We start from the raw sequence: 144,179 nt of genomic DNA, 5'->3' as shown, positions 1-144,179 counted from the left end.
GACGTTCGTGTGATATGTGGGCTTGATGGTTGTACGGAGGAATACAGAGTCTTCAGCTTTTTTTACTACCACATTAAGCGCACTCATGCACTGTATCTTGCAACTGGTAATCCACCTTCTGGATGGTCGACAGCAATTGGATCTGAATCATATGGTGGAGAGGAATATTTTGGCATACCATTTTTTTTCTGACTGTGGAACTACAACATGTGGATTGCAAAGAACCGATGGTGACGTGAATACACCTGCTATTCCAAATGAAACGTCTAGGCCAGCGCTCGAAGATCTCCAGATTGCACATACTGATAATACAGTAAGATGTAACATTGTCTGTCGTGAATGGTACAGTTTAAAACCACTTAAGCCCCACACCCCCGGTACCGGGGGCAAAAAGGAGGAGATCACGTTTAACCGGTTATAACACGGGGTGAGAAATATAAGTCCAGACGTGTGGTATCTACAGAAACCTCTGAATCTCAGTTAAAATGTCATATAAACCATTTCTACAACCACCAAACACACCGAAAACAAGCCATGATTAAATGAATAGTTACGTAAATGCAAACAAGTCCACTAAACAAACAAAACCGAACCAGAAATACTCCAGACTTCATGTAACCGGCTAAAGAAAGGCTGGTTATCTTCCAGAGCTGGTACCAATTCCACCAAGTTTCACCACACTCAGACCAAAATTCACTGAATGAGCCACAAAAGAAGATCACAAAAACACATAATGGCACACGTGCGCTAAGACAGAAATTGGCTTACCGTCCCGATTTCCTCCGTTAATTCGCCGGTAGCGATGATTATCAGCAGTTACCATGCCTACCTAGCCGCATCAGAGCCATTTTCTGTCAACAACCTCCATTTTAGACCCACCTACAGACACTTGACTGGACAGACGTCACATGCAGTAAATGTGGGCCCACGTGGGTTTTGGTCTTGCAACGTCTGATTAGTTTAAGTAACGTGAACGTGGCATCGTTACTGTGATTCTATTGGCTCAAACGATTAAAAAGAGGTGTCAATCATGCAAATTGACCAAAAGAGACCAAAGTTACAGCTCATCAGTTTAAAGGGCCAGAGGCCAATTAAACGCTCCATGCGCACGGCAGAAAAGGGCCATTACCATGTAAATGTGTGGTTAATTCTTCGAAAATATATTTAAAAAAAAAAGCATTTTTAGGCCTGTTAATAAAATTAATTAATTTCTGCTCTTAAATACCTAAAAAATTCAACTGGCATGGTGTCCAATTGTGTGCCAAAATTGGACATTTTTGTACAATGTGTGGGTATTCATGTACTGACAGTGCTGTAATTGTTCACTGTTTCACTTTACAAACTTAAATCTTTGCACAGATGATGTTTATATGTTGGTTACTGAATTTCAGTAATGAAATGTGAACTGAGGCATATTTTAAAAGGGTTATATGCTAAAAATTAAAAGAAAAAAAATTAGACGAGGATAATATCTACTTACTTTTTCTGTGTTCCAGTCTCAGTAACTTTGACACAGTAATATCTGCTTCAATATTTACACCTCTGAAGAAATTTCACAAGTGTTAGCTTTATTTTGATACCAAGATTGTAAGGACAGAGTTTGTAATTACAGAGAAATAATCAATTAAAATTTGGGCATTGCATTTTCGAGCAGGAAGCTCAGAAACCCCTTTGGGGCTTAAGAGGTTAACATGTAACACCTAATGTGAAACAGTCTCTTTATATTTAATGTATATTGTTTTACCGCAATGTATCTACAGGAAGCATCCAGTACAGCAAGTGGAAATCTTATTAGACATACTGCTGCTTTCACCATCAATATCCAAGAAAGATGTCACCTGTCCCAGGTATTGCACTAACCCTAACCTTAGTGCTAATACATTATTCTAACTTTTTAATATGAAAGATTGTACATCTTTCTCGATTCTGTTGTAGAGGACCTTCGGCAGCATTGTCTCTGGAGTTCAGCAGTATCCAACCACTCTTCTTAGTACCACGAGGGACTCCATAAAGAGGATCTTTGAAAGACATTCAGACAGTATGGAGCAGCTGCAAGAGTCATTATTGGCAGAATTCGACACTTTTCAAAATCCCTTCTCCATGATGGCTACCACATACATGCAGGACAGCACCATCAAGATGCTTTTCAACCCAGTTAAACCAGAGGAGGTAGTTATGTCCCAAAAGGTTTGCAGAGTTAAGAAAGGACAATCAAAAGTTCTTGCAGTCAGAAACAGAAGTTTTTACTATGTGCCCCTTATTAGAACAGTTTTTGTCAAATTCCAGGATTTTTGATATGTTGAACACCACACCACAGCCTTGCCACAAAGATGGCTTTTTGTGTGACATTATTAATGGGAGCCTTTTTAAAGTCCACCCTCTGTTTTCAGTAAAACCTTGTGCTTTACAAATAATTTTGTATTCTGACGAAATAGAGATATGCAATCCTCTTGGGTCACATGCTTCAGTAAATAAATTGCTGATGTTTTATTATGTTTTAGAAAACATAGACCCCAAGTTTAGGTCAAAGCTTGCTGCAATCAGGCTCCTTGCTATAACAAAAGCCGATGATATTGCCAAGTGTGGAGTAGATTTTGTGTTACAAATAGTGATGGGATTTCCGGCTCTTTTTAGAGAACCGGCTCTTTCGGCTCGGCTCACTAAAAAGAGCCGGCTCTTTCGGCTCCCAACTGGCTCTTCAGGTTGTTTTGTTGCTTTTATTAATTTATTATTAACAACAATATAAAATTATGCACAAAAGGAATTACTAATGTAAAAAAAAAACCCTGTGGTTTTATTTATATATGTTTATATATAAATATATACGGTGGCCCCTAGAGACAAAGCACTAAAAAGCACGTACAAATTCCAAAAAGCACGTACAAATTCCAAAAAGCACGTACAAACTCGAAAGCATTTCTAGCGTTAACTTAACTTCCAAAACAGAGCTTCCTACATTGGCTAGCAAAAGTATTCAGCACCCTTGAACTTTACCACATTTTGTCACATTACAGCCACAAACATGAATCAATTTAATTGGAATTCCACATGAAAGACCAATACAAAATGGTGTACAAGTGTGTCATGGTCCAAGGAGCTGATGGGATGCCCACGCCCACGGGTGTGGCTGCTGACTCCACACCTGCATCCCATCCCAGGCGATCAGGTGGAGCATTTAACCCAGCTCAGCCAGCTGCTCCACGCCAGTCCATTAGTCGCCTCTCAGCGGTAACATGCTTCCAAGTGAAGGCGGTTGCGAAATTCTCTATTGCTGGAACAAACGCTAACCCTTTCCTTGTGTGCTTAGGTAACAGCTCGGCGTGTTTGGAGCCCTCTCCTGCCTGTCTTCCTGCCCGCCTGGAGTTTTTGGATAACTACCAGCACTCGTCTCCTCTAATCACCTGGAGCTTCCCCGCGGACCCTCACCCCTCCCTCCGGTTCCCATGGCCCCATCTGGACCGTAAGATTAATTCTCTACCCATGTATGCTGTTATTTCTCCGTTCCCCAGTAACCCTCTTTCTGTTGCAGCCTCCCACAGTCCCAATTACGGCGTTCCTGAGTTATTTCCCGGTCCCTTGGTTTTCTAGTTACCTGGCGTGTTTTCCTTTGACCCTTCCGGGACACCCTTAGTTAAAATAAAGTTTTTGTGTGCACCTTGGCGTGTTGTCTCTGCTTCTGGGTCCAGCTTGTGTGCTGAACTACGGTTCATGACAAAGTGAGAAGTGGAACAAAAGTCATACATGATTCCATTCATGATTTTTTTACAAATAAATAACTGAAAAGTGGGGTGTGCGTAATTATTCAGCCCCCTGAGTTAATACTTTGTAGAACCACCTTTTGCTGAAATTACAGCTGCCAGTTTTTAAGGGTCTGTCTCTACCAGCTTTGCACATCTACAGACTGAAATCTTTGCCCATTCTTCTTTGCAAAACAGCTCCAGCTCAGTCAGATTAGATCAACAGCGTTTGTGAACAGCAGTTTTCAGATCTTGCCACAGATTCTCGATTGGATTTAGATCTGGACTTTGACTGGGCCGTTCTAACACATGGATATGTTTTGTTTTAAACCATCCCATTGTTTCCTGGCTTTATGTTTAGGGTCGTTGTCCTGCTGGAAGGTGAACCTCTGCCCCAGTCTCAAGTCTTTTGCAGACTCCAAGAGGTTTTCTTCCAAGGTTGCCCTGTATTTGGCTCCATCCATCTTCCCATCAACTCTGACCAGCTTCCCTGTCCCTGCTGAAGAGAAGCCCATGAGAAGAGCATGATGCTGCCACCACCATATTTGACAGTGGGGATGGTGTGTTCAGAGTGATGTGCAGTGTTAGTTTTCCGCCACACATAGCGTTTTGCATTTTGGCCAAAAAGTTCCATTTTGGTCTCATCTGACCAGAGCACCTTCTTCCACATGTTTGCTGTGTCCCCCACATGGCTTGTGGCAAACTGCAAACTGGACTTCTTATGGTTTTCTGTTAACAATGGCTTTCTTCTTGCCACTCTTCCATAAAGGCCAACTTTGTGCAGTGCACCACTAATAGTTGTCCTATGGACAGATTCCCCCACCTGAGCTGTAGATCTCTGCAGCTCGTCCAGAGTCACCATGGGCCTCTTGGCTGCATTTCTGATCAGCGCTCTCCTTGTTCGGCCATTTGAGTTTAGGTGGATGGCCTTGTTTTGGTAGGTTTACAGTTGTGCCATACTCCTTCCATTTCTGAATGATGGCTTGAACAGCGCTCCGTGGGATGTTCAAGGCTTGGGAAATCTTTTTGTAGCCTAAGCCTGCTTTAAATTTCTCAATAACTTTATCCCTGACCTGTCTGGTGTGTTCTTTGGACTTCATGGTGTTGTTGCTCCCAATATTCTCTTAGACAACCTCTGAGGCCGTCACAGAGCAGCTGTATTTGTACTGACATTAGATTACACACAAGTGCACTCTATTTAGTGATTAGCACTCATCAGGCAATGTCTATGGGCAGTGTTGGGGAGTAACGGAATACATGTACCGCCGTTACGTATTTAAAATACAAAATATGAGTAACTGTATTCCGTTACAGTTACTGTTTAAAAAGGTGGTATTTAGAATACAGTTACTTTGTTGAAATAAATGGATTACACGGCAGTATTTTCCGGTTTCATATTGTCGCGGGTCAGGACTGTTTGGGTTTTGTTTGACAGCTACGTTCTGTTGTTACAGGTGGCAGCGTTACGGTTGCCATGGTTACAGGGCGACGCCCTCTCTCTCTCTCTGCGACTGTGTGTTTCCTGGGTGAGAGAGGCCTTTTCGTTATTGTTGTTGTTGTGCTAAGCTAACAGGCAGAATGCTACAGGTATAGCTCTAAAGAATGTAGCATCATGGGCAGTGTAGTCTGTGGTGCAGGGAGAATGGACTGCCATACACGTTATGTGTCTGTGAGCGCGAGAAGGGAGAAAAAGGCGAGTGGAAAGGTATGACCTGTCATCGAGCAAAAACGGGAGCTGGAAGCATGTAAATATAATAATAACCACTTCAGCCAAGAAGAGTGCCTGACGAGCCCAGTTGTAAGTAAGCTGTTAAGACTCGACTGTACACTGTGTTCGTGTTTTCCTCCGAAACAATAAGTTCCGTTGGAGCAGCCTTTCAACGCCTGTCTCTGCTAGCAAAGTTGACCGACACAACAAAGTAAAGCTATTTTTCGGCTACGAGCCGACAGGGACCCCGCCGTATTAGTCAGAGGTCCCTTTACTACAGTTCGGAGTCGCGGACCTTCAGTAACAGTAATAAATCACAGCAATAGTACATTCACGTAGTTGTAAACAGCATGATAATATATTAAGTAATCCAAAGTATTTAGAATACATTACTCTCATTGAGTAACGTAACGGAATACGTTACAGAATACATTTTGGGGCATGTATTCTGTAATCTGTAATGGAATACATTTTAAAAGTAACCTTCCCAACACTGTCTATGGGCAACTGACTGCACTCAGACCAAAGGGGCCTGAATAATTACGCACACCCCACTTATTTATTGTATTTATTTATTTGTAAAAAATGTTTGGAATCATGTATGATTTTCGTTCCACTTCTCACGTGTTCACCATTTTGTATTGGTCTTTCATGTGGAATTCCAATTAAATTGATTCATGTTTGTGGCTGTAATGTGACAAAATGTGGTAAAGTTCAAGGGGGCCGAATACTTTTGCAAGCCACTGTAGCTCACTTAAATTACACAATTGAAAGCATATGTGTATTGTTTGTGTATTTATACACAGGCACTCATATATATTCAAATAATAAAAAAAAAGTTCATTTACCTGTTACTACCACACACCAAATCCGGTCATTGGTACTTCCTGGCTTGTGTAGCCACTAGGTAACAAAAGCTCAACACTGGAGTTTGTACGTGTTTGATGTTCAGTAAAGACTGGATTCATGATTACTAGCAAGCTTTGTTTACTGTGTAACTGAGCAGACATTACACGTAAGCCACCTCACTCCCGGGGGGCGGGTCTCACCTTTGTGCTGTCTCACTGCGTGCGTGCGCAGCGTACTACACGGAACAGGTACTGTATATTAAAGCAGCATTAATGAACAATATTAGTCAGATGTTCTACAGTACGTGCTTTGTCTCTAGGGGCCATTGTAAATATACTTTTATTTATTCACTCCACATAAAATGTAATAAAGAAATCATATAATACAAAAACCAACTATTTACATTTCAACTTTTAACTATTTAAATTTTCAGCTTTTTCCTTTTAAACTAATTTAAAGTGAAACAACACAAAACACTGCAAACCACAACACAATTAAATATAAATATGAAATAAATATGAAATATGAATCCAAGATGGCGCCGCGTATGGATGCCCTGGTGCTTCAGTGCGTTACTTCTGTTTTGTTTTTGTGCATAACTTCTGTGTCTGGGCACTCCTCTGGATATTCTTACACCAGAGAAGAGCTCCTTAACTACAGGACTACAACACCTGTGGATTTACTTCCAATATTTGTCGCATCTGCGGCAGATTTACTGCTGACTCTGATCAGGAAAGAGAGACGCCGAAGGAGAGGAAAGCAAGCCGGCGCACTCGTGCATCTGAGGAGACGCGGACTGCGAACTGCTCTTCCTGGGATCTTCCTTTCCAACGTACGCTCACTCAGGAATAAGATAGACGAGCTGGCCCTGATAAGAAGCATGAACAAAGACTTTGCCTCCTCCTGTGTCTTATGTTTTACGGAGTCGTGGCTCAGTGAGGACATCCCGGACTGCGCGCTCAAGCTGGAGGGTTTTCATCTGCTGCGCGCGGACCGGCAGGCCTCTCTCTCTGATAAGACCACAGGTGGAGGTGTCTGCTTCTACATTAATAGTGGCTGGTGCACAGATGTAACAGTGATTGCTCAGCACTGCTCTTCCTCTCTGGAATACCTTTTTATTCACTGCAAACCGTTTTATTCTCCGCGGGAGTTCGCTTCATTCATCCTGGCCGCTGTTTACATCCCGCCAGATGCGGATGTGCAGGCAGCTCAGTGCGCACTCGCGGAGCAGATACTGCACATGGAGCGGACATTCCCGGACTCTCTCATTATTGCTCTTGGGGACTTTAACAAAGCCAATCTGAGCCATGAGCTTCCAAAATACAAGCAGTATATTAAATGCCCCACCAGAGAGGAGAGGACATTAGACCACTGTTACAGCACGATCAGCGGGGCCTGTTGGAGCCAAGTCCAGGCCAATAATTTCACTCAGTTACATCATGCCATATTTAAGTATTTGTCATGATCTTTAAGTTTCCATTATAATCTTGATCATTTTATGTTATAATGTAATATGCTGTGCTCCATAAATTAATCCTGCTTTATTAGTCTGTTGTTGTTGTAAAGTGTTGGTAGATGTCGTAAAGGGGTGTGTATTTGGCCCGCATGCGGAGGGGTGTGGGTAAAAAAGGTTAGGTAAGCAAGCAGGACGTGGAGCAACAGTTTTCTGACCGTCGCCGTTCTGACCGTCGCCGTTTTAATGTTATTTTTTGGTTGTAACATAAAGGAAATATAAACGGAGCGCCCACCAGAGGCATTTGTTTTGTACCTTTCGATTTGTTTGGAAAATAAATGTTTTGCCCCTTTTCTCCTTCGCCTCGTTTTTTTTGCTACCGGAAGGCATCCAAGCGACTGAACAAGAGCACGAGTCAGAAACTTTACGTTCTTCAGAAGCGGCAAAGAAGGACCGAAGGCTGCCGCTACAGGGCCTATCGCGCGGTGCCCCGCGCTTCACTCGGACTTTCTGACCACGTCATGATTCACCTAATCCCCGCGTACAGACAGAGGCTGAAGCTCTCCAAACCTGTCGTGAGGACCAAAAAACTGTGGAGCAACGAGGCTGTGGAGGAGCTTCGCACGTGTTTGGAGTCTACAGACTGGGACACAATGAAGGCTGCTTCTAACAGCTTGGACGAGTTTACGGACACTGTCACCTCCTATATCCACTTCTGTGAGGACAGCATTGTGCCATCACGCACCAGGGTGAGTTATAACAATGACAAACCCTGGTTTACTCCTAAACTCAAAAAGCTGTGCTGGAAAAGAGAAAGGCGTTCAGAAGCGGAGACAGGGACTGCTACAGAGAGGCCAAGTACAGGTTCACTAAAGAAGTGGACGTTGCTAAACATCAGCACTCTGAGAAGATGCAGCAGCAGATCTCAGAGAATGACTCGGCCTCTGTGTGGAAAGGTTTTAGGAATATCACAAACTACAAGCCTAAAACCCCCCACTCCACTGATGACTTGCTCTTAGCCAACACCCTTAACGACTTCTACTGCCGTTTAGACGAGCCATCAGGCAGCCTTCACACCTCCAACGGCCCCAACAATAGAGACACTTTGGACACTCATTTCCCCACCTATCCCCCCTCCATAGAGCCATCACCACCTTCAAACCGTTCACCTACAACACCCCCCTCCTCACCCCACACAAAAGAGGATTTCACACCACCTCCTCCCACCACAACTCTTCATATTCATGAAGCAGATGTGAGGAAGCAGTTTAAGAGTCTGAATGCTCGAAAAGCTCCCGGCCCAGACGGTGTGTCTCCTGCCACCCTCAGACACTGTGCAAACGAGCTGGCCCCAGTGTTTTCTGGCATCTTCAACTCCTCACTGCAGGCATGTCATGTGCCTGCCTGCTTCAAGTCCTCTACCATAATCCCTGTCCCCAAGAAACCTAGGATCACTGGACTAAATGACTACAGACCCGTGGCTCTGACATCTGTGGTCATGAAGTCATTTGAGCGCCTGGTTCTCTCCTACCTCAAGACCCTCACGGCCCCCCTCCTGGACCCCCTGCAGTTTGCATACAGAGCCAACAGGTCTGTAGACGACGCCATCAACATGGCTCTACACTTCATCCTGCAGCATCTGGACTCCCCAGAAACCTACGCCAGGATCCTGTTTGTGGACTTCAGCTCTGCCTTCAACACCATCCTTCCAGACCATCTCCAAGGCAAGCTTTCCCAGATGAATGTGCCTGATCCCATCTGCCGGTGGATCACTGACTTCCTGACGGACAGGAAGCAGCATGTGAGGCTGGGAAAGAACGTCCCCACTCGGCGACACATCCGCCGGGGGTCAAACTCTGGTAATTGGTGATTCTGTTCTCAGACGTGAAGCTAGAGACACCGGCAACCATAGTTGTTGAGAGATTTTTTAGTTTTGTGTTATGTTTATTTGTAGCCTCATTTAAAGGAAGAAGAGCTTGTGAGTTGGACAATTGAAGGAAGGGAGTGAGGCACTGTGTGCAGAAAATATGTGCTGTGTCAGCTAAACAGTTACTTCCTGTTTCAACAGATAAGCTCCGGTTAACAGACAAGTTAACGGTCTCTCTCTCTCCTTTTATGGAAATGTTTTGAGATCTATACATACCAAGCTATCTCCTGTTTCAACAGACAAGCTAAAGGTCTCTCCTTTTAAGGAGATATTATCTGTTCCATACATGCCACTCCTACTGCTCTGGAAACTTGCTTGAAGTATAAATAAAGAATGTGCTGAGAGCCCTGGGCGGTTTCCTCTGTGTCACATCTGTTGTGCACACGTTGGTGCAGAACAGATCGGACCGTGACGGGGGATCGCCCATGTATATGTACATGTAAAAAGATATCTGAGTCTGAGTTTCTTTGCCTTCTAACAATTTTCTCCTCACATTTTCTTGGTCCTCCGAGCCGGAGTAGGAAGCATCAACTGTATTGTTGCGACTCCAAACAGAGGTCTACACTGTATCCTGCCGTCGTGGAAAGCTGCGCTGAAGTCTGTCGACAGCCTCCTCTAGGTAGGAGACGTGAAATTCGGGTTCTGGCCAGTGTCATTAAGTGGTCCACGACGTTGGGATCCAGTGGCTGACCTTCAACATAGCCAGAGAATCTTGGGGAGGTAAAGAAACCACTCACTTACACTCGCGTAAAATGAACTTAGGTCTTATCCGCCGAAAGGATTTAATGAGTCTGATCCACTGCACGGATCTGTAAAAATAGGAGTAATCCACCGAAAGGATTTCAAATTAAAAGTTTTTAAGGACTGATCCACCGAAAGGGTCCACGTGTAAGAAAAGGACTAAATCCGCCGAAAGGATTTCAAATTAGGAATTTTTAGGACTGACCTGCTGAAAAGGTCTGCGCGACTGTGTAAATGTTTGTGTTTTCTGTGTGTTGAGAGTGAATTGATTTAAACAGCACAATACGCTGCTGAATCACTCTCACTGTTATTGTTATTTTATTTCCTGTCAGTAGCTGAAGTACTGGTGACAAAAGAGAATGGTTGAGTTTCATCTCATAAAACTGACACCGCTCCAGAATAGCTGGAGTAGAAGGGCGTGTCAATAACCACTCTTATTCGTCTAATACCAGAGAAGGCTCTGCAGTTCTGTTTTAATGGGTAATCAGCCCACTAAGTTTACTGTTGACGAACAGTGGTTAGAAAAAAAATGTCCAGGCGCCGGACAAATTAGTGTGCAAAGATGGAGAAATCCTAAAAATACCAAATGTCCCACCTGGGAAGGAAAATGTAGCCCATCTGCACTATCGCAACTTAAAGAAGCACTACTAAAAGAAGTAGGAGAAACAAAAGATTTTTTAAAAAAAAGGAAAACGCACACAAGAATTAGAATATTTCCAAGTGTGGAAGCGAGAGGTAACAGACAGGGACAGAGAGGAAATACAGGCAGAGGAAGAGGAGGATTTAGAGGAAAAGGGCCAGAGATACGTAGGACAGACAGACTTATGCGAAAGAAGTGAAGAAAGAGATAATACGTGCTGGAATTGTGGCAAGGAAGGGCATTTTGCCAGAGATTGCAGACATAAAACAGACAAACAACAATATTCAAATGAATGACTAAATGAGAAAAAGCCAAATGAAAATGACAAAAGTGACGCAGAAGTATTTAATGTCCATCAATTAGTTTCTGAAGTAAAAGGCAAACCTACACTGACAGTATATGTTAATGGCAAACCAGTGCAGATGTTATGTGATACAGGAGTATGTAAAACTGTTTTGAACAGAAAACCACAGGAAGTACAATTCTCAGAAGATACTTTAATAGTAAAATCAGCATCAGGTCACACTACAGTGCAGTGACTGATAAAACCCTTATTAAGTGAAAACTAGAGATCAAAATAGTTTAAAGTAGTTTAAAAAGGTTGGAAACAGACCCCACCGAATAGATATAAATATAAGAAGTACAAAAATAAAATAAACAAAGACAAAATTACATTAGAACTTATTTTTAACGTATTGAAACTAATAATAGGAAGGATAACAACCTGTAAACTGATATTAACAATGAAACATAGTTGGCATGACGACCATGCCCAGAATGTATAAAATGAATAAAAGGAAAAAAATCACACGAAAACCTTTTAAATAAAATAGAGAGATGTATAAGGTACATTAAGGCTGTGTCATTGTTCAGCCAAGGAAAGTGTGTGAAAAGGTAAATGTCTCCAGCTTGGGAAAGGGTGAAACTGCAGATCACCCGAAGCCCTTGATGGATACAAAATAATATATAAAATATATAATAATAAACTACTTGGTTCGCCATGCAACAGAGAGAATGAATGTGACCGAAGGTTGGATCTGAGATGAGACAAACAGAAGACCAGTCTAAAAAGTAGGCACAAACCTGTTCAGAGAAAAAGCAAATTTGTACAGATTGGATGAATTCTAAATTATCTGTTTGCTGAGTAAGATGATCCTAACTATTAAATTGGCTCAGTAGTAGTATAGTGGTATACACTAATAAAATATTGTAATATACTATTGTTATTATATAGAAAGAAAAAGATGATAATATTAATAATGATATAATATTAATAATAAGAAGCAACCTAGTCAGTTATGATGTGAGATGGACGATTGTTATGAAGTAGTCTGCATCAAGCTTAAGGTTTGCACAAACTCAGTATAATGACATATGAGATGAGGAAAATAAAGAAACTATCTAAACTAATTAAGTGCATAGAGGCACTTGACCTGCTTAAAAACCTGTCATTTATTCTAGTTAAAATATTACTGAGATATAGAGCACATCACACAATAACAACTAATAAGCCAAACCCTGTAGACAACAGCTAAAGCTACAGGATTGAGAAGCTGAATTAAATATGTGGACACCGCTAAGTTGATGAGCATGTTACACATTTTCTTTTATTTTTTATTTATTTGTTTTTTAGAGCAGAAGCTGCATAAAAGCCAACACATGCAGCTGTCTGTGAGCTCAGTTTTTTCCCCTCACACTTCTGCTCTGTTTCAGTAGCAGCATTTTTCTTTTTGTGTCCTGACTCATGTATGTTTTCTGTTTTGTTTGATTATTTTATTTTGTTGGTTTGGAAGCGAATTTGTGACCATACTTGTGGATCACAGTGACACATAGTGATTAGGCATATGATTTACAAATGCCTAGTTTTAGAACTGTGAGCAATTCAAAGTTTAAAAAAATATATATATATAAAAAACCCTAACTTCAAAGTTTGAAATATGTAAGATGTGTGAGATGGGTGAATTCTTTGAAAAACTAGAAATTACCTAAAAATGCATTAAGTGAAAATGTAATGTTGCATCTATAGAGAAGAAAGAAGAAGCATTCAGTTATTTAAAAATAGGCATTACAGACAGATACAGTTTTAGCACTGCCTGACTATGATAAGCCTTTCTACTTGCGTGTAGATAGAGGAGCAGGTTATATGAAAGCTGTGATAACACAGGCGTTTGGAGGAAAACAATGCTCGTTAACATTCCTGGTGAAACTTAGACTCGTGTAAATTAGACTCTGTTGCGTCAGGCCTGCCTGCATGTGCAAGCCTGTGTAGCCGCAGCAGAGGCAGTAAAAGAGTCAGCTGCACGTATGCAGTCATATGTACATATGAATTGCACGCAGGCCAAAATATAAATATATACACTGACAGCCAGTTTGTTCTTTCAGCAGTGCACCACTTTGCAAAAATTTGGCATAACAGAGGTATGGTCACCTCTACGGGTAACCCAGTGCAACACGGCAGCTTATTAAAAATCTTATTGGAAGTGATCACCTTGCCAAAACAATTGGCACTTTGCAAATGTGCAGCACATCAAAAAGACAATTTTATTGTCACAAAAGGAAATAATTTTGCAGATCAAGCAGCAAAACAGGCTGCACAACAATCGGCAGAGCTACTAGTATCCGACTACTGCCCACAAATACCACTTGATGTACTAAAAACCGAACAAAAAGCTGCAACAATCACTGAACAGAACAAGTGGCTGAAATGTGGAGCACAACTGAAAGATGACTTAATGGTCTGTGATGGAAAACCAATATTATCAGAGTCGTTACGCAGGACAGCGGCTGTAGTGACACATGATGTAACACATGTGTCAACAGGAGGGAAATATAGTATAGATAAACAATACACACTTTTACACTATAAATTTTGAAACTTCAGCGAAAAATTTGTAAGAACATGCCTATTCTGTCAAAAACACAACTCACAAGGAAAAGTTAAGACCTAAGAGAGGCCAGTTCTCCACAACATCCACATGGATTTTATTGAATTGAATGAATGTCAAGGATCAAAATATGCCTTAGTGATCATAGATGTGTTTTGGGGTGTGTGGGGCGATCGTGGCTCAAGAGTTGGGAGTTTGTAATCGGAAGGTTGCCGGTTCGAGCCCCAGCTTGGACAGTCTCGGTCGTTGTGTCCTTGGGCAAGACACTTCTCCCGTTGCCTACTGGTGGTGGTCAGAGGGCCCGGTGGTGCCAGTGTCCGGCAGCCTCGCCTCTGTCAGTGCGCCCCAGGGTGGCTGTGGCTACAATGTAGCTTGCCATCACCAGTGTGTGAATGTGTGTGTGGATGGGTGGATGACTGGATATGTAAAGCGCTTTGGGGTCCTTAGGGACTAGTAAAGCGCTATATAAATACAGGCCATTTACCATTTACCATTTTCAAACTGACCAGAGATATATCCAGTAAAAAGCAGAGGCAATCTCCATTGCAAAATGTTTATGTAATCATTTTATTCCAACATATGCTATCCCTTCTCTGACAAGATCAGACAATGGGACACATTTTGTCAATGATGTGATCAGTAAGGTCTCTGAAGCACTAGGATTCAGCATAAGAAATCATTGTGCATATCATCTATGGAGTGCAGGGTTAGTAGAGAGAACTAACGGCACCATAAAACAGAGACTCAGAAAATGCCTGCAATACATAAAAATGCAAAGAGTTTAGTTTATTTAAAAGGCAGTGTGTGTGAGAGGATTATGAAATTATTGTGTGAATGACGCTACATTTTAGATTAAAAGTTAGTAGAATTACAGAGGGTTTGTAGATTGTAAATACAAAATGAGTTTGATTAGCCTGTAGAAACACAAAAGAGAGTAACAGGAAGTGTGTGTGTGACAGGACCTTTGCATGCCCATAAAAGGAGTGAGCACCCAGAGAGAAAAACAGAAGAGACAGACTCTAGCCAGATGAAGCAAATGGAGGCTTTAAGAAAAGAAATGAAAATGATATTAATGGTATGGTTTAGTGTGTCAATACAGGTCACAAATAGATAAAGGTGGACTTTTCTCAACCTAGAATTTTGAGCATAGCAGCAAAATCATAGATTAACATAATTGTGAGAAAACAGGCCAAAGTTTGGCTTAAAATTTTACAGCTTGACCTCCCACTTGTCCCGATCCTGAGAAGAAGCTCAAAGGACAATTAATCTCCTGATGAAGACCAACAGAATATCGTGAACCTGAAGAATTAACAGCAGGCTGGTAAGAACAGTGTGACATAACTGTTTAAAGGCACTGAATGTGATATTTTGCCTGGCTGGGACTTAATCTATAAGGAAAATACTGAAAAGAAACGGAGAAGAAACAGTTGCTGGAGATTTAAGACAACAAAGGACACTTTGAGAAGGGTACAGGGGCCAGTGGGAAGGTGAAGCCCAGAGGAGTATAATTGGGTTGAAATTGAAGCCTGAACTCATGATGGTGTTTAGAGATGTCCACCAGATCACAACAAAGAGGTAAACAAAAATAGAAAACACACATATATAAATTGTTACATGTGAAATTATTTTTGGAAAGAATCAGAAGTAAGATAGTTTGAATCAGACCTCAGTGAAAAGATGCATGATTTGATGCAAGTGAACCAATAGATAAATCTGTTAGAAAGACAACTTTAGTAGAATGGATAGCAAAACTAGTAGAAAATAGGGATATTGTTTTGAACTGCTGTGCGACGCTTCTCAAGTCTCTTGCAGATTAAAGCCAGGCGATTGGGTCCTTATACAAGTACTCCAGAGAAAGAATTGGAACTCACCCCGGTGGGAAGGTCCATACCAAGTACTCCTAACGACGCCAAAAGCTTGCAAAATCGCTGAGAGGCCCTCTTGGATCCACCAGAGCCATTGCAAAAAAGTGGAAGTGAGTGACAGCACAACCTAAAAGACACCACCACCCCGACTCTTTGGTGATCTACAGGTGAAGGGAGGGCTGATTGGGTATATCCCGCCTTCTACTTCTCGCCTGTAGTCTACTCACCAGAGTAAATCGGTGTGTCTGGTCATCATGAAGATTATTCTGTTTACCACCTTGGCCCTGCTGCTTACAGCATGGACCCTGATGCACTTAATGGATCAAGAAGCCAACTTGCATAGGAGGGCATGGACATATGACAACTCACACCTGGCTGAAGTGACACAGGACCACATCCATCCCTGGATGAACAACGCCTGGTATAGATACATATATAATCGCACAGAAGGCAAAGATTGTTATATATGCTTACACATGCCTGCTACAACACAGCATGCTACATTATATGGCAGACCTATGAACATGACTCAAGTGACATGCGCAGCAAGCTTTGCCAGTCTAGGTTATCAATATTCAGGAATTGTCCTAAACCACAGCGACCCCCTGACTATTGGACTATCGTTTTGGGCTGTTTTTAAATGCATCGACCACCATCAACAAAGAGCAAAATCAGGAAATTGATGCCATAAGAATAACTGTTATGCAACACCGAGTTGCCCTGGACATGATCTTGGCAGAAAAGGGCGGACTGTGTGTTTTGTTCAATACAGCTTGTTGTACATATATTTCAGACAATGTGCATTCTGATAATATGACAAATGCTCTACAATTACTTAGAAATGTTCAACAGGCACAGGTAACCGATTGAGCAAATTCACAAAGTAATTGGTGGGATTGGTTTATGAGCGGCTCATGGAGAACATTGATGTTTAAGGTTTTGATGTTTATTGGCCAAATACTTATCATGTTTTGTATCTTTACTACATGCATTATCCCCTGTGTAAGAGGAATGGTATCAAGAATGATATCCCAATCTCTTGTTGCATATGTCACTGTGCCAGACGAGGAGGAAGGAGAAGACGATGAGTATGAAACTAATGTGACGAATGATTATGTTTGAATGATACACATTTTATGACGACCAGACCGAAAGCACTCACAATGTAGGGTCTATGACTGAAACACATTGAAGTATCTGTTTAAATTTGCTACAACAGGAGAGAATGTTGAGAGATTTTTTAGTTTTGTGTTATGTTTATTTGTAGCTTCATTTAAAGGAAGAAGAGCTTGTGAGTTGGACAATTGAAGGAAGGGAGTGAGGCACTGTGTGCAGAAAATATGTGCTGTGTCAGCTAAACAGTTACTTCCTGTTTCAACAGATAAGCTCCGGTTAACAGACAAGTTAACGGTCTCTCTCTCTCCTTTTATGGAAATGTTTTGAGATCTATACATACCAAGCTATCTCCTGTTTCAACAGACAAGCTAAAGGTCTCTCCTTTTAAGGAGATATTATCAGTTCCATACATGCCACTCCTACTGCTCTGGAAACTTACTTGAAGTATAAATAAAGAATGTGCTGAGAGCCCTGGGCGGTTTCCTCTGTGTCACATCTGTTGTGCACATGCTGGTGCAGAACAGATCGGACCGTGACGGGGGATCGCCCATGTATATGTACATGTAAAAAGATATCTGAGTCTGAGTTTCTTTGCCTTCTAACAATAGTCAATTGTCTCGTAAAGCTCCGGGTCCTGACAATATTCCTGGTCGTGTACTGAGAGACTGTGCAGTGGAACTCACTGATGTCTTCACAGACATCTTCAACATATCACTCATCCAGGCTGTCGTCCCCACATGTTTTAAAGCCACCACAATCATTCCGGTTCCAAAAAAGTCATCTCCCTCCTGCTTTAATGACTACCGTCCTGTTGCACTTACTCCCATCCTGATGAAGTGCTTTGAACGACTAGTCATGCAACACATCAAGACTGTCCTACCCCCCTCCCTGGACCCCTTCCAGTTTGCGTATCGGCCCAATCGCTCAACCGATGATGCCATCTCCACTGCACTCCACTCAGCACTCACACACCTGGACAAAAAAGATTCATATGTTCGAATGCTGTTCATAGACTTCAGTTCAGCATTCAACACTATAATCCCCCAACAGCTCACTCAAAAACTGGTCCAGCTGGGGCTCAACACCTCACTGTGCAACTGGCTGTTGGATTTCCTCACCGGAAGACCTCAAGCAGTACGGGTCGGCAGTAATACATCCAGCACCATCATTTTAAACACGGGGGCCCCGCAGGGATGTGTGCTGAGCCCCCTCCTCTTCACTCTGCTGACCCATGACTGCACTCCATCACACAGCTCCAACCTCTTCATCAAGTTTGCGGACGACACAACGGTGGTGGGTCTCATTAGCAACAGGGATGAGACCGACTACAGAAGTGAGGTGAGACGCCTGGCCACGTGGTGTGCTGACAACAATCTCTCTCTGAATGTGGAGAAGACGAAGGAGATTGTTGTGGACTTCAGGAGAATGCACACCCAACATGCTCCTCTGACCATTGACGGAGCGTCTGTGGAGAGAGTGAGCAGCACCAAGTTCTTGGGTGTGCACATCACAGAGGATCTCTCCTGGACGTACAACACCACAGCACTGGCCAAGAAATCACAGCAGCGTCTCTTCTTTCTCCGCAAACTAAGAAGAGCAGGAGCTCCAGCCCCCATCATGTACACTTTCTACAGAGGCACCATCGAGAGCATCCTGTCGAGCTGCATCACTGTGTGGTTTGGAGCCTGCAATGCGTCCTGCCATAGAACCCTCCAACGCATAGTGAGAGCTGCAGAGAGGATCATTGGTGTCTCTCTCCCCTCCCTCCAGGACATTTACAGCACCCGTCTCACTAAAAAAGCCCTTTGCATAGCGGCTGATCCCACGCACCCAATGCAAAGCTTCTTCAAGCTGCTGCCGTCAGGGAGGAGACTGCGGAGTCTCCAGGCCAGGACCAGCAGACTGAAGGACAGCTTCATCCATCAGGCTGTCAGGAAGCTAAACTCCCTCCCGATTCTGCCCCCCTCTCCCCTCTTCTCCACCACGGTCTCACTGAACTCTGTCACACACACACACTCACTCTCTGACGCACTCACTGGCCTGCTCCAGTCACTTTGTGGAGCATTGGACTGCTTAAGCATTGGACCTCATAAGACTTTGTTGTTACACTATCTCTTACCGTACACTACTAAATCCCCATTTGCACTATTTGCCTATTTTGCACCACTATGCCTTCTTACTTGAATATTGTATATTGTATATTGCATAGCTTTTTTTGTTATACGTAAAATTGTATTGTATTTATTTAAATTTTTACTTTTTAATTATTTTATTTGCATTTTTCTAATCACTAGGGTTTGAGAGTAACGCAATTTCTATTCTGTGTATGTCCTGTACATGTGGCAGAATTGACAAATAAAGTTGACTTGACTTGACTTGACTTGTCTTCCAGGGGCCAGAGCAGGCGACATTGAAGGAAATTTAAAACTGCTGGCTAAGGGTAAACGTAAATTCAGTAAAATCATAATTCACGTCGGCAGTAATGACACCCGGTTACGCCAATCGGAGGTCACTAAAATCAATATTGAATCGGTGTGCAACTTTGCCAAAACAATGTGGGACTGTAGTTTTCTCTGGTCCCCTCCCCAATCAGACCAGGAGTGACATGTTTAGCTGCATGTTCTCCTTAAATTGCTGTCTGTCTGAGTGGTGTCCCAGAAACGATGTGGGCTTCATAGATAATTGGCAAACCTTCTGGAGGAAACCTGGTCTTGTTAGGAGAGACGGCATCCATCCCACTTTGGATGGAGCAGCTCTCATTTCTAGAAATATGTCAAATTTATTAAACCCCCCAAAATATGAGTATCCAGAGTTGGTACCAGGAAGCAGAGTTGCAGTCTTACACGCCTCTCTGCAGCTTCTCTCCTCCTGCTACCCCCCAAAAACCCATCTCCATAGAGACTGTGTCAGCTTCCAAACAGACAAAAAACAAACTAAAAACCAGCAACAAACAACTTAAACATAAACAATTACAAAGAAAGAACAATACAGTATCCACATCTGAACCAAAGAGTAAAACAGTGAAATGTGGATTATTAAATATTAGGTCTCTCTCCTCCAAGTCTCTGTTAGTACATGACTTAATAATTGATCAACAAATCGATTTACTCTGCCTTACAGAAACCTGGTTGCAGCAGGATGATTATGTTAGTTTAAATGAATCAACACCCCCGAGTCATTCTAACTACCAGAAATCTCGAAGCACAGGCCGAGGGGGCGGTGTGGCAGCAATTTTTCACACCAGCCTATTAATTAATGAAAGACCAAGACAGACTTTTAATTCATTTGAAAGCCTGATGCTTAACATTGTCCACCCCAGCTGTGAAACTCAGAAACCAGTCTTACTTGTTATCATCTATCGTCCACCTGGGTCTTACAGAGTTTCTGTCTGATTTCTCAGACTTTATATCTAATTTAGTTCTGAGCTCAGATAAAATAATTACTGTGGGTGATTTTAACATCCATGTAGATGCTAAAAATGACAGCCTCAACATGGCATTTAATCTGTTATTAGACTCAATTGGTTTCTCTCAAAATGTAAAAGAACCCACCCACCACTTTAATCACACTCTAGATCTTGTTTTAACATATGGCATAGAAACTGAACATTTAACAGTGTTTCCTGAAAACCCTCTCCTGTCTGATCATTTCCTGATAACATTTACATTTACAATAATTGATTACACAGCGGTGGAGAGTAGACTTTATCAAAGTAGATGTCTTTCTGAAAGCGCTGTAACTAAGTTTAAGAATATAATCCTCCCACTGTTATCATCTCCAATGCCCTGTACCAACACAGAGCAGAGCAGCTATCTGAACGCTACCCCAACAGAGGCTGATTATCTTGTTAATAATTTCACCTCCTCACTACGTACGACTCTGGATACTGTAGCTCCTGTGAAAACTAAGGTCTCTAATCAGAAGTACCTGACTCCGTGGTATAATTCTCAAACACGTAGCCTAAAGCAGATGACTCGTAATCTGGAGAGGAAATGGCGTGTCACAAATATAGAGGATCATTATTTAGCCTGGAGAAATAGTTTGCTGCTTTATAAGAAAGCCCTCCGCAAAGCCAGAACATCTTACTATTCATCACTGATTGAAGTAAATAAGAACAACCCCAGGTTTCTCTTCAGCTCTGCAGCCAGGCTGACAGAGTCAGAGCTCTTTTGAGCCAACCATCCCTTTAATGTTAACTAGTAATGACTTCATGAACTTCTTCACAAATAAAATTCTTATCATTAGAGAAAAAATTACCAATAATCATCCCACAGATGTAATATTATCTACAGCTACTCTTAGTACCATTGATGTTAAGTTAGACTCTTTTTCTCTAATTGATCTTTCTGAGTTAACTTCAATAATTACTTCCTCCAAACCATCAACGTGTCTTTTAGACCCCATTCCTACAAAACTGCTCAAAGAAGTCCTGCCATTAATTAATTCTTCGATCTTAAATATGATCAACCTATCTCTAATAATCGGCTATGTACCACAGGCCTTCAAGCTGGCTGTAGTTAAACCTTTACTCAAAAAGCCATCTCTAGACCCAGCAGTCTTAGCTAATTATAGGCCAATCTCCAACCTTCCTTTCATATCAAACATCCTTGAAAGAGTAGTTGTCAAACAGCTAACAGATCATCTGCAGAGGAATGGTTTATTTGAAGAGTTTCAGTCAGGTTTCAGAGCTCATCACAGCACAGAAACAGCTTTAGTGAAGGTTACAAATGATCTTCTCATGGCCTCTGACAGTGGACTCATCTCTGTGCTTGTCCTGCTAGACCTCAGTGCAGCGTTCGATACTGTCGACCATAATATCCTATTAGAGCGATTAGAACATGCTGTAGGTATTACAGGTACTGTGCTGCAGTGGTTTGTATCATATCTATCTAATAGACTCCAGTTTGTGCATGTAAATGGAGAGTCCTCTTCACACACTGAGGTTAATTATGGAGTTCCACAGGGTTCAGTGCTAGGACCAATTCTGTTTATATTATACATGCTTCCCTTAGGCAGCATCATCAGAAGACATAGCATACATTTTCACTGCTATGCTGATGACACCCAGCTCTATCTGTCCATGAAGCCAGATAACACACACCAATGAGTTAAACTGCAGGAATGTCTTAAAGACATAAAGACCTGGATGGCCGCTAACTTTCTGCTTCTTAATTCAGATCAAACTGAGGTTATTGTACTCGGCCCTGAAAATCTTATAAATATGGTATCTAAGCAGATTCTTCCTCTGGATGGCATTACCTTGGCCTCCAGTAACGCTGTGAGGAACCTTGGAGTCATTTTTGACCAGGATATGTCCTTCAACGCACATATTAAACAAATATGTAGGACCTCTTTCTTCCATTTGTGCAACATCTCTAAAGTTAGAAATATCCTGTCTCAGAGTGACGCTGAAAAACTAGTTCATGCATTTATTACTTCCAGGCTGGACGACTGTAATTCATTATTATCAGGATGTCCAAAAAACTCACTGAAAAGCCTTCAGCTGATCCAAAATGCTGCAGCAAGAGTCCTGACAGGGACTAGAAAGAGAGAGCATATTTCTCCTGTATTGGCTTCCCTTCATTGGCTTCCTGTTAAATCCAGAATTGAATTCAAAATCCTGCTCCTCACATACAAGGTCTTAAATAATCAGGCCCCATCTTATCTTAATGACCTTGTAGTACCATATCACCCTATTAGAGCGCTTCGCTCTCGCTCTGCAGGCCGACTTGTTGTTCCTAGAGTATTTAAAAGTAGAATGGGAGGCAGAGCCTTCAGTTTTCAGGCCCCTCTTCTGTGGAACCAGCTTCCAGTTTGGATTCAGGAGAGAGACACTATCTCTACTTTTAAGATTAGGCTTCGAACTTTCCTTTTTGCTAAAGCATATAGTTAGGGCTGGACCAGGTGACCCTGAATCCTCCCTTAGTTATGCTGCAATAGACGTAGGCTGCCGGGGGATTCCCATGATGCATTGAGTTTTTCCTTTCCAGTCACCTTTCTCACTCACTATGTATTAACAGACCTCTCTGCATTGAATCATATCTGTTATTAACCTCTGTCTCTCTTCCACAGCATGTCTTTATCCTGTCTTCCTTCTCTCACCCCAACCGGTCGCAGCAGATGGCCCCGCCCCTCCCTGAGCCTGGTTCTGCCGGAGGTTTCTTCCTGTTAAAAGGGAGTTTTTCCTTCCCACTGTCGCCAAAGTGCTTGCTCATTGGGGGTCATATGATTGTTGGGTTTTTCTCTGTATCTATGAAGCGCCTTGAGGCGACTTTTGTTGTGATTTGGCGCTATATAAATAAAATTGAATTGAAAATTGAATTGAATTGAACGTCTTGGACTCCCCGACCATCAGCACCGGCTCCCCTCAGGGCTGTGTTCTTTCTCCTCTGCTCTTCTCCCTGTACACCAACTGCTGCACTCCATACTGTATATAAATGCCACTTGTTTTGCACATATTCAACTCTGTATATTTTATATATTTTATTATTATTATTATTATTATTATTATTGTTATTATTATTTTTACTATTTAATTTGTAAAAATGTGTACACACACACACACACACACACACACACACACAGGAAAATATTTAGTATACACATCCAGAAATGCATACACTATTATATATTGTACATATATTTATTAGTTTCAGGTTGGCCATTCTTGTATTTTGCTCGTTTGTGTTGTTGTGTTTGCACATCTGTTGCTTGTGGGGCTCGCACACAAGAATTTCACTCGCATGTGCTGTGCCAGTGTGCCTGCACATGTGATGTGACAATAAAAGTGATTTGATTTGATTTGATTTGATTTGCTGCACCTCCACCCACCAGTCTGTCAAGCTAATCAAGTTTGCAGATGACACCACCGTTATTGGACTCATCTCGGACGGGGATGAGTCTGCCTACAGGAGGGAGGTTGAACGACTGGTGTCCTGGTGCAGCCACAACAACCTGGTGCTGAATGCCCAGAAGACAGTGGAGATTATTGTGGACTTCAGGAAGCACACAGCCCCACTCCCCCCATCATCCTGACTGACACCCTCATCACCTCTGTGGACTCATTCCGCTTCCTGGGTACCACCATCACCCAGGACCTGAAGTGGGAGCCCACCATCACCTCCGTCATTAAGAAAGCCCAGCAGAGGATGTACTTCCTGAGGCAGCTGAAGAAATTCAACCTGCCAACACGGACGATGATGCAATTCTACACTGCAATCATCGAGTCCATCCTCACCTCCTCCATCACCGTGTGGTACGCTGGAGCCACTATCAGGGACAAACAGAGACTGCAGCGTGTTGTGCGCTCTGCTGAGAAGGTGATTGGCTGCAGACTCCCATCTCTGCAGGACCTGTACACCTCCAGGACACTGGGCCGTGCAGCTCGGATCTCAGCTGACCCTTCTCACCCTGGACACAGTCTGTTTGACCTGCTCCCCTCAGGCAGGAGGCTCCGGTCCATTCGCACCAGAACCTCTCGCCATAAGAACAGTTTCTTCCCCTCTGCTGTTGAACACATGAACAATAACCGTATGACTGTTCCCACCACTAACACATGACCCTACGCTGTGTTCACTGCATCATTCCATGTTTGGCATTGATCACCACCTGCATTCATGTATATATCTATCTACTTAGCACTTTTAATTCTTATTCTTATTTTTATTTTTATATCTATTTAAGCGTTTATGACAGTATGTTTGCACTAAGCACCACAGCAATTTCCTAATGTTGTAAACCTGCTCAACATTTGGCAATAAAACCCTTTCTGATTCTGATTCTGATTCTGAAAAAATATGAAAACAAAAAGAAGATGCACATTCTCTGTGATATAGACCTGCATGAATAAACTTTCTGAATCCTTTATCATCCGCAACTGAAAATAGTTGTGGATGATTACTATACCTTTCTAATGTGACGTTGTTGTCCCTGGCTCTCTTTCTCTCTCTCTCCCTCCCGCTCTGTTCCTGTGCTACTGCGAGTGTAACTACCGCCCCTCCCCCCTCTTCCCAGCACAAAGCACAAGGCTCGCGTGCGGAGTGAAGCGGAAAAAAAGTGCGAGAGAGAGAGAGGGTGAGAGAAAGAAAAAATAAACCCACGACTCCCAATAAGGAGCCGGCTCGCGTCATTCACTTCAATGAGTCGGCTCTAAGAGCTGTTTCGTTCGCGACTGACACATCACTAGTTACACAGAATCGAGGAAGATTTGAAGCTGTTGTATAATGGTGTCAAAATCCAAACACGGAGGGGTGATATGGATTTGTTTGGTGCTGTTGTCTCAGTTTGTGGTGATACACTTGCACAACATGAGCTGGCCGGTTTTAAGGAATAAGTTGGATTTGCATATAGTAAGTGTAGGCATTGCGAATGTACCTTTGACGAAATGCAAATAAATTTTGATGAACAGAAGTTTTACTAAAGGGACAATAGAAAAACATATTAAAGAATGTTGCGAAATAGAAAAAGCTTCTTGAAATCAGCTCTGAGAGCCACCTATGGTTATGAACAGAAGAAGTAAGCTAATTGATTTTCCTGCATTTGACTTAATTCAGCAAACTCCACGAGATATAATGCACATCATTCTAGATGGTGTTGCGCCAATGGAAATTAAGTATGTGTTAAGCTATCTTCTTCTCTCTGGACAGCTTGAGTTGGATGTGTTCAATTCAGCCATGCAGAGTTTTCCATTGTCACCAATAGACATATGTGACAAACCCTGCTCCATCAGTGTCAGTACCCTGGCTTCTAATGACAATAAACTTAAACAGTCTTCAGGTCAAATGTTGATACTGTTAAAAATCATTCCTTTTCTGCTCAACACTATAGAGAAAAATGAATATGTCCAGTTTATTTTATTCAGATAGTTCAGGTTGTTTTTGCACCTGTTTTATCTGTACTGTGTATTAATACTGAAAAGTATGATTGAACATCATTTGAAACAGTTTAAGCAACTTTTTCCTGAGAATAATGTAACACCTAAGCAACATTACATGCTGCATCTTCCTGATCAAATTCTTCATTTGGGGCCTTTGGTAAGGTACATGTGCATGAGATTTGAAACCAAGCACTGTTTTTTTAAACAGTGGTCATCTAAACTGAACTTCAAAAATGTATACAAGTCTCTTGTGAACCATAATCACAGCTTTTTGAATGCTGTCAAAATGAAATGGGTACTCACCATCCAATTTTTGAACATAAAAAAGATTTGGGTCCTGTCTCTGAAGTTACAAACATGGAGTACATTACTGAAAAGATGAGAGGTTTTTTGGGAGTTTGTGGCATACAACATGGAGTCAAAGTAAAGTGGCTCATTCTTAATGGTAATAAGTACCTAAGTGAAAGATCTGTAATAATCACCAATACAAGTGACACAGTTCCTGTTTTTGGACTTATAAAAACATTTATGTGATAAACAGTTCATCATACTGTTTTGAATACCAGCTTTATGAGATTGCTGGCTTGAATTGAGATCTTTTGGCGTATGAAGTTGCAGTGCCCAATCTTGCCCAGGCAACAGAATTCATAGATGCTTTAAAGTTGGTTGATTATGCATTATATTATCTAGTCAATTTCAAAAGCAGTCTGTATGTTCCTATGTATGCACCCTGGACCCAGTGCAGGTGGTGGGAGACAGAAGGACTCTGGCCAAAATAACATCTCTGATGGACAGAGTCTCCCAGCCCATGCATGTAAATGTTGCTGAACTGCAGAGCTGCTTCAGTGACAGACTGCTGCGTCCTCGATGCATGAAGGAGCGTTTCCGCAGGTCCTTCCTCCCTGCAGCTGTCAGACTGTACAATCAGAACTGCTCCCAACAAACATAGATGTTTACATCTGCGCTGTAACTGCAATAATTTAACCAACCGATTCGCACTACAACCTGGCTTTGCCTCTTATCTGTAGTTAATTTTATTTAATTTAATAACTGTACAGTACTCTGTTTATAGTAACCACTGTCCTTGATGTAAATATGTAAGAAAAAAATGTCTATGTTTCTGTTCCGTGTCCTGTGTGCTGTTTGTTTGTATATGTGTCTTTTTGGCTGCTGTTACAACCAAATTTCCCCTTGTGGGACAATTAAAGGATTATTCTATTCTATTCTATGTTCTGATAAAATATAAACTTGATGATGCAATGGCACTTAAATGTTAAAACACTGAAAGATAGGTGTTCAGTATATATTGCATGTAATTAGTTATTGTTCATGCTGTGGTAAGAATTTTATTGAAAACCTTGAAACAAGTTTTCTCTTCTGAAAATTATTAGTTGAGTATGCACCATATTGTCTAGTCAATTTCAAAGTATGTTCAGACAAAATATAAACTTGATGATGTAATGGCACTTAAAAGTTAAATGAACCACCACACTTAAAACATGTATGATGTTACACTGAATTTTGAATAGATGTGTCAATGTTGGTACAGCAAGTGTGAGTAGTTATTGGAAAACCTTGAAACAAGTTTTTCCTTCTAAAAATTATTCTGAAATATGCTGGATAATCTCAAATACAATCCTGTGAGATAATTTTGCCTAAAATGCATGCAAAACAACTATTTTTAAGATCTGGTAACTAAGTAAGAAATAATAGACATTTATTCTCTAAACAAGATTAAAATTCTACCATGTTCTGTTTTTGCTTAATATATTAGTCTCAAAACAAGAGGAAAAATACTTTTTGGCTAAATACAAGATTGCAAAACTTGGTAAGAACGACAATTTTTGCAGTTTGTGAAACCTTGTTTTATTATTTATTGCTGCAGTCAGTGGAACATTTATAGAATAATGATACATTTCATGGAAACAAGTTTGAACTGATTATATCTAAATGAATCTCTAAAATCAGCTCCAAACAAATCATTAAAGAAGAGCAGTTCTTCACTGTAGTGAGACAGGAAGTCAAAGTTTCTGGTTAAAACAAGTAGAAGAAGAAACATGGAGCTGATAAAGTGTAACATGAGTTTGTCATGAAGAGGCTTCCTGCTCTGCAGCAAACTGTTAACTTTAAGTTGGATTAAGGACAAAGCTCAGCTAACAACAACTTCCATTAACACACTGAGCGTTTCTTTGATCTGCAGTCAAACAGTTTAAAGTGTCACTACAATAGAAACTACAATAGAAACATCATTTTAATGCTGCGCTCAGTAACAGGACAGAAAGCCTACAGCAAACATTTCTACATGTTGCTAAAGTCCAGACTCCATTTCTGCTTTTGTTTCATCCAAACTTCCTCATAAAAGCATGCCTGCTCAGTTTCACATCACTTTCCTGAACTCAGTCTCAGATGATCGTCTCCACCACAAACAGCACAAATCTGCTGCTCCATAGTTCACAGTAACGGGCTCACAACTGCATCAACGAGACAGAGTGGAATCAGAACAGCAGCAGGTTTGAATGTATCTTTTCACTCTGATATTACAGGAACCTTGTTTATAGAAGTTTAGACTTAGACTTTCTCCTTATCATCTTTTGGATAGGATAATAAAAATTCCCTCATGATGTCATTTTTATCTCCATTTGAATTCATATTTTCAATGAAAGCCATTTAACAGTGTTAACATTGAAAATAAGTGATGTGCAAACAGAATGATCATTTCTGAGGCCACAGAGAGAAAAGAGGAGCACAAACACTGGCTGTGAGCTCACTTCTCATGTCAGCACTCATGAACTAGGAGAGACCAAACAGCCACTTCACAAATGTATGGCACAACATAGAAGAGCCACCTCCACGGGACAAGACTTGGCTGTCGATCTGCATCTAAAGGACAAAGGTTACTCTTTCGAGGATGCCAATGTTCACATTTTGGACAGAGAGGACAGATGGTTTGAAAGAGGAGTAAAAGAAGCCATCTATGTCCACTGTGAGCGACCATCTTTGAACAGAGGCGGTGGTTTATGACACCAACTGTCTATAATCCAGTTTTGAGATCCTTTCCAGACGCCTTAACGCCCACTCACATCCTGGGCCATCTGACCTCAGGAAATCGCATGATAGGGTGGGGCCAGGTTTCACAATGAGTTCACCCGAAACCTTGGCTGATTGTGATTAGGTAGAGGATCATTAGGGGGTCCATTGTCCCTCTTTGGTGGGTTACTCCCACAGGGCTTAAATCTGGGACTCCCCACCATTTGACCCTAGAACTGAAGAAGCTTCTCGGATGAGAGGTGAAACGTCTTCAAGCAACTTAAAGAAGTCCAGACGCTTTTCTTTCCAAGCTCCTTAGACTACGATGACCTGGATGACTGAGAACCTTCACAGACAAAATTTCTTTCATGTTACACATTATATAATGAGTCAGTCAAAGAGGCCAGATCCTCTTACTTCAATAATCTCATAAATTTTCATAAAAATAACCCAAGAATTCTATTTGATACTATCAACAGTATTGTTTCTCCTCCAACTCAGCATGCTGTGTTACTTTCTGATGAAGACTGTAGCACTTTCCTCAATTACGTTGTAAAGAAGATGATGGACTTGAGATCCAAAATCTCCTCAAGTGCCTCCCCCTATGAAGATGCCCCTTGTTGTCCCGGGTCGTTTACTTCTTTTTCTCCAATCACACTCAATGACTTAATTGCAGTAATAGGTAAAATGAAATCCTCATCATGCTCCTTAGATATATTACCTCCCTCTGTCCTGTCTGGGACTCTCACCAGCATTGGTCCCACACTACTATCCATCATCAACAATTCACTGAGGCAAGGCTGTGTCCCGTCCTATTTTAAACATGCTGAGGTAACCCCTCTGTTACAAAAACAGAATCTAGATCCTACCTCCCCTAGTAGTTATCGTCCTATTTCAAGATTGCCATTCATAAGTAAATTACTAGAAAAGATTGTAGAAAATCAGTTCAGGTTAGGGATGGGTATTGATAAGATTTTCACGATTCCGATTCCATTTTCGATTCTGTTTAACGATTCGATTCTTTATCGATTCTCTTATCGATTCTTATTTTTATAAAAGGAGAACACAAGTTCGATTAGCTTAGAACTTCGTTTTATATCTTCTCTTTGAACAAGATAGAAATTTAGGAGTAACATGGCCTTACAAACCCAACAGTGAGATCTTAAGAGATCCAGCCTACGGCTCTTCAATGGGGTGTCACAGGGTCCCCAGGAAAAAAAAATTGTAAATGTAAAATAATAAAATAAATATTCTTCTGTAGCAATAACAAAGTGTAACATAAATTATTCTGTAGCAATTACACAAGAATATCCAGTAATGTCCCTGCCTACAATTAAACACATTCACTTACCAAAGTGAAATCGAGGGCATCTGCTGTGGCAGCCTTTTAACACAAACTTAGTCACTGCTTGGTGACATTCGTCTATCCTGGCCTGAAAGGAGACGCTACCGGTAGACTGCAGCGAGAACTGCCTGTCATGGTCCTGGGCCATGTGGGCCCAGTATTCTTAGTTTTCATGCATTTTTGTATTTTGTTCCTTATTTAGGCCATGTTTTCTGAGTTGCCCTGTTGTGTTGTTCCCTAAGTGTTTTCCCTTCATGGCTCTTCCCCTCTGTGTGCCCTCTATGTATTGATGAGCCCTCGTCTCCCCTTGTGGTTGTTTCATGTTTCCCCAGCCCGTTATGTCGGTGTTTTCCCCGTGCTCTCTCTCCTCCTGTCGGAACCTCTGCCTCTACATGTCATGTTCAGTCCACCCCGCCCTGTCTCGTTATGGTTATCTGTGTCACCTGTGTTCCCCGTGTGTTCCCACTTTCCTCGTTAACCCTCTGTGTATTTCTGTCTGCGTCTTCCTCTGTTCGGCGTCGCGTTCTCCCTCATGTTGTGTGGATCTCCCTGTGTCTCTCTGCGTATGTTAGTTTACTTTTCCCAGTTTAGTTTTGTATTTCCTATGTTCTGCCATTCCAGCATTAAAGCTGTGATTTTGAGTTCATCCCCGTGTCTGTGAGTTTTGCTATTGGGTCCTTCTCCTGCCTGCCACACAACGTATCATGACAGAAGAACGCGACCACAACATGGACCCAGCAGTTCACAACCCCTCCGCGGACCGACAGTACGACGCGACCATGCCGGACCCAGCGACACAAAGACTGGAGATTGTCCGGACAGTGGAGTCGCTATGCGACAAGTGGCTGCACTGTTCCAGTGAGGAGGAACGGGAGGAGTTCGCCCGCCAGGTAGGGGTGTGCGTGTCTGTGTTCCCCTGGTTATGGGAGACGCTGCACCCCCTCGTCAGCGACCTTCTCGTCTCCGCTCTCCGACTCCGTCCGCAGCAGCAGCGGCCCGGTGGGCGTGCACCTTCACCAGAGCCGTGCCATCGCGCCGTTGCCCCGCCGCCTCATGAGCCAGTGGCGGTCAGAGTCGGAACAGTGAGGCTCACCACGGACACACCATTGGCTCACACTTCATCAGCTTCCGCATCTTCGCCACCGCCTGCCTGCACGGAGATGCCCGAGGCTGTTGACTTCGGTGAGGAGGAGCGGCAGCAGGTGTTGCGGGCTTATCGGGAGGACGAGCTCCGGTGGAAGCCCTGGCTCATCTCGGAGCAGGACCTCTCACCTGCTGCACAGCCTACCAGCCGCTCGCCGTCTCCAATCCACTTAGACTTTACTTCGCCTGCCTCATTTCTGGCAAGGATGTGGGCGGACGACCGGGAGATCGCCGCTACATCACCCCCTGCATTTGTGCCATCAGCGCCCATCGCGCCAGCTACCAGAAGGGGGCGGCGCCGGCGCCGCCGTGGCACCGCATTAACTCCGGAAATCATGGAGCCCGGTCTCTGTGAGCAGCAGCAAGCAGCTTGCACCCACGTAGAGGAGGAGTTCCGGAGAAAGCCGTGGCCTACCCCCGATTGTCAGCACATCTTTCGGGGAACACGCCTGGCTCTCGGGGGCCCTCGGAGCCGCCAGGGTCTGCAGCCCTTCACAGCTCAGTTAGCTCCCTCGCAGCCACCCTCAGTTCAGTTAGCTCCCTCGCAGCCACCCTCAGTTCAGTTAGCTCCCTCGCAGCCACCCTCAGTTCAGTTAGCTCCCTCGCAGCCACCCTCAGTTCAGTCAGCTCCCTCGCAGCCACCCTCAGTTCAGTCAGCTCCCTCGCAGCCACCCTCAGTTCAGTCAGCTCCCTCGCAGCCACCCTCAGTTCAGTCAGCTCCCTCGCAGCCACCCTCAGTTCAGTCAGCTCCCTCGCAGCCACCCTCAGTTCAGTCAGCTCCCTCGCAGCCACCCTCAGTTCAGTCAGCTCCCTCGCAGCCACCCTCAGTTCAGTCAGCTCCCTCGCAGCCACCCTCAGTTCAGTCAGCTCCCTCGCTGCCACCCTCAGTTCAGTCAACTACCCTCCTGGAAGCCCCCGCTGCCTGGTATTCTCAGCATCGACATCTTTTCCCGTCAAGGTTTATCGCTAAATCATTCGATCCTCCCTTAAGAGAGAGACTGCGTCCTCGCTGCCTTCACCCCAGTACACCAGTGTCACCTGGGTCTCCAGTAGCTCAGCTCCCAGTGTCACCTACCCCACAGCCACTTTTAGCTCAGTTTCCAGAGCCACCTGTTTCAGTTCAGGCCCCAGTAGCTCCAGTGCCGCCTGTAGCGCAGGCCCCAGTAGCTCCAGTGCCGCCTGTAGCGCAGGCCCCAGTAGCTCCAGTGCCGCCTGTAGCGCAGGCCCCAGTAGCTCCAGTGCCGCCTGTAGCGCAGGCCCCAGTAGCTCCAGTGCCGCCTGTAGCGCAGGCCCCGATAGCAGTACGGTCCGCTGGTCAGCTTAACATTCAGCCAGGGGTCTCTAATCTCTCTGGCTCTGCATCAGCTCCTGCTGGGAGCTCGGATGAGCTCATCCAAGACTCCGCGGCTCCCACGCCGCCTTCTACCTCGTCAGCTGGAGGGTCCGAGGGGCCCGTTCAGCCTCCTGTCTCCGCTGGAGGGTCCGAGGGGCCCGTTCAGCCTCCTGTCTCCGCTGGAGGGTCCGAGGGGCCCGTTCAGCCTCCTGTCTCCGCTGGAGGGTCCGAGGGGCCCGTTCAGCAACCTTCCTCGTCAGCTGGGGGTTCGGGAGAACCGCACCAGCCTCATGCCACGTCAGCTGGAGGGTCCGAGGGGCCCGTTCAGCCTCCTGTCTCCGCTGGAGGGTCCGAGGGGCCCGTTCAGCCTCCTGTCTCCACTGGAGGGTCCGAGGGGCCCGTTCAGCAACCTTCCTCGTCAGCTGGGGGTTCGGGAGAACCGCACCAGCCTCATGCCACGTCAGCTGGAGGGTCCGAGGGGCCCGTTCAGCCTCCTGTCTCAGCTGGAGGGCCCGAGGAGCCCGTCCAGCACCATGCCACACCAGCTGGAGGGCCCGAGGAGCCCATCCAGCCACCTTCTGCTACGCCTGGTCCAGCCTGTGCTTCGTCAGCTGCAGCCTCAGAGCCTTCGTCCGCTGCAGCCTCAGAGCCTTCGTCCGCTGCAGCCTCCGAGCCTTCGTCCGCTGCAGCCTCCGAGCCTTCGTCCGCTGCAGCCTCCGAGCCTTCGTCCGCTGCAGCCTCCGAGCCTTCGTCCTCTGCTTCGTCTGGTCCAGCCTCGGAGTCTTCAGCCTGTGCTTCGTCTGGTCCTGTGCCCACCGGGCCATGGCCAGCACGCCTGACACTGGAGAGCCGCCGCTGCCTTCCGCGCGGCCGGCCTCCTGAACTGCTCCGTCGTCTCCTTCGCCGCCGCCGCTGCCTTCCGCGCGGCCGGCCCCCTGAACTGCTCCGTCGTCTCCTCCGCCGCCGCCGCTGCCTTCCGCGCGGCCGGCCCCCTGAACTGCTCCGTCGTCTCCTTCGCCGCCGCCGCTGGCTTCCGTGCGGCTGGCCTCCGGACCAGCTCTGCCACCCGCCTGGTCGGCCCCCCGACCGTGTGACCCGTGGACTCTGGTGCCTGTGGGCTCTGGGTCGGCCCCCTGAACCTTGTTTTGACTATGGTCATGTGCTCCCGTGTTTTCTGTTGTTTATTTTGTTTCCCGTTCTGGTCCCTCCGTCCTGGTCCCCCGCCTCCCGCCCTGGGTGGGTTGTTTTCTGTTTTTGTTTTGGTTTCTCGGGTTTGGGCTGTCGGGAGCCAGCCCTTTAGGGGGGGGTGGTGTCATGGTCCTGGGCCATGTGGGCCCAGTATTCTTAGTTTTCATGCATTTTTGTATTTTGTTCCTTATTTAGGCCATGTTTTCTGAGTTGCCCTGTTGTGTTGTTCCCTAAGTGTTTTCCCTTCATGGCTCTTCCCCTCTGTGTGCCCTCTATGTATTGATGAGCCCTCGTCTCCCCTTGTGGTTGTTTCATGTTTCCCCAGCCCGTTATGTCGGTGTTTTCCCCGTGCTCTCTCTCCTCCTGTCGGAACCTCTGCCTCTACATGTCATGTTCAGTCCACCCCGCCCTGTCTCGTTATGGTTATCTGTGTCACCTGTGTTCCCCGTGTGTTCCCACTTTCCTCGTTAACCCTCTGTGTATTTCTGTCTGCGTCTTCCTCTGTTCGGCGTCGCGTTCTCCCTCATGTTGTGTGGATCTCCCTGTGTCTCTCTGCGTATGTTAGTTTACTTTTCCCAGTTTAGTTTTGTATTTCCTATGTTCTGCCATTCCAGCATTAAAGCTGTGATTTTGAGTTCATCCCCGTGTCTGTGAGTTTTGCTATTGGGTCCTTCTCCTGCCTGCCACACAACGTATCATGACACTGCCAGCATCTGAGCCAGCCAGACTCTGTCTGTCTCTCTCATCATGGTCACCTAAATGCACAGTAATGGCAGGTTTGTAATAAGGCAGATTGCGCTAACATAATATGCACTGTTAGTTGATTATTTACGTGCCGCATTAACGGGAGAGGACGTGCAAACGTTACCGCTGCTGCTGGGTTGAGATTCACGAGTCCGGAGCGGATTTAAAAACACGACATTCATTTAAGGTCATCGCGTGTTTTGTGAGCAAATGCTTTTGCATATTCGTAGTGTTTCCTCCCTTAAATGAAATATCTACTTTGCAAGTAAGTTGCCCTGTTGTCATCCGTTCTCGTAAAGTATAATCACACTTTTGAGTGTTTGAGCCGCTTAGGCGCCGTGTTTCCTGCCAGATAAATGACGCTCCGCAACGCGGTGACGTCATTCGGGGCGACTGGAATCGATAAGGGAATCGTTTGCAAAAATGGCAAACAATTCCAAGGAATTGAAACAGTGGGAACCGGTTCTCAACAAGAACCGGGTTTCGATACCCATCCCTAGTTCAGGTCCTTACTATGCCGATTGCAGATCTTTGACCCTTTTCAGTCTGGCTTTCAAAAGCAGCACTCTACGGAGACCGCTCTCTTAAGGGTCTATAATGATCTACTAATGGCATCTGATGCAGGAAATTGTTCCGTGATCATTTTGCTAGATCTTAGCGCAGCCTTTGACACCATCGACCACAAAATCCTACTCAACAGGCTGAAGGTTCTGGCTGGTGTATCTGGCACCGCCTTAGACTGGTTTTCTTCCTACTTATCAGACAGGACCCTTTCCGTTAGGACTGATAGGTTCTCCTCTAACACTGCTGCCCTAACCTGTGGGGTTCCACAGGGTTCAGTTTTGGGTCCATTATTATTTTCTTTTTATATGCTTCCTTTAGCTGGCATTATTCAGTCTTTTAGTGACCTGTCTTATCATTTCTATGCCGATGACATTCAGCTGTATATGTCCTTTAAGCCTCATCAGCTGGATAGGCTGTCCACCCTAGTCCAGGCTTTAACTCAAATCTCTGATTGGCTTTCTAACAATTACCTTGTTTTAAACATGAATAAGACAGAGACCATGATCATAGCTCCTCCTGATCTATATTCTAAAATGAGTCCGGTCCTTGCCCCTTTCTGTTCTTCTGCTGAGCCAAATATTCGAAATCTTGGAGTAATATTTGACTCTTCTCTGGGCTTTGACTCACACGTAAAATCTCTGTCTCGTTCCTGTTTCTTTCATTTAAGGAATATTTCTAAACTGCGACATATGGTCTCCTTAGCTGAACTGGAAAAAATTGTCCATGCATTTGTGTCATCGCGTTTAGATTATTGTAATTCCCTGTTTACCAGCTTGGATAAATCATCTCTTTCTCGCCTCCAAGCTATACAAAACGCAGCAGCCAGACTACTAACTCGCTCTAGCAAGCGAGCTCACATCACTCCTATTTTATGTTCTTTACATTGGCTCCCAATAGATTTTAGAATTCGTTTTAAAATCATTGTTTTAACGTACAGAGCACTAAACAGCCCCAGATTATTTATCCAAGCTTCTCATAAAATACACTACTGCTTGCCGCCGAGTTTGTTGGTTGCTCCCAGAACACGTCTGAAGACGAAAGGGGGCGGAGCCTTTCAGTCTGTGGCACCAAGGCTGTGGAACAGTCTGCCTCTACAACTACGTTTGGTTGACTCTGTGGAATCCTTTAAAAAAACAGTTAAAAACTTTACTGTTTCAACAAGCTTTCTGTTGACCAATGCTTTTTACATTTTTATATTTTTAATTTACATTTAAACACTATATTGTGTATACTGTGCATTTTGCTATTTATCGTACCATTTATTTTAATCTCTGTGTGCAGCGCTTTGTGACTACCTGTCTATGAAAAGCGCTTAATAAATAAATTTTACTTACTTACCTACTTACTTATCAGTCTGTGAGCTGAAATCCTCTTTAGTGAAGACTGAATATAAACTAGTTTACACTAATGGACTCTCTGACACAAACAGCATGCCCAAGGTAATCACGCTGTCAGGGTTTCTGGGTCGTTGACCCAGTATTTTCAGTTCACGTTCACTGTTTATCTACTGCCTGTTCCACTTCCTGTTTTATTGTGTTAGCCTTGGTCTGTGTGCATTATGTTCAGTCCTCTTCCCATTTATCATTAGTTCATTAGGTTCAGCTGTTCACTCACCTGTCTCCAATCGTTGTCATTGTAGTCATGTATTTAAGCCCTCTCTTCCCTTCAGCCCTTGTCGTGTCATTGATGTTATGTTGTCGTTTCCGCCTGCGTTCAGTCAGCCAGCCATTCAGTCAGTCAGTCCTTCATTCATTCAGTCAGTCGTCCAGCCAGCCAGCCATTTCCTACCTCTGTTCTGTTTGTTCACTCACTTAAAATCAGAATCCGAATCCGAATCCGAATCGTGTTTATTGGCCAAGTATATGCACAGACACATACAGGGAATTTGGTTCCGGCAGATGGTGGCTCACAAGCACAGCAATGTAAATCACACACACACACACACACACACACACACACACACACACACACACACACACACACGTGTCTATATACACACATTACACATACATACACATACATACACAAAGCTGTGTAAACCAACTATAAATAACGAATCTAAACTTATATACATAAAATACAGAAATGAAATGAGGTGGAATGAATACTACAGAATGTACATAAGGTGCAGTTGCAGTCTGGCAGTGGGAGCAGTGTGACAGGTCAATTGTTAAGAAGGGAGATAGCGAGGGGAAAGAAACTGTTCCTATGTCGGGTGGTCCTGGTCTGCAGGCTTCTGTACCGTCTGCCAGAGGGCAGCAGATCAAAAAGTCTGTGTGCAGGGTGTGAGGGGTCTGCGATGATTTTCCCTGCCCGTTTCCTGGTTCTTGAGAGGTACAGATCCTGGATGGAGGGCAGGGGCGTGCCGATGATCCTTTCTGCTGCCCGTACAGTCCGCTGCAGTCTGCTCCTGTCCTGTTTAGTGGCTGCTCCATACCAGACTGTGATGGAGGAGCACAGGACAGACTCAATGACCGCAGTGTAGAACTGGATCAGCAGCTCCTGTGGAAGACTGTACTTCCCCAGTTGTCTCAGGAAGTACATCCTCTGCTGGGTCTTTTTGAGGATGGAGTTGATGTTGGTCTCCCACTTCAGGTCCTGGGAGATGGTGGTACTCAGGAACTTGAAGTTCTTCACAGTCGACACAGGGCTGTCTGATATGGTGAGGGGGAGCAGAGTTGAGGGATGTCTCCTGAAGTCCACTGTCATCTCTACAGTCTTAAGAGTGTTCAGCTCCAGATTGTGCTGACTGCACCAGAGTACCAGCCGCTCAACTTCCTGCCGGTATGCAGACTCATCACCATCCTGAATGAGGCCAATGACAGTGGTGTCATCTGCAAACTTTAGGAGTTTGACAGCCGAGTTCTTGGAGGTGCAGTCGTTAGTGTAGAGGGAGAACAGTAGTGGTGAGAGGACACATCCTTGAGGGGCACCAATACTGAGGGACCGAGTTTCAGAGGTGATCTCCCCCAGCCTCACTTGTTGCTTTCTGTCTGTCAGGAAGCTGGTGATCCACTGACAGGTAGCTGGTGACACGCTGAGCTGGGAGAGTTTGGAGGAGAGAAGTTCAGGCACAATGGTGTTAAAAGCCGAACTAAAGTCCACAAACAGGACCCTGGCATAAGTTCCCGGGCGGTCAAGGTGTTGCAGGATGTAATGCAGCCCCATGTTCACTGCATCATCCACCGACCTGTTTGCCCGGTAGGCAAACTGCAGAGGGTCCAGCTGGTGGCCTGTAATGTCTTTCAGATGGGCTAACACCAGTTGTTCAAAGGATTTCATGACCACAGACGTCAAGGCGACAGGTCTGTAGTCATTCAGTCCTGTGATGGTGGGTTTCTTGGGAACAGGGATGATAGTGGAGCGTTTGAAGCAGGAGGGAACTTCACACAGCTCCAGGGATCTGTTGAAGATGCGAGTAAAGATGGGAGCCAGCTGTTCAGCACAGGTTTTGAGGCAGGAGGGTGAGACACCGTCTGGTCCGGGGGCTTTCCTGGGCTTCTGTTGAAAGCTGAATGTTCTAAAGCTAGACATTTTAAATGAGAATAAGAAAGAAAAGTATGTCTTTGTGCCCCCTTTTCCCTGTTAATGCCCTATCGGCCCCCCTGGCTAAACTTTGCTAGATCCGCCCCTGCACAGTTACCAGCCGTCAGCGACGTAGAAAAAGATCCTGGTGTAGAAAGTAATAGTAAATAAATTCTAACAACAGATTATCAAGGTTAAACGTGCTGCTGTTGTTCAGCCGCTGGTTTCCTCTTTCTGGTGCAAAGTGGGCCAAAAACAAACGAGAGACGGACTCATGACAGAAAAGCTGATCAGCTGATCATTGATCAGTTTCATGATTGAAGTAGCAGCAGGAGAGAGAGGGAGAGAGGGAGAGGCAGTCGCTCCATATATCGGTTGTTAAGCTTAATGCTGGAATGCTTTACAAACATTCAGAGATGAACTTACATGCTTGCTTTACTTTTCTCTGGGATAACTTTGTCAGAGATGAAATGCTGGGTTGTTAGCGAGGCTCCAAATGCTCAACCAGACTGCCGACTGTCACGGTTCTGGGTCAGTTTGACCCAGTATTTTGAGTTGTCATGTTTTTGCAGGTCTAGTTTAGTTCCATGTGTCATTTTCTGTCTGTCTCTCAGTGTCGAGTCTGCGTCTTTGTGTGATGGTTTCTTGTTCCTGTTTTATTGTGAAGGTCTGCGTCTCATGTGAGTGTGTGTGTGTGTGTGTATGTGTGTTCAGTTTTACCTCTGTCTCGTCTTGTTGATTACTCCCAGCTGTGTCCACCACCTGTGTGTAATTCCCCTGTGTTTCTCTGTGTGCATTTAAGTCGTGTCCTCTGTCATTGTAGTCGCTGGTCCGTCTGTGTATCCACCATGTCTCACCCGTGTGTTCTCCCTGCTGTCCATCGTCATTCTCCTCTGCTCGTTCTCATTCTTGTCCAGGTTTGTGCTCTGTAGTTTAGTTGTTTCCAGTCTAGTTCGTGCTCCATTTGCTGTTTGTCTATATTTATTTCGTATTTAATAAACCACCCTCACCCCTTTACAAGTGCCTGCTTTTGGATCCTCCTTTATTTCCCACACGGCTCATCGCACTCGCCGTGACAGTACGGACCAGCCCGATATGGATCCAGCGGCATTCACCCCACCCACGGAGCTTCTGGACATCATAACGAACTCTGCTTCAAAATTAATCAACCTGTGGCTAGAGCATGAGGGAGAAGCATTTCTCTACCTTCTGGAAGCCAGGCTACAACAGCTTATTTCCGATTATCCCTGGCTATTGGACTCACTGCACCCTCTGGTACAAAACTTCATTCTCCACGAACTACACCTCCACCCCCCCGCCGCTACTGCTCGCCCGCTCGCTTCAACGGAGGACGTGCCGTCCGTACCTCTGGAGGAGTTACCCGGCCCGTCGGAGCCGTCTCCACGGAGGAAGCGACGTTCGCGCCGCTGGCGCAGCACCCCACAGCCGGAGTTCAGAATGTCAGAGCAGCCGGCTGTGGTGAGTGAAAGGGACACTTTTGTTGACTCCGTTGCTTCTGTGACTGTTGTTTCTGGGGCAATTTTTTGTGTTTCTTCTGAGGATAACAATGATTTCTCACCCATGGCCATAGCTCCTAAGACTGCCTGTTCTGAACCCTCGTTCCATGTTTATGACCGTGTCCGCTCCATTGTCCCATCCTCACTTCCATCCCAGTCAAATGCCAGGCTTGTAACGCTGCCCTCAGTTCAGTCAGCATCCGCGCTGCCCTCAGTTCGTCAGCCACTCCACCACTTATTACGACTCCACTACAATCGTCTCCACTACCTGTAGGTCAGTCTGTAGCCGCATCGCTGCCTATTGCACTGTCGCCACCAGTTCAGCTGTCTGTCCGCTCGTTTACTCAGCCACCATCCTCACTGTCTCATTCAAAGCAGGGAACACACTTCACCACGATATCTGCTGGTTCTCTTAAGCTGGCCATGTCAGAGACAGTTGCTCCCTCTAGGGCCTCCCCAGAGGCTGGATGTCAGTCACCAGCCAACTCTGGACCGCTAGAGGTCAAGACGCCCCTTGAGGTCACCCGTCCGCCTCCGTCCTCTGCTGAGTGTATTTGGGAACACTTTCAGCCCTCCGAGGACTGCATCCCACTGTTGCTGCCTGAGTCAAGCCACTGTGCTGCTCAGCCCCAGCCAGTGTCCACACTGCCAGAGGTCTCCGTACCTGCTGTTTCAGTGTCTGTCTCCACTGGAGGGCCCGAGGAGCCCGTCCAGTCTCAAGCCACGTTAGCTGGGGGTTCAGGTGAACCCAGCCAGCGTCCTGCCTCATCGGCTGGAGGGCCAGAGTCGCCCGTCCGGTCTCAAGTCACGTCTGCTGGAGGGCCCGAGTCGCCCGTCCAGCTTCAGGTCTCGTCAGCTGGGGGTTCGGGAGAACCCAGCCAGCCTCAAGTCTTGTTAGCTGGAGGTTCCGAGGAGCCCGTCCAGCCTCATGTCACGTCTGCTGGAGGGCCCGAGTCGCCCGTCCAGCCTCAAGTCGCGTCTGCTGGAGGGCCCGAGTCGCCGTCCAGCCTCAAGTCGCGTCTGCTGGAGGGCCCGAGTCGCCCGTCCAGCCTCAAGTCGCGTCTGCTGGAGGGCCCGAGTCGCCCGTCCAGCCTCAAGTCGCGTCTGCTGGAGGGCCCGAGGCGCCGTCCAGCCTCAAGTCGCGTCTGCTGGAGGGCCCGAGTCGCCCGTCCAGCCTCAAGTCGCGTCTGCTGGAGGGCCCGAGTCGCCGTCCAGCCTCAAGTCGCGTCTGCGTCTGCTGGAGGGCCCGAGTCGCCCGTCCAGCCTCAAGTCCCGTCTGCTGGAGGGCCCGAGCCGCCCGTCCAGCTTCAAGCCAAGTTAGCTGGTGGGTCCGAGGAGCCCACCCAGCACCACGCCTCGTCTGCTGAGGGTCCTGGAGGATCCAGCCAGCACATCCTTACATCTGCTGACGGTCCGGGGAAGTCTGTTCAGCCGTCATCTGCTGAATCATCCCCTGCGACTTCTACATCATCGCCATTCGCATCATCACCATTTGCATCACCGCCTGCAGCCGTCCCGCTGCCGTCGGGTCCCGCAGCCGTCCCGCTGCCGTCGGATCCAGCCTCTGTGTCTTCATCCACGCCTGGTCCAGCCTCGTCTTCGTCTTTGTCTGGTCCTGCCTCGTCTTCGTCTTTGTCTGGTCCTGCCTCGTCTTCGTCTGGTCCTGCCTCGTCTGGCCCTGCCTCGTCTGGTCCTGCGGTTGCCACACTGCCGTCAGGGCCAGCTCGACCCATTCCGCCTCGCCTCTGCCAGCCGTTTTCCGGGCCTCTAAGTCGGCATCATGGCCTTCGGGGACGGCCTCCAGAAAGAGTTTGTCGCCGCCGCTGGCATCGCGGCCGACCTCCGGACCTGCTCAGTGGCCGCCACTGCCTTCCAAGTGGTCGGCCTCCAGAACTGTTTGCCCGCCGTTGCCGTGTGCACGGTCGGCCTCCAGAACTGTTGGCCTGTCGCCGCCGTTGCTGTGTGCACGGCCGGCCTCCAGAACTGTCTTGGTCTTTGTGTTGTCGACCCCCGGGTCGACCCCCTGAACTTTTCTCGGACTCTTGTTGAGCTCTGGTTTGGTTTTGTTTTTGATCTGTTTTCCAGTGTGCTTGAACTGTTTGCTTGTGTTTTTGGACTCTTGTGCTCCTTGTTTTTTGTTTGGTTTCTGTCCCTCCGTCCTTGACCCCCTCCGCCCGCCCTGGTCTGGTGCTCTGTTTTTGTTCTGTTTTTTTGTTTTGGGCTGTCGGGAGCCAGCCCTTGGAGGTCAGGTTGTTTTGCAGCTGAGCTCTAATGAAACTCTGAGTCTATTTTGGTTTGTGTGACATGAAAACATTCGGGTGCCTCGGGCTGCACGCTGATCACAGTTCACAGGTTTTAAACAAGCGAGAACACGAAGACGACAAGTGTTTCCTTTTTTTTTTTTTTTTTTTGCCTGTCCCGTTTGGCTCTTTTGCCATCAGAATTATTGTCTAAAGGCAAAGAAAGCTGCCCAACGGATTTACTTTACCAAATTGACCATCCCAGCCTTGCCGTAATGGTCCATTTGATTCACCTTTTATTGTTTATTTTATTTTCACTTGCTGAATACGGGACAGACTTGACTGGGGGAAAGAAGGGGAGAAAGAAAGAGGGAAAGAAAAACAGCTGAGAAGAGGGATGGGGGAGAAGGGCAAAAAACAAAAACCAACAGAATAAGCAGAGAAAAAAAATGCATATATCAATCACCTGGATCACCTGTTGAGAAAGAAAAAAGAAAACAAGCAGAAGAAAACGAGAGCAATACATTAAACAACATCACGATGATATATGGGAATATAACAGTAAATACTAAATATTAAACATTATTGTGCAGCACGTAAGATCGACAGCGCACAGTGTGCTTTTAGGTAGGAGCGGAAAAGGGTGTAGTCTGTGTGTGTGAGCACCCGTGTGTACACCTGTGAGCATGAACGTGCTTGTTTTTAAAAGGTTCCTTCATATAATGTTCTGCTAGAGCATAGGTGTCAAACTCTGGCCCGCGGGCCAAATTTGGCCCGCAGCCTAATTACATTTGGCCCGTGAAGCCATACCAAATTACTATTACAGCTGGCCTACTGGTATTATACAGCTAATATATATATTGTTTAGTATTAAGCTTTGCTTGTTCCATATTAAGTTTTTCAGCAAAACGTGTTTGAGTCCATAAGAAAAGATTAATTCTTATATCTGGAGGAATAAATATATTTCAATAAATATTAACGTTAGCCTGCGACTTTGTTCCAGTTTTGAATTTTGGCCCACTGTGTATTTGAGTTTGACACCCCTGTGCTAGAGGGTGTGGGGAGCCACAGCCCCGTCCACCAGGGCATGAAGCAGGTATGGAGGAGATCAAAACTCCAGACATCCAGAGGCCCTCAGAACACAAGAGACCAAGGAAGACCAACAGAGGGGCAGCTGCGCCACTGTCCCAGAAAGAGCTGACGAGAGTCCCAGATGAGGGGTCACTCAGCAGCCGCGGAGGAGAAGCCAGGGGGGGTTGCAGTGACGTGCCCGTGAGCTCCGCAGGCAGCCAGCTGTGCCAGAGTGACCGAGCCCCAGGCCGAGAGGCCGAGGGCACCCCACCCCCGAAGTGGCCCGAGTGAGCCCCAGGCTCCAGGCCCCGATAAGCAGCCACCAAGGAGTGAGCCGGTGTGTACCTGGACGCCCATCCCCGGACACAAAGAATGACCAACGCACCGATGTCTGAGGGCGTCTGCCATTGGTAGGGGAAGTGGTGGGGGAGATAGGCCTCCATACCTTGGAGGACCTGGGATGTCCCCAGAGAGGTGACGTCTGATACGCGACCTGACATATGGACACAGACAAACAGGCACACACAGATACAAACATCCATTCGCCACCCTCATGCTCTCATAGATACAGAGAAAAACCCAACAATCATATGACCCCCTATGAGCAAGCACTTTGGCGACAGTGGGAAGGAAAAACTCCCTTTTAACAGGAAGAAACCTCCGGCAGAACCAGGCTCAGGGAGGGGCGACCATCTGCTGCGACCAGTTGGGGTGAGAGAAGGAAGACAGGATAAAGACATGCTGTGGAAGAGAGACAGAGGTTAATAACAAGTATGATTCAATGGAGAGATGTTTATTAACACATAGTGAGTGAGAAAGGTGACTGGAAAGGAAAAACTCAATGCATCATGGGAAGCCTACGTCTATTGCAGCATAACTAAGGGAGGATTAAGGGTCACCTGGTCCAGCCCTAACTATATGCTTTAGCAAAAAGGAATGTTTTAAGCCTAATCTTAAAAGTAGAGATAGTGTCTGTCTCCCGAATCCAAACTGGAAGCTGGTTGTGGTGGAGCGGGAAGAGGGAGGCAGCTGGAGATGGGGAGGGAAGAAAGGGAGGGGCAAGTGACCCCTCCCTGGGGCCAGCTCCCCCGCTGACCCCAGTAGGTACCCCCATACTCCGCAACCCGCCAGGGAAAGGGGGCCCAGGCCCATCCGGACCAGGGCCCAGTACAGCAGCGCCGCCCGGCCGCTCAGAGCCCGGTACAGTCCACCCGACCCCACCTCAGAGAAAACTGCACCCACCCCGTCATCCACTCATCTTCCAGACTACACAAGACAATAGACGCCCAGGCTGAGATCTTCCTCCACCTCTCCTGTATCTCCCCCTCCTGCAGAGTGAGTTCCTGAAGAGAGGACAGCTCCTGCAAGATGTAACAACCTCCCCCACCAGTTGAAGAGCCCCCCAGGTGGCTCGATGCACCGGCGGCACCCTGCGCCAGGACTGGGCCCCCATACACCCACCCACAACCCCGGCAACACACCAACAAGGACCCAAGCCCCCGAGGCCCAGCCAGGGCCCCAGCCCAGAGACGGAGCACCCCCAGAACCTCACGCCCGTCCCGGACCCACCCAGAGGCAGCCAGGCTACCAAGTCAGTAACCCACGTCCGTCAGCACAGACCCTCCCCTAGTCCTGCTGCACGCAGCCACGAGGAAACCGTCACCTAAGAGCCAACAGAGCCCTTAATAGGCCATGACCGCTACCCCGGGTTGAGCCCTCCAAGGAAGATGCTCCTGGGATTATAATGTTGATTACACCAAATATGTCTAGGGGAAGGTTGCTTTCCCTAACCACCATCTTCCCTGGTGTCCACTTTCTCTCTATATACTCAGACTACAACCTCTGTCTAACAAATTTTCAACCTTTTATAGTCTAACACAGTGTCTTCCAGGTTGGGCGATTCTCTCCGCTCTTCCTGCTCTTCTTACTTCAATCTCAGGGGTAGACTACCCTGAGATCTTTACCACAGACCAGGGGATTATTCTGCCCCTGTAGTTGAGGTCTCAGGTGTAACTAACAGTGAAGTGTTCCAATGTTTTTCTTGTGTTTATATTTGTAAGTTTCCTTTAATTGTGGAACTTTGTTTTGTAATTGGTGGTAGCGGAAGTAACATGCAGCACGGACTGAGTTTGTGGTGACACAAGAGCAGAGAAGCATGGCGCTCTGTGAGTTCTGCTGCATCGTCCTACTGCTTTAAACTGGACTTAAGTTTTAAAGAACACATAAGCTAAGTTAAATTAAACCCAATTGTGGACTCACAGTTGAGAGGAGTAGCGGCTCGCGCGAAGAACGGACTTTCTCCCGTTTGGCTACAGCAGGCAATGAGGGTGCCTCCGTTAATTTCAGTTTCAATGAAAGTGCCATAAAAAGGCATTTATGTGTCTATACCTTTGTTGTTTGGATTTACTGTGATAAGAGTTATTGTAAACATGTTGCTTATTGTAATTGTTTTGATGATGATGATGATGATGACGACGCTGAGTGATCTTGTCGCCGAACATTGAATAAATCATCTGTAAACAAGAACTTGTCCGCGTGGTGGCTGACGGGAGCTACATCAGGGCTTTGGACCTGCTCCGTCAGGTCCTCCTGGATTTCCTTCACACTCCGTCCGGGCTCCTCGGCCAGAGCACACTGGCTCCAGTGATACCAGGTCTCTCCCTTGCCTTTCATCTGGACCGCATGGGAGGTCCACTCCACCACCTCGAACAGTCTGGTCCACCTTGGCTCCTTAGTGTTATTGGTAATGCATCCAACCAATTTATTTTGGTCTGTGCACAGATTTTAGCCTATTTGTTTTTCAGATTCTGGTTCATTCTCTCTTCTTTACTTTGTGATTGTGGATGGTAAACTCTCTTTCCTTTGGTGGCCCATGCCTCTGGCCACCTAGTGCATGCATCCACACACACACACCAGTACATACCTACAACCCCTTAACTGTGTTATCATATCTGTAAAGTCTACGAAAATCTCCTGTCCTGGCTATGACAGAAGTGGGAAAGCCCCCATCTCCTGTCTCACTGTTGGTTTAGGGTTATACTGGTTGCAAATTGGGCATTTTTGCATGTGTAGTTTTATCATGTCTCTCAAGAATGGGTGCCACCAATGACACAAATCCCTCTCCTTTTGGGCAGTTCCCACTTGTCCTAGTCCATGGGCCTCTTCAATGACCCCGGTTCTGATTTCTGGGGGCAACACTGGTCGACTGTCTGGTCCTCTCCACAGTCCTTCATTCTCTGTTGCCCCTCTCTGCTTCCATACTGTCTTCTCTTGAGGTCTCACCCCCTTTTGAGCCTCTATGATCACCTCTCGAGTGACTTCTGGGTGATCCTCCCACTTACGCCTCATACTTAACATCTGTTTCCCTTCCTGATTGCCAGCAACTTTATTGGCTTCCTTGGCTGCCATATCATTTCCTTCGGCCACTTGAGTATTAGCCCCCTCCCCCTTTCTTCTGAAACAAAACTCAGCTTACTACACCTTTTGTTTTAGAGACATCTAAAAAGAAGTCTCTGTTATAATCAGGCACTGCCAAGTCTTCTGCCTTCGACAGGGCTTGTTTCAGTGTGATAAAATCCTGCTCAGCCTCCACTATCCAATTAAGTTTGCCGGTGGGGTTACGCATAACTTGCTCCTTCACCAAGTCACATAAGGGTTGAGTTAAACCCATGCAGTCTGGAATGTAGTGTCTGCTATACCCTGTCAAACCCCAAAATGACAACATGTCCTTCACCCTTAATGGTTTTGTGTGATTCAGAATCCCCGACTTTTGTAAGGAAATCGGTGTATACTGCGTCAACTCAAAGTTCAAAAGTGCGCAGTCAGTTAAGCCAACATCAGTGGGACCCTGACACCAAAGAGAGTTGGGCAAAGCTGCCAATGCCCGGAGAGCTTTGGATGATCCCTTTTTTTTCTCTTCCATGAACTCTGCTGATTCAGGGTTAGGGTTAGGGTTAACCAGTAGGACCATGTCTAAAGCCTCAAGATCAGTCCAATAAGTTTTACACCTGGAACAACAGGTGACACCAAGTATTTGTGTGAATACCCAATCAATGGATTTACCAGCCATTCTTACCATGGGACCCAAATCCTTAGCTTGGTGTTCTACATGTAAACCCAGTGACACATGGGGGATGGATTCATCCTGCATCTTATACCACACCATCTGCTCTGGTGTTAGTTCAACTAACGTAGGCACCCTCCATGGGCCAACATAAATCCCCTTCGAATGAATCTCCCATGATTTCTCTCCCAAATAGTTATCAAATAGATCCTCATACCACTCTGTATATTTAGTGTCATAAAGCAGAGTGACATGGTAGGGGTCCACAAAAGGAGAGTACATGTCCAGAGCCAGAATCCAGGGTTCCCACTTCAGGTACTGTGCCGGAATGCCTGTATCAGTGGTTAGGCACCCCCAGAAGATCTCTGAGTGTGACCGGAAAACCACAGTCAACAGTAGTGCCGTCTGGCAGGGTCACCAGTGGTCTATCAGGGCCACGTAGGATCATTGCTCCCAGTTTCATTAAGAGGTCCCATCCCAGAAGATTCACCGGGACAGAGTGAGAGATATCAAAAGGATGTGTGACTGATTGTCGACCCACTTGAGTTTTCAGTGGTTCAATGGCAGAGTTTGAGGTACCCCAGAGAAACTAAATTACTTCAACAGTGTCGTCAGATAGATGTGAACATCATCTTCATGATGGAAAAAGTTGCTCTACTGTCCATTAGGAATGGCAGTTCAGTGCTTGCCACCCTTAGAGACAACATAGGGTCCGCCTTTCCCTTGTTGTCCCGGTCTCCCTGTGGGGCGTGTCATTGCTGGTTATTGTGGCTCTCCTAACCTTGGTCGTCCCCCGACATCGGGAATTGGTGACACTTCTTTTTTCCTTTCACTTACCTCTCTTGCCCGCTTTCTACATTGTTCTGCCTCCTCCCCGAGCTTCACCGCTAGGGACCCTCGGTGCTTCAGGTCCACGCTTTTCCTTTCCAGCAGCTTCCTCACATCCTCCTGAACTTTCTTCTGAGCCTTATCCGGATCCCCGGAAGTGGAGGTGGCACACACTGCCTTAACCAACAGGTCCACCTGATCTCCTTGAGATTTCCACCATTTTCCTTTTCCCCATCCAGTGTCCTGTAATTCACGAACAAATTCTCCATCCATCCTGAAATACTTTACTTCTCACCTTTAATTCGCTAATTGTATTTATTTGTTTTTAAATTACTACTATTTATGTGTTATTATTATTATTTATTTATTATTACTATTTATTTATTATTATTTCACAGGCAATCCACTTTAATCCACTCTGTCCCTTTATTTTTTTACACACTCTCCCTTCACTTCTCGTTTTATGGCCTTCCAAACACAAACTCTGACTTCCTGTTACACATACACACAGCACCGTGCTGGAATTCTCTGCTTCTCTCAGGGTGCACACTAGTCTAATAACATAAAATAAAAAAAAACCTTTTATTCAAACAACAACTTCACACAATGAACTGATAAGAGCTCTGGTTTTTAAAGAGTGTTCTAACTAATCCCAGTTTCTTCTCTGGGCCTCCAAACCCTTTACACAATTTCTGTGGGTACTTTGGAAAGGTCGCCGTTTTCCTTTCCAGGCCACCAACCCTAGTGCTTCCTTTAAATACAATTTTTCAGCGAGAGAGCAGGATTCAGGGGAGTCTTCTACTCAGCCATATATCCCCCTTCACGGCCTCACCTTTATGTGATATTTTCGGGGATCCTGAATTCCCCGGGCCTCCCAACCCAGTTTCTGGAACACCCCCGGGCCTGTACCCTCGTCAGGCGTACAGGAGGAACAACCACCTCCAAGGACAATGGGAATTTCGGGGGTCCTGAACTCCCCGGGCCTGCCAACCTAGCTCTGGAAATGCTGTCCGGGCCTATTGCCTCGTCAAACAATAAGTGGGATGCCACTCCAAGGGCAAAGACGGTGGTGCAGGGGAAATGTATAGGTTTCCCAGTCACCAACCCTCTATACAAGCACTTTGTTTTATCACAAACTTCTCTTTTTATGTTATTCTACACACGTCCCTTTTCTACTTTTACACAGCTTCTTATTATAATGTATATGAAGACAATGATACTGGAGATGTGAGCCCAATCATACTTTGGTATGCATTAAAAGCAGTTTTATGGGGAAAATTAATGGCTCTAACAGCAGCACAAAAAAGGCACGATTGGCTTTATATAAAAACTTAAATGTCTTGAGAAGGAGCACAAAAAATCTAAAAACTCACTAATTTTAGAAGAAATATCAGGTATTACAAAGTAAATTAATCAATTACTAAGAGAAGAAATAGAAAAAAAGGCAAGGTTTACACAGCAAACCTATTATGAATCAGGGCCGAAAGCAATCAAAATCCTAGCAAGAAGACTACGTAAAAAGCAGGCATCGATGACTGTTAATAAAGTTAGAAACCTGGACAGTAACAAACTACATTATATGCCCAATGAGATAGAAAATGAGTTTAAAAAATATGCGACTGTACTCATAACCGGTTGCAGCAGACCATGAAACAATCAGAAATTTCCTTGATCCACTCGACCTGCCCTCTGTAGGGGACAATCAAAACAAATTATTGATCTCACAAATTACTGATAAGGAATTAGAAGCAGCCATTGGCAAGCAGAAAACTAACAAAGCTCCAGGAAGTGGTGCCATCTAGTCTGAATTTTATAAAGTGTTTAAAGAAGAACTCTAGCCACTCCTTTAATCCTGCTTTAATTGGACTTTGAAGCAGGGAATAGCCCCACCATCATGGGGAGAAGCCATTATCACAATTTTACCAAAAGAAGGCAACAATAAAGAGTATTGCAAAAGAGTATTTGTGCTGAACAGTGGGGGGGGGGGGGGGGGGGGGGGGGGGGGGGGGGGGGGTGTCAAGATCTCTGTCTAAATAAATAAATAAATCTGGGTAACTTCCCAGATGATTAAACATGCAACTATTTTGCTGGTAATAACTGAAATGAGTAAAGAAAATCAACAGCCTATTTATGCAAGATAATTCATAATTTTATTGGGGGAGTTATATTATAATAATGGATTGCATTTATATAGCACTTTTCTAGGCACCCAAAGCGCTTTACAATTCCACTATTCATTCACTCTCACATTCACACACTGATGCAGGCAAACCACATTTATAGCCAAAGCTGCCCTGGGGCAGACTGACAGATGTGAGGCTGCCATATCGCGCCATCAGCCCAACATCAGTAGGTGGTAGGGTGAAGTGTCTTGCCCAAGGACACAACAACCAGGACAGATAGAGCTGGGGATCGAACTGGCAACCTTCCGGTTACAGATGAGCTTCCCAACCCCCTGAACCACAGTCAGTTGGTTGGATCTGATTATTGGGGGGGTCATAACCCCTCTAACCCCCCCCCCCGGAATTTATGTCTCTGGCCTGACGGACAGAATTCAGCTTCATAGAGGTATAAAACAGGGCTGTGTCTTGTCACCAATTCTTTTTGCATTATATGCCAAGCCACTAGCGCAAGCAGTGTAGCAACACCCAAATGTAGTGGGAGTTACTCTAGTCAGACATCAGATTATTTACTGATGATATCGTTTATTTTCTTACGAGATCCTGAGAAATGTTTTCCAATTCTGATGCAATTATTCCATACTTACGAACACCTATCGGGCTACAAAATTAATGTATCCAAAACACAAATTCTATCATTTAACTATACACTGTCTCAAAAGATTAGAGACGAATATAAACTAAAGTGGCACTTGAACACCATGAAATATTTGTGCATAACATTGACAAAATCATTATCCGCTATGTTTGAGACAAACTACAACCAGGTGGAAGGTAACATAAAAAAGAACGGTGGTCAACAATACCTACAAATTTCTACTCTAGAATCAAGATAATAAAGATGAACGTTCTCCCAAGATTGCTATACTTGTACCAGTCACTCTCACCTCCTATACCTCAAAGTAAATTTAAAATATGGGACAAAATAATCTCAAGGTTTTTAATAAGATGGGAAAAAGCCAAGAACAAGGTTAACAACACTGCAACTCCTGAAGTGTAAGGTAGGGATGGCTTTGCCCAATCTAAGGGAATACTTTTACACAGCTCAATTTAGACCCCTTGTTTGTTGGTGTAGAACAGACTATGAGGCATGGTGGAAAGAAATTGAGAGAGAAATTGAGGGAAACAAAATACAAATTTTTATTTCCGACAAACAACTAATAACCTCTTATAAAAGTAGAATGAACCAATTCGTGAAATTTACATTAGACATATGGCACACAGTAATAGATAAATGCCAGTTAAAGGAAAATTTTTTTTTACTGAGATGGTTCAGACACGATAAAAATTTGATCAGACGTTTAAGCAATGGGAGTTAAAAGGGATTACAGCCGTTTGTACACTAATGAAAAATGGAACACTAATGAGTTTCCAACAACTAAAAAATAAATACAAATTGGAAAATAGAGACTTTTTTAGATACTTACAAGTAAGGGACTAGTGTGCAAAACAAATAAAGACCGACTGGTTTGAAAAACCATTGGGTATAATCGGACTACTGACCACTTGCTATGAACAAAAACTGTTCAAAGCAATATCCACGTTCTACAGATTATTAGAAGAAGGTAGACAGGATACAACCTTTTACCTTAAAAAGAAATGGGAAACTGAACTGACAACAAATATAACAGAGAAGGAATGGTTCATTATATGTGAGATACAACACAGTTCAACGAATTTGCCGTTGTGGAGGGAATTTTGCTAGAAAAATTTGACCCGTTTTTTCTTTACACCCAAAATTAAAAGCAAACAGGTCTTAACTCCACAGAAATGATGGAGATTGTGTGGAGAAATGGAAGCTGATCATTCACAGGTATTTTGGAAGTGCATAAAAATAAAAAAGTATCGGGAAGATCTTAAAATGAACATAAATAATATTCCAGGTTATGCACTCCCAAACACCTGTCAAGTAATGTACCCTGGAAACATAAAGGGACTGGTAAATAAGGAGGACATCTATCTAGTAGAAATAATTCTAGCCACAACAAAGAAAGCAATCACAAAGAACTGGTTACAACCAGACCCTCACACTCAACAAGATTGGATTAGGATTTTGGAAGGAATCTCAGAGATGGAAAGAATTACATACAATATTAGACTGATTGGGTGTAAATAAGATAGACAATGGGGGAAGTGGAAAGCATTTTGAAGTGGTACTAAAAACAAGACATAATAAGAGATTTGCATGCAATGGAAGGTGAAAAAAAGAAATGTTGATCATGTCTGTGCTATTTAGAGCTCAGAGAAGCAGACACAATTTGTGAAGTCAAAATGTGTCTGCTTCCTGAACCTGTTGGTTAATGAGACGTCGAATGGCCGATTTAATGAATTCAAAGTAAAACTACTCTGTGTCCACCGGAATTCAGACTAAATGGAAATAAGGTAAGAAATGGCCAAAGGATATAAGCAGGAAGCTTCACTTTTCACATTATGTGAACTTTACTCTGACTTTGACTCAGTCTGAGCAGTTGGACGTCATATTTCTGGAGTGAACACATGAAGGTGTGGCCCTCTTACACGCTTCAAGTGTAGTCCCGCCTCCTTACAGGAAGCAGCTCACCTGTGTGTCCGTGTTTAGTGTCCAGGTGTGGAGTGGAACTTGTTGTTGGTGTGTGTGTTTGAAGAAACTGTAAGTTTGCTTTGTTTCCTCCTTTAAAAGTTTGTCTTTAAAATCTGTTGTGCTCTGAAGCAAATATCTACTCTGAGGGTTTGATGGATTTGTTTTTTGTTCATGACACTAAATTGAATAGTTTCAGACTGATTACGCTGCAGTTAAATCCCTAACTGATATTTTATTGAAAAGCAATCGGTCTAGAAGATAACTTTGAGTCTAATGAATGAAATGTTTAACTCTGATTGGCTGGCCACATTAATCCTGAACTCACAGACACAGAGCGTTAGAGGATGGAGGAGGGTTCTTATTATTATTTGGGGCGACCATGGGTTGGGACGTTCATCTTGTAACCGGAAGGTTGCTGGTTTGATCTCCAGCTTTGTCTGTCTTGGTCATTGTGTCCTTGGGCAAGACACTTCACCTACCGCCTACTGGTGATGGCCAGAGGGGCCGATGGCGCGATATGGCAGCCTCGCTTCTGTCAGTCTGCCCCAGGGCAGCTGTGGCTACAACTGTAGCTGCTCTACCAGTGTGTGAATGTGAGAGTGAATGAATAGTGGAATTGTAAAGCGCTTTGAGGGTCTCGAAAAGCGCTATACAAATGCAATCCATTATTATTATTATTATTATTATTATTATTAACAGTGAGTCAGTGTGTGTCAGTGAATGCATTGTTTGTGCTTCCCAGCTCCATCTAGTAGACTGATAGTAGAAGTAGAGCAGCTGATGGCAGCTTCCTCTGCCTCACACTGCTGTCTGACTGCATTCAGCTGACGCTAAGATGAAGCAGGAAAGAAGCAGCTTGGGGACATTTGGACAGCACACATGATGGAAAGGAGGATTTCAGTTGATGTGCACATGAATGATTTGTGGTTCCTCTGCAGGTGAAGGTAGAAAGTGTGTGTGAGCTGATGTGAATGTAAATTCAGCAGCATGGATCAGTGTGAGGACAGAGAGGAGGGAGTCCCTCCCTCTAAAACCACTCTAAGTGGGGAACATGAGAACCAGACCAAAGCTCAGAGGTGAGATGAACCCAGCTGTGTGTCCTTACTTTCCTGAAAATTGTTGCGTTGATTTTATAGCCAGAAACCCCCTCCACAAAAAACAAAAAACCCCAGAGTCAACATATTTCAAATAGTACAGAGCCCCGCAAGGGACATGGGAAAAAAAAAAAAGAAGATGAAGTTTTATGAGATCTCGCAAAACTTTTGCTATATTTGAAGTTTACACAGCTACATTCTCGCCTGAAAATATTGTAAACGTTTATTTTGTGACCCAGAAAGAGTATTAAAACTAAGTAGCCGCCGCCATTGTTGGAAACTGGAATTTGCTGGGCCGCGCTTTGAATTCTGGGAGAGGTGACGAGCCAGACTGTTGGAATAGAGACAACCAATGGCACACAAAACAAGACGAGACAGCACTCTTTCACTTGCAAGGGAAGCTGGCAAAGGCCAAGAGCTGTTCACCCTTCACTTGAACTTAGCCAACCTTGAACCTGGCTTCCTTTGCAGCCCTTTTATTGAGTGAAAGCAGTTACATTGGAGACAAGCGTATGGGAGCAACGTCAGCGTCTGTGTGTGTGTGTGTGTGTGTGTGTGTGTGTGTGTGTGTGTGTGTGTGTGTGTGTGTGAATGTGTGGGTGTTATCCCCGCCATACCATACAAAGCATGACTTCTTATCAACGTTTCCATTCGCCCCCACACAGGATTCAACATTTCAATGAACTTAACACACACGAGACATATATATAAGTCAGAGTCTCGCTGAACTATAAAAACCGGAAATTGCAAAAATTCATGCTTGCAATGGAAATGTTCTGAAGCTGAAAACAAGTCTTCTTATCATCTAGCTCTTTCTGCACAATGACAACCATATTAGGACACATAAAAGCAATGGTTATGTCTCTTTGCACAAATGACAATCTTAAAATAATCAACTCTAACAAAGGCGGCGAAGGCTATCCCAATTCAAAGGCTGTTACAAATGTGTCCCTCCTTGCCCAACTCCCAGCACATCGTGCCTCGACCTCCTGGTCAGCTTCATGCTGGCGGCCTCCGAAGGATGCGGCCTATTTTGCAAGATCTCACAAAAGTTTTGCGAGATCCTGAGTTACTTTTGGAAGATCTCGAAAAAGTTCATCTTCATTTTTTTCTCCCATGTCCGTCGCAAGGATCCGTAAAATAGAGTGGAATGAATGATTTTAATTAATTATTTTAGTGCTGAGTTGAAATTACAACTGAATTGTTAAAAAAATTAGGAAAAATGCAACAATTTGTTCTAAAAAAAAATCTTCATCATACAAAATAATTCAGTGTTTCTATAATGATTAGTTCATAGAACAAGATCTATAAGTATAACATACAGTTGATGTAACAGATCACAGATCATTTCTTTAGGTCTTAACAAGTCTTACAGCTGCTCTGTCCTATTTTCCATTTTTCAGTATTTTGACTCTCATATTTTATAGTTCAGAGATGGAGGAGTCTGTTCATGAGCAGCCCCTTGAAATGCTGGAGAATTTGGAAGTGGAGGAACTGGAACGTTTCCACTCCTACCTACAGGATGTACCTGTAACCATCAATAAGTGCCAACTAGAGAATGCAGACAAACTGGAAACTAGAGATCTGATGGCGCAGACATATACTAATGACCATGTGATGGAAGTGGCGACATCAATTTTGAAGAAGTTGAAAGGTCAGTCAGAGGAAAAAGACATGAAACCCTTGGTGCAGTATGAAGACACAGAACTGGCAATTGTATCTCGTGAAATGTATTAAAAATTTACTCTGTATTAGTTTGATTTTAGTCTAGATTTGTGACTTAAAATTAGAGATGTGCAAAGCAGCTGATATTTGTATCTGTATTTGTATTTGTTGAGGGGGGAAAGGTATTTATATTTGTATTTGTATTCGAGTAAAATTCAAAATAGGCATAAAATTTTTGTGTTACACTTCTAATTAACGTTACAGAGTAAGTATTCTTTAATTATATCCAATATAATAATTATGAATATGCAGTATTAGTTGATGTTTTCCCATAAATGTAACGTCATTGAAAAGAAAATAGCATAACAGCCATTGCCTCATCCATGGTTAAACCAACAACTAATAAAATACCATTGGAACATTATGAACCCCCCCACCACCCGTCCTCTTGGAGGACGCTGATCAGACAACGAAACTGACTTGCAGGGACAGAACATGGCTGTGATGATGAATTGGTGCTGGTAGAGGGGTTGGAGTTTGGGGGGGGGGGGGGGGGGGGGGGGGTCCTCTCAGTACCAGGAGAGGATGCTTTAAGCTCATGTGATTATGCAGATGTTTGATATCTCTGCGTTTCACCTAAGTTAATGAGTGACGGGAAGCTATGCTAAGGTTAACTGGCCTATAGTCTACATCTTAAACGTACCATATAACTCACACAAGTGCATACAATTCAACACAACTACACAAGCATTGTTTTAACCTTTTTAACCGAACGTTAAGGTTACTCTGTCAACAGCCTGTTGTCTAAATTACCGAGCTAACAGAGCTACGTAAACAGAGTGAACATGAGAGCACTGCAGACGTCAATAATGCAGCGTAATGGAATAATCTCCCGATGTTTGCAAAAGTTATAATCTGCCTCCAGAACCCAGTTAAGGTGTAAAAAAATCTATTAAAAAAAAAGAAAAACTGATTCAGTTCAGTCTTTTTTCGCTCAGCCAAGCCTTCTCTGTTGCTGTGTGAGGCAGCCCGTGTCAGTCACCTCTTTCACATATCACTCACTCATCTGGGCATGCACTGCGGTCTCATAAGGAAACTCAGCTTTTTGATATAAAGTTTTTCCTTGTTCCCAAATACAAATATTTTTTAAAGTATTTGTTCGAAATAAATATTCGTAAAAAACACGTTATTTGTGCCTCTCTGAATACCGTATTCGGGTTCAGCTCCACCCCTACTTCAAATCATGTTTGCAGGCAGATATTTTCATGTTGTTTTGAAGCCTCACAACTTTTTACTCTCAAAATACCAGTTTTATCATTCGTGATCTGCTGATAATATAACAGAGCAGCTAAACCGGTTGTGTCAGTTTGAGTCCAATGAGGCCAACGTGCTGAGACGAGTGTCTTCCTCACCTGCCCCTATCAGTGCGGGACTAACTTTTGCTTGACATAGTGGAAACTGTAGATCTGATGGTGCAGACATATACTAATGACCATGTGATAGAACTGACTACATCAATTTTAAAGATGAAAGAAGGTCAGTCAAAGGAAAAAGAAGACAAAGCCAGTTTTATTATTCAAAATGTGCTTGTTCCTTCAACAGGACATTCCTCAACCCAGGGAGCGTCACCATTATCACCAGAAGGTAAGAGTCAACATCAGCTATGGAAAAGCTAAACCTACACTATTACACATCATCACTGACATCACTGGGAATCAGGCAGGAAAAGACGTCAAAGTCTTTAATCCCATGGGATACAAGCTGATATGGGCATTTGGATGTGGATTAAAATTTCAGATCAAAAATTCATGAAATTATTCATTCAAGATCCAATAAAGTGAAAAAAAAGTTACTTTGTCATATTTATACCAGACCTGAGGAACTAAGTGCTGACACTGATGCTTAGAACAGGTTTACGGTCCCCGTTGGACAGAAGAATTAGCCCTGATGAGCAGAGAAAGGTCCAATCTGAATATGGGGCAGACCAGGTGAGAAATGTGGTGGAGAGCAGAAAGGCAAGCAAGTAGGTCTGAGATGGATCTTCCTTTTTGTGGGTAAGAATTTTGAGATGTGTTGATAGAAGTGGAAGCCAGTAATAGTCTAACTGAGGAGTCTCTGAAACGGAGGATACGGGAGTCTTGTATTATTGTAGTCTTTACCTTGCAATATAAAGTGACTTGGGGCAAATGTTGTTGTGATTTGGCACTAAATAAATAAAATGGATTTGAAGGAGAGTTCGTCCGCTAGTCGAACCTCAGATACAGGAGGAACAATGCGGTTTTCGTCCTGGTCGCGGAACACTGGACCAGCTCTTTGTCCTCTCAAGGATACTTGAGGGTGCATGGGAGTTTGCCCAACCAGTCTACATGTGTTTTGTGGACTTGGAGAAGGCATTCGACCGTGTCCCTCAGGGTGTCCTGTGGGAGGTGCTGCGGGAGTATGGGGTGTCTGGCCCATTGCTACGGGCCATTCGATCCCTATACAACCATTGCAAGAGCTTGGTTCGCATTGCCGGCAATAAGTCGGACTCGTTCCTGGTGGGTGATGGGCTCCGCCAGGGCTGCCCTTTGTCACCGATTCTGTTCATATTTTTTATGGACAGGATTTCTAGGCGCAGCCAAGTGGCAGAAGGCTTTCACTTGGATGGTCTCAGGATCTCATCTCTGCTTTTTGCGGATGATGTGGTTCTGTTGGCTTCATCGGGTGATGGCCTCCAGCTCGCACTGGAACGGTTCGCAGCCGAGTGTGAAGCAGCGGGAATGAGGATAAGCACCTCCAAATCTGAGGCCATGGTTCTCAGCCGGAAAAGGGTCGAGTGCCCACTCCAGGTCGGGGATGAGTTCCTGCCCCAAGTGGAGGAGTTCAAGTATCTCGGGGCATTGTTCACGAGTGATGGGAGAAGGGAGCCGGAGATCGACAGACGGATTGGTGCGGCGGCTGCAGTGATGCGGACGCTGCACCGGTCCGTCGTGGTGAAGAGGGAGCTGAGTGTAAAAGCGAAGCTCTCAATTTACCGGTCGATCTACGTCCCTACCCTCACCTATGGCCATGAGCTGTGGGTAGTGATCGAAAGAACGAGATTGCGGATGCAAGCGGCGGAAATGAGCTTCCTTCGAAGGGTGGCTGGCCTCTCCCTTAGAGATAGGGTGAGAAGTTCGGCCATCCGGGAGGGGCTCAGAGTAGAGCCACTGCTCCTCCACATCGAAAGGAGCCAGCTGAGGTGGTTCGGGCATCTGACAAGGATGCCCCCTGGGTGAGGTGTTCCAGGCATGTCCCACTGGGAGGAGGCCACGGGGCAGACCCAGGACACGCTGGAGAGATTATATCTCTCGGCTGGCCTGGGAACGCCTTGGTGTTCCCCTGGATAAGCTAGAGGAGGTGGCTGGGGAGAGGGAGGTCTGGGCTTCTCTGCTTAGGCTGCTGCCCCTGTGACCCGGCCCCAGATAAAGCGGAAGAAGATGGATGGATGGATGGAGTTGAAGTCAGGGAAGTTAATAAAAAAAAGGTCTAATCTCATAATAAGCATCTGAATCAAAACTGTGGCTGTAGTGAACTGTTCATCTAACTGATGGTTAAATGAGTCTAGTCAGATACAGCTAAGTGCTAATACAATTTAGCACATTTTTAAAAGCACTGTAGCTGTTTCTAATTGGTAGGTTTAAGCCTCCTACAGTAGACTGTAGGTTACTTTCTCTGGGTCGATGAGTCATGTTATGGGTCAGCTTCGGTCAGCCTGTCTGAGAGGTTTCCATTGCACAGTTGTATGCAATAGGCAGAAAGTGAAAGATAAAGAAACATAACCCAGTGAGTGATTGATTAGTTGATCATATGATCAATTGGATGAACTTCTGTTTATTTCCTTCTTGGAGTCTGCTGTGCCACCAGCTAAGAATCCTGGGGTACCTGCAAAACATGACTTAGTGGAGTACTTGGTGCAGAACCTATTTTTTTGGCAAGCATAGTTGTTTGGAGGTTTGCACACATCTCAGGAGAGATTTTGGCCCACTCCTCGTTACCTTTGCCTGCCACTTAGGAACTTGAAGTTTCAGCTGAATCCACAGACTTTCTACAGGACTGAGTATGAGGAGCTTGCAAGGAAAAGCATCTGGGCTTCTTTAAGTTTCTTAAAACTTTAAAAAAAACTTAAAGAAGTCTTTCCAAGTTTAGACTACGATAACCTGGACGTCTGAGAACCTTCACAGACATATAGGACTGAGGTTTGCAGACTGGCTAGGGTACTTGATGACCTTAATGTGCCTAATATTTATTTCTACTTTGCTGCCTCAGAGGTATTTATGGGGGTCACTGTCATGCTGCAAACCTCAATTCACAACCCATCTTCAGCATTTTGGCTCAGGGAAGAAAGCCCATGTGGAAGCCCTGCTTGGCATCGGAATCAGAAATCATACTAATCAGTTACACACAGGAGGGGTGGAACCTTTATATTCATAAATATAATTTTATCAGAATTCACTCACATAAAAAACTGAATTGTAATCTATTTGCACATCTTTCAAACAGAGTTAAGTTTACTAAGTGTCACGTTCCTGGGTCTGTTGACCCAGCGTTTTAAGTTTTACTTTATTTTGATATCTATGGTTTATGTTTAAGTTCATTGGGTTTTCTAAGTTCATTTGTTTATTAGTTTCCCCTTGTGTTTTCAACCCCTGTGTTAAGTCTTCCTTGTCCTTTATATGTTTCATGTATGCATGTCTTTTTAATTCTCAAGTTCATGTTGTCATGTTTGCATTTCATTATGTTTCCTGTTTAAGTTTGAAGAGGTCCTGTGTTCCTGTGTTCAATGTGTTTAGTTTTACGTTTCCCCTGTGATGTCGTTATGTGCATGTGTGTCAGCTGTTTCCCCATGTGTTCCCACTTCCCTCATTATCCTCCTGTGTGATTTAGTCCTGTGTTGTCAGTCATTCCTTGTCAGGTCGTCTGTTCTTTTCCATGCCATGCTCCTAGGTTTCCATGTTCCACGTTTAATGTTCCAGGTAACTTTGTATCAATGCCAACTTTCATGTTTAGGATTTTTCATGTTTATTTTTAGTTTCCCCAGTTTAGGTTGTTTGTTTAGTCTCATCTTTGTTTGCCTGAGTATTTTTCCATCAGCCATATTAAATGGCTCACTTCTTGTTAACATTCACGTTTTGTTCTATGTGTCTGCATTTTGGGTCCACTCCTCACATTTATACAGTCAGCTTCGCAGCCTGACTGTGACACTAAGTGACACATTCATGTTCATTTCTTCATCTATTAGAGGAGCTTGCCATGTTACGGACAGGATTTGTGAGGAGGGTGTCAATAGAAATCTTTACACAGCTCCTTGAAGCCCTTGTAAGTGATGGTGTTTTGGATGATCTGGAGAAAGAATCGATATTAGAAAAAAACCAAACCAGAGCAGATAAGGCTCGCTGCCTTATTGACACAGTGAAAAAAAAAGGAAACAAAGCCTGCAGGATAACTATCAACCATCTTCGGATTATAGATCCAGTTCTCTCCTCTCAACTGCATCACTCCTCATCTACAAAGAAAGGTGAGACCACATATCTGTAAAACAAAGGTTTTTTTTTTGTTTTGTTTTAACTCATTTTCATGTTTAAACAATTTTATTTAATTAGCAAACTGTTACATGTATGTCAATATTTTTGAAAATACATGTATTAAATTTTATTCATAAAACTGTTATCAATGAAGTTCTTAACACACTTGCCAGTTTATTAACATTGTAATTCATTATGGACTCATGTTCTCCAGTGTGATATCTCTACAGTTATAATAATTGAATTATTCATGCATTTTTAAAATTCTTATTCTTATTCTTATTATTACTGTAAAATAACTAGCTTGTAATTTAACCATGTCATCCATAGTTATTTTGGAAAAAAATGTTTACATCCAGCTGACGAAATACCTGTAAATACTTAGGACGTTTATGTACTTTATTTCTATTTGAATGATGTCATATAATATTAGAACCTAAAAACATCCTTAACATACCCTGAGGAGCTAACTTAGCCTTAGCTCCTCAGGTGTGGTACCCTACCCCCTAGGGTACCTATATGAAAACAATACAAACAAAATTTATTTTTGTCTTATGATACTGTAAAAGTTTCATGTCATATGAACATCTCACTTACATAACACACACAAACTTGTGGTTCTGAATCTACACAGTAACCCAAAGACATTTAAATTAACTTCAGTGATTTCTAAGTATTTATAGGCTGATTTTAAAACTTCCTTTTTATTTCAGAAATGTAATATTTGCACTGTAAGTGCTTACTTGACAAATTTCATCAGTTGGGGCTGGATCAAGTGAACCAGAAACATTCAATGTTAAACTATGACATTTCTAAGTTTTTCATTAGTCAATGCAGTGTTATTTTTGGCCTGCTAACATGGTGTCACTTAAGTCAAGGTTTTGAACTTTTGACTGGATTTTTCTTTTAAACTGACAAGAATATTAGAAAAAAAGTACATTTAATTGTGTTTTAATATAACATAAACAACTTCATCAGATAAAGATCTGTAGGAAAAGTATGTTTCCTGATTTTTGCCACTTTTTTCTTCTTATTTTAATTTCTGTTCTTTCTTTTTTTTTTCATTCAGAGACTCTGCAGCCATGTCCGTCTAAATTCAAGTCTCATCTGAAGAAGAAGTATGAGCGTGTGGTCGAAGGGATCTCTGTAACATTAAGCAAAAACCTTCTCAATCAGATCTACACAGAGCTCTACATCACAGAGGAAGGGACTGCAGAGGTCAATGATGAACATGAGGTCAGACAGATTGAAACAGCATCCAGGAAACCAGACAGACCAGAAATAACAATCAGACAAGAAGACCTCTTTAAAGCCTCACCTGAAAGAGATGACCAAATCAGAACAGTGCTGACAAAGGGAGTGGCTGGCATTGGGAAAACAGTCATAACACAGAAATACACCCTGGACTGGGCTGAAGACAAAGCCAACCAGGACATCCAGTTGATATTTCCATTCACTTTCAGAGAGCTGAATGTGCTGAATGAGGAAAAGTTCAGCTTGGTGGGACTTGTTCATCACTTCTTTACTGAAATTGAAGAAGCAGGAATCTGCAGCCTTGAAGACTTCCGGGTTGTGTTCATCTTTGATGGTCTGGATGAGTGTCGACTTCCTCTGAACTTCCACAAGACTACAATCCTAACTGACCCTAGAGAGTCCACCTCAGTGGATGTGCTGCTGATAAACCTCATCAGGGGGAAACTGCTTCCCTCTGCTCACCTCTGGATAACCACACGTCCTGCAGCAGCCAATCAGATCCCTCATGACTATGTTGACATGGTGACAGAGGTCAGAGGGTTCACTGACCCACAGAAGGAGGAGTACTTCAGGAAGAGATTCAGAGATGAGGAGCAGGCCACCAGGATCATCTCCCACATCAAGACATCACGAACCCTCCACATCATGTGCCACATCCCAGTCTTCTGCTGGATCACTGCTACAGTTCTGGAGAATGTACTGAAAACCAGAGAGGGAGGACAGCTGCCCAAGACCCTGACTGAGATATACATCCACTTCCTGGTGGTTCAGGCCAAAGTGAAGAAGGTCAAGTATGATGGAGGAGATGAGACAGATCCACACTGGAGTCCAGAGAACAGGAAGGTGATTGAGTCTCTGGGAAAATTGGCTTTTGATCAGCTGCAGAAAGGAAACCTGATCTTCTATGAATCAGACCTGACAGAGTGTGGCATCGATATCAGAGCAGCCTCAGTGTACTCAGGAGTGTTCACACAGATCTTTAAAGAGGAGAGAGGACTGTACCAGGACAAGGTGTTCTGCTTCATCCATCTGACTGTTCAGGAGTTTCTGGCTGCTCTTCATGTCCATCTGACCTTCATCAACTCTGGACTCAATCTGATGGAAGAACAACAAACAACCTCTATGTGGTCTAAATTATTTAACAAATCAAATCTTCAAACTCTCCAAAAGAGTGCTGTGGACAAGGCCTTACAGAGTCCAAATGGACACCTGGACTTGTTCCTCCGCTTCCTCCTGGGTCTTTCACTGCAGACCAATCAGACTCTCGTACGAGGTCTGCTGACACAGACAGGAAGTAGCTCACAGACCAATCAGGGAACCGTCCAGTACATCAAGAAGAAGCTCAGTGAGAGTCTGCCTGCAGAGAAAATAATCAATCTTTTTCACTGTCTGAATGAACTGAATGATGGTTCTCTAGTGGAGGAGATACAACAGTCCCTGAGATCAGGACGTCTCTCCAGAGATAAACTGTCTCCTGCTCAGTGGTCAGCTCTGGTCTTCATCTTACTGTCATCAGAAAAAGATCTGGATGTGTTTGACCTGAAGAAATACTCTGCTTCAGAGGAGGCTCTTCTGAGGCTGCTGCCAGTGGTCAAAGCCTCCAACAAAGCTCTGTGAGTAAATATGTGATCATACCTTTATTTGGACATAATGCATAGTCAGTGATGTTTTTGATCAGAAGTCAGTAATTGATGATGACTTTGTGTTCTATTATTGGAAGAACTTGCATCTCTAAGTAGGGGAATTTTCTTCTTCAACTGTAACATTTTTCATGGCTTAATAATGTACTATTATCAAATTCACTGTAAAAAATAGAACCCAAACAAAAAAAAAAAACAACAAAAAAAACTTTCTGTCACTGTCAGTTCTCACTCACCTATCTTTTCATCTTCCCAACAAAAAGTTGTGAATAACACAGAGCTGAAGGGTTTGTTTGTTTGTTTGTTTGTTTGTTTGTTTGTCTGTACAGTAGATCCTTCCTCAGTCAGTGTTTATCTATCTTGAGGCATGCTCATTCATTCAGGTAAAGAAACCTCAGAAAGTTTATTCTGTTCATCTGGACGTAGGATTTTCAGCGGGAGAAATGTTTTGACATCCAAGTGACTTCTTCAGTCTTGGCTGACTGCAGGTTTCGCCAACCTTATAAATAGTACCTTTCCATAGTGACTTAAACTAGCACACTTAATGGCTGTGAAGTCAGTTGCATGATTGTTAATATGCAAGTTGTCATGAGCATTGATCTATGGCAATTGGTTCCATTTATATAGAGATGGAGAACTGCTGCAATCACAGCATTGTAAGATGGTGACAGATGTACTGTTAGGCCCTTCCTCGATTCAGATTTGGTCTTTCCCTTTTCATGCAAATGGCCTCCTTGACTCCGTGCTCAAACCAGTGTGTCACGGTTAACCGAGTGAGCCGTGTGGAGGAATAAATGAAGACCCAAATGCAGGCACTTGCTGATATGCCAGGGAGGTTTATTGCAAAACAAAACACAATGCGAAGATGGCAAAATGGAACCAAAAGTAACCTGAACTGGGAGAAACTAAACAACTAAAAAGCAAACCTGAACACGAAGGATGGAGAGCGAAGGTACATGAAGGATGACGTCAGGGAGAACACACGGTAGATTTACAGACAGACCAGCAATCAGCACACGAGTTCACACAACCTAAGTACACACTGAGGAACACAGGGAAATTACACACAGGTGGGGGTAACAGCTGGATCTTATGAGACAGGGGAAACGCTAACATCAGCGACCAACAGAGGGAGCAAAAAACAAAAGTCAGAATGCCAGTTCACGAAACCATAATAATAATAATGATAATAATAATAATAATAATAATAATAATAATAATATACAAAACCAAAATCACTGAGTTCATGGACTCAGGACCATGATACAGTGTTCCTCCGTGTCCTTGATGTGTACATCCTCATCATTGAGTGTCCACTGGCTTGTAGGTGTAAATAGACTGAAGCTTTTCTGAGTCCTGGCAGTGTTCATGCCTTTTTTTTCCCCCCACTTAAGCAATACTTGTAAGTCTGGTAGACTCACAACCTTTTGGAGTTTTAAATCAATCCAGCCATAAAGCAAATTATGTAAAGCTATGATGTTGTTTACTCCACCTTAGTTCCAAGCAATACAGACCACATGTACAGTGAGTATTTTGTATTTTTGCATTTCTTAAAGCACAGAGGGAAAAAAAATAAATGTTTAGCTTGAACAAGTATGTAAATCAAGGTTTCTTATTACTACTGATGCTTCCTTCTTTGCGCTTAATTGGAAGTTAAACAGATTCATGTCAGTCTGTAACAATAAGAATAACTTTCTACAATCTAGACTGAATCTACACTTGCTGGACTCCCTGTCCATCCTGAACACACAGTGTTTTTTGTTTTAGATGTTTAGCTTATTGATTAACCATGAATTTTATTGCTCACTGGCATTTTTCTTTGACTGATTATAATATGTGAACTGATATAATTTTTATAACAAATATTGCTTATTATTCGTTGTTTTCAGGCTGACTCACTGTAACCTCTCAGAGAGAGTCTATAAAGCTCTGTCGTCAGTTCTTGGCTCCCAGTGTTCTAGCATGATAGAGCTGGACCTGAGCTACAACAGCCTGGAGAATTCAGAACTGGAGTTTCTATCTTCTGGACTGAAGAATCCACAATGTAAACTGAACACACTGAGGTCAGTTCAAATGATATTTTATTTTTCATCAGTTGACAAAACTAACCAATTAAATATTTTAGCCAAAACAAGTGAATTTAATTCATGTATTGTTATATATTACTAAGGAATTATGGGTTCCTGAAAAAATTGTATTGGATGTTATCAAACTTAATGACTCCTGATCACACTTTTACACAAGCATTGGTTTTAATGTTTGTCTTATTTTTCAGACTGAGTCAATGTAACCTCTCAGTGAAAAGTTTTGAAGCTCTGTCCTCAGTTCTCTGCTCCTCTCGTCTGAGAGAGCTGGACCTGAGCTGCAACAACATTTGGGATTCAGAAGTGAAACTTCTGTCTTCTGGACTGGAAAGTCCACAATGTACACTGAACATGCTGAGGTCAGATCAAATGATATTTTATTTTACATCAGTTGACAAATAACAACCAAAAAATCTGATGTCATTCATGTGTTGTTACATCTTAGTAAGGCATTTGAACACCAGTATTTCTTTATTGTTTGCTTTTATTTTTTCCCCAGGCTGAGTCATTGTAACCTCTCAGAGAGAAGCTGTGAAGCTCTGTCCTCAGCTCTCAGCTCTCAGTCCTCTAGTCTGAAAGAACTTGACCTTAATAACAATAGCCTGCAGGATTCAGGAGTGAAGTGTCTGTCTGTTTCACTGCAGAGTCCTCACTGTACACTGGAAACTCTCAGGTCAGGATTAAAACTTTTCCACTGATATATATTTTAATCTTAATTATATTATTGTGTAAACAGAAAAGCTTTATACAAAATATACACTGCCAGTCAAAGGTTTGGACACAAATTCTCGTTTAATGGTTTTTCTTTACTTTCATTACTATTTACATTGTAGATTATTCTCAATGAACACATAGGGAATCACATAGTTTTTTTTTAAAAAAGTGTGAAATAACTCAAAATATGTTTTATAGCTTGAATTACTTTAATTACTGCTTTGCACACTCTTGGCTTCATGAGGTAGTCACAATTCTTCTCCACTCATCTTAAATACACGAACATCACAGTGATGTGTGCTGAGCCCCTGCTATATTCCTTGTTCACACACGACTGTGTCGCTAAACATAGGTCCAACACCATAATCAAGTTTGTGGATGACACAACCATCATAGGCCTCATCATGAACAATGATGAGACTGCACTATTGAGAGTAGGTGATGGCACTGTACAAGTGGTGTCTGGATAATAACCTGTCTCTCAATGTCAGCAAAACAAGGGAAATGATAGTGGACTACCGGAAATCACCAGTCGGGGAACACTGGCCCATCCACATCAACGTTGTCAAGGTCGAAAGGGTAAGCAACTTCAGATTCCTTGGAGTCAACATCACTGAGGATCTCTCCTGGAACCTTCACACAGACACTGTAATCTGAAAAGCTCGCCAGCAACTGTAACACCTGTAGAAGTTTGAGATCATGTTGGCATTCATGCCAAACTTCCTCAGCCTCCTCAGGAAGTACAGGTGTGCAATTGAGAGCTTGCTGACGAGCTGCATCGCAGTTTGGTATGGGAGTTGCTCTGCCAGCAGCCAGAAATCACTACAGAACGTGGTGAAGGCAGCAGAGAACATCACTGGCATGAGGCTTCCTGCCATTCAGGGCATTTATCTTCAGCGGTGCCTCTGTAAAGCACACAGCATCATCAAGGACCACAGCCACCCAGCACGCCAGCTGTTTTCCATGTTACCATCTGGCAGATGTTACAGGCGCCTGTCTGCTTGGACTACAAGACTTAAAAACTGTTTTTACCATCGAGCCATTCGACACCTCAACACCTGAAAACACACCTCACTTCACAGGATGCAAACAGATACTGTCTTACAGTTGCTCAAGTACACTCTACAATCTGCACTGTTCACTTCACTTTTATCAATATTCACAAAAACTCATACTCTGTGCAATACTATACTGACTGCCACTTTTAATCTTGTACTGCACATGAACTTGAACTGCTGCTCACTCCTGCCACTTTATTCTCATGTGCAATTACGTTGACACCCCCCCTCAAGATTTCGATGGATAGGTATTGCTCTCCTTCTTGGTCATATTGCCCTTTACACAGCCTGGAGGTGTGTTTGGGGTCATTGTCCTGTTGAAAAATAAATGATGGTCCAACTAAACGCAAACTGGATGGGATAGGATATCACTGCAGGATCCATAAAGGCCTGATTAGCACAGTCTCCTCTGAAGAGTGGATGTAGAGAAATGTCTGCTACTGGAACTCTGTGTGGCATTTATCTGGGCTTTAATCTGAGATGCCCTTAACTTTTGCTTCCTGAGGCTGATAACACAGAAGAATTTATCCTCCGCAACAGAGGTGACTCTTAGTTGTGATATAGAGCGCTGTGGCAGGCTGGATCAGGAGTGAACTCACGGAGGCAGCTTTAATGCTCTATCAAAATTTAAATAATACAAAACCGGGAATAAGAAAACAAATCTAAAAAAACTGGGAAGTTAAGAACGTAGGAAAGTAGAAACCAGAAGCCTGGGAAAAACGCACAGCAATGTGCAAAGATGTGACTAGGGGCCCATAGGGCTTAAATGCACAGAGGATAATGAGGGAATGGGATACAGGAGCGAAACACAGCTGGAACCAATGGCAAATACTGAGACCCAGGCTGTATCCCAATTCAGGGTCTGCAGCCTTAAAGGCCGCATTTTAAGGCCGATTACGTCACAGCGACGCGACGAAGGCTGTCCCAATTCAAAGGCTGCTCGAAATGCGGCCCTCAAATGCGTCCTTCATTTCCCTGAATTTTAAGGACGTGGTGGTGTAGACTTCGTGGCCCAACATATCCCAGAATGCATAGCGCAGAGGTGGGTGTGGATAATTTTGCCGAAAAAAAAACGGCGGATGAGGGGCGCCCGAAGAGTAAACTTTAAGTAAGTACTGAATATCATGTCACTTATTTATGTGCAAATGTTTAATAACGAAGAACATCAAAACATGACTGTTGGCCACATGTCGGCAAAGTTATGTGACATAAGTGACGTTTGTACTAACTTGGTTTTACAGCCTTTACTTTAAAATATACGCTGTTCAATAGCTGACCTTAATCTTACAGAGAATGATCAAAGCTCATGTAGAAACAAACAAACAAATGAACAAAAGATTTTCTCCTTCATTTCTGTCAAACAAAGCTGTATGAAACGTTTCCAGCTGTTAGTATCATGGTTGCTAGGCAACCTGGGCAGCGCAACGGAGGCTAGACCGTCCCATATCACAAGCCTCGCACTTCCGGCCTTAGCGGTCTTTAAGTACGCGGCCCTTGAGGATCGTTGAGGCTGCGTACTTTAAGGCTGCAGACCCTGAATTGGGATACAGCCATTGATACAAAACTGAAAACACTGAACACAGGACTTGGAACTGTCAAAATAAAACATGAAACATGCAACATTTACAAAGACGCGGACTTGACACTGTCACGGCTGACGAGGCAAGCCATGTGGAGGTGAAGAAAGGACCCAAATGCACCCAGAGGTTGTGATTTGAACGAGCTGTCAAAACCAGATGACTATTGCACACACTAGAGAGCAGGCTGGATGGATGCACTGGACCCTCCAGTGGGGACCAAAGATGGCTGAAATGATCCAGATGGCAGATGGCTGAATGGGCCCCTCGGACCCTCCAGAACCCCAAGCGGACACAAGGAAATGCTGGCTGGGCTCTCTAGAAGCCCCAGTGGATGAGGCAGATGCCGGTGTGGGAGCCACGGAGTGCTGGTTTGGCTAACCTGAGCCTCCAGCAGATGCAGGGCCAGAAGGTATGGGGACCCCTGGCTGTATGGGTAGCTGAACTGATGGCCGAACTGACGGTTGAGTAAATAGCTGAGCTACTGATTGAACTGCAGGCTGTGCTAATGGTTGAGCTGCACACTAGGGAGAAGGTTGAACTGCATACTGAGGAGAAAGCAGAGCTAATGGTTGAACTGCAACCTGAGCAGGTAACTGAACTGCAGACAACAGAGCAGGAGACTGAGCTAAGGGCGACTGAGCAGGAGACTGAATTAGAGACTGAGCAGACAGCAACACAGGAGACTGAACTAGAGACTGAACTGATGAAAAAACAGATAGCAGAGCTACATGGGTTTTGTCTACAAACCCATGTACTGGAAATCTCGTTTGGCTCTTTGTGGAAGAACTTCTAATCCCTGATCCTATGAGGTTCTGGAGCTGGTGTGGATGAGTCACCCAGCTTGACTCCCTTGGCGTACTTAGCCCTGCAGTTTAAATCTTATCAGTCACACTTGTGTCCCCTGGTTTCTTTCAGCAGCTCCTCTTTCTGGCTTCTCTGTATAAATTTACATGTTCCATACATAAAATGAAGCAAGATCACATACAGGCCAAAGTGTCATGCCATTGCTGGTCTGGATGGGATACACTGCCTGAAATGGAGGCAAACTCTAACCCACAGGTGAATCGTCCACAGTTACACTTTGCCCAGTGTCATAAAAGGCAAGGCAAGGCAAGGCAAATTTATTTGTATAGCACAATTCAACAACAAGGTGATTCAAAGTGCTTTACAGAGACATTAGAAACAAAAGCAAACAAAAAGCATGATTTAAAATTGATTAAAACAAGCAAACAAACAAACTAACTAAACACACACATTTCACACCTGTTCGCGTGATCTGAACCCTTATCGTAAGGGGAGCTACCAGTCCTTCTGTGGACGAGCTACTTTCTATTTTAAATTCCCTGAATTTAAAATACTCTCTAGACCCAGTCTAGACCCAGCTGGGGAGCTACCCAGAGCTCTAAACCCACTTAACAAACAAACAAACAAACAAACAAACAAACAAACAAACAAACAAACAAACAAACAAACAAACAAACAAACAAACAAACAAACAAACAAACAAACAAAACAGTATATAAAATCAAAACAGATAAAATCAGAAATAGATAAGATCAGTAGTTAGTGTTAGTATAAAAGGGGAACCCGGTCCACCCACTAGTCCCACACAGTGCAGACTGCCTTCTAACATGTCTTGATTCAGGATAATCAAATCTGATGATCCTTGAGAGCTTTCATGTGAAAGCTCTTCAGAGACATTGTAGCTCTAAAAATTTCTCTCCATGTCTCAGCATCCCTCGGACTTTCAGTCAACTCCCCTCTTGACCTGTATACACCAAGGATGAGGATCCCAATGTAGGCCTACAAATGTGTGATGTCTTCATGATGTTTTTTCTGCTGGTCACTGAAAATAAGTTTCACCTCAGGACTGGTTATATCCAGAATAATTTTCTGATTGACTTGATATCTTGAAAATGACTTGCTGCAAACATGTATGTCCTGGTAAAATTCGTCTTATGTTAGCAGCTGAGCAGGGACTCTGTCACTGAGGGATTCCAAGTGACGGCCACCTTTAGATTTACTTTCAGAAACAGAATGAAATTATTTCTAAATTATCCTCCTATTGTGAGACATCTTCCTCTTCCATGTCACTGTATGCCTGACTCTCTTCAAATATGAGTTCTAGAGTCCTCTGACAGCTCAACCTTTTGGTCACACTGATTGTGGAAGATTCTGTAATGTGACATGGAAGTGTTTATCTCTTTTGCCCTCTGGACTTGTGTTTTGTGTTTTTGTTTGTTTGTTTGTTTGTTTGTTTGTTTGTTTGTTTGTTTGTTTGTTTTTCTGTTAAAAATTTCAAATGGGTCAATATGAATATTGTACAAGGGATAAATGATCGCTCGATTCAACAGGTCTGTCAGTAATCAAGCCTGGGTGTGGCTAGTGAAATTGAATTCAGCATTCCAAAATGCAAATAAAAAAATATTGATCAATCATTCAGTTCATAATTTAGCATGAAAGGGAATTATTGTTTCACTGAGGTACTACATAGCCTGTGTGTGGTAGGCAGGAATATTTTTTTTCAATTCAGAAATGAAATCTTCATTTAAAAACTGCATTTCCTACTCAAGTTTTAATTTTCCAATATTAAAATTAATTTGATAGAACAGAGGCAACATTTTGTATTTTGGTCTAGACAACCCAAAATGTGATGTCAAATCAAATCAAATCACTTTTATTGTCACATCACATGTGCAGGTACACTGGTACAGTACATGTGAGTGAAATTCTTGTGTGCGAGCTTCACAAGCAACAGAGGTGTGCAAAAAATACAATAACGTAAAACAAGCAAAATATAAGAATGGCTAAATCTGAGACTAATAAATATATGTACAATATATAATAGTATATGCATTACTGGATGTGTATACTAGATATGTTTTTCTACATGTGTGTGTGTGTGTGTGTGTGTGTTTGTGTATACATATTTTACAAATTACATAGAGTAAACAATAAAATAAAATATACAGAGGTTGGTAGTTGGACATGTGCAAAACAAGTGGCATTAATGTACAGTGTGGAGCGCATAATGTTCAAGTTCCAGTAGTGAAGCTGAGGTGTCTATGACGTGTTCAGCAGTCTGATGGCCTGATGGAAAAAGCTGTCTCTCAGTCTGCTGGTTCGGGACCGGATGCTGCAGAACCTCCTTCCTGATGGAAGTAGTCTGAACAGTTTATAGCTGTGGTGACTGGAGTCCTTGATGATCCTCCCCGCTTTCCTCAGGCACCGCTTCCTTTAGATGTCCTGGAGGGAGGGAAGCTCACCTCCAATTATCCGTTCAGAGCACCGCACTACTCTCTGGAGAGCTTTGCGGTTGTAGGCGGTGCTGTTGCCGTACAAGGTGGTGATGCATCCAGTGAGGATGCTCTCAATGCTCTGCGGGGGCTCATGCCGAATCTTTTCAGTCTCCTGAGAAAGAAGAGACACTGCTGCGCCTTCTTCACTGTTTTGTTTATGTGTCCTGACCACGTAAGATCCTCAGCCAGATGTACACCAAGGAAGCGGAAGCTGCTCACTCTCTCTACAGCAGCGCCGTTGATGGTGATTGGGGTGTGTGCTTCTCTGCACCTCCAGAAGTCCACTATCAGCTCCTTTGTCTTTGCGACGTTGAGGGTGAGATGGTTGTCTTGACACCAGTGGGTCAGGGCGCTGACCTCCTCCCTGTAAGCCTCTCATCACCGTTGGTGATAAGACCCACCACTGTAGTGTCGTCCGCAAACTTCACAATGATGTTGGAGTTGTTAGTGGCCGTGCAGTCATGGGTGTAGAGTGAGTACAGGAGAGGGCTCAGTACACACCCCTGTGGAGCACCAGTGTTCAGTGTGATGGGGGATGAGGTGATGCTGCCCAGTCTGACCACTTGGCTTCTGTCAGACAGGAAGTTAAGGATCCAGCTGCAGAGGGAGCTGCTCAGTCCTAGATCCTGCAGTTTCCTGTCCAGCTTCGAGGGAACGATGGTATTGAATGCTGAGCTGTAATCTACAAACAGCATTCTCACATACGTGTCTCTCTTCTCCAGGTGTGACAGGGCAGTGTGTAGTGTCAGGGCTATGGCATCATCGGTGGACCTGTTGTGGCGGTATGCGAAATGTAGAGGGTCCAGTGAGTCGGGTAGTGAAGAGCAGATGAAGTCCCTGACCAGCTTCTCAAAGCATTTGCTTACGATGGGGGTCAGGGCTACAGGTCGCCAGTCATTCAATGAGGAGATGGTGGAGGATTTGGGTACAGGGACGATGGTGGCCATTTTGAAGCAGGCTGGGACTACAGACAGAGAGAGGGAAAGGTTGGCTGTATCCCAATTCAGGGTCTGCAGCCTTAAAGTACGCAGTCTCAACGATCCTCAAGGGCCGCGTACTTAAAGACTGCTAAGGCCGGAAGTGCGAGGCTTGTGAAATGGGACGGTCTAGCCTCCGTTGCGCTGCCCAGGTTGCCTAGCAACCATGATACTAACAGCTGGAAATGTTTCATACAGCTTTGTTTGACAGAAATGAAGGAGAAAATCTTTTGTTCATTTGTTTGTTTGTTTCTACATGAGCTTTGATCATTCTCTGTAAGATTAAGCTCAGCTATTGAATGGCGTATATTTTAAAGGCTTTAAAACCAAGTTAGTACAAACGTCACTAATGTCACATAACTTTGCCGACATGTGGCCAACAGTCATGTTTTGATGTTCTTCGTTATTAAACATTTGCACATAAATAAGTGACATAATATTCAGTACTTACTTAAAGTTTACTCTTCGGGCGCCCCTCATCCGCCGTTTTTTTCGGCAAAATTATCCACACCCACCGCCGCGCTATGCATTCTGGGATATGTTGGGCCACGAAGTCTACACCGCCACGTCCTTAAAATTCAGGGAAATGAAGGACGCATTTGAGGGCCGCATTTCGAGCAGCCTTTGAATTGGGACAGCCTTCGTTGCGTCGCTGTGACGTAATTGGCCTTAAAATGCGGCCTTTAAGGCTGCAGACCCTGAATTGGGATACAGCCGTTGAAGATGTGTGTAAACACTCCAGCCAGCTGAGCCGCGCATGACTTAAGGACTCGGCCGGGAATCCCGTCCGGACCAGTAGATTTGCGCGCGTTCACCTTCCTGAAGCACTTCCGCACATCCTCCTCAGACACAGTGTGCGCACTGACGTCATCCGCGGTGCGCGATGTCCACATGTGTAAATGCCAGGTCCTAGGAGGTTAACGATGCATGATGTTCTCCTACTGTAATGTCCTTTCTTACTACTGCTCTGATCTTCTTAACCAAATTCTCTTTGTCAATGCACTGCTCAGGTGAAGATTTGAATTTTCTTCTTGTTTGTTAATACTAATTAGCTATTTTTCAATAAATGTCTTTTCAATAAAAACACGAGGCACAATCAATATAAAGTCAACAGAGTGCATTCTAGCCACATTTAGACTAAAGAAATGGAAAGACAATGACAATGAGAACAGTGTTTTGCCAAACCAATCACGTGGCTGCAATAGCATGAGTGCACACTGAGAACAGTTTTCTTTAAGTTGAACATTTAAAGTTTTTGGTATTGAACAGAAACTCCGTTTTATTTTATTTTTCAGACTGAGTGGCTGTTTCCTCTCAGAGAGAAGCTGTGAAGCTCTGTCCTCAGTTCTCAGTTCCCAGTCCTCTAGTCTGAGAGAGCTGGACCTGAGTAACAACGACCTAAAAGATTCAGGAGTGAAGCTTCTGTCTACTGCACTGCAGAGTCCACACTGGAAACTTAACACTCTGAGGTCAGATCAAAGGATTTTTTTTTTCATCAAATGATGTAACTAACCAATTAAAACTTATTAAATGTGAGTTTTTTCCATTTATTTTTGTGTCATAGGTTTTTTTTTTTTTCATTATTTCTAAATCACAGTAGATTGCCACATTTATAATGTGTTTAAAATAAGGAATTAGCTATTCTAGCAACTCGTCATTGCCCCATCAATACACATTAAATTCAGGTTTGTGTGTGTGTTCTTTGTTTTTAGACTAAGTGGCTGTTTCCTCTCAGAGAGAAGCTGTAAAGCTCTGTTCTTTTCATAACAGTACAATTAATCTTGTGATCAAATGCGGTCTATTTTTTGTCCTCTAATATGCACATTAAAGACAAAATATAATTCTGCTTTCTTTCCCGTGATCAGTATTGAAAAAATTGAAATCATCATTTCATCTTACTAAGAGCAACTATATTTATCCCATATTAGGTCCTTATCATTGGCTCCCTGTTGAAACAAGAATTAAAATCCAAATTCTTCCGCTATACAAAGTCCTGCTTATTCAGGTTCAATGATATGTTAAAGACCTCATGAGACCGTATTCTCCAAGCAGAGCACTTTACTCTGGTGCCTTTGGTCACCAGTATACCCTCACCCAGATCAGCAATGATATAGAAAAAGAGATCAAAACTGGAAGCAAAAGAAATCAGAACTAGAAGCAACAACACTAGAAGCAACAACACTGGGGAGAATTTCTCCCCAGTCTCATATTTTCAAACTGTTGCAATGCCGCCTGTTTAATCTGTAAATCTCTGAGACCTTCTGTACTGAAATGTAATTAAAATGGTAAAAAAACTGATGCAATAGTTTTGCTTCCAACCCAGCTGTGATAGTTCCATGTGGTAGGTTAAAAATAATCATTATGTGCACAACCAGCTGAAGCAACACTAAAACGGATGATGTGACATCATTTTCAGTGCTCACTGCCATGCAACGAGGTAAGCAGTGAGCATTAAACAGCCTTACTTGTGATTCGTTAGAGTATTTAAAAATAGACTTAGATTAGAATAGAATAGAATAGAATAGAATTCAACTTTATTGTCATTGCACATGCACAGGTATAGGGCAACGAAATGCAGTTTGCATCCATCCAGAAGTGCTTTAGTGATATAGATATATTACAATATATATTAGCAATAATATAGATATGTAAGGTTAGGGTTTCATTTTTGATAAAGCATATAGGTAGGGGTGGATCAGGTGACCCTGAATCCATCCTGAGTCGCGCTTCCACAGGTCTGGACTACTGGGGGAGTTCCCATGAAGTACTGAACATTTCTTCTCCACTCTTCTGCAACTTGAGCACATTAACATTTATCTCTGCTCTCTTGTAGATTGTATTTTGCTGTTTATGTTTTTTTTTCTCTTCAATTTTCCCTCATCCTGGTTCTGTTGGCAGTATCTTCACATTAAAATGGATATCTTCCTTCCATCTGTAGTCAAATACCGTGTAATAAACCACGGCAGACCAGATGACATTTCTATGCTTTTTTAGCATCTTTATTGTACACTTTCGACACGGTTGCTGGTATACATTCAAATGACTGCAGCTGTCCTGCTGCCAGCTGTAACAAAAACCATCAACAGCTAGCAGAGCACAGATTTTAAGCCGGAAAGACATGCTTGTAGGTGCCATGCAGTTGAGTCAATCTCACCTGCAGCAGCATTTCAGCCCACGCTCCACCAAACCTGCAGCTCTTCCCACCTCCGCCTCTTTTGCTATGTAGCTGCAATTTTGGCCACCACTCGGGGCAGGCTCCGCCTTTGGCTGGCCTGGACCTGGTTCAATTGAATGGATAGAGTGAGTGAGGGTCATTGTATCTGAAAAAAGAAGAACAAAGGCAAAATTTGACTGAAGCATTTTCAGGTCAATTGTTTTGTGTGTCTGCAGTCTGTCAGGCTGTCTGATCACAGAGGAGGGCTGTACTTCTCTGGCCTCAGCTCTGAGCTCCAACCCCTCCCATCTGAGAGAGCTGGACCTGAGCTACAATCATCCAGGGACCTCAGGAATGAAGCTGCTGTCGGCTCAACTGAAGGATCCATGCTGGAGACTGGACACTCTCAGGTATGGAGAGAATGTCGGATAGAGGAAGAAGAGCTGGAAACATTTGCAGAAACATTAATGATAACTGACTTTTGCTTACCATTTATTCACCATTTGGACAGATCTCTGTTAGAGATGGCACGATACCACTTTTTTATGTCCGATACCGATATCATAAATTTGGATATTTGCCGATACCGATATGAATCCGATATAGTGTGTTTTTTAATCAATAAAACAGTTTTTTTAATATCTTGCTGCTTTTTGTATAAGTTCATACTCAAGTAAAAAAACAAAACAAAACACTAAATCTACTCTGTTATACCTGTATGTAAAAAATACACTGCACCCAAAATATTTCATAGTTCAGCAATACTGATCAATCTAATAAACTCAAACCTACTCCATCCTTCCTATTCTGGTATTTTAAAGAGTAAGCAACCTAACTAATAGGGCTCTAAAACTCCCAGCAAAGGAAAAAAAAAATAGGGAACCACCCCCCACCCTCCTCCCCATGATGCTTAATCGATGTAATCAACTTTAATTTGATGCAGTGTGAAAAAAAATGCACAGAAATAAATTATTTTCCAAGAATAATTAAATAGGTTCAACATCTTTCTTCAACAGAACTGCAGACTGCACAGATGGTATCTTCCCAAAGGAAAAAGTACTATAGCTTACTAGGGTATATTAGACTTAACAGTTACTATATACAGTAATGGACTTCTATACATTTTACATCAGATTAAAACTTTGGGTGTGAGATTCAGATAATTATTTATTAAAAGCTAGACATTTTAAATGAGAATAAGAAAGAAAAGTATGTCTTTGTGCCCCCCTTTCCCTGTTAATGCCCTATCGGCCCCCCTGGCTAAACTTTGTTAGACCCCGCCCCTGCACAGTTACCAGCCGTCAGCTGCGTAGAAAAAGATCCTGGTGTACAAAGTAATATTAACTAAATTCTAACAACAGCTTATCAAACTTAAACGTTCTGCCGTTGTTCAGCCGCTGGTTTCCTCTTTGTGCCGCGAAGTGGGCGATAAACAAACAAGAGAGAAAAGCCGATCAGCTGATCATTGATCAGTTTCATGATTGAAGTAGCAACAGGAGAGGGAGGGGGAGAGAGAGAGAGAGGCAGTCTCTCCATATATCGGTTGTTAAGCTTAAGGCTGGAATGCTTTACTAACATTCAGAGATGAACTTACACTCTTGATTTACTTCTCTCTGGGATCACTTCCTCAGAGATGAAATGTTGGTTTGGTAGCGAGGCTCCAAATACACACAGCCGCTCTATCACGTGATGCACACTGCTGCGACGTGCTACGGTTGTGAGCCGAGTATCGCCATGTCGCAAGTTTTGTGAGATGTTTTTTTGATATTTAATGGATCGGATTACATTTTTTTATTTTTCTCCGATACCTGATCCAGTAATTTAGGTCGGTATCGGACAGATACCGATACGTAATATCGGATCGGTCCAATACCTGATCCAGTAATTTAGGTCGGTATCGGACCGATACCGATACGTAATATCGGATCGGTCCATCTGTAATCTCTGTATGTTCAATGGTGCAGCGATTTTTAAGGGAAATTTTCATCCTCCCTTTTGACCAGATTAAGATCACATCTCTGTACAGAGACAGGTCTGCATACATTTATCCTAACTTACTGCAGACACTAAAAGCAGGGATAACTTTTAGCATAGCTTTATCAAAAGATGAAAAATAAATAATTATTAAAGCTTAATAATCAGAAAGTTTTTAGAACCTGTGATACAACAACCAAATAGAAATGCTTGATGAGCTTTGGCAGGTCTGTAGAACAGACGGTAAATTTATCATGTTTGAACTAAGTGAGTGAGATGAAGAGTGATGGTGTAGATGGACTACATACACTGACTGTCATACAGCCTGACTGTGAATTTCTCTGTTAAATTTTTTTATGAAAGGGTGAGGATTTAAAAATGAATCCTGAAGACAGGTATATATGTAGAGGTGGAGGAAGTGACAAAAAAGGACCCTTTAGAGGCCAAAAGACAAAACTTAAAAATCAAGAAATCAAAGCAGACATAGGAAGCATGAAAAACAATAAGGGCTCCTTGAAGTCTCCAAATACTAAAGCTTATAGAAATGTAATATGCATTTAAGCTTGACATTAATTAGATAAGTGATGGACAGAATTTAACTTTGGTAAATAAAAATAAAACAAGCCTGAACAGCAAGGAAGAAATCATATACTTTAGGTCATCTCTCAAGCAGGAAACAAAAAGAAAACCAAATGTATTTCATTTTATGGACTCCATTTTCTTTCTTTCCTCCATCACGCCAGTGCCAAAACACTCATCACCTACATGCCTGAACAGCTTTTGCCCTTTTGCACACAGAAAATATGGCAGTCTCCTGATGCGTCTTATCATCTTTTTGCTGATGATATTCAGCTATAATACTCATTTAAGCCTTCTGAAGTTCATAAGCTCTCTGCTCCAATTGAGTGTTTAACCAACATTAAACAATGGTTGAACAACAATTGCTTACAGCTAAACCCAGACAAAACAGAATCTTTGATTATTGCACCAGACCAATGCCTGATATTAAACAGCAAATCGGTGATTTAGGTTCCTCACAGAAGCGTAACCTTAGAAATCTAGGTGTTACTTTTGATGAAGCTTTTTGTTTGGGGGGAAATTTAAATGAGCTGGTAGTAAGTAAGATAGTAAGCTTTTTTTCACTTGAGGAATGTTTCAAAACTTAGATCCATCATGTCAACAAGTGAACTTGAGATGATAATCCATCCTTATGTCTCTACAAGACTCAATTACTGTAACAACCTGTTTACTTTTCTAAACAAGAAAGGGCTAGCTCGTCTACAGCCGTTGCAGAGTGAGCGAGGCTACTGACCCGATCGATCAAGGGAGCTTATATGACTCCTGTTTTAAAGTCGCTTCATTGGCTACCAATCAGATTTAGGTTCCTTTTTAGTTTTAACCTTTAGAGTACAGGGACATGCCCCTCCCTATATTGCTGATTTGATTCATACACATACCCCTTCTCAACCTGAGGTCATCAAATCAAAACCTTTTAGTGGTCCCCCATACTCGTTTTAGAACTCAAGGGGACTGATCTTTCCAAGCTGTTGCACCCAGACTGTGGATTGCACTTCCTCTACTTCTATGGTGTCTGGACTCGGTGGAGAACTTAAAAATGCAGCTAAAGACATTTTTATTTCAAAAAGCTTTTAATTAGACAAGGGGTTATGTTGTATTTATGATGTATTTATGACTGTATTGTGTTTTCTTTCCTTTCTTGTAAAGCACTTTGTGACACGTCTGTGCAAGGGGCTATATAAATAAACTTTACTTACTTACTTATGCAAGAATGCTCTTTGTTGACTTCAGCTCACCATGCAATACAGTTATTGCCTCCACACTGATTATTAAACTTGGAATCAGCAACTCCATCTGGACTTTCTGACCAACATGTCAAGTCATGCCAAAAATGCACTACCGCCATCACCCTTACAGACAACAACCTTGGCACTCCACAGGGCTTTGTGCTGAGCCCGTTCCTCTACTCCCTTTTCACCTGTGACTGCAGACCTAGGGTATGGATCCAACTGCATCATCAAGTCTGCAGATGACAATGATGAGTCTGACTATAGGGAAGAGGTAAAGCACCTAGTTGTATGGTGTGCTGACAATAACGTGCTCCTGAATACCAGCAAACATATAAGAGCTCCTTGTGGACTTCAGGAGAGCGAAGAGAGACACCCATGCCCCTAGGGCTGTTCAATATAATGATATATAGCAGATGACGATATAAAAACATCTATCGTTTCATATTACACTATCATTTGTTCCATGCTGTCACAAAACTGTTTACGGCAATATTGTTTCATTGTTTTGATGGTCACTGTAGTGGCTATATTAATTTCTTAACCCATTTAAGATGGCACAGCAACAAGATGCAGCGACCCAGAGTCAGAGTCGAAAGCCCGGACTTCAAACTATATACCAGTTTTAAATCATGTTGACTGGCCACGTAAAACTAGAGTTATGATAAAAAATAAATGCAATGTTTTTTGTCTGAATAATGTGTTTACAGCGGGAAGAGCAATATATACATTAAGTGAATATATACACGGGGGACACTATATGCAGTAAGTGGCATTGTGTGCAGCAAGTGGATGAATTCTCTACATTAAATGAATTAAATAAGAATACACTATCTGAACATTTTACAAAATAGACAATCTGAACATATTAAAATTTTTAAAAAATTGAAATGTACATTGTGCCGGTGGGTTCAGACTGTCTAGAAGAGAGTCCTGTCTCAGTCACTTATGGATGCTGTGAGATGGCGGGTGTGTGAGTGTGGGGGGAGGGCTTGTTATGGTTTAGGGCCCGGATGGCTTGGGGATAGAAGCTCCTCTTGAGTCTCTCTGTCCTTGCCCGGAGGATGCGGAACCTTCTACCAGATTGCAGAAGTTGGAACAGTTTGTTGTCAGGATGGGACGGGTCCTTCAGTATCTGCGCTGCTCTAGTCCGGCATCTCCTGGTGTAGGTGTCCTGAAGCGGGGGGAGAGCAATCCTGCAGCAGCGTTCTGCTGTACGGATCACTCTCTGGAGAGCTTTTTGGTCCTTCACACAGCTGTTCCCAAACCACGATGTCATGTTCTGTGTGAGGATGCTCTCCACAGCACCTGCATAGAAAGTCCTGAGGATCGCTGGCAAGGCCCTGAACTTCCTCAGTTGTCGTAGGTGGTACAGGCGCTGCCTAGCCTTTTAGGTCTGGACCTGAATGTGGGCAGCCCATGTCAGGTCTGAGGAGATGTGGACACCAAGATACTTGAAGGACTGCACCCTCTCCACTGGAGTTCCCTTGATGATAATGGGCTTGTAGTCTCTGTGCTGACTCCTTCTGAAGTCCACCACCAGCTCCTTGGTCTTGCCAACGTTCAGCTGGAGATGGTTATCCTGGCACCATGATGCCAGATTCTTCACTTCGTCAATGTAGGCCGCCTCATCGCTGTTGGAGATGGCACCTGTTACCTGGTTCTTATTTGAGAAGAGACATACGACTGAAAGTCCATAGTGGGTCAACACAAATGATTTTATTAAAACGCATATATGTGGTGAAGATGGGCTCTGCAAAACATCAGCCTTGATCTCCCCCGAACAATAGGTGGGTGTGATATTTATACTTATGATGACCAGTAACTCGCGTCACCGCAGATGAAAAACAACATGCATGTTCCAGTAATTCTATCTCAGGAGATATTCTAAAAAAGAACAGCTACTTCCTTTGTTCCTCCAGATGCTTCCTGTTATTACACTCTTCTGGGCTTATCAGAACTAAACTGTCACGTATGCAGGTACACAACATTTGCAGTCAGTTCACTCAGGCAGACTATGTGTCTGTGTTTTAACCTCAGTACATGACCCCCCTCTACGTCATCTGTTACCAGGCAAACATCCATAGCACAGGGCACACGGCCTTTATTTCATCTCTTAAACAATCATGTATAATATGTGTTAAATTGTATATATAGGCAATTCTTTCAGCTTGAACTTTGCTCCATTGATCAGTCGAACTCGCGCCTGCTGTAGCTTCAAACCATTAATTAACTTCAACCCTTTAATAAGCACAAAAAGGCAATATATGTGTATATAAGATTATAATGTAGTTATACTAACACCTGAAATACAGACTTTAATATAACATCATCAGTTTCAATAAATGTGTCAATGAAATGATAATAATGATAAATCATAAGTGATGCAACAGTAATAATAATGAATAGTAAAATAATATTTCATCCCGACACACCCAACACCACTGTGTCGTCAGCAAACTTCACAATGGTGTTGGAGCCATGGGTGGCCACACAGTCTGAAGTGTAGAGGGAGTAGAGCAGTGGTGAGAGGACACATCCCTGAGGTGCTCCTGTGTTGATGGTGATGCTGTTAGAGACGCATCTACTTAATTCGTGGCTGTGGCATGCTGGCTAACGTGGTTTTAACTTGGCTGTGTGAACAAATGGAGAAACTATGATTCCCCTTTTAACCATACAATGGATATGCCTACTGTTGCTTGGTTTTATCATTGGACTATGCAGTGTTTTTTATAGCCATATTAAAGGCTCGGACCTTTATGCAAATGACGGAATGCACTATTCAAAATTGGAACTGCTACATCTTAACACAAGGACTCGGCTGCCTCCCCAAACTTATGCGCGCTGTGTTGCTTTGGGGATAGCTCGCTGTCCACGCTATATTCACCGGGGCTGCCGTCATAATCTGCATGTGTATAATCATCCTGTGGGAAACGGACTTTCTCACCAAATACCATCTATTTGGTCAGCTTTCCGTCGTAACCCAACTAGACTGGACAGGAAAAAAAAGAGGTGCCAACATCACCAATTTTCAGCATCTGGAATTTGTACCATCTGGTGCTGTCACACATTCAGTCTTGGATTCTTCACCACTTAAATTGGCATTAATCAATGCAAGGTCCGTGGTGAACAAGACTTTCATATACCGTGACCTGTTTGTTTCTCATGGCTTGGACTTTCTCTTTATTACTGAAACTTGGCTAACTACTGATGATCTAGCTGCTTTTGTGGAATTCACTCCTGAAAACTGTAACTTCCTTAACACACCTAGGACCTGCCGTCATGGAGGAGGCTTAGCAACAGTTTTCAGAGATCACTTTAAATGCAGAATACTACCCAGAAGTGTCTACACCAGTTTTGAACTGCAACTGTTTATGCTGGATCTGTCCTCTCCTGTACTCTGTGCTCTAGTTTATAGGCCTCCTCACCTTAACAAAGACTTCATTAAGGAATTTTCGGATTTTCTATCTGTGACATTACCAACCACTGATAGGCTTCTAATCCTTGGCGACTTCAATATCCATATGTGTTGCCCCTCTAAACCTTTGGTTAGGGAGTTTTTACAACTCTTGGACTCATTTAATCTGACCCAGTCTGTCAACGGCCCTACACACAAGCAGGGCCACACTCTTGACCTCATCTTGTCATCTGGGCTCTCAGTGATCGGCGTTGAAGTGATTGATGTGTGTCCGTCTGACCATAATTTCATTTTGTTTAATGTTCCAATTCCTCACTCATCCCCCAAACAAACCCAGGCCCCCTCTCTTATATGCCCTATAACACCTGAAACTGCTCCCCAATTCTCAGCTGTCTTCACTGCTGCATTTAAGTTACTTGAAGACGTTTCACCTCTCATCCGAGAAGCTTTTTCAGTTCTAAGGTCAAATGGTGGAGAGTCCCAGATATAAACCTAGTGGGAGTGACCCCCCACAGAGGGACAAAAGGACCCCCTGATGATCCTCTAATCGCCTGAGCCAAGGTGTGAAACTGGGTGTGGGTCCCAATCAGCCAGAGTTTTCGGGTGAGTTCACCATAGATGCCCTCTAGATCAAGATCAGCCAGACCCTGCAGGAACTGGAAATCCTTCTACCCTCTCCAATCTTAGAAGAGGTTTACAAGTTTGTGGACAAGGCTCAGCGGGCCCAACACTATAAAGGAAAAGAAAGACAACGCAGGAAATTTCACACCTTGCTTTCAAAAACACACACTCCTCATCCTGAACCTACACAACCCAGAGAAGAAAACACACCTGCACAGACTGGGATGTATTCAAGGTGCAGGACACTGACAATCGTGTCGCATTGGACAGTTACACCTCCACTGTCTTGGACTACATCTGTTTCTGTGCGGACAATGTAACAACTTGGAAACGATTCCGTGTGTTCCCTAATAATCCACCCTGGATGACACACGGAGTTCAACAACTTATTCGAACAAGGAACAACGCTTTCAAATCCGGGGACCAGGAGGCATACAGTGCTGCCAGGGCCAACCTGAGAAGAGGCATCAAGACTGCCAAGCAGCAGCACAGGAGGCGTATCGAGGCCAGGTTTGAGAACAACACAAACCCAAGGCAGGTCTGGGAGGGCATCAGGGCTATCACGGACTACAAAAGAAGAACACCATCACCCTCAGCCAACAGTTCTACTCTGGCTGAGGATCTAAATCTCTTTTATGCCCGTTTTGACAGGGAGAACACCGACCCTGTCCTGTCCCCTCTCCCCTCAACCGACCCTGCTCCGGTCCTGAGCACTCATGAGCTGAGGCGTGTGTTCCGGAGCATTAACACCAGGAAGGCGGCCGGGCCGGATGGAGTGCTGGGCCGGGTGCTAAAAGACTGTGCTGCGGACCTGGCGGACGTCTTCACCTCTATATATAACACCCCGTTGTCCTGTTCACTGGTACCATCCTGTTTCAAAGCAGCAACCATCGTTCCCATCCCAAAACAGTCAAATGTCACATGTCTGAACGATTTCAGACCTGTGGCACTCACCCCCATTCCCGCCAAATGCCTGGAGAGACTGGTCATTAAACACATCAGAGCTGCTTTTCCACCATCCCTGGACTCGCACCAGTTTGCATACAGGGAGAACCGGTCAACCGAGGATGCGATCGCCACAGTGCTGCACACATTACTGAAGCACTTGGAACACAGGAACACCTATGCACGGCTCCTCTTTGTAGACTACAGCTCGGCTTTTAATACCATCCGGCCATACAAACTCCGTCCCAAACTCCACCAACTGGGACTTAACTCCTCTCTGTGCAACTGGATTGTGGACTTCCTCACTAACCGTAGACAGAGTGTCAGAGTGGGTAAGAACACCTCTTCCACCCTTGTGGTCAACACCGGTGCCCCTCAGGGGTGTGTTCTGAGCCCTCTGCTATACACTCTCTTCACCCATGACTGTATTTCCTCCTGCGCGTCCAATCTCATTGTTAAGTTTGCAGATGACACTACAGTGCTCGGACTTATATCCAACAATGATGAGACAAACTATAGGACAGAGGTGCAACAACTAGAGTCATGGTGCCACGACAATAACTTGGTCTTAAACACCAAAAAGACCAAGGAGATCATTGTAGATTTCCGGAAGAGGGGCCATAACAACCATCTGCCTCTCTTCATTGGCAGTGAGGCGGTGGAGAGGGTGAGCAGTTTTAAATTCTTGGGGGTAACTGTGACCGAGGACCTGTCCTGGGGCAACCATATCACCTCAGTTGTACGGAAGGCCCAACAGCGCCTCTACTACCTGAGGAGACTGCGGAGCGCACACATTCCCAGATCTCTGATGTTGAACTTCTACAACTGTGCCATCAGCAGCGTTCTGACGTATGGATTTCTAGTGTGGTTCCCCAGCTGCACCAAGGCCGATCAGCAAGCACTCCAGCGGGTGGTGAAAGAAGCTGGCAGAATTATTGGAACAAGTCTGCCAGAGATCAGTAATATCTTCCCCACTCGCTGTCTGAGGAGGGTGCACAGTATCCTGCGGGACCAACATCACCCTGCGCGCCACCTTTTCCATCTGCTGCCCTCAGGGAGAAGGTACAGGTCTATACAGGTCAGAACATCCAGACTGGCCAACAGCCTGTATCCACAGGCTGTGAGGCTCCTGAACTCTCTGCCCCCCTCTCACGGACAATAACCATATCCAACTTCTTAATAGCAATGAACTGGTCTGCATTGGTGCATCATATCTTTATTCTCTTCCCCCTCCTGCCCCCCCCCCCCCCTCTTTCTTAAATAGATAACTATCATATCTGATATCATATCTCACAGTACAATAATATTGAATGGGTTGCATTGTTGTATTTTGTCATGTTTCTCAGGTCTTTGTCTGAATTTCTACGAACATTATTGCTAAGGATTGTCTTATTGCATTGGAGTCACACTGGGTTAAATATGTACACTTGGGTTTTAAGGGGTATTTATTATTTTCTTCTTTTTTTTGGGTTGTATGGAAGCCCCAAACGCAATTTCATTGTTCTTGACAATGACAATAAATAAATAAATACTAAATACTAAATACTAAAATACACCTGAAGACAGTCAGGAGAAATGGGTTAAGAACTTTTCAGACAGAATTCTCACTGAACCTGAAAAGAGAGTATTAGCCAAAGGACTCAATTTTGCCATTTCTCCACAACAGTTTCCCATAGTGGACCTCATCACAGCCACAGAATCTGCCATACGGATTAATAAATTATCACAGACAGAAGCAGAGCAAATCAGGATGAAAGTCTCAGCCACGCTCTCCAGTGCCAAAGTCCCTCCATCGAACCTCACAATACAGGAAAAGAAGGCCGTCGCTTCCCTGAGCAAAGACCACAACATCACTGTTTTACCAGCTGATAAGGGAAGATGCACCGTGGTCCTAAACACTACAGATTACCATACAAAGATCACTACTCTCCTCAGTGACAACAATACCTACGAAGCCTTAAAGCGAGACCCCACAAGCAGCTACAAAAAGAAAGTCATAGCTTGCCTTCAAGACTTTGAAAAGGACAAAATTATTGACCGCCTTACATATCACCGCCTTTACCCAGGGGATGCCATACCCTACATCTACGGACTTCCTAAAATCCACAAGGAAGCTGTCCCACTCAGACCCATAGTCAGTAGCATAAACTCAGCCACTTATAACATTGCTAAACACCTTGCTACCATCCTTGCTCCTCTCATGGGGAACACCCCACACCACATCAAGAACTCCACCGACTTCACCGGCAAGGTCCAGAAACTTACCCTGGATCCAGATGAAACCATGGTGTCCTTTGATGTAGTCTCTCTCTTCACTTGCATACCCACCACGGAGGCCGTGGAGACTGTCAGAAAACGACTACAAGAAGAAAGCTCCTTGGAGGACAGGACCAACTTCACACCCGATCAGATTTGCACACTGTTAGACCTCTGCCTCACCACTACATATTTCAAATACAACGAAGGCTTTTACAGACAAAAACATGGCTGTGCCATGGGCTCCCCCGTGTCACCTATTGTAGCCAACCTTTACATGGAGGAAGTGGAAAGGAAGGCTCTTGGCTCTTTCAAAGGAAGAGTACCCAGCCACTGGTACAGATATGTGGACGACACCTGGGTCAAAATCAAGACACAAGAAGTGGAATCCTTCACTGCGCACATGGACGCTGTGGATAAAAACATCAAGTTCATCAGGGAAGACACAAAGGACAACTGTTTGCCTTTCCTGGACTGCGCTGTGCACATTGAGGAGAACGGCAACCTCAACATCGAGGTTTACCGGAAGCCCACACACACGGACCAGTACCTCCTCTTTGACTCCCATCACCCTCTGGAACACAAACTTGGAGTAATTAGGACCCTACACCACCGGGCAGAACATGTTCCCTCTAAGCCTGAAGGTAAAAAGAAGGAACACACACATGTAAAGGAAGCACTCAAAACGTGCGGCTATCCTAAATGGGCGTTCTTAAAGTCAGCAAAGAGGCACAGAAAAGAAGACCAGACACCAGCGAGGGAGGATAAGAAGGACAGACGCAACAACATTGTCATCCCCTATGTAGCCGGTGTATCAGAAAAACTCAGGAGGGTTTTCTCCAAGCATGACATCCCGGTGCATTTCAGACCCAGCAACACGCTCAGACAAAAACTGGTTCACCCGAAAGACAAAACTCCAAAACACAGACTTAACAATGTGGTGTATGCTGTACAGTGCAGCGAGGAATGCCCAGACCTCTACATTGGAGAGACCAAACAGCCACTTCACAAGCGCATGGCACAACACAGAAGAGCCACCTCCACAGGACAAGACTCAGCAGTCCATCTGCATCTTAAGGATAAAGGACACTCCTTCGAGGATGCCAATGTTCACATTTTGGGCAGAGAGGACAGATGGTTTGAAAGAGGAGTGAAAGAAGCCATCTATGTCCACTGTGAGCGACCAACTTTGAACAGAGGCGGTGGTTTACGACACCAACTGTCTGCCATCTATAATCCAGTTTTGAGATCCCTTCCCAGACGCCTTAACGCCCACTCACATCCTGGGCCATCTGATCTCAGGAATTCGCATGTTAAGGTGGGGCCAGGTTTCACAATGAACTCACCCGAAACTCCAGTTTCACACCTTGGCTCAGGCGATTAGAGGATCATCAGGGGGTCCTTTTGTCCCTCTGTGGGGGGTCACTCCCACTAGGTTTATATCTGGGACTCTCCACCATTTGACCTTAGAACTGAAGAAGCTTCTCGGATGAGAGGTGAAACATCTTCAAGTAACTTAAAGAAGTCCAGACGCTTTTCTTTGCAAGCTCCTTTGACTTCCACACTAGAAGTATTTCTCCAGTCTTGGAAAGACTCATTGTCTGTTTTTCATTGTGCTGATAAACTTTTTTCTGACTTTAAGGTTATTTCCCTGTCTGGATTAACTAAAATTGTAAACGCAGCTCGATGTACAACCTGTTTTTTGGATCCTCTACCAGCCTGGGCTATAAAGGAACTGTGGTCAAGGTCAAGGTCAAATTTATTTATATAGCACATTTCAAACAGCCGATGCTGCACAAAGTGCTTAACAATATAAAAATGGCATTAAAAAGCAACAATGTAATACAATAATAACAATAAAAAACAATAATAGGACAATAAAAGAATTCAAACAATAACTAAAACTAATTCAAATAAGACCAAAATGCTTCGGTCATAGTGTGTTAAAAGCCAGGCATAGAAATGTGTCTTTAGTAATGATTTAAATTGCTCAAGTGTTTGTGCAGATCTAATATTTAAGGGGAGACTATTCCAAAGTCTGGGACCTGCCACAGAGAAGGATCTATCACCACGGGTTTGAGATAAGTCCGTGGGATTGACAGCATTAGTTTTGAGCTAGACCTCATGGTTTTTCCTGGAGCATAGGCAGAGAGGAGCTCAGACCGGTAAGGAGGTGCTCGGGCATTAAGTGACTTAAAAACAAAAAGTGAAAGTTTAAATTGGATCCTGTAGATCCTGCCAGTTAACAGGCGAGCAGCTGCATTTTGAACCATCTGAAGACGATGGATGGTGGCCTGATCTAGACCATAATACAATGAATTGCAGTAGTCCAACCTGCAAGTAAGAAAAAAGACGTTAGTCGGGAGGTATGGCTTTACCTTGGCCAGCTGTCTTAACTGAAAGAAGCAGGACTGAACTACTGCACTCACCTATTCAATTTAAAAGAACCATCAATGTAGACACCGAGGTTTTTTACATTAAGAGGAAAGGGCGCCCAGAGTGCTGTTGATATGATTAAAGTTGCCAAAAATGACAACCTCAGTTTTATTTTCATTTAGCTTTAAAAAATTTAATGACAACCACTGTTTGACATCGTCAGCGTAATGAGAGCTGCGGATGGTCTGACCCTGCTTTTAAAGGTAGATAAATCTGCCAATCATCAGCAAAACAGTGAAATGAAATGCTGTACCGCGAGAAGATGGAGCCCAATGGCAACAAATAGAGTGCGAACAGGGCAGGACCCAAAATAGAGCCTTGAGGTACACCGTATTAAAGAGGGGCTATTTTGGAGTTGTGAGGGCCCATATTGACATGAAAAGACCTTTCTGACAAATAGGACCGAAACCACTGTAGGGCAGATCCTTTTAGGACAGCATGAAATTCTAGCTGTGATAACAGGATGTCATGGTCGACTGTCTCAAAATCTGCTGACAAGTCCAACAATAAAAGGGCAGCAGGGCTGCCAGAGTCCAGAGTTAAAAGAATATCGTTAAAAACCCTTAAAAGTGCCGTCTCAGTGCTATGTAGTGATTTAAAACCAGATTGAAATTTTTCAGAGATCATATTAAAATCAAGGTGGGCCTGCAACTGTAGGTAGGTAGACCACTTTCTCCAAGACTTTAGATCAGGGGTGTCCAAACTTTTTGCAAAGAGGGCCAAATTTTATAAAGTGAAGATGCCTGGGGGCCAATGGTTCCTTTTGACTTTTTTTTTCCATAACAAAGTTACAGTACATGAAAAAATAATGAAGAACAATTTTAATAGTCACAATTACCTTTATTTTTAAAATAGAAATGTACCTAAATAAAAGACACTCAGGCAAGCATTTACAACTCTAAAGACACAATTCCGCCTTTCATTTATATCTGGAGAGTCAGACAACAGTGAACAAACTGTATAGAATACCCTAAATTTCCATGAGTTTGCAATATCTTTGCCTAATGAACATTTAAACAGGAGTTATAAGTAATGAAAAGTGTTCTGTTATCAATAAAGTTTTTTTTTAAGTGAATTTTGCCCTTGACTTTTACAAGACCTTTCAGGAAGCCAAAGTTTTTCACATCTACTGCACAACTGGAAGTTCACTTGCCGCAAGAAATAAACACATTTGTAAATTTACACAATATGTACACAACACACTCAACTATGAATTAAGAGCATAACATCAACAGTTAAAACCAAATCTTAAGAGTTTTAGAAAATACGTTTCCTTTTGTGGATTGCATTAGCATGCTTTATGCTTTTTACTGTTCAGGAACACATGACTAATGCAGGGATGTCACTCCTGGAGGCCTGCTCTTCATTTGATTCAACTGTGCTAAACCAGAAATAACTAAAACATGCATAGCAGCTCTCCAGTACAGAATTTGGACATCCCTGGACTAATGAGAGGGGTGATACTGAGATCTAGATTTTAGTAAAGCAATTAGGTCTGATTTGAGGGCAGTGGTTGAGATGCGTAAAATATCACGCAAGTGGGAGTCACTCATCCTTGATCTCAATCGGTTCTTGTTTAAGTTCATGACAGAGAATGTTTGCTCACACAAATATGTGGAACCAAATAAGCTCAGCATTTTCTTAGCAAGAGATCGCACTTCAGGAAAACCTGTCTTTGTCTAGCTGCCGATAAAAGTCAACAAAAGAACACTGCCGGTGTTTTCCACTCATCGTCACACTGCAGCTCAATGAGCTCCAGCTGAAGCTGCGGAGGAGCATCATCAGGGTCCACGGAGAAGGGAGATGAGAAAAGCAGCATGTCTTTTTCAATAGCTGCAAAGTCCTGAAAGCGTTTATTAAATTCTCCAGAAACAGACGCAATAGCTGTTGCGTACCTCTTCATTTGGACATTAATGTCCACTGGGAAACTGTCAATAACCTCTTTCAAAGCTGGGAAGTGTGCAGTACAGGGCTCTGTTAGGGACAAGTGTCTTTGGAAAAGTTGCAGTTTGGTTCCAAAGGCCTTGATGTGAGCGTATAGTTGGCTCACCACTGCGTCTTTTCCTTGAAGATTAACATTCAGCGCATTCAGATGCTTCGTAATGTCAACCAAAAAAGCCAGATTTGCCAGCCATACAGGATCAGACAGTTCTTCCATTGGTTGTCCCTTCTCATCTAAAAACTGTCTGATTTCCTCTCTGAGAGAGAAAAATTGCTGTAGTGCAGACCCCCGACTTAGCCACCTCACATCATTGTAATAAATTAAGCTACCATATTCAGCCTGGATGTCGTGAAGAAACTGCTTAAACTGTCGGTGGTACAGAGCTTTAGAGCGAATACAGTTGACTGTCTTTGCTACGGGTTTCATAACATCATCAAATTTGAGATGTTTGGCACAGAGAGCCTGCTGATGAATGATACAGTGAAGTTTAACAGCGTTACCTGCTTCTTTGCTGACTTTATTGCAGATCAGTGTGGACAATCCGCTTCGCTCACCAGCCATGGCAGGTGCACCATCAGTAATGATCCCAGAAACTTTACTCCATGGTAGTTTCATATCATCAACAGCTTCACAAACAGAAGCCAATTCTCTGCTTTGACCCTTAAGGCTTTTGAGATCCAGCAGCTCGTCTGTCACGTTCATCTTGTCGTCGACTCCTCGTAAATAAATCAGCAGTTGCGCGGTATATCCTCACCTCTTCGTGCCACAGTGATGCGTGCCAAGCAAGCATTCAGAAATTCTTGCTTCTTCTCGGGGCAAATGTTCTCCGCCATTTTCATGACACAGTCTTTGACAAACATACATTCAGTGAAAGGTTTGCCATGTTTAGCTATTAACATAGCCACTTCGTAGCTGGCTTTCATGATATTTTCATGTGTCTCACAGGCCCGCGTGAAAAATCGCTGTTGCGAAGCCAGAGCAGCTTGGAGTTGCTTTACTTTTTCAGCGCGCTCACTCCCTGTTAGCTTGTTATATGCTGCAACATATAACAAGCTAACATGTTTAGTCTCGTAGTGTCTCCTAATGTTAAAATCCTTAAACAAGGCAACAGTCTCTTTACAAATCAGGCAAACACAATTGCCTCGAATTTCAGTTAAAAAATACTGCAATTCCCACCGCACCATCAACCTTTCTCTTTTTTTGTACAGTCGCTGATAGGTTTGTAGCATAAACCATATTGGTTGGAACGTTAAGGACAATTTAATTACACAGCAAAGCAAGACACGAGTAGGCAAAGATCTTTATGTTTCTCGTGCACGGGAGAGAACTGGACAAACGCCGTTCCTTCGCTTGACCCCAGTTGCTCTCATCTGCTCCCCCGTAACACTGCTCTTTTATTGAGGTTACATGAATATACATAGGTTCATTAACATACGACGTATACATACACACAAAGAGTACCTTGCCTGTGTGTTGTGTAAGTGTGTGTTTGTGTGTGTGTGTGTGTGTGTGTGTGTGTGTGTGTGTGGGGGGGGGGGGGGGGGGTCAGAGTGTGACCCCATAAACAACTTCCCTAACCCTGCTGGTTTGGAAGTCCAACAGTTCATCTAAACAAAAGGCACTTAGCCTAAAACAGATATAGACACATTTATCCTACCATAAAACAATAAGAGAAGGTACGCCCTCTCCCATGCTCCCAGAATATGGGTGTGAATGCCAGAACACTCTGGAATGCACACCAAGCCTATGCAGACTGCCAAAGATCACACATCCTATCACTACACAATCGATTATACACCGCTAAGCATATATGGTTAAATATTTCTAAGCATAAATGACAATAAACAATATAAATCTAACAGTCGCCATGGCAGAAATGAGCAGAGAAGGGCGGGCTCGCAGCACAGGTGCAAGTAGCAGAAAAAATGTGCAGCCACCATGTGGTGAAAAAAGGAATTACACCTCTAAAGCCAGGATTTATTTATTCAGACTTGGAAAGTGAGCCATAAATTATACATAATTAGACTGAAGCTGTGGGCCACATGAAATCTGCCCGCAGGCCAATCACGGCCCGGACTTTGGACATGCCTGCTTTAGATAGAAAAGGAAGCTTTGAGATAGGCCTGTAGTTGGACAGAACAGTTGGGTCCAGGTTTTTAAGAAGAAGCTCAACTATAGCTTGTTTAAAGCATGATGGGACGCAGGGACATATTAATTAATCTCAGGATAAAAGGCCCAACAGTATTAAAAGTGCTTTTAAGCAAGCTTGGAGGGAGACAATCAGAGGGGCAGTGTGATGATCTTAGGTTACTAACTACCGTGATCAAGTCAGTAAGGGAGACGGGATCAAACTGCTCTAAGACAGCTGAGCACACAGGAGAAAGACTTGGATCTGAAGCAGCAGACAACGAGACAAGGGCCCTAATCGATAGGATCTTGTCATTAAAAAATGCTAAAAAATCATCGCACATACTTGGTGAAGAAGTGACTCCAGAATTATCACGTGAACTAAGAAAGCGATTAAGGACATTAAAAAGTACCTGAGGCCTGTGACTGTTTACTGACACTAAGTTTGAGACAAACTTTGTCTTTGCAGTTTTTACAGCTTCTTGGTGAGCAGAAAGACGAGTCCTTAAAATCTGTAGGGAAACATGCAATCTGTCCTTTTTCCATCTCCTTTCAGCGCGTCTGTAGTCACTTCTGAGGGAGCACGTATGTTCATTTAACCACGGCTCTGATAAATGCTTAGCGCGCACAGTCCTGAGCGGAGCAATAGAGTCCAAGATATCAGTGCAGGTAGAATGAAGAATGTCCGAAAGGTCCTCAACACTTTTACAGTTAGAGTTCATTATTCCAGAGTCCATAAAGGCAGCAGAAAAAGCGGGCGCTGTTAGAGCATTAAGCGCTCACTTTTTGCGTGCTGGGACGTACGGCTTATCTACCGAGCAGCACAGCGTTAGAGTGAACAACACAGGAAGATGATCGGAGATATTTCGGATATTTCTGTGATGCACACATCTAGCCCGTGGGAGAGCACCAAGTCCAGTGTGTGACCTTTTTCATGCGTGGGACCGGTAACCCACTGGGTCAAGTTAAAAGAGTCAATAATATTTAAAAAGTCCTTGACCAAAAGTTTAGAGTCACAGCAGACATGGATGTTAAAATCACCAAGGATTAAAAAACTGTCAAATTTAAGAACGATTCCAGCCATAAAACCTGAAAACTCTTTGATAAAATCCTTGTTAAACTTGGGAGGGCGGTATATGAGGGCACACAGCAAAGGCGCAGCAGAATTCAGGTGTAACTCAAACAGCTGGAGTTCAAAACTAGAAAATGAGTCGTGCTGTAATGTTTGATGGCAATGAAATCGAGCCTCCCCCCCTACCAGAGGGCTAAGGGAGACTGAAGAATGAGAAATTAAGAGGAACCAGTTCCGAAAAAGCTACAGACTCACCGGGTTGAAGCCATGTTTCTGTCAGAAACAGAAATTCCAACTGTTGTGACTTTAGCAAGTTGTTTAATACAAACGTCTTGTTTGCTAATGATCTTACATTTAGTAAAGCCATTTGGAGTTTGCGACAACAGGCAGGATCCATCTAAAGATGCACTCTGCTGGTCCAGTAGTTCCACGAGAAGCATGGAGAAGAGCTCAGACTTTGATGAGTGTACCAGCCCGCTTTCCTCGTTTCCTCGGGCGCTTCATCCAGGAAGTGGTGTAGGAGTGTTGGCACAGATAAACCGGAATACAGGGCTCAAAAAGTGGTGGAGGAGGCCCATATCCTCCTCATCTCCTGTCTCCGTTTGTTTAAGTGCCAGGTCATACGATGCTTTGATTTCTAAGAGTAACTGGTGATTGTACACATGCAGAGCGAGCGCATTTTAGGATAAAGTAGAAAAGGATAAGCCAAAGCAAAGCTAGCAGAGTTGACGGACGTGTCGCCATGCATACTGCTGGCGCCATCTTCCACGTGTATTCACAGTACACGGATTTCTCTGACGAACTGTCTGTATTAGGACCCTACATTCTGTTTCTTTTAAATACTTCGTTAACAACCGGAGTCTTCCCTGAATGTTTTAAATCAGCTGTGGTAGTACCAATCTTGAGTCGGACTGGATGTTGACATAGTTGCAAACTATAGACCCATCTCATATTTGTCTTTCTTATCTAAGGTCTTTGGAAAAGTGGTTTTTTAGCAGCTCACTGAGCATTTGTCAACAGACAATCTGTTTGAACCATTTCAGTCTGCTTTTAGACCAAATCACTTTAGTCAAAGTGGTAAAAGATCTACTGGTAAATGCAGACAATGATCGCTCTTCAGTTTTATTATTGCTGGATCTCAGTGTTGCATTTGTCACTGTGGATTACTGTATTTTATTGGATAGTCTAGAACAATTTATTGGAGTTACGGGAAATGTTTTATCATGGCTGAGATCCTACCTGTCTGGGAGATCTCACACTGTTAGTTTTAAAAATGATCTGACTTGAGGGGGTGCTCAGCTGGTTAATTACTTCCGATAAGGTAGGGATAACGACTGAGCTGATTTCTGAATGAACAGAAGTGACAGCAGCAGCTTGGGAAGATTTGATGAATTGAAAGACTGATTAGAGGGTCGATTGTGTCGAGGGTGGATGCCTGATGATGCTGGTGAAAGCACATGAGAAGTGAAGGGACGCCACGAAGGATTATGTGCACGGCGCAGTTTGGATGTCTTAAAAGGAGCGATAGAGAACAGAACCTGGCATCCCGGTGCCACGAAGGTTCGCCGGTGCTTTGCGAAGGCAGGAAAGATGGCAGTGAATCTGGCATCGCGGTGCCGAGCAGAGAAACTGGCAACTCTATATTAGAAAGCATGCTGCTGCGTTTGCGAATGAGGGATAAAGAGAGAACCTGGCATCTCGGTGTCAAGCTTGATATTGCATTCGTAAAGGAGGGACAGAGGAAGAGAACCTGGCATCACGGTGTCAAAAGCATCCTGCTGCATTTGCGAATGAGGAATAAAGAGAGAACCTGGCATCTCGGTGCCAGAGGGGTTTACTACTGCTTTGCAATAACGGATGCAGAGAAACTGGCAAAGTGGTGGAAGAAGATCACTGCTGCGATTACGAATGATGGATATAGAAGGAACCTGCTAGAAGATTTCGCTGCTGCTTTTGCCATGATAGATGGGCAGGGCCTGGCAACTCAGGTGTAAGAAGCTTGTCGCTGAAGTTTGGAAATTATAGATATAGCAAGAATCTGACACCAAAGTCCTAGAAGGGTTTGCCGCTGCTTTGCGATGATAGATGCGGAGAAACTGGCAGTTTGGTAGTAGAGAAGCTTAATGCTGCGTTGCAAATGGGAGATGAAGGAAAACCTGGCAACCCAGTGTCTTTTTAAAAAAAATCTTTAGCATATGTAGGGAAGCTGGCAACTCTGTGCCAAAGCATGCTGCATTTTGCATTGAGAACTGGGGGATTGACAACTGCTGCTTTTGCGAATGAGGGATAAAGGAAACCTGGCAACCCAGTGCCGAGGTTTGCTGCAGAGTTTAGCAAAGGAGGAATGAGTGGCTGAAAGCCTGGCAGGTCGGTGCTGAGGTTTGCTGCATAATTTGCAAAAGAGGGATGAGTGGCTGAGAACCTAGCAACCCAGTGCCCCGTTTGCTGCAGTTTAGTCAAGGAGGGATGAGTGGCTGAGATCCTGGCAACCCGGTGCCGAGGTTTGCTGCAGAATTTTGCAAAGGAGGGATGGAGAACTGGCAACTCGGTGCCTTCTTTTTTTATGCTGAGAAACTGCAACCTGATGGTGAAAAGCTTCCTGCTGCTTTTGCAGGAACAATGTGGTTTTCGTCCTGGTTGTGGAACACTGCACCAGCTCTACCAGTCTACATGTGTTTTGTGGACTTGGAGAAGGCATTCGACCATGTCCCTCGGGGTGTCCTGTGGGAGGTGCTGCGGGAGTACGGGGTGTCTGGCCCATTGCTACGGGCCATTCGATCCCTATACAACCGTTGCAATAGCTTGGTTCGCATAGCCGGCAATAAGTCGTACTCGTTCCCGGTGGGTGATGGGCTCCGCCAGGGCTGCCCTTTGTCACGATTCTGTTCATAACTTTTGCCCACTCCGGGTCAGGGACGAGTTCCTGCCACAAGTGGAGGAGTTCAAGTATCTCGGGGTCTTGTTCGCGAGTGATGGGAGAAGGGAGCCGGAGATGGACAGACGGATTGGTGCTACGGCTGCAGTTATGCGGACGATGCCACCCATCTGGTTTCCACTCAAACTTAGTAATCACCGAAGCATTTGGGTTCGGGTACTTCTGTCTGACAGCATTCCCCACTCTCCTGCACACGGCAGTAAGGTGTGGTGTCAGGAAGATCCACAACTCTTGCTATAATCTGCACCGCTTCTAATGCTGTTATAGTAATGCATCTTCCAGCTATGGCCCTGAAGTCTCCCAGAGCAAGTAGGGTGCCTGAAGTCACTATCCAATTGTCTCAGTAATTGGAGGCAGCATCTGTACCAAACCGGTACGTAGGCGCCGAACTTTTATCAACACATCACCTGCCCCACCAGAGGTGAAAGGACACTGGACCACTGCTACACTACGGTCAAGGACGGCTACAAGGCACAATCCCGCCCTCCGTTTGGCAAATCTGATCACGCCTCCATCTTCCTCATGCCAAAATACAAACAAAGGCTGAAACAGGAAGTTCCGGTTCAGAGGAAGGTCGCGCGCTGGACGGATCAATCGGTGGCCGCGTTACAGGACGCACTCGATGACGCAGACTGGGGCATGTTCAGAAACAGCTCCGATGATGATGTCAACGTGTTTACGGAAGCGGTTGTGGGATTCATCGGGAAACTAGCAGATGATACCGTGGAGACAAAGACTATCACAACGTTTCCCAACCAGAAGCCGTGGGTGGATAAAACCATCCGCGACGCTCTGAGATCCCGCACCGCTGCCTACAACACGGGACTCACGACGGGGGACATGGACCCGTACAAAGCCGCGTCATATAACTTGCGGAGGGCGGTGAAAGAGGCGAAGCAGCGCTACGGGAGGAAACTAGAGTCACAACTCCAACAGAGTGACTCTAGGAGCCTGTGGAGGGGACTAAGGAACGCGGCCGTGACTCTGGCAGACGAGCTGAACACTTTCTATGCTCGCTTCGAGGCTGCAGCTAAGGACTCCAACAATGCTAGTGCTAGCGGCGCTAACGGCTGCAGACAGGAAGATACTGCCAGCACCGGAAACATGCTCGTCATCTCCGAGCATGAAGTAAGGAGAGCCTTCAAGAGAGTGAACACCAGGAAAGCAGCAGGACCAGACGGCATCCCAGGTCGTATCCTCAGAGACTGCGCATACCAGCTAGCTCCTGTGTTCACTGAGATATTCAACATTTCTTTATCTCAGTCGGTGATCCCCACATGCTTCAAAGAGTCCATCATTGTTCCTGTCCCGAAGAAACCCCACCCTGCTTCTCTCAATGACTATCGCCCTGTAGCCCTCACCTCAGTAGTGATGAAGTGCTTTGAACGCCTGGTCAGAGACTTCATCATTTCTTCACTACCAGACACACTGGACCCACTACAGTTCGCTTACTGTCCAAATCGTTCCACAGACGATGCCATCTCTCATCTCCTCCACACATCACTCACTCACTTGGACACTAGAAGGGGGAATTATGTTAAAATGCTCTTCATAGACTACAGCTCTGCATTTAATACCATAATTCCCTCCACACTCACCACCAAGCTGGAGCATCTGGGACTCAGCTCATCTATGTGTCAGTGGATCTCCAACTTCCTAACTGGCAGACCACAGGCAGTAAGGATGGGCGGACATGTCTCAGCCTCCACCACTCTCAGCACTGGAGCCCCCCAGGGGTGTGTTCTGAGCCCCCTGCTGTACTCTTTGTACACATATGACTGTGTGGCCACTACCAGCTCCACCACCATCATCAAGTTTGCTGACGACACCGTCGTGGTGGGCCTGATCTCTGATAACAACGAGACGGCCTACCTGAAGGAGATTAGGAATCTGGAGAACTGGTGCCAGAGGAACAACCTCCTTCTAAACGTCAGTAAGACAAAGGAGCTGATAGTGGACTTCAGCACTAAGCAGGAGAGGAACTACCAGACCCCCGTCATCAACGAGTGCCCAGTGGAGAGAGTGGACAGCTTCAAATACCTCGGAGTTCACATCACGCAGGACCTGTCATGGTCCTGTCACATCAACACCGTGGTGAAAAAGGCCCGTCAGTGTCTCTACCACCTCAGACGCTTGAGAGACTTCCAACTGCCCTCCAAGGTGCTCAGGAACTTTTACTCGTGCACCATAGAGAGCATCCTGACGGGAAACATCTTAACCTGGTTCGGGAACAGCACCATGCAGGACAGACGAGCTCTACAGAGGGTTGTGCGGTCAGCTGAGCGCACCATCCGCTCCGAGCTCCCTGACCTGCACTCAATCTACAGCAGGCGGTGCTGGACCAAGGCCAGGAAGATCGTGAAGGACCTCAGCCATCCCAACAACAGACTGTTCTCTCTGTTGAGGTCAGGAAAGCGATTCCGCTCCCTGAAGACCAACACAGAGAGACTGAGGAGGAGCTTCTTCCCGCAGGCGATACGGTCTCTCAATCACACCACCACACAGTACTGACCCACACATATTGTTCTTACACACACACTGGACATTCTGGACATTGTTTTCACTTCATCACTTAAATCACTTTAAGCATATTTGCACTGCACAAGACATAATGTGGATTGCACAACACTGGTCACTACATTCTTCACTTCCAGTTAATACTTGTACAGCTGCTGTTATTGTGTATATATTTATTTATATTTCTTCATACATTCTTATATAGTTCTATATTGTGTATTGTGTATTTTGTTGTACAGTTATTTTATTTTCAACTTTAATTTATATATTTTATCTTATTCTTTCCCAGTTAAATTTACCCTTCATTCTAATTTGTGTTGTACAGTTATTTTATTTTCAACTTTAATTTATATATTTTATCTTATTCTTTCCCAGTTAAATTTACCCTTCATTCTAATTTGTGTTGTACAGTTATTTCATTTTTAACCTTAATTTATATTTTATTCCTTCCTAGTTAAATTTACCCTTTTTAATTTTTCATATTTATTTCCTATCTTATTCATAGCCTTTTCCTTTTTTGTTTTCTTTAGGTCACGAGCAGTTGTCCAAGCATTTCACTACATATCGTACTGTGTATGACTGTGTACATGACAAATAAAATTTGAATTTAGAGGCACTACAACGAGTTCGCTCCCCTCTGCACGGAATCTAGGCAGCCGAAAAACTTGGGCCCGCCCTCGTGCAGGCTTTCAACTGTGACGAGGATCCCACACCTCGATATAGCTATTCTGGGGTCCTCAACTTCCCAGATTGCCACCCTAGTTCCCGTCCCACGGGTCTCTAGCCTTTGTCTACTGCAGCAAATTGACAACAACTTAGCGAACAGACAATTTATATAAGCTCCAATGTGCACACTTTTGATTAAAGGTGGTGCTTACCTTTTTAAGATGACCCGGAGTGCTTCGTATTAAAGCATGTCAAGTAATATCATTCTAACACAGGCCTAGAAGAATTTGGAGAAGACAAGAGGTACACAGAAGGAGAGATATTGTTCCTCACCTTGCTAACTTTTTCAACAAAGAAAGAAAGAAAATTTTCAGTCATCATTTGATGAAATTGGGACAGCAGGTGGAGCTGGAGCAACAATATCACTAATGGTATCAAAAAGTACCTTGGGGTTACCTCTACTCTTTGAGACTAAGTCAGAGAAATAGGCAGCCCTTGCATTTTGAATTGAAGCATTAAAAGAAGCTAAAAGGTTGACACGCACATTTTAAGCAGCGAATGCTGTTGTTTATGCAGGGGGATGATTTTAAGACAGGAGCTAATCTGGATTTAAAAGGACAAATACTATCTAAAATAGAAAGACTAATTATTAAAAAGATTTCTTAATAAATCAACATCATTAGAGACAGGCAACACCAAATTAAAAACATCAGAAAATTAGCAGTAGTAGAGAAATATAAAGTTAAATATAATAGAATGAGGGTCAAAAGTCAGACACCGTCACACTGCCAAGTTTCAGTTCAAAATAAAAAAATGTAATTTTTTTGGAAAGAATAAATTAATTCAACAAGAATGTTTTATTGGTTATTGATCAGCCATTGAGAAGCGCCATGCTCAGTGAGGTAGAAGTCATGTCACTAACAGAACTGAGGGACGTAAATTCCATTCATTGCAGGGACAGAGGGCCAGACAACTGGAGAGTCTCGATAAACATTTGTAAGGTAACACGGTCCCATAGGTCCAGGCCCTACATGATCAAGTAGGGACATGGAAGAAAAATTCCCCTCCATACGAGCTGTCTGAGCACAGGTGACCAGAGATGCTAGGCGTCGCTTACCAGCTGAACCTGCTCTTTTACCTCTTCTGCTCCGCAATTTACGTGAGCCCAGAAGGGTACCTGTTGGCAACGTCTGTTGAAAATCCAGACTCTGGCAATGGAGGGTGGAACATACCGTTGTAGGAAGAGGAGGTATCCAGGCCCACCATAGTGGAGCGAATTGCCAGCAGCATCAGACGATCGTAGACTAAAGCGGCCAATACATCAGAGACAAAAAAGGAGAGCAGTAAGGTCGAAAAAAATAGCACTAGAGTAGAGCGAGAAAAACTGCAACCGGCAGCGGCAGAGCCAAACACAGGTGCCATCATCGCGGAAGCATTGAATTCCAGAACACACACATCCTGTGTGTGTTCTGGAATTCTTGGTTGTATGCTAACCAAGAGCAGTCACAGTTTAATATCTATTGTTCTAATTTGATGGAATAGAATAAATATTGTAAAATGAATGATTTTCTACTTCCCAGTTTGTCTTGGCAATGTGACAATAACTCAGACTGGAAGTGATCTTAATGACAAATGAATTTTCAGACTTTCAGAGGTCATGTACAGTAACCACACTGACACCAAGAGGAGAAAAACAGAGAGATAAAAGATAATGAAGGTGACAGTTTGAATCTGTCATATTTCATTCAATACAGTGTTGTACTGAAAGATCCAGGATCAGTCCAAATCATCATCAGTTTGATCCACGTATGGATTGAAGTGTATTCGTGAAAATGTTAGACTGTTCCTTTATCAGTGTCTAATAGTATGTATATGAGAGCCATGTAATATCCATGTGTGCGTGCTAAAAGAGACTGTGCTGGTCTGACCCCCCTCCTCCTTTCAGGGTGGAGCCTGCTGGAGTCCAATGGTTGAGACCAGGTCTGAGGAAGTGTAAGTGTGTTTTTAATGGGATTCATGAAAACAAAGCAGCACACATTCAACTATCTTCAAACTGTCACATCTAGGGATGGGTATTGATAAGATTTTCACGATTCCGATTCCATTTTCGATTCTGTTTAACGATTCGATTCTTTATCGATTCTCTTATCGATTCTTTTTAAAAAAAAAAAGGAGAACACTAAGGTCGATTAGCTTAGAACTTTGTTTTATATCTTCTCTTTGAACAAGATAGAAATTTAGGAGTAACATGACCTTACAAACCCAACAGTGAGATCTTAAGAGATCCACAGCCTACGGCTCTTCAATGGGGTGTCACAGGGTCCCCAGGAAAAAAATTGTAAATGTAAAATAATAAAATAAATATTCTTCTGTAGCAATAACAAAGTATAACATAAATTATTCTGTAGCAATTACACAAGAATATCCAGTAATGTCCCTGCCTACAATTAAACACATTCACTTACTGAAAATCATCTGCTGTGGCAAATGGGTTCAAGCCTTTTACCACAAACTTAGTCACTGCTTGGTGACATTCGTCTATCCTGGCCTGAAAGGAGACGCTACCGGTAGACTGCAGCGAGAACTGCCAGCATCTGAGCCAGACTCTGTCTCATCATGGTCACTAAATGCACAGTGATGGCAGGTTTGTAATAAGGCAGATCGCGCTAACATAATATGCACTGTTAGTTGATTATTTACGTGCCGCATTAACGGGAGAGGACGTGCAAACGTTACCGCTGCTGCTGGGTTGAGATTCACGAGTCCGGAGCGGAATTAAAAACACGACATTCATTTAAGGTCATCGCGTGTTTTGTGAGCAAATGCTTTTGATATTTGTAGTGTTTCCTCCCTTAAATAAAATATCTACTTTGCAAGTATTGCAAGTTGTCCTGTTGTCATCCGTTCTCGTAAAGTTTAACCAAGCTTTTGAGCATTTGAGCCATTTAGGCGCCGTGTTTCCTGCCAGGTAAATGACGCTCCGTAACGTGGTGACATCATTCGGGGCGACTGGAATCGATAAGGGAATCGTTTGCAAAAATGGCAAACAATTCCAAGGAATTGAAACAATGGGAACCGGTTCTCAACAAGAACCGGTTTTTGATACCCATCCCTAGTCACATCACTCTTCTCACATCTCATCATCAAAGTGTCAATCAATGAACAGATGATGGATCAATAACTGCAGCTGGATTGTGTTTGTTCTCTCCATCAGATTCCTGTCAACTCACAATCGACACAAACACAGTAAACAGGAAACTTAAACTGTCTGACAACAACAGGAAGGTGAGACATGTGGAGGAGGTTCAGTCATATCCTGATCATCCAGACAGATTTGATGTTCATCCTCAATTGCTGTGTAGCAATGGTCTGACTGGTCGTTGTTACTGGGAGGTCGAGTGGAGAGGAGATGTTTCTATATCAGTGAGTTACAGTAAAATTGGAAGAAAAGGAAACAGTGCTGACTGTTTGTTTGGATGGAATGATCAGTCCTGGAATCTGGAGTGCTCTGCTCTTGGTCCTCTTTATGTCAGGCACAATAACAGAAAAACATCCATCTATTCCTTCCTTTCCTACTTGTCCTCCTCTGTGCCCTCTGGGACCTCCATGCTCTCCTTGCACTCCACCTTATCCTTTGCCCTCTCCTTGCCCTCCTTGACCTCCTCCTTGACCTCCTCCTTGCCCTCCTCATTGCCCTCCTCTGTCTCTAACAGAGTTGCAATTTACGTGGACTGTCCTGCTGGCACTCTGTCCTTCTACAGTGTCTCCTCTGACACTCTGATCCACCTCCACACCTTCAACACCACATTCACTCAAACTCTTTATCCTGGGTTTGGATTTGGGATCAAAGTTGCATTACCTATGTATGGGCTAATTAATAGAGGTATTTCTCCTGGTTCGTCAGTAACTCTGTGCTGAGTGGAGTGTAAAGAGTGTCCTCCTGTTAGAGAAACACTCTGACTATTGAACAGATAGTTCAGTCTCTACATGTCTGTCTCCTTCACTCAGAAACACGTTTTCAGATTCATGGATTCAAACAGTTGATGTTTTAAACTGTTCTAAATGATTCCTTGTAAACTTCTTCCTCTTCAGTCCTTTAAAGATGGAAACTCCCATTATTCCAGGATCCACGTGTTGTTTTTCTGTCTTTTTCCACTCAAAGCTTCACAGTGAATCTCAGTATGTTGTGTTTCTCTGAAGCTCAGTTCACAACCAGCTCCTCTGCATTTTCAACAAGTCTAAGCTCATTAAATGAATCCAAATGTTTGATTTCTCTTTCTTAATGTGATTTTTCCAAACTCTCCACATGCTCTCACTGTTTCACTCATTGTTGCAAGCTCATCATTTGAAAATGTTTCAGTAATATAAGCTGAAAATATTGGCACAGTAGCTTTTAATTGAGTTGTAATCATAATATGATTGTATTGAGGTATCCTAATGCATGTGACTTATCTAATAAATAGCAAGACTGCATTAACCATTTGAAACTAGTCTTGTCTTTTTCACAGAAACACTTGAACAAGAATATCGTGCAGTATGTTGGCAACAGCACAGTTATAATTCTTAGAAATATTCAAATATGTCTGTATAACATTCCATATGTCATGTATCACTTAAGTTTGTATAAAACATGAAAACGAACCGTAATGATGAAGACCCTTGTGGATTCTTGCAGTTTATATTATTCATAGTTTTGTATCCATGATTTATTTTACAATATTTGAATTAAGTTTTCACTAAAAGACAACGTCAAATCAGGTGATTTTTGAATTACATGAGTTTAGTTTATTATTTAACCCTGTCAAATGTGATTTTAGCTGATCGATGGTGTTACATAACAGTTTGATATGATAGGCTCTATGCTGCTGGTGGTGGATTTCAGCATTTATTAAATAAAGTATAACACACACAGTTAGGTAAGTGGCCAATACAAAATATGTGGTTGTATTGTATTGTATAAATGCCTTTATTTGTCGGTTGCAGTTGCCTGCAGCTGAGATTACAGACCTTGCCTACCGTACATACAATGCACAAACATCACATTGGGGAGACAAGTCAGGCTAGGTAGCAAAAAGGAAAAAATAATGAAATGTGTAACATAGAAGGGCAGTTCAGGAGAAAAAAAGAATTTCTGCTCATACTTATCCCCAAAAGTGAGTCAGCATGACGAGAAGACAAAAACTCCATGGCAAATAAGAAGCACAGATATCATCACACCATAACACCATGAAACACAGACAAGCAACATGGGGGAGTATACCAATCTGCACAGCTGCATCTGGGACGCTGCAATCGTGCAATCGCGCCTTCGGCTGAGCTGCTGTCCACATCGAATGGGAGGTAAGCATGGGAGGAGGCATTGGATTTTTGGAGGGGAGGGTGGTGGTGAGGACATATCAATATCAGTGTACATGTGTCATGGTCCCTGTGCCTTCTCAGTTGACTCAGTATGGCCACAAGTGTTTTCTGTTCTGTTGTGTCTCTACCGGGGCGGAGTCATGGCGACTCCAGCCCCTGTCTCTGACACCTGCAAACGATCATCTCATCATCACGCTCACTACTTAAGGCGGCTGCTGAGAATGCTTCGTCACTGGATTATTGTGTAACACTCGTCAGTGTCATCACTAGACTCTAGCTATCTTCAGAGTTTCATTCGTGCCGTGACTTACCTGCTCTTTTCTCCCTGTGCCAGACTCAACTTACCAGCCTGAGGACTGCCGCTATGGTAAGCTTTAAAGCCGGAGTGTGAGAGCTAACCTGAGCGTCAGAGGAGGATTATTGTACATAGCCCTGTGTGTTTCCCGGAGACCCCCTTCCAGTGACCTTGACCTGTATATATCTGCACTTGGTGTCAGTTTGTCAATAAATTGTGAACTTTTGAGACGGTCTGCTTCTGAGTCTCTCCTGAGCCTGACAGAATAATCCAGCCATCATTATGGACTCAGCAGACTGCACCAATTTCTCTGGAAGAGCTTCTGCACCGACATTAACAATAGTACGGCTCAGTTGAGAGGTAGCATCACTTTTTTTTTTCCTTCTTTTTTGTTGCCCCGTTTGGATCTTTAGCGATCAGAATTGTTGTCTTAAGGCCAACAAAGATGCCAAGCGGATTTATTTTACCAAGTGGATCATCATGGCCTTGCCATATTGGTCCATTTGATTGACCTCTATTATAATTATGTATTTATTTTATTTTATTTTCGGTTGCTACAAACGGGACAGACATGACTGGAGGATAGGACAGGGAGAAAGAATAAAAGAAAGAGAGGGAGAGAAAGAAAAACAGAGGGGAGAAGAGACGTGAGAAAGGGGGGAAGAAAGAAAAAAAAACAAACAAAACACCTGGATCACCTGTATGGAGAAAAAAAAACAGAAGAGAAAACAAACAAAAAAGAGCAACATAATAAAAAAACAGCACCATCACAATAAACTAGCTAGCAGTAGATAACAGTAGATACTAAATATTAAACGCTATTGTGCAGCACGCAAGATAGTGTCATGGTCCTGAGCCTGCCGACTCAGTGTTTTGTGTTTCCTTATGCTTTTGTTCATTCCGAGTATGTATTCTGTTGTGATTTGCCATTTGTTAGGTTTCTGTTCTTTGCCTGCCTGCTCCCACTTCTCTGTGTTCCCTCCGTCTGTCCATGGTGTCACACTGTCTGCTTGTGAATCTGTCTGTTTAGTTCTGTGTCTTGTCTGGTTCTGTGTCTGTGAGTTTCCTGTTTTATTGTGAAGGTCTCCGTCTGATGTGAGTGTGTTCAGTTTACGTTTCCCATGTCCTGTCAGCTCTGATTTCTCCCAGCTGTGTTGCCCTCCTGTCTCTCATCCCCTGATTACTGGTGTGTGTATTTAAGCCCTGTGTGTTCTCCTGCCTGTTGCCGGTTCGTCTGCGTCACTCGGTGTCCCTCGGTGTCCCACGGTGTCCCTCGGTGTCCCTCGGTGTCCCTCGGTGTCCCTCGGTGTCCCTCGGTGTCCCACGGTGTCCTGTTCCTCATCTGCGTCTCTCTGTCTCTCATCCCTTTTGGTATCTTCTCAGGTTAGTTATTTAGTTTTCCCAGTTTAGGTTTCTTTAGTTTATTGTCCTCCTTCATTGCCTGTTTTGCCTCCACTTTGTAAATAAACATCACTAGCATTTTCATCCACTGCTTGCATTTTGGGTCCTTTCTCCCTCCAACACCACAGACAGACAGCGCACAATGTGCTTTGAGGCAGCAGCCACGAAAGGTGTAGTTCGCGTCTGTGAACACCCGTGTGTACACCTGTGTGCATACCTGTGTGGATCAGCATGCTTGTATTCCAATGGTTTCTCCATGTAACGATCTGCTAGGGAGTGTGGGGAGCCATAGCCCCGTCCCCCAGGGCATGAAGCAGGTATGGAGGAGATCCAGGCCCCAGACATCCAGAGGCCCCAGAGTACGAGGACCTGAGGAAGACCACCAAAAAGGGGGGGGGGGGGGGGGAACCGTGCCACCCTCCTGGGAAGAGCTGAGTAGAGCCCCAAATGAGAGGTCACCGAGCAGCTACAGAGCAGAGAGGGTTGCAGTGGCGTGCCCGCGGGCTCTGCCGGCAGCCAGCTGTGCCAGAGAGGACCAAGCTTCAGGCCCAGAGGCCGGAGGCCTGAGGGCACCCCACCCCCCGGAAGGGGCCCAGCCAGGCCACAGGCGCCAGGCCCCGCCAATCAGCCACCAGGAGTGAGCCGGTACATACATGAGCACCCAGCCCCAGTCGACAAGAACCACCAGCACACCAACATCTGAGGGCATCAGCCACCGGCAGGGAGTGTGGTGAGGGGACATAGGCCTCCGTACTTTGGAGGGCCTGAGATGTACCCAGAGAGGTTGAGTCTAATACCCAACCTGACATATAGACACAGACAAACAGGCGCACGCGGACACAAACGTGCATTCCCACCCCCATATACACAACCAAATACTCGGCACTCACCCAACGTGTAGACAGACACAAATAGATACTGCACAGACAGTCGCACTCCCCAAACATACTCTATATCCCAGGTCCAGGTACCCCCGCCCCCAGAGGGGCAAGCCGCACCTAGACCCAGGAGATGTAACCCTTCTCTCTGGGGTGGAGGCAAGCGGACCACCTCCTTATCTGCAGTAGCAGGGAGGCCCCGCATCCCAGACCCCAATCTGACGGCCAGCACCTCCTCCCAGCCCCCCAGCCCTGACGGCTAACAGAACTGGGATGAGTGAAGACCCCAAACCTCCCTACGCCCGCTCATATGTAGTGTTGCTGTGTGCTGTTCTAAGGTGCATTTAAAACACAGGAGAGCATGGTTCATGCTTCCTATCAGAGAGCAGCACGGCTACTCCCGAAAACCCTCAGTGTCTATATGCATTTAAAATTTAGGGTAGGGCACCAGCGCCAGAGGTGGGTTGGAGTACACCGACCATCCTCTGGATGCTGTAAAATATGCCCACCCCCAAGGCCCTATATGTATGTGTTATGTGAGAGTGTGAGTAATGTGGATGTCTAGGTTGCAGAATAAAATTGAGGCACAGGCGGCCAGAAGGGGACAGAGGGGGAGTGCCTCCCCTGCACCCTGGTGACATACCTGCACCCCAAGCCCTGCGTGTGTGGGTGTGGTAGAGCGGGAATAGGGAGGCAGCTGAGGATGGGGAGGGAAGAAATAATAATAATAATAATAATGGATTGGATTTCTTCTCTCTTGGCTCTCGGTGAAGGCGGTCGCACTTTTTCTCCTCTCCTCCTTCCCCTTATCTTCCCTGCTTAGCCTCTTGTGTCTTTGTCCTGTCTCGTGTGCATTACTTTTCCCTGGAACAGTCTCTCACTGTCGTTCTCTAAAACCTAAAAGAGAATTATGGATTTGATCAACTGGTCTCTGAATGCTATTGACACCCTCTTCTCAACGAGAAGTCTGGGCTCGGGAGAGCCTGAGTGCCCTGGAGGGACTTTCCCTGCCGGATACATGATGGATGGGTGGCAGAACTGGAGGATCTTGTGCCTGGCGGGACTGTCTATCGAGGACGCTGAAGACATCTACCTATTCGGAACCATGATAGCAGGGTTCTTGCTGATCGGAGCTGGCCTGGCCCTGACCTATCGGAGAAATAAGAGAGCGGAACCAGCTGTTCAACCCCCCCCCCAAGGCTGACCGCTGGAATTGAAGCGACGGGACGAGGCGCGACCTCTCACACTGAACGCAGCATGGTTAACACCTTGGAGACGCTTACAGCTGCCGTGAAGACTCAAACTAACACCATTGAGCGTATAATAATAATAATAATAATAATAATGGATACTTTATATGATGGGATACATCAGAGAGGGGCCTGCTCACAATGTCACCCTTGAGCGAAAGTTGGAACACATCGCAGAACGGCTCACTGCAGCTGTGGGGTCTCAAAATCAAAAGAATGACAACACCACGGAACAGAAGTTTGATACCATCATGGGGAGGCTCGCGGCTCTCCAACGGGAGATCGAGAGACCAGTGTCAGAGTGCTAAATTCGGAGCTGCTCCAGCATATGGGCACCACGGCGCCAGCTGCTTAGGCCCAAGGCTGGAGCCCACCAAAACAACTCCCTGATAACGACTGTTTGATGACTATTCTTCCCATCCCATGCAAGGCCACCTGAGTTGGCTGGCGGACTGTTTACTTAGCCTGATAGGGCGAAGGACACTGTCTCTGCTGAACTCTGGACACGCACACACATACACTCACACTGATGAGCACGCACTCATCCCCCTCCCTTTCCAAACGCCTTCGATGCTTGTTTCCTGCGGGGGAAGATGGCGGGTCTGTGTGCCGCGCTGAAATGGTAGCGCTGTATAGGACGACTGCTGTGTTCCTTCGGATTACCCCCCACCCCCCTATCCACCCCTGTGGCTAGTCACGTGCTCTAATGTTGTGATGTGGACATTAATGTGCTCTCTGTGCAGAGGAGTTTTTTTTTGTTTCCTGTTCATGCTGTCCTCCCATAGGTGCCCAGCCTGAGAAGAGGTCTCTTTTTTTCCTCTTGTACTTTTTCCCATTGTTGTGTAATTTTTCAGTGTTTTCTCTGCAACGCTGCCGATCTCCGACTGTATTCCCATGTGATGTCTTTGTTGTGTGTGTAAGGGGGGGGGGGGGGTCCTATTCCTCTGCGGGGCAACCTGCATATGGCCAATAAAGCAATCAATCAATCAATCAATCAATTTATATAGCGCTTTTCAAGGCACCCAAAGTGCTTTACAATTCCACTATTCATTCACTCTCACATTCACACACTGGTGGAGGCAGCTACAGTTGTAGCCACAGCTGCCCTGGGGCAGACTGACAGAAGCGAGGCTGCCATATCGTGCCATCGGCCCCTCTGGCCAACACCAGTAGGCGGTATGGTAAAGTGTCTTGCCCAAGGACACAACGACCAGGACAGAGAGCCCGGGGATCGAACCGGCGACCTTCTGGTTACAGATGAGCTTCCCAACCCGCTGAGCCACGGTCACGGGGCAAGCGGCCCCTCCCTGGGGCCAGCTGACCCCAGTAGGCACCCCCACACTCTGGAACCCACCAGGGCAAGGGGGCCCAGGCCCATCCAGACCGGGGCCCGCAGCAGCAGCACTGCCCGGCCCCACAGAGTCTGGGGCAGCCCACCCGACTCCACCCCAGAGAAAACTGCACCCACCACATCATCCAATCATCTCCCAAACTACACAAGACAATGGACACCCAGGTTATAATCAAGTGTGCCTTATATTCTAACCAAGTATGCCTTATATTTTGTGTGTTCATATATTTTCACATAACCAAGCCTATTGTTGAAGAATCACCTAACCAAGTCTATTGTTAAAGGAAAACATGATGCATTCCTTACCTCAGTGTCTGAGATGTTTGACAAGCATGATATAATGATGCATTCTTTACTTCAGTGTCTGTGATGTCAGATAAAGCATGATATACTTCTGTATTCTTATCCCAGTGTGTGAAAGATCAGATAAGCTGATTTAATGTTTAACCTCTCTTCAACTTCTGTTAAAAAAGGAAGTACTATGTAACCTGCTTTGCCCTATAAATAAAGGAAGCAAGCCTGCCCTCGGTGTGTGTGTCTTCTCAGAGACATTCACACCCGTGCGCACGCTCTTATACACTCTGAGTCGGTCTGCAGTTGTCTCATTTCTCTTACTTGTGTTTGAACAAATGTCTACCCCTGACAGAGTTTGAAGAAAGCGTGGCTAAATAATTCATGTTTAATAACAGGCAGGATGAAAATCTGGTCTTAGTCACTTTGAGTGTAAAAAGGAAACAAACTGCATCCATTTGTGCTTCTTGCACCAGGATCCTCCTCGTATCTTCCACAGCCAGGAAGTTCAGTTCTGCTCTCATGAAGCAGCAGGAAGATGTGAGGCTCAGAGTGAGGACTGAATATAGGCTGATGGCACACACTCAGCCTTTTGCAACTGCATGCACAGCTTTGAGTCATGTGACACTCGTGCCATCATGTTGATCACACCTCTCATTGTATATTCAATTTAATTCATCCATCCATCCATCTTCATCTGCTTTATCCGGCGCCCAGGATGCATCCTTGTCAGATGCCCGAACCACCTCAGCTGGCTCCTTTCGATGTGGAGGAGCAGCGGCTCTACTCTGAGCCCCTCCCGGATGGCCGAACTTCTCACCCTATCTTTAAGGGAGAGGCCAGCCACCCTTCGGAGGAAGCTCATTTCTGTCGCTTGTATCCGCGATCTCGTCCTTTCGGTCACTACCCACAGCTCGTGGCCATAGGTGAGGGTAGGGACATAGATCGACCGATAAATTGAGAGCTTCGCTTTTACACTCAGCTCCCTCTTCACCACGACCGGTGCAGCGTCCGCATCACTGTAGCCGCAGCACCAATCCGTCTGTCCATCTCCGGCTCCCTTCTCCCATCAGTTGCGAACAAGACCCCGAGATACTTGAACTCCTCCACTTGGTGCAGGAACTCATCCCCGACCTGGAGTGAGCACTCCACCCTTTTCCTGCTGAGAACCATGGCCTCAGATTTGGAGGCGCTGATCCTCATTCCTGCTGCTTCACACTCGGCTGCGAACCGTTCCAGTGCAAGCTGGAGGCCTTCACCCGATGAAGCCAACAGAACCACATCATCCGCAAAAAGCAGAGATGAGATTCTGAGGCCACTGAAGTGAAAGCCCTCCTCCACTTGGCTGCGCCTAGAAATCCTGTCCATAAAAATTATGAACAGAACCGGTGACAAAGGGCAGCCCTGGAGGAGCCCATCACCCACCGGGAACGAGTCCGACTTATTGCTGGCAATGCGAACCAAGCTCTTGCAACGGTTGTATAGGGATCGAATGTCGTGTAGCAATGGGCCAGACACCCCCATACTCCCGCAACACCTCCCACAGGACACCCCGAGGGACACGGTCGAATGCCTTCTCCAAGTCCACAAAACACATGTAGACTGGTTGGGCAACCTTCCATGCACCCGCAAGTATCCTTGAGAGGATAAAGAGCTGGTCCAGTGTTCCGCGACAAGGACGAAAATCGCGTTGTTCCTCCTGTTTCCGAGGTTCGACTAGCGGACGAACTCTCCTTTCCAGCACTCTGGCATAGACTTTCCCAGGGAGGCTGAGGAGTGTGATCCCCTTGTAGTTGGAACACACCCTCCGGTCTCCCTTCTTAAAGATGGGGACCACCACCCCGGTCTGCCAGTCCAGGGGTACTGCCCCTGATCTCCACGCAACATTGTAGAGGCGTGTCAACCAGGACAGCCCTACAACGTCCAGAGCCTTCAGGAACTTGGGGCGGACCTCATCAACACCAGGGGCTCTGCCAACAAGGAGTTGTTTAACTGTCTCAGTGACCTCGCCCCCGGAAATTGGCGGGTTATTCCCCTCATCCCCAGACTCTGCTTCCTCCTCGGAAGACGTGTCAGTGGGATTAAGGAGGTCCTCGAAGTATTCCTTCCACCGCCTAACAATTTTCAGGCAGTGCAAGGAAGCTTTGTACTTTTAAGCTTTTAAGCTTGTACTTAAGTAACTCCTCATTAATCTGTAACTATGGATTAAACTGTAAAACTGAAAAAATGTAAGAGAAGAGCTTCAGGTCCCCAGTGAGTGAGGGCAGAGAAGAATCAGCTTTATTTCAGATTTGAGAGATAAACTTTATATTTCAGTTTGTGATGATTCTGTTGTCTTTGTGATTACAGGAGCTGCCCTCAGATTCAGACCTCAGCACCACCCAGTGACAGCAGACAGATCATCCAACAAGTTCGCATGTTAACTGCAAAATTAACTGATGAAAACAGTACAAAGATTAAAGTACCACATGTGCTTTCAGTGAAAGCTGCAATTGTTTTATTGATAAAGTTAAAGGCAAAAAATCAAAAGCATTAATCACCCCTGTAACTGTGTCACTATATATCAGCATTAACAGGACCTCAGTTTGGTGTTTCACAGAGCTGTTGATCTCAGACCTGCACAGCTTGTTTAAAACACTTAAACATACTCAGCTGCATGAAGAGCACGTTTGAGTGTCTCTGACACAATTAAATAAAACTATATTTAACTATAAACTTGTGATCTGGAATTCCTTTACAATTTTTGCAGATAGTGTTTTATTTATCATAAAGTGATTCAGTTATTCATGCCAGAGTAACCAGAGAGGATCATATATTTTTAAATATATAACTTTCTACATGACTGAATATAATATCTTTATGTAAAAGTCCGGAACCTCTGGGGAGTATCCGAGTATTTATAACATTACACAAACCAAAAGTCTCCATCACAGTGTTCATGAAATGCTGGGTTTCCATCTCGTGGGGTGGGCCTACGGTGGAGCTCTGAAAATTTCCCTGTGAGGGAGCTGCTGTTGAAGATGATGAGTCCTGCTTGATCAGTGCGTTGAGCTTCGGTCTTCTTGGTGTTTGTCAAATGATGCCTCTCTCAGTGGGTCAACAGAACTTATGGCACAGGACAGCTGTGATGAAAGAAAGGAAAGAAGATTCTCCAAACCTCTGGACCCAGAAACCCAGCTTAGTCCTCATGGTCTCCCTCCCTAGTTTCTCCCCAGGGTGAATGTAACTGTTGATACAATATTGAAAAGAACAAATTACACTACACTACTGAAACCTCTGTTTGCTGCTGTTTTTGAAATTTCCATGTTATCTGACTGTTGACGGCTCTGAAGATTTAAACCGTTTTAGATCAATTACACTCACAGTCTTAAATGTTAAAATCTCAAAGGACAGCATTACATTATTGATATTAACAGTAACTCTGGGCCTCTGTGGAGTGAGCAGCTGATCTCTCATTACTGTCTAAAAATGGATAACAAAACCGAAGGAGTGCTGAATCATTGAAAAATACAGAGTAACAGGTGTGTAGCATCGCTGACTAGGTAGCAACAAGCCCCCAACACATTGCGTATGCTAGCGGCTAATCTAGCAAACAAATTAACCAGAGTGATTTTAGATGTTTTAGAACTATAAGATGATAAGCTGTGGGTCTTTTTCATAACAGTGATGTGGTTGTATAGGACGAGCACAGAGATGAGTCCACTGTCAGATGCCATAAGAAGATCATTTGTAGCCAGTGTTGGGCAAGTTACTTTGAAAAAGTAATTAACTATAGTTACTAGTTACTTCTTCAAAAAAGTAACTGAGTTAGTTACTGAGTTACAATATTCTAAGTAATTAATTACTTGAAAAGTAACTATTGCGTTACTTTAAAAAAAATGTTTATCCCTCTGGGGTCCAAATGTTTAACCCTCTGGGGTCCAGGGTATAGTGTGTGTGTGAATGTGTGTGTGTGAATGGGTGGATGACTGGTTGTGTAAAGTGCTTTGGGGTCCTTAGGGACTAGAAAAGCGCTATACAAATACAGGCCATTTACCATTTATAATTGGCCATTGTATTAACATAATTGATCTAAAATCAGACAAAAAACATGAAATCAGAGTAGAAAAAGTTATATTTTTACTGTAACAACCACAAACATGTTTAATGAATCATATTTCATTACTTTAATAGCAAATATAAATTGTCAATTTTAAAATCATATGCACAAGTTTTGCAAACAACAAAGTTATTTGCATCCATTTACCTTTTACCTTGATTTTTTAAATAACCATTTCAAACTATTTACAGAACAATCAGCTGTTCTTCAATAAGATGCCACACAAATTATTTGTGCCACCACAAAAATTATTTTCTGTCCACTATAAAGGAGAACATCACAGCCTGATACCTGCAGGTCTGACAGCAGCAGGTGTATCACTCCTTTTGCTACCTGGAGACAGCAGTCGCCTCATTGTTCTGACACACAACACAAAACTATCCACAACACTACACACCAACTACACAAGACAACACATTAACTACACACTGCAAACACACTAAACGTCACAAATCTCTCACAACTGTATGGAACGCCAGGACTGCCATAATGAATTAATTAAATACACCATTAAATAATTAATTAAATGTGTCAATAATTAATTAAAATTGGAATTAATTAATTAATTAAATAGTTATGACACATGTAATTAATTAATTATTGACACATTTAATTAATTATTGATGTATTTCACATTTTAATTAATTATTGACACATTTAATTAATTATTGACACATTTAATTAATTATTTAATGATATATTTATTTATTTCATTTTGGCAGTCCTGGCGCCTGGCTCTCATCTTGAAATAATTTTATCTGTCAGCCTCACCCATCAAACTCAGGGGGCGGGGTTAACGCTGATCGAGTCAAAACCATTGCTTTGGCCTGGTGGCCATTGTTTCTAGCACACAACAACCGGCATGTGGAAGCTAACAGAACTGAACTTTGAAAAACCCTGTTTGTGTGTCACCAAATACCGTTTTAATATTTTTTTAGCCGAGAATGTAGTGGTTTAATCTTCATGTGTCTGGTCGGTTTGTCAAGATACAGCCTCTTTGCAAAAGTGCTTCGATGATTTCGGAGATGTCTGCCCAGTCTCACGGCAAAGCGTGGGATAGACCCGCTCGCCTCGCAAGCAATCCCACCAACAAAGCGCAGGCCCCGGTACACAGCTGTAGTAACCCCCGCTGACTTCTTTTACTGAGGTTATATTTATTGGTGCTTTATTTCCTGAAGTTCTTATGTGTCCTACGTGTTTCAGTCGCCAATTCTGAATTATAGCTAACATTAAAAACATGTTTAAGGAGGAGAGAGAGCAAATAAATCTGTTTAACATCTGATCTTTGGGTTTTTGTTCAGTAATCAGGGTGACCTGTGTATAAACGCATAAAAGAGATAACGTTGGTGTTTCCGTCATGTAGTAACTGCTGGCTTTAACTGTACAAAGGTTGTTCGACACTATGAAACACATACAGACTTCATGATGTTCGGCTAATATTTTTATAGTGAATATTAATCATGAGGGTAAACGGCCCTGTACACCACGGAGCGAGGTCAGCATATCCACGATATCCTCAGCTCCATGAGTTAACACAGAGTTTCCCAGCTGACTATCTAACTGCCAACTATTCCAGAGACGTGAAAATATACAGCATAAAGAAAAATGTAAGAGACTCAGCAGCAGATTAGAATAACAGTTATACATTTAATAAATCACCAAATGAATCCAAGAAACGAGCAAACCTGTTCCGACAATTTGAGTTTGTATTCCCTCAGCTGCAGACTCGCTGCTGTTTAAATGTTTGAAAAGGAAGATTAGATATAAACAAACGTCAAACATAGACTCAGTCTGCCTTCACATTTGATATGAGGCCAGCACGTATAGTGGCTGTGTCCTGTTTTAAGATCATATATGTAAAATTGTTGTCTGACCTCCGTCAATCCAGCCGCTCAGAGTCCGTGGTTACCATGGTTACTGCATAAGCAGCTATAATGTTAACAGCTGGCACTGAGGAAACCTACCGGCAGCATGGGTGTTTATGTTTTTCATTGCAAAAGAACTGTCTGAATGGTTAACTGAAGTTAACTTGGATAAATTATAGTTAAGGAGTTTCACAGATAACGCCTACGTGAGCTGTGCGACTGTTCACCACTACACTGAAATCAGCAGGCTATTACTGAAATACACATGCTATATCATAAACTATGATATAAATAGGGAGGTCCTATTAACATGTTTAGTTTTATAGGACACCTTCCTGCCTTTAGTCTCCTTCATGAGCAGTATTACTTTTCTTCTAACATCCAGAAGTCTGCACGATGTGTTTCATAGTTTGTAACAAGCCTTTGACAGGTAAACATAACATGACCGAAAAAGCAAAAAGAAAGAAAAAAAAGAAAGAAAGAGAGAGAGTGTTGACATAAGAAGAGAAAATGCTCTCAATTATGGAGACAGGCAAATGGTTCATTTATGTTTGATGTGTGTTTATTCCTCCCTAAATATCGTCGGTGAAGTTTGCCATGCACGTCAGATTTTCCTGCGCATTTTTATACCTCTGCCAACAGAGAGAGAAAAAAAATCACATTCTAACAGACAGCTGGTGCTTAGAATACAGTTGAATAACTATTAAAAATCAGATGATATAATATTTCTGTCCAGGTTGCAGACTTCATGATGAACATGCTGTTGCAAATTCTGCTTCTCTCGGTGGAAATGCGCCTTCTCTTTCCTCTTTGTATAAAAACATTTTAAAAGTCAGTTTAATCTCAAAATTCACTGTTAAATCCAAAACACACCAGATAAAGAAAAGCGAATAGTTCAGTCTAACACATGTGCCAGTGAACCATTAAACGTCTGTGAAACTATGCAGTTATGAAACGTAACTTTAACCTCAGCCAAACCGATTTGCTCAGTTGTAAATAAAACAGCGAAGTAAACGTGACCCGACAGACAGAACCTGAGTGAATGAAGTCCAGCGTTTAACCACTGAGAGCTAAAACTCAGCTGAGGTTTCAAAGCTGTGTGCCGGTGATTGGACATCAGCCGCTGATGAAGCTGGTTCGCCTATAAAGTGCTCTGTAAGGAAACAAGCTCCAGCAGCTCTGCACTCGGGGAAAACACTATATTTACTTATCTTGTGCAGAAAAATGCGCTGACATTGCTTTATATCGAGCACCGGCTGCCCAGTTAAACTGTGACTATCACCAGGTAACGTAGGCATGTTTCTTGAATTAGCAGCAGGTGTTAAACAGCTGACAGATGAGGAGGAGGATGCATGCAGGTAAACTGAGGGTCTGTTGAGCTGATCGCTGGTTTCGTGAGAAAAATGTCAGCTCGTTCTTTATGTTACAGAAGCACAGAGACACAAGACCAGGCGGAAAGAGACGATCGTTCGGTGAAAATGAGAATCTGCGAATGCAACATGTGGAACACGGAGAGTGGAATATGTTTACCCGACCAGTGCAGGGGCCTCCCTACACCCCGGACTCTGCGTTGTGTTAATTTGTGTTGGATTGGGGTGCACCGCAGAGAGACCAGTCGGACACAGGCGTTCAATTTGTGGCTCGGACCGCGCCGTTTATTCGGAAGCAGGGGCAAACACCACTCCAACTCTGCTGCTGGCCCTTCGCAAATCACAGCAAACACTCCGTGACTATCAACATTGCAAAATACAACAACACATATACACAGAATACACATTAAGTAACAATAACCGTGCCTTCTACAACATTCCACGGTCTCGGCGATGAATACAACACAAAACTGATGCAGTTCGCCACTGGCAGTGCTTACCTTCGCAAATCACAGCAAACACTGACCCAAGATGGCGCCCGCGCGAACAAGAAATCTAAAGTACGGTGTCCTGCAGAGGACGAATGGCCAAAATTGCTAACATTTACACCATATATGCAGCTCAACAGCGACACCTTGTGACTTATTCTAGTCACTACCTTACATAAACAAACCAGTTAACGTAACCCCTGGGTGCACTCTGCATACTAATTGTTAGCAGAGCTAGTGAAATCTCTGAAAAAATCTGAGCACTTTTGCAAACATGTTCTATGTTGACAACCTGACCAGACATACGTCGCGACATTCGCGGCTAAAACACTGTTAAAAGTGTAGTTGGTGACAGAAAAACGGGGTATTTTAAAACTACACCACCACCATTGCTGCCTGTGATTTGATCTGCATTCTGGGATACCTGGCTGCCCCAAGTCTACACAAGCAATCGATTATCTAGGATCGACCTGTTTTGACTTACTTTGCACGGCAACCAATCAAATGTTAGAGAAGCTGCATGGGCAGCGTTAACCCCGCCCCCTGAGTTTGATGGGTGAGGCTGACAGATAAAATTATTTCAAGATGAGAGCCAGGCGCCAGGACTGCCAAAGTGAAATAAATAAATATATCATTAAATAATTAATTAAATGTGTCAATAATTAACTAAAATGTGAAATACATAAATAATTAATTAAATGTGTCAATAATTTATTAAAATGTGAAATACATAAATAATTAATTAAATGTGTCAATAATTAATTAATTACATGTGTCATAACTATTTATTTAATTAATTAATTCCAATTTTAATTAATTATTGCCACATTTAATTAATTATTTAATGGTGTATTTAATTAATTCATTATGGCAGTCCTGGCGCTTTAAAGACTGGTACATATTACCTTGTTGCTTTGTCTTTAAGTGGTCAGGTGATTGGCTTACCACAACTACTTTATTCTTCCTCAGTCAAACAGCAGCACTCATGCGATTGTTTTGCCCCCTGAGCTCCAGGTGTTGTGCTAGACAGTGATCGTGATTACTGTCCGCGGGAGCGTGCAGCTGCTTAAAGCTGTAGCGTCCAGATTACTTATGTAGTCAGCTACTTCCGTGCAGCTGGTATAAGATGCGTTAAGCTGAACACAGCTTCAACCGTCTGTTTGTTGAAAAATAGTAACGGACCGCAAATTTTTTGTTAGTAACTGTAACGGCATTGTAGTGATAGGAATAGTAATTAGTTAGATTACTTGTTACTGAAAAAAGCAAAGCCGTTAGTAACGCCATTATTCCCACCACTATTTGTAACCTTCAGTAAAGCTGTTTCTGTGCTGTGATGAGCTCTGAAACCTGACTGAAACTCTTCAAATAAGCCATTCCTCTGCAGATGATCTGTTAGCTGTTTGACAACTACTTTTTCAAGGATTTTTGATATGAAAGGAAGGTTGGAGATTGGCCTATAATTAGCTAAGACTGCTGGGTCTAGAGATGGCTTTTTAAGTAAAGGTTTAATTACAGCCAGCTTGAAGGCCTTTGGTACACTCAGAAAAATTATGGTTCTTAAATGGTTCTTCAGATGTCTTCATGGTTCTTTAAAGAACCATCATATGTCAAAGAACCTTTTTATTTTGTGGATGGTTCTTCAGCTATTACAAATGGTTCTTTAAAGAACAAAAGGTTCTTCATCCTTAGCTATCTAAGTTTGATGGTGTAAATGGCATAAATATTTATTCACCATAACGAGGCTGTGAATTATACTGTGTGTTTTCTTTGTGTGCATGTGTGTGCGAAGGGGGAGGGCGGGTTACCTGGCAATTACCCTTTAAGAGAAGATGGTAGGAAACTGAATATTCAAATAAAAGTTAGAAATATTTGCTTAGGTAAATGATCTGAGTAGTTGTTCATCACTGAGCAATTTGTTAATATGTGTTTCGAGCCAAATAAATGACAGGGAGAGAGAGAGAGTGACGTCAGAATACGTCATACTATAACCTCCCGGGAGCGGACGGAGGGGGTCAGTCGTTGGGATGCGCATGCGCAGACAGAGTGCGCGAGCGGCGGGCCTTGACCTTTCGGGGAAAAAAAAACTCTTTCTCACGGACGGTGACAACGAAACGGGTAACAGTCTTCAGTACCTGCTGGACTTTGAAGCTCTGGATTCTGGGACTGTTGGAAAAGGTAAAACATTTTCATTAAAACCTTATTACTGTTTTGTTTTTGTTACTCGCCATTGTAGCTTGCTGTTAATGTTGTGCTAACAGTAGCGATTAGCTAGATACGTTAGCCGTTGACGTCAGCGCAATTTAGTATCCGGTATACAGAAACTATTTTCCTAACAAAACCACTGTTATAATTAAGTGAAGGTGCTCCCAGCTAATTTGAACCTTAGGCTTCTAAAATATGTGGTTCAATTGCGTGCTGCGTACATAACCTAATGTCAGCTTGACCGAAATTAAAATTTTATATATTGTTAAAGTCACTAAAATGGCGCCTGAAGCCTGTTGTGATGTGAGCTCTGTGTCTGCTCTAGAAACTCTGAAATTCTGTAGATCTGAGCCGTACATTAAATACTCACATGAACCTGTACTTTGAATTTTGTATGAGCTGTATAAAATACAGCTATGAATAAGTGTTTTGAATGAATAATTAGATTAGATAACTCTTTATTGTCTAATCTAATTATATAGAAATGTGAATAGAAATGAATAGAAATGTGACATGAGAAGTAGGGGTGGGGGGAAAAGATCGATACTGTGTAGTATCGTGATATTTTGTTTGCTAATAATGTATCGATACAGGGACAGCAGAAATCGATATTTTGTTACAAAAAAAGTTTTTGTGGACTGGAACTGACTTCAGAGCATGTTGATCCTTTTTCTGAGCAAGAATCCTGACATTCCTTCACTGTCCAAATGTGTTTAACTTTTTTTTGGCAGTAATAAACATGACAGTTTACTTATTTTAATTTAAGACACGTTTTATTTTAATTAAGTTTAAAACTTTTTTATTTAATGTAAAATTATATTTTGTTTTAATTTACTTTCAAATTCTTCAGTTGCTGAAGGGGCTGCATAGTTTTCATAAATTGCATAGTTCAGAATAGCTATAATTGTACCAGATGGTTGCATTCAGTTAAGTTGGACTAGACTGTAATACAAACCGTTCAGTTTGTCAACAATAAAACTGACTGAACTGAGAGAAAGACTGAGTGTGAGACTTTGATATTAGATAAAATGAATATTGATAAAGTTTACCTTTATGTACAGCAGGGGTGTCAAACTCAAATACACAGTGGGCCAAAATTCAAAACTGGAACAAAGTCGCGGGCTAACGTTAATATTTATTGAAATATATTTATTCCTCCAGATATCAGAATGAATCTTTTCTTATGGACTCAAACACGTTTTGCTGAAAAACTGAATATGGAACAAGCAAAGCTTAACCCTCTGTAGAACCTGGGACCATTTCGTGGCCTTTGCGTTTTTTAATTCCACGCCATTTCCACTGTGTTTAATGGAGTATAGCCAAATTTTCAAACATGTATTTTTTTCCCATTTTATTTTAAAATTTCAGTCTGAGTTTTTTAAATGAGCTTAAATGGCTGAATAAAAGGCATACATCCACTATCGAACCTCGTGGCCGATTTGTGCCCCATTGAAACCCATTATAAACGCTATTTTTCACGCCAGAAAAATTACGGTCAAAGGGATCGTCAGGTTTCCAGCTTAGGTTTCGTTTTGGACTACAGGCCTTAGAGTTGTAATTTTTTTATTTGTCCACCGGGTGGCGCCCTTGCTCCACATGTGACGCCTGCTGGAACATACACATGTTCTCCAGCAGCCTGCTCGAGACAGATACCCGGAAAAGGCAGACTAATTTCCCGCGTACAGCAGCAGCTTGGCCCGCTGCTCGTTCCAGACCATTTTCTGACCTTAGGTTCGTTTGAGGGTGCATTAATTTTTTTTAATCAACAGGAAATGACGTATTTGTTTTCACGTGGTAGCGGAAGTATGTGCTGCAGACACGGGAACCGAACCATATGCTCCGGCGCTGCGCGAAACACACCCGCGGCAGAGGCACTCCTCCCCGGGGGAGCAGGAGCAGCAGCGCCGCCTGGGGACATTTTTGGCTTCTGCAAAAAAAATTAAAACCGGATCGAAATTAATGTTCGTGCCAATCTTTTGTCCATCTAAAGGCCTAATTATAATAACAATAAAATATTACTTCAAATGTTTTTTTTGGAAAATATTTTATGTTTTATGTTTTATGTTTTTGGGGCAAAAATGCGCTCATGTGACGAAACCGGGATATAAAGGGTTAAAATCCGTGAAATGTAATTAAAACTTGACATGAATATTTCAAGGAGAAGTAGGTCTAAAAGATTGGCTAATTTAAAGTGGAATAAAATATTAATATATAAATTTTTTATAGCACTTTTTGGGCGTGGTCGATAGTGTGCATTTTATGAAATGCGCTCCTGGAAAAAAAAATAAAAGGCGATCGAAATGACTGTTGGTGCCAATCTTTAGTCCATCTAAAGGCCTAATTATAATAACAAACAAATATTACTTCAAATGTTTTTTTTGGAAAATATTTAGTTTTTTTGTTTTTTGGGGCTAAAAAAACAGGGCGCTCATGTAATAAAACTGGGATTTAAAGGGTTAAAACAATGAAAATATAATTAAAACTTGACATGGATATTTTAAGCAGAAGTAGTTTTAAAAGATTGACTAATTTAAAGTAGAAAAAAATATTGATATATAACATTTTTAGAGCACTTTTGGGGCGGGACCATTTTTTGGTCCCGAGGTTCACGAAAGGATGGGATTTTGAGGTCCTACCACTAAACAATATATATATTAGCTGTATAATACCAGTAGGCCAGCTGTAATAGTCATTTGGTATGGCTTCGCGGGCCAAATGTAATTAGGCTGCGGGCCAAATTTGGCCCGCGGGCCAGAGTTTGACACCTATGATGTACAGAATCTGAATATCGCAAAATATTTTAAAAAATTGCAATAATATCGTATCGTGCGTTAAGTATTGTGATAATATCGTATCGTGGGATGTATGGTGATTCCCACCTCTAATGAGAAGGTGTGTCTTTGACTGTTCCTGTATAACTTATTTTCGGACTAGTTGACAAGTTATGCTCCGGTCATTTGATGTTTCCAAGATAGATGTTCTTTTGTAAAATAGTTAAATTTTCTTTGTATATTTCATTTATCCACCATCATACATACAAGCTAAGAAGAGGTCGTTATACTAACAAGAGGTATCAACGCTGGGCCAAAGTTCAGCACATGTTAAAGTTTGTAATCCAGCCAGGGTGTAAATATCACTCAGCAGCCAGAGCTGAAGCAGGCAGCATCAACACATAAATCTACTCTACCCGGCTTAAATCACAAGAGCACCTCTGACCAAAAAGCTGTAGATTTTTCTTGTTTGCACAAATTAATCCAGATTCACATTAATTGTGTTCACAGCTCCAACAAAATGAGGAAGAGGAGGGGGAGAAACACAATTAGGTTGAATTACAATTGGATGGAAGGCGAGGACAAGGAGAAGGAAGCTTAGGATGAGGAGGAAGAGAAGCAGCAGGAGCATCTTTAGGGATCCCTATGATGTCATTGAGGTTTGTTTCATTAATATGGTCCTCTCACAAAGAAAGATGAGTTGTTTTAGTTCACCTACTTCCTGTATTAAATAGTGATGTGCAAAACCTTGTGGAAAACCATGGAGCAGGCACGTATAGGACATCTGCAGGTAAATGAACATCAAATCTCTAAGACTGAAATCTGTATATTTATCACCCTTACGATAAAACCCATGTCAGCCATTGATTTATGGACTTTTGTATTTTGAAGCCTCAACATTTGCTTTATTGCTGTTGCTATGTTGGGACCATATTAGGATGAGGGATCAGAATCTGGAGTCATGCACACTATTGTTTCATTTAGTGTGTATCCATAAGATTCGTACAGCAGATCCAAGTTGTGCCTTGAAAACAGGAAAGTCGTCTGCATAGAGGAGAACTGTAATAGCAGGCTTGTACAAAGTGAGGCTTTGTGCTCACATTTGCTGCAAACACTCGTTTTACCCTGTTTTGATGCAGAATTCAGTTGAAATCAGGCAAGAACTGGACTTGTTTTTTATAATGTGTTCTTGTGAATTGATTGTGTATAGCATTTGTTTGATTTGACTTTCTGCAAGACAACAGTCGTCCGCTGGCCAAATACGTTTTCCAAATACCTCCACGTGATCTAGCCTGGATTTAGAAAAGAATAGCAAAAAAAATCTGCACCTCCTGCTTCAGATGCAATTTGTGTTTCTGTGTTCAGAGGCAGCGGCGAGAGGGGAGACCTCGGCTCATCCAGTTGGAGAGCCTGACCAGGAGGAGTCGAACATTAACTCAGCTCTTCCAGGGCACCCTGCAGACTCGGCTACTGGCAACAGCAAGGGATGACGTGAACGCCAAACTGGAGTCCATCACAGGTCAACTGCAGGTATGCGAGTCAGACCTTCTGAGGAGGGTTTCACTTTTCTCTCTTCTTTATAATTGACTCTTTTCTCTCTCTTTCAGCTCCTTGTCTCAGAGTGGGAGGGATTTGAAGCACAAAGGGAGGAACTTGTCGTTTGGTTGGCTGATATGGATGTCCGCCTGAGTGAGGTTGACCAGCTGACAGGAAACACCAGTGAAAAACTGAAACAACTGCAGGTGTGGGCTTGTTTTGATATGACATATATTTGATATGATATATACGTCAGAGACATTATCCTAAACTGGACTAACAAAGGACCATGAGTACAACATGAAACGTACATTACATAGCATAAGGCTGAAGTTCATTGATCATTTTAATCATAAACTTGTTGTTGAAATATTTTTACTGAACATGCAAACATCTGCTGATGAAAATGTGTTGATTTATTGGTCTGTTATGAAGCTATTGCTATTTCTAATGTGTTTTATCACTTTCTGATGTTTTCTTAATTAAACAATACATGTATTAATTGTTGTGTTATCTGTAGATATAGTATTTTTATATATATATTTATTTATAGTATAGCCAATATATTTAATTATTACTGTTTAAAACACTAATATGTGACATGTATTAGTAGTGATGTTGTGCTGAGGGTTAAAATGCCTTTTTGTCTTTTGGTATACTACAAAATGACAATAAACTATTAATATATGTCTATGCTGTGCTCGTATTTATTTTACCCTGCTCAAATTCAATTTATGATACATTTTATTTCGAAAGATTTAAAGTGGTTCTTTAAAGAACCACTCAAAAGAGGTTCTTTAAAATGGTTTTTTTAAAGAACCATTTGAAGGATCTTTTTAAAAATGGTTCTTTAAAGAACCATTTTTAAAAAGGTTCTTTGAAAAACCATTAAAGGTGCCCCAAAGAACCATTTCTTGATGGTTCTTTGGGGCACCTTTAAAGGTTCTTCAATGAACCACTGAAAGAAATGGTTCTTCAAAGAACCATTGTTTGAAAGGTTCTTTGTGGCACCAAAAAAGGTTCTTCTACGGCATCAGTCTAAAGAACCACTTTTGGTTCCAGTTGGCACCTTTATTTTTCTGAGTGTACATAGCCGATTATTAGAGATCCTAGAGATCCACATACATATATAATACACACTAATGATGAAGGAACTGATCTCACAGTCCATTGTCCATTCCGTAAACTACTAAATTTACTTTGAGCCTCAGAAATGCTCACTCTGTTTGTACATCACTTATTGTCAGCAATAGAGCTCATTCTGCTGTGTGGACATAAACACATGTAACATCACTTCCTCTTTGTTTTTGATGCAGCGTTTTATCAAATTAGAGCTGCATGAAAAACAATGAAACAGCTTCTAAAAGTTTGACATCAAAGCAAATCTAATGTCTGTCAACAAATTCCAGCAGATTCTTCACCAGGACCCTTTGTGATAATTTTCATGTTTCATACAAACTAAAGTGATACACAACATATGCAGTGCTATACACAGATATTTACGTTTCTAAGAGTTTGATAACCAAGCTGTTATCAACATCCTGAACCATGTTCTTGTTGTTCAACATGGGAAAAAAACAAGACTAGTTTCAAATGAGGATTGAAGCCTTTGCTGTTTATTAGATTAGCCCAAGGGCGTAGATTTGGCATGGACGGAAGGGACATGTCCCCACCAATATCCAGCGATTATTGAATTGTCCCCACCAATAATTTGATCTCTTCGAGTAAAGAAAAACAAAACCGATAGAAAGAAAAAAAAAAAGATCTGTCTACGTCTCATTCACCCAGCGGTGCAGAAAGAGTTAAATTACGTTCTCTACTGGCGTCCTCATGTGACAAATATGACCAATGTGATTAGCTGTGCCTTTCAGGGAGCTCTGTTTAATTTTAGCAGCGCAGCGGCAGTGAGGGCTCACTTGACCGCGGTCGCTGCGATGACCTGCAGGGAGGAGAGGAGGATGGTAGCAAAAAAGGAAGAACCTGGATAAAAAAAATATTTTTCAAAGAAACCTGTAAGTCACATCAATCTAAAATTGTATGTAACTATGAATAACGTGTTGCCATGTCCATCAGGAGAGACTGGACAGTATAGATGTAAAACGAATGTCAGCAGTTTATCTCAGTTAATGAGAGGAGCAGGCATGTGTTTGGCTCCTTCACATAGTGGGCATTGGTTGTAGTGTGGGGCACCAGTAGTCCATGTCTGTTGCTGTAACAGTAGTTCATGTTTAGAATAAGAAATCCCAGCTCACTGAGTTGACAGGGACAATAATGTGCCTAAAATGTTGCATAATTTTGCTGAGAGATCTTTTACTTTGTGGTAATCTTAGATGAGTAGTTTATGGACAAAACCCACCAGGTCATTTAGTGTTCCCTTAGTGCTAATGTGTAAGCTATATTGGTGTAGTAAACTGAAGTAATATTGTTAAGTCCTTAAAGTCATATTCTTTTATTGTAATGACCTATTTGAATCTATTTTTATTTTTACATGATACCTAATATATATGGAATATGGCTGAAGTAAACTAAAGTCTAAAATACTTAGTCATTTGTTTAATAGTAATATAACATTATATAATTCACATATAAAACTATGAATTGTAATTTTAAATGGTTTAAAAGCAGGTAGAATGGCATATGTAAGCAAGTATGTTTCTCCTTTTTCTTTTTATATCAAGAAGCAAAAAGAAAAAAAAAGAAACAGGGCAGGGTTTGGTGGCTGAATCATTTGTTCCCACCAATGCCAAAATCAAATCTACGCCCTTGGATTAGCCACATGCATTATGATCCCTCAATACAATCAGATTCTGCTTAGAACTGCATTCAAAACTATTGAGCCAACATTTTCAGCTTCTATGGCTGAAACTTTTTCAAATGATGAGCTTCCAACATTGAGTGAAACAGTAAGAGCATGTGGAGAGTTTGGAAACATCCCATTAAGAAAGAGAAATCAAACATTTGGATTCATTTTAATGAGCTCAGACTTGTTGAAAATGCAGAGGAGCTGGTTGTGAACTGAGCTTCAGAGAAACACAGCATACTGATATTCAATGTGAAGCTTTGAGTGGAAAAAGACAGAAAAACAACATGTAGATCCTGGAATAATGAAAGCTCCTGGATTTTAAATGAACCTTAGAACACACATGCATCAACACTACATATGAGCGGGTGGAGGGAGGTTTTGGAGTCTTCTCACACCCCCGTTCTCTGCGACCTGCTGGAGCGGGGGGCCAGGAGGAGGAGTTGGCCGTCCGACTGGGGTCTGGAATGTGGGGCCTCCCTGCTGCTGCGGAGTCGGGGTGGTCTGCTTCTCCCCACCGCAGGGAAAAGGGTAACACCACCTGGGTCTGGGTGCAGTTCCCCCCTCCAGGGGCAAAGGTACCTAGACCCGGTTCTTAGAGTACACTTGGGGAGTGTGATTGTGTGTACAGTGTCTCTCTATGTCTGTCTCCAAGTTGGTTGAGTGCTGAGTAATTGCATATGAGAGCATGAGGGTGGGAATGGATGTTTGTATCTGTGTGTGCCTGTATGTCTGTCTATATGTCAGGTTGGGTATCAGACGCCACTTCTCTTGGGGACATCTCAGGCCCTCTAAGGTATGGAGGCCTATCTCCCCCCACCACTTCCCCTGCCAGTGGCAGACGCCCTCAGACATCGGTCCGTTGGTGGTTCTTTGTGTCTGGGGATGAGCGCCCAGGTACACACCAGCTCACTCCTTGGTGGCTGCTTATCGGGGCCTGGAGCCTGGGGCTCGCTCGGGCCACTTCGGGGGTGGGGTGCCCTTGGCTTCTCGGCCTGGGGCTCGGTCACTCTGGCGCAGCTGGCTGCCGGCGGAGCTCACGGGCACGTCACTGCAACCCCCCCTGGCTTCTGCTCCGCGGCTGCTGAGTGACTCTCCTCAGCTCTTTCTGGGATAGTGGCGCGGCTGCCCCTCTGTTGGTCTTCCTTGGTCTCTTGTGTTCTGGGGGCCTCTGGATGTCTGGAGTTTTGATCTCCTCCATACCTGCTTCATGCCCTGGAGGACGGGGCTGTGGCCCCCCCACACCCTCTAGCAGATCATTACATGAAGGAACCTTTTAAAAACAAACACGTCCATGCTCACAGGTGTACACACGGGTGCTCACACACACAAACTGCACCCTTTTTGGCTCCTACCTCAAAGCACACTGTGCGCTGTCGATATTACGTGCTGCACAATAATGTTTAATATTTAGTATTTACTGTTATATTCCCATATATCATCGTGATGTTGTTTATTGTATTGCTCTCGTTTTCTTCTGCTTGTTTTCTTTTTTCTTTCTCCACAGATGATCCAGGTGATTGATATATGTATTTTTTTTGTCTGCTTATTTAGTTGGTTTTTGTTTTTTTGCCTTTTATGCCGTCCCTCTTCCCTGCTGTTTTTCCCCCTCTTCCTTTCTCCCTTTTCTTTTCCTCATTCTAGTCTGTCCTGTATCTAGCAAGTGAAAATAAAAAAATAAATAAAATAAACAATAAAAGGTGAATCAAATAGACCATTACGACAAGGCTGGGATGGTCAATTTCGTAAAGTAAATCCGTTGGGCATCTTTCCTCGCCTTTAGACAATAATTCTGAGGGCAAAAGAACCAAACGGGACAGGCAAAAAAAAAAAAGAAAAAAGGAATAATTAGACCTTCATCTTCAAAGGACTGAAGAGGAAGAAGTTTACAAGGAATCACTTAGAACAGTTTCAAACATCAACTGATTGAATCCATGAATCTGAAAACGTGTTTGTGAGTGAAAGAGACAGACATGACATGTACAGACTGAACTATCTGTTCAACAGTCAGAGTGTTTCTCTAACAGGAGGACACTCTTTACACTCCACTCAGCATAGGGACACGGAGGAACCAGGAGACCTAAACCTAAATCCAGGATAAAGAGGTTCAGTGAATGTGGTGTTGAAGGTGTGGAGGTGGATCAGAGTGTCAGAGGAGACTCTGTAGAAGGACAGAGTGCCAGCAGGACAGTCCACATACACTGCTACTCTGTTAGAAAGAGAGGAGAAGGGGGAGAGCGGTGTTTCTCTCTTATTGTGCCAGACAGATTGAGGACCATCATTAGAGAAACTCAGAGTCCAGGACTGATCATTCCATCCAAACACAGTCATCACTGCCTCCTTTCCTTCTGATTCTTCTGTAACTCATTGATATACAAACAATTCCTCCATATTCGACCTCCCAGTAACAGCGACCAGTCAGACCATTTCTACACAGTAACTGAGGACGAACATCAAATCTGTCTGGATGATCAGGATATGACTGAACCTCCTCCACACGTGTCACCTTCCTGTTGTTGTCAGATAAGTCTTCTATATACTGTGTTTGTGTCGATTGTGAGTTGACAGGAATCTGATGGAGAGAACAAACACAATCCAGCTGCAGTTATTGATCCATCATCTGTTCATTGATTGACACTTTGATGATGACTCCTGACATGATGAAGATGGTTGAATGTGTGCTGCTTTGTTTTCAGGAATCCCATTAAAAACACACTTACACTTCCTCAGACCTGGTCTCAACCATCGGACTCCAGCAGGCTCCACCCTGAAAGGAGGAGGGGGGTCAGAGCAGCACAGTCTCTTTCAGTATCCACACATGGACATTACATGGCTCTCATACATATACTGTTAGACACTGATAAAGAAACAGTCCAACATTTTCACAAATACACTTCAATCCATATGTGGATCAAACTGCTGATGATTTGGACTGATCCTGGATCTGCCAGTATACCACTGTATTGAATGAAATATGACTGATTCAAGTTGTCACCTTCATTGGGTGAATGCCACAGGCCATGGACCTATTGAGTTTGTGTTTCTATTTACTGGGTGAATGTCGAAGCTATATTTTTTGGTATTTATTTCTTTTATACTAGTTTTAATATTAAGCCTTTTCATGATTTTTTTCCCATTCAAATGAATGGAAAACTTCCAAAATTCTGGACCCTAAAAACAGCTTTTTTATATGATTTACTAATTTCATTTAATCCTTGTTTAAATTTTCAGTCGCATCATTATAATTTTTCAGAAGATGCATGCATTGTTATGGTCGCTGCATAGCATACTCACTGGACCTTTCTGAATCTTTTCTTCATGTCTGAACAATTTCTTCCTACTTGGTGAATTCTCACTCTATCAATACAAATTATACATCAAAACGTAGGTATTTGTGCTGGCTTTCAAAAAATTATCACTGTCATTATTTTGGGAGTTACAGATTTCTGGAAAATTGCCTCAGAGCAACACAAAATCTGAAAACTCTCCATAGAAAGAGAAATGGAATTTTCTACAGGGATGCATTTTCCAATTGTTCCTAAAGACACAAACCTTTTACCAATATATTGTCAGACACTCCTGATGCTCATGATTCAAGAATTTTTTTCATAACTTTTACTGTTGTCCCATGAATTACGTTTGAGGAGAGGAAATACAGAGAATTTGATGAATTTATGGATAATTAAAGTCAGTCATATATCCACAAACACGACAAGCTGAAAGTCAGTGAATGCTGTTCGGTCTCCAGTCCTGAATATCACGGCACAAGCAGGATTTACTTCACTGTTAATGTTAGCTATGTTATATTGCTGTCTGTGTTCGGTGGTGTCGAGCCAAATGGACATATTAAAACCATTGTGACTTTATTTGTTGTGGATACAAGTAATTAATTATATCATCAATCAATCAATCAATTAATAAAGGTATATAATTATGCCATAGTAATAAGGGAACATTGAAAGTGTACAACTCGTTGAGGGGACGGATGACCTAATGGGTTGGGCAATTGAAAGGTTACATTTTTGATATGATTTCTTTTGTTATATTTTAGCTATTATTCTCAAATGAAAGTAAACGTAATGGGATAAATAAGGAATTATGTTGTGTTTCTTGGAAAACTCGAACAGGGGAAAACTGTTGGGATTTAAATATATATTTTTAATGCTATTTGCTGATTACATTGTTTTATGAGAGGCCCAGCCTTGACTAGGTCACAGGCTGACAGGAAACTGCTTGTTTTTGCAGAATATGAGGTGCAGACAGAGTGAAACTAACTGGCAGACCGGGGTGGTGGCTTTCACTTAGGTGGCCTCAGAATCTCATCTCTGCTTTTCGCGGATGATGTGGTTGGCTTCATCGGGTGATGGCTTCCAGCTCGCTCTGGAATGGGTTGCATCCGTGTGAAGCAGCGGGAATGAGGATCAGCATCTCCAAATCTGAGGCCATGGTTCTCAGCCTGAAAAGGGTGCAGTGCCCACTCTGGGTCGGGGACAAGTTCTTGCCCCAAGTGGAGCAGTTTAAGTATCTCGGGATCTTGTTCGCAAGTGATGGGAGAAGGGAGCCAGAGATCAACAGACGAATTGGTGCTGCGGTGCTGGAGTGATGCGGACGCTATGCCGGTCCATCATGGTGAAGAGAGAGCTTAGCGTAAAGGTGAAGCTCTCAATTTAATGGTCGATCTACATCCCTACCCTCACCTATGGTCATGAACTTCATGCGAAGGGTGGCTGGTCTCTCCCTTAGAGATAGGGTGAGAGGTGCAGCCATCCGGGAGGGGCTCAGAGCCGGTTCTCCTCTACATCGAAAGGAGCCAGTTGAGGTGGCATGTCCAACTGGGAGGAGGCCCTGGGGCAGACCCAGGACACGCTGGAGAGATGATCTTTCTCGGCTGGCCTGGGAACACCTTGGTGTTCCCTTGGACAAGCTGGAAGAGGTGGCTGGGGAGAGGGAGGTCTGGGCTTCTCTGCTTAGGCTGCTGCCTGCACGATCAAGCCCCAGATAAGCGGGAGAAGATGGATGGATATAAGCATTGGGCCAAATTTAGTAATGAATGGACATAAAAATAAATGCAACTTAAAATCTTTACTGAAGCTCAGTATTTGACACAGAGTTCCAGTTCACTCCTGTAAATAACAATGATAAATATAAAAACTTTAATATTGGTCATATTATATTTACATTACCATAGTGAGATGACTTTAGTTTCATGAAAAACATTTGCTAACTATTAATTACTAGCTAATTTTAAAATTAGTTGGTTACAAAGATGAAGCCCAACAATCATGCTTTTACAGTCTCATGGTCTCAGCCTCAGATACTTCTTTTAAATCAAGAAAAGCTCACAAACAAACAAATGAACAAAAGGATTTTCTTGTTTATTTTTGGTAAACAATGCTGTATAAAACGTTTTAGCAGTCAGTATCATGGTTTATAGGCAACCTGAGCAGCGCAACGGAGGCTAGACCGTCCTATTTCACAAGCCTCGACCTTCCGTCCTACTCTGTCTTCGAGGAAGCCGTCCATGTAGACCACGAAGGCCGTGTCCTTCAAGGCTGCAGACCCTGAATTGGGACACAGCAATTCTCTCCATACCTGAGAGTGTCCAGTCTCCAGCGTGGGTCCTTCAGTCCAGCCGACAGCAGCTTCTTTCCTGAGTCACCTGGGTGATTGTAGCTCAGGTCAAGCTCTCTCAGATGGGAGGGGCTGGAGCTCAGAACTGAGGCCGGAGAAGTACAGCCTTCCTCTGTGATCAGACAGCCTGACAGACTGCAGACACACAAAACAACAATCCATCTGTCAACGATGATTTTCTGTTTGTCAGATTCAATAACATCTATCCATTTACATCAATTCAATTTAATTTCACTTCATTTCTAAGTGACAATTTCAAAAACTCATCTCAAGCATTTTATCAGTGTAATGAAACATGATATAGTATGATAGAGAGAAAGCCCCAACCATCAGACAGTCAGTCCACTGTGAGCTGCAATTGGTGATGATGGGATGGAAGAACTCCCTTTTACAAAAAGATACTACCAGGCTGAAAATCTACCAAGGCTTGTGAGGGGAAAGAGAATCATGAGCACAAAGAGATAAGAATTAAACAAACTAAGGAGAAAGAAATCAAAAGTTAAGAACATGCAGTAGTGATATATAAAAACATCAGGAGTGAAAAGAGGGAAAGAGACCAGAGAGATATAATCTCTCGGGATTTTGACACGGTATGTCAAAATGTAAAAATGCTAACATGTGAGGTTATGCTGAACCCCCCACCCCCAACGGAAAACAAGGCAAGGTAAACTGTTTTTAAAGGTGAAATATAGAGGTATATTCAAAAGTAGTCAAAAACGACGAATTATATTGTGGACCCCAGAGGGTTAAATTTTATCTTTGAGTGAGGCAAATATGTCATGACTCTTAATATGTGCAAATGTAATTTTCCACAACAGAAATTTGATCTTGATCTTTCAATCACATTCTGATACATGAAAAAACATGTCTGTTAAAAACTTCAGATTACAGGGATAAAACTGGAAGGCTTGGTGGATGAAAGTGGTGCTGATATACCTCAGAGGATCAGTTGTGATAGTTCATTGCAAATGAAAAAAAGTGAACAAATATCATGAACAATCCCATCCATCCATCCATCCATCTTCATCTGCTTTATCTGAGGCCGGGTCGCGGGGGCAGCAGCCTAAGCAGAGAAGCCCAGACCTCTCTCTCCCCAGCCACCTCCTCCAGCTTATCTGAGGGAACACCAAGGTGTTCCCAGGCCAGCCGGGAGATATAATCTCTCCAGCGTGTCCTGGGTCCGCCCCTGGGCCTCCTCCCGGTGGGACATGCCTGGAACACCTCACCCAGGAGGCGCCCAGGAGGCATCCTTGTCAGATGCCCGAACCACCTCAGCTGGCTCCTTTCGATGTGGAAGAGCAGCGGCTCCACTCTGAGCCCCTCCCGGATGGCCAAACTTCTCACCCTATCTTTAAGGGAGAGGCCAGCCACCCTTCGGAGGAAGCTCATTTCTGCCACTTGCATCCGCGATCTCGTTCTTTCGGTCACTACCCACAGCTCGTGGCCATAGGTGAGGGTAGGGACGTAGATCGACCGGTAAATTAAGAGCTTCGCTTTTACACTCAGCTCCCTCTTCACCACGACGGACCGGTGCAGCGTCCGCATCACTGCAGCCGCAGCCCAAATCCGTCTGTCCATCTCCGGCTCCCTTCTCCCATCACTCGCAAACAAGACCCCGAGATACTTGAACTCCTCCACTTGGGGCAGGAACTCATCCCCGACCCGGAGAGAGCACTCCACCCTTTTCCCGCTGAGAACCATGGCCTCAGATTTGGAGGTGCTGATCCTCAATCCCGCTGCTTCACACTCAGCTGCAAACCGTTCCAGTGCGAGCTGGAGGCCTTCACCCGATGAAGCCAACAGAACTACATCATCTGCAAAAAGCAGAGATGAGATTCTGAGGCCACCGAAGGGAAAGCCCTCCGCCACTTGGCTGCGCCTAGAAATCCTGTCCATAAAAATTATGAACAGAACCGGTGACAAAGGGCAGCCCTGGCGGAGCCCATCACCCACCGGGAACGAGTCCAACTTATTGCTGGCAATGCGAACCAAGCTCTTGCAACGGTTGTATAGGGATCGAATGTCGCGTAGCAATGGGCCAGACACCCCATACTCCCGCAACACCTCCCACAGGACACCCCGAGAGACACGGTCAAATGCCTTCTCCAAGTCCACAAAACACATGTAGACTGGTTGGGCAAACTCCCATGCACCCTCAAGTATCCTCGAGAGGATAAAGAGCTGGTCCAGTGTTCCGCGACCAGGAAGAAAACCACATTGTTCCTCCTGTATCCAAGGTTTGACTAGTGGACGAACTCTCCTTTCCAGCACCCTGGCATAGACTTTCCCAGGGAGGCTGAGGAGTGTAATCCCCCTGTAGTTGGAACACACCCTCCGGTCTCCCTTCTTAAAAATGGGGACCACCACCCCGGTCTGCCAGTCCAGGGGTACTGCCCCTGATCTCCACGCAACATTGTAGAGGCGTGTCAACCAGGACAGCCCTACAACGTCCAGAGCCTTCAGGAACTCGGGGCGGACCTCATCAACACCAGGGGCTCTGCCAACAAGGAGTTGTTTAACTGCCTCAGTGACCTCGCCCCCAGAAATTGGCGGGTTATTCCCCTCATCCCCAGACTCTGCTTCCTCCTCGGAAGACGTGTCAGTGGGATTAAGGAGGTCCTCGAAGTATTCCTTCCACCGCCCGACAATTTTCTCAGTCGATGTCAACAGCACTTCGCCAGCACTATACACAGTGCAGGTAGAGCACCGCTTTCTCCTCCTGAGATGCCTGACTGTTTGCCAGAATCTCTTCGAGGCAGTCTGAAAGTCTTTTTCCATGGCCTCTCCTCCCACACCCGAGTTTTTGCTTCAGCCACTGCCCGAGCCGCATTCCGCTTGGCCTGTCGATACCTGTCGGCTGCCTCTAGAGTCCCACAGGCTAACCAAGCCCGATAGGACTCCTTCTTCAGCCTGGTGGCTCCCTTCACCTCTGGTGTCCACCATTTGGTTTGGGGATTACCACCACGGCAGGCACCAACCACCTTGCGGCCACAGCTCAATGCAGCAGCTTCGGCAATGGAGACGCTGAACATGGTCCATTCGGACTCAATGTCCACAGTCTCCCTCGGAATGCTGTTTAAGATCTCGCGGACTGGGGCCTCTGCTAGACGTTCCCAGCACACCCTCACTACGTGGTGCACCGGGTCTGTCCAGCATCCTCCGCCGCCACCTGATCCAACTCACCACCAGGTGGTCAGTTGACAGCTCAGCCCCTCTCTTTACCCGAGGGTCCAGAACACATGGTCGCAGGTCTGGTGATACGATTACAAAATCGATCATCGACCTGCGGCCTAGAGCGTCCTGGTGCCACATGCACTTATGGACACTCTTATGTTCCAACAAGGTGTTTGTTATGGCCAAACTGTGATTTGCACGGAAGTCCAATAACAAAACACCGCTCGGGTTCCGATCAGGTAGGCCCAATCACGGTCCCTATTTCCGGTTTGGCAGCTGGGGATCAGTCCACCAGGGCCTCCGCTTCTGGCCGCCGCCCGGCACACAATGCACCCGACCCCTATGGCGCCTCCTGTGGGTAGTGGGCCTGCGGGAGGATGGGCTCATGTCTCCTCGTCGGGCTGTGCCCGGCCGGGCCCCATGGACTAAGGCCCGGCCACCAGACGCTCGCCCTGGGGCACCCTCCCCGGGCCTGGCTCCAGGACTGGGCCCCGGTAACCCTATTCCGGGCAGGGTAAACTGTTCCCTTGATGTTCTCTTGATAAGGGTCTTCTTAATCGCTCTTTGTCTGGTACCTCACCCAGGACCAATTTGCCATGAGAGACCCTACCAGGGGGCAAAAGCCCCCCGACAACATAGCCCCTGGAATCCCTGGGACACACAAACCCCTCCACCATGATAAGGTAGCGATTCACAGAGAGGGAAACTGATAATTTAAATGAAGAATTCCCTATCAAGATACTGTTTATGCAATAATATAAAACATGTTTGAAATGATCATCAGTAGAAAAAATTTCAATTCTGACCTGAGAGTTTCCATATTACAATGTTGACTCTTCAATCCAACAGACAAGAGCTTCACGCCTGAATCCTGCAGGTCAGAGTTACTCAGGTCCAGCTCTCTCAGAGTAGAGGGCTGTGAACTGAGAACAGATCTTCACAGCCTCTCTCTGAGAACTGACAATGACTTAGTCTGAAAAATGAAATATAAACATTAAACGAACACTGTTGAAGTGGAATGAGAGTGCACGGAAGAGTTAAGGTTTAGCAATATGTAACCCTGTTTTTTTTCTTTTTTTTTTCAGGAATCCTTCATGCCTTACTAACATACAATAGATGGATGACACTGACATTTATTGGCTATATTACACTAGTCAAAAGAAGAAAAAAAACACAGCAAAAACAAAACACCAAGATGATACTTAGGACAACGGTGAATCAATTCTGGTTTTCTAAGGCAAATGCCAATTGGGCTCCATGTGCCGGGCAGTGAGGGCAGTGCATTAACACCGAAGTAGCTGACATTGATCAATACTTAAATGATCATAAAACTATTGCAGAAGTTTAACTGATGTTATATTTTAATTAAAAGGTGTTCCTTTATTTTTATTCTTTTTTAATAGTGTATTCATATTGCTTAATTCTGCCAATTGATGAAAAGCACAGTATCACTTGATTTCACCTCAGCATATTCAGTTTACAGTGTGGACTCCTCAGTCCTGCTGAAAGAAGCTTCACTGCTGAATCCCGCAGAGTGTTGTTACTCAGGTCCAGCTCTCTCAGACTAGAGGACTGGCAGTTCAGAACTGAAGACAGGGCTTCATAGCTCGTCTCTGACAAGTTACAGAGACTCAGTCTGGGGGAAAAGAACATTTTTAAAAATCTGTTGTCTTCTCATGTTAAAAGGTTAGAAATATAGAAGATTACCATAACTTCAAAAAAAAAATATCTTTCTCTCCCTCTCTCAAATGTATTTCATAAAACACAACAATAAAAGTTGACCTTGATTTGCTTAGTACTTTAACTGATTTCTTATGTCAATTCATAAAGAATGAAAGAATGCAGAATATTAGATGAGCTGACCTGAGTGTTTTCAATGCACACTCTGGACTCTTCACTGAAGCAGACAGAAGATTCAGTGCTGAATCATGCAGAGTGTTGATACTCAGGTTCAGCTCTCTCAGACTAGAGGACCGGGAGCTGAGAACTGAGGACAGAGCTTCATAGCCTCTCTCTGAGAGTTTAGGGACACTCAGACTAAAAAGAACAAAAACAATTATCATTTAATCACAAACGGTTTGCGATTCATTCAAATCACTTCATATCTTGAACCTTTACAAGAAAGACAAATGTCAGTGTGCATTACTATTTATGGTTGACTTAATAACGTTAGATTTACACAGGGACAAAATATCAAAGACCTGGAACTTGCTCATTAAATCCAATGATCCTGGTGAGTGAGGGCTAATTAGACTCTAAGACTGCAAAAGTCCTTTGATCTCACTTAGGTTAACAAATGATTTAGAGATTCTGAGAGACTGAAACAGTAAAGTTTTTATAGAAATAATTTCTGCAAAAGCAGATACAGTAGTTAGAAAACACATCAGAGTTCTCCACAAAGCAGTGTGTAACAAGCAACCGAACATGCACGGGATTTCAGTGTCACTTGATCTGTTTATTTGGCTTTGTTGACTAAATTCTTCACTGTAAGCTACAGGTGTCTCCAGGAGCAGCTCCATTCTGTGCTACTCCACTAACATTACAAACTCCTCTCTCGCATGTCCCCACAGTCTCTACATATTTAGAGAAGAGAGAGCCATTAGTTCCCGCACACACCAGTTTCTCCCATCACTGTGATGCTGCCCTTAGAACTCACTATACTGGCCCTCCACAGGCAGACCAGTTATCACAACACCACCACATACTCCCACCGCCCGACTGAGGCCTGGGCCACATCCGACCGAGCCTACTCCATCTGAGGACACACCTGCCTGCCCTTCCCCCAAGTGGTACCCTAAATATTGTACCTTCATCCAACTGCACACACTTCTTCAGGTTTGCTGTGAGCCTCAAAGACTCCAGGACGCGACCACTTGCTGCACATGGTCCACCCAGGTATCACTGTGGATGATAACATCATCCAAGTAGGCAGCAGCATACACAGCATGCAGCTGCAGTATCCGGTCCATGAGGCACTGGAAGTTGGCAGGGGCTCCAAACAACCCGAACAGAAGTGTGACAGATTGGTACAAACCGTACAGATTGGAGAAAGCTATTTTTTCCCTGGAATCTGCAGATAAGGGAATCTGCCAGTAGCCCATGGTAAAATCCAATGTAGTGAAAAGGCGGGCAGTGCCCAAGGGGTCGTCAACCCGGGGCATGGGGTAGGCTTCAAGCTGTGACACTTCGTTCACCTTGCGATAGTCAACACAGAACCGTATAGACCCATCCTTCCTCACCACAGGAACTATGGGGCTACACCACACACTGTGAAACACTTCTATTACTCCCAACTTTAACATCTTAGCCAATTCCCTCTGAACAATTTGCCTTTTATGTTCAGGCAGAATGGTGCTCAATGAGTGAAGTATGACCAGGAACGGGGGAAAACACATCTGCTTGGATGTCTGGCCAATAAAATCAGGATGTTATTCTCTCCAGAGTTTTGTTTCATCCCACATGCCCTGCCATGGGGATATAATGAGCTGCCGGGAAATTATATTCCAGGCGGCATCGCAGCACCAACAGCTAGGTGTGTGTTTCTTCGGTGTGAGTGCCGTGACTCACTCAATACAGCCTGTCATTCCGCAACAGGAAATGCAGGTAAATCTGCACAGCAAACAATATGTGATATCATGCGAGCCTTCTTCTGATAGCCCAGGTCAAAGCCAACCATTCCATTCTGCAGTTTCTGGCCCAGGCAAACAGCCGCTCTCCTCCAGTCATCCGGCTGGCTGGATGGTCCTCCAGGGAGAGGCCCAGATGATCCACAACTGCAGCACACATCGAGTTAGGGCTGGGCGATATGTCGAGTTTTGTTTCTTTTTTTTTTTTAAATATCGATATATTTTTATACGAGATATAAGATCCTAAAATCCTTTCATTTTCTCAAAAGTTGACAGTGCACCTTATGTATGAATTCTGGTTGTGCTTGATGACCGCGAACCGATTTTATGTGGGACACGGCGCTCAGCAATCTGTCAAAAAATGTTTTAGTACGACTTTGGTAAACTACGGGGCTGCACCACTTGATGGATTGTCTGAGCATTGCTGCTACCATAGTCTGGAGCCTTAGGGAGTGATATCTACTGTGCTTCAACGTAATATTACCATACTGTGTGCGTATAAGGACCATAAATTGCACCTGTTCAGCGATGTGGTTAAAAAGAGCATTTCAAACTCCAGGCCGTTGTCATGAAATCAATATCCTTAGTATCCTTATTTTCCTATTATATTGTTTTATGTACTTTAATAATGAAGGCTTGTAGAGCAAGGCCACACAACTAAGTGCTCAGCCAGACTGAAAAACAGGAAGTTTTAGTGCACAGGCATATTAATAGATAAGATACAGAAAAGAGGAACTTTCCATATAAGCAATGTTTGAAACTGTGTGTGACGTGTGTGACGTCTGAAGTACAGAAATAACACCATATAAGACACATGTTGAGCTAAAAATGTTAGAACTCTTGCAGCTGGCGTTTTAGCTGTGCAGGGTCTCTCTCTCTTCCGGAAGATGATTGAATAAAAAGACATATAAATTTTTTAACACACTATGAGTCGGTTTTCTCTGTTCTATCATGGGGACAAAAGAATCGGGGTTAATACTGTCAGTCACGTAGTAGAACTTGGGAACAGAGCAGCTGTGAAATCTGTCTGTCTTTGTTATTACGCTCAGCGTCTGTTAGTTTACATGTTGACTGCACAATTGCGAACTTTTTGTTATGCACAAAAACAACATTGTTTTCTTTTATTTATAGAGCATTATTATTTATTAAATGCTAATTATTTATTTGAGTAATTTTTTCATGTACATCTACATTGTATGTTAATAAAAGTGCCTGTGTGACATCTGGGACACAGCTTTGACTAAGAACTCTCTTTTTGTTCTTACTTTATGGCTTTAAAAAAAATTGAGATATATATCGTATATCGCCATCCAGCTAAAAACTATCTAGATATGAATTTTGGGTCATATCGCCCAGTCCTAATTGCAGCCAGAGCCAGAGGCAGAGTTAGGGCCGCCATCTGGGCCTCCCCTGACAGTAGCAGCTGCAGCAGCAGTGCCCACTTCTCCTCTGGCCAACGACACACCAGTGCTTTGGCGCGGAAAGTCTCTGTAAAAATTTGCAAATCGTTGCCCTCCCCCATCCGATGCAATGCCACTGACAGCAAAAGGGAGGGGGCCGGCGCCAAAGCAGCCTCCACCTGTTTCCCCCGTCACTGCCCTGAGAGCTCACTGTACCTCCCCTCCACTGCAGCAGGCCAGAGACCAAACCCACGCCCCACAGTGACATAAAGTCTCATGCCTCCTTATCCACAGTGTAGATGTCAGTGTCCTCTGGGTCCTTACTGATCATTGCATTTCTGTCACAATTTGTCAAGGTTTACAGACTGTGTGCAGTCAAAGTGAAAGTGACTTTGATAAAAGCTGACACCCAGAAATGTTTAAGAAACTGACATTTCCTGCTGCTATGATTTTTTAAGGGTTCATCACACATTACACGGTTTGTGTTATAAAT

The 144,179-nt window shown here is 43.8% G+C and overlaps 3 protein-coding genes across 4 annotated transcripts in view; 2 read left to right on the top strand and 1 right to left on the bottom strand.

Annotated features, from left to right (window-relative positions):
- The first annotated feature begins 28,217 nt into the window (after nt 1-28,217).
- Nucleotides 28,218-106,373, top strand: LOC143421013 (NACHT, LRR and PYD domains-containing protein 3-like). Of its 2 annotated transcripts, none has more exons than XM_076889654.1 (13): nt 28,218-28,306; nt 54,063-54,200; nt 55,646-55,872; nt 57,486-57,527; nt 61,144-61,419; nt 62,496-64,293; nt 66,210-66,383; nt 66,596-66,763; nt 66,904-67,077; nt 75,328-75,501; nt 77,423-77,596; nt 103,846-103,892; nt 105,115-106,373. In XM_076889654.1, exons 2-13 carry the CDS (start codon nt 54,112-54,114, stop codon nt 105,816-105,818), a joined length of 4,047 nt encoding a protein of 1,348 aa, XP_076745769.1. In that variant the 5' UTR covers nt 28,218-28,306; nt 54,063-54,111; the 3' UTR covers nt 105,819-106,373. The 2 variants fall into 2 exon arrangements, with proteins under 2 accessions (XP_076745769.1, XP_076745768.1); XM_076889653.1 differs by lacking the exon at nt 28,218-28,306 and adding an exon at nt 53,110-53,193.
- Nucleotides 106,374-125,904: 19,531 nt separating this feature from the next.
- On the top strand, nt 125,905-127,525 carry LOC143420910 (uncharacterized). The gene is made up of 3 exons (XM_076889563.1): nt 125,905-126,178; nt 126,885-127,049; nt 127,127-127,525. Exons 1-3 carry the CDS (start codon nt 126,122-126,124, stop codon nt 127,292-127,294), a joined length of 390 nt encoding a protein of 129 aa, XP_076745678.1. The 5' UTR covers nt 125,905-126,121; the 3' UTR covers nt 127,295-127,525.
- Nucleotides 127,526-135,523: 7,998 nt separating this feature from the next.
- The window catches only part of LOC143421012 (NLR family CARD domain-containing protein 3-like), a 15,514-nt gene continuing 6,858 nt past the window's right edge, over nt 135,524-144,179 (bottom strand). The window contains exons 5-8 of the mRNA XM_076889652.1: nt 140,524-140,697; nt 140,123-140,296; nt 139,467-139,633; nt 135,524-135,621 (exon numbers count right to left, since the gene is read on the bottom strand). Of these exons, the coding sequence (XP_076745767.1) occupies nt 139,564-139,633; nt 140,123-140,296; nt 140,524-140,697 (418 nt within the window). The 3' untranslated portion in view covers nt 135,524-135,621; nt 139,467-139,563. The remainder of the gene's footprint in view (nt 135,622-139,466; nt 139,634-140,122; nt 140,297-140,523; nt 140,698-144,179) is intronic.

This window comes from Maylandia zebra, linkage group LG11 (genome assembly GCF_041146795.1).
Source record: "Maylandia zebra isolate NMK-2024a linkage group LG11, Mzebra_GT3a, whole genome shotgun sequence".
Classification (NCBI taxonomy): domain Eukaryota; kingdom Metazoa; phylum Chordata; class Actinopteri; order Cichliformes; family Cichlidae; genus Maylandia; species Maylandia zebra.
This window is presented reverse-complemented; position numbering and strand designations above follow the sequence as displayed.

What these genes read in the sequence shown, in the direction of transcription:
- LOC143421013 (XM_076889654.1), top strand. Translation starts at nt 54,112, where the DNA reads ATGGATCAGTGTGAGGACAGAGAGGAGGGAGTCCCTCCCTCTAAAACC. An exon ending in AACCAGACCAAAGCTCAGAG is followed by an intron (nt 54,201 to 55,645) that starts GTGAGATGAACC and finishes CATATTTTATAG; the next exon opens with TTCAGAGATGGAGGAGTCTG. An exon ending in CTCCTCATCTACAAAGAAAG is followed by an intron (nt 61,420 to 62,495) that starts GTGAGACCACAT and finishes TTTTTCATTCAG; the next exon opens with AGACTCTGCAGCCATGTCCG.
- LOC143420910 (XM_076889563.1), top strand. Translation starts at nt 126,122, where the DNA reads ATGAGGAGGAAGAGAAGCAGCAGGAGCATCTTTAGGGATCCCTATGAT. An exon ending in ATCCCTATGATGTCATTGAG is followed by an intron (nt 126,179 to 126,884) that starts GTTTGTTTCATT and finishes TTCTGTGTTCAG; the next exon opens with AGGCAGCGGCGAGAGGGGAG. An exon ending in CCATCACAGGTCAACTGCAG is followed by an intron (nt 127,050 to 127,126) that starts GTATGCGAGTCA and finishes TCTCTCTTTCAG; the next exon opens with CTCCTTGTCTCAGAGTGGGA.